Here is a 144,179-nt window from a genome sequence, read left to right on the forward strand (position 1 = left end):
GTCGGCCTTAAGCTTTGACTTGCTACCAGATGCCCAGACTGGCGATTTTTGTTTCTAGGTGCTAGAAAAAATAATTGTTTAAAAATTCATATATCTGGTTCCCCTTATCCAATTATATTAGTTTTGGTGTCATTTTAAAGATAAAAATATAATCTATTTTTATGAATTGGCTTTGGATTTTTAAACTATTTTCTGTGTTTTATGACTTTATGTTTTATTGACTTTTTTGTGATATATGAATGCTTTACACTCTGTCTCCTGAGTTAAGCCTTGTCGCTCGTTGCCAAGCTACCAAGGGTTGAGCTGGGTTTAATTTACAAAGACCTAACTGGACCTAAGTGGAGGTTAGTGGCCTATCGCTTTAGGTACCTACCTGCCCTTACCAATAACCCATTTTCCAACAACGATCCTCTGCCATAGCTCCATCTTCCTTGCAATGGATGTCTGCTGCACCTGTGATCCGAATAGCTGTGGCTTTACCCGGATGATTTCGTCCACCATGACCCTTAGCTCCTCCTCTGAGAACCTGGGGTGTCTTTGTGGTGCCATGGGTGTAGTGTGTGTGGTGTGTGTGAGGGTGTGTGGGGTGATGTGTTGGGGTGTGTGCTGTAAGGTGCGTGGATGGTGTATGGGTGATTGTGTTTTGTGGCTCTGGTTCTGTGGGTGCTCTTGGTCTGTCTCTCTCAGTTGGCAATATTTTTTCATCTTAAGGGGTTGTGGGTATTGTGGGTGGGTGTTTTATAGTGTTGTGGATGTGGTGTGTGTACGTGTGTCAGGTGTGTGTAGTTTGAATTGTCGAATGTGGTGTTGTTTTGTTGTGTGTATTTTGAGCCCGGCGGTATGTACCGCCAATGGTTTACCGCGGTTGAATGTCCGCCGCTTTGATTCGTGGGTCATAATGCTGTGGGCGTAGTTCTGTTGGGGTAACGTTGTGGGTTTTGCTACCACCAGTTTATCACTGACCTTTGGGCTGGAGGACTTGTGTGTATGTCTGTATAGTGACGGATTGGTATGTGTGTGTCATAATATGGGTAGCGGTAATCCGCTGCGGCACCGGTATGTTGATGGTGGTTGGCATGGCGGTAAGCGGGACTTACCGCCAATGTCATAGTGAGGGCCAATGTGTTTATGTTCAATTGAAGAAGAACCCATATTCTAACTGTGTTAAGTACTCTCATGAGATCCAATCGTGAACTGATTGTGGACTGTTTATTGCCAGATAATCCATTTCTCCATGATATCTTGTTAGCTATTAGATAATTGAATAAAGTTATCAAGGTTCTGATCAATGAGTCACAGACCTGTAAGGAGCCTTTACCCAGGTTGGTTTAGCTGCTTATGCAGAGCTGCCAATAGAAGGTTGCATCTGGCACTTAGTTGCAACCCGGGGAACAAGGCAATAGTGGCAAGTGCTAGACTTGAATAGAAGCAACCTATTAGAAATAGGAAATCGAGCACCAAGACGGTAACTTGGGTAGAATTTAGTGAGAGCATGTGACACGAACAATACTAAGACATTTTGAGATGTTGTGAACAAAGGGAAGATAAGCAATGTAACCACATAGGTGTTAGGATTCAATATTACCATTGAACGTTGGCTAGAACATTTCAGGTGGATTTACTTTTGTAAGGATATTATGGGCAATGATGAGAGGGCTGACGCTCCACACTTTACCCTGCAAATTAGATTTCAACTTGAAGAAGTGGTAATGGCCATCAAGGACAGTCCATCTAATAAGACACCTGGTCCATATGGGGTACCAATGGACCTCTACAATGAAAATATTCCCCTGTGGGCACCCTTTGTTACTAATATTTTCAATGCTGCTGTCTCCTAGAAAATACCTGCCTCATGGCAAACAGCTTTTATTGTACCTATTTTTTTAAGAATGGAAACAGGATGGATCGCCAATGTTATAGACCGATTTCACATTTGGACTTGATGGTCAAGATTGTGTGGTGCATTATTTGACATAGAATTGTGGGTTTGGCCCAAGAAAACTATGGGCCAGGTGTAGCAAAGAGATTGCGCCTCGCAAATAGCGAAAATCGCCGTTTGTGAGGCGCAAATGCCTCTTTGCTATGGAGAAATGCATTTTGCGAGTCGGATCCGACTCACAAAATGCATTTTCGACTCGCAAATAGGAAGGGGTGTTCCCTTCCTATTTGCGACTCGCAATGCAATTCAATTCCATTTGCGACCGCAAAAGCAGTCGCAAATCGAATTGCAGTTACCATCCACTTGAAGTGGATGGTAACCCAGTCGCAAACGGGAAGGGGTCCCAATGGGACCCCTTCCCCTTTGTGACTGGATAAAAAAATATTTTTTCAGAGCAGGCAGTGGTCCAAGGGACCACTACCTGCCCTGAAAAAATCCGAAACTAAAGGTTTCATTTTTTTTTTCTAAGTGCAGCTCGTTTTCCTTTAAGGAAAACGGGCTGCACTTTGAAAAAAAAAAATGCTTTATTAAAAAGCAGTCACGGACATGGTGGTCTGCTGTCTCCAGCAGGCCACCATCCCCGTGAGTGCCCATACTCCCAATGGGGTCGCAAACTGCGACCCACCTCATTAATATTAATGAGGTGGGTCTTTGCGACCCCATTGCGAGTTGCAGAGGTGTCTGAGACACCTTTCTGCATACCAAATTGCGACTTGCAATTTGCGAGTCGCAGGGACTTGCAAATTGCAAGTCGCAATTTGGATTTTTCCTACATCTGGCCCTATATTCCTAATTCTGTGCAGTATAAGTTCCCAGAGGGGCTGAGTACACAAGAGAAGTGTTTAAATGTACATCTCTTAATAGGGAAATATACAATTGCTAAAAATGGCTCACTATACCTTGCCTTTATGTACCACTGCATCCTATGGCCTGGGAATGGGGCCTGGGTTTTGTAGAAGATCGTATCAAGTTTGTACTACTTCTTCTCTGGATTGTGGTATGAGGTAACACACACACTGAATTTAATAGGGAGATTATCTCTGATTGTTTGGCATGTGACTTGGGGCATACAATCCCATGTTTAAGGTACATTAGGAGCATTGCTGAAAGTTTGGGAAAATCTGAGTTGTTTTCATCTCCTCATTAGCTGAGTAACAGGGAGGCAGGCCTAGTCAAGAAGGAGTACTTGAGATTTGCATCTCCTGCCAGAGAGGCGAGGAGCATTGAGAAACCTTCAATGAGAGTGTGCATTATGTTTAAGACATGCCTTGGCATTGAACCCTATTTCTCACAGGTCAGTAATGTCTGGGAAAGATCAGTTTTGTCCAGGTTCCGGCTAGGGTCTATCAGATGCAATCTCTGTTTTTCTTTGGGTCAGTTTGATACAAAAAGTATCCTTCTATGCCCTTGTCATGGCTCCTCCCTTCAGACACTTATGTACTTTACCCATTTCTATGAGTATGTTGATCCTTTTAGATGTAGATTTTTATTACCAATTTTAAAAGTTCAGGGCTTTTAACATTGTAGGCCAGAATTTTATTATCTCTGTATGTTACCTGACCTCAAAGTGTAATTTTCTGTTGTGGCCTTTTTTTAAAAACTGCACTACAGTGACATAATTCTATGCATTTTTAAAATACTATCATGTGTATTTTTTATATTGTTATCTTGATTTTTTTGTATGCCTTATTGTGCGTTTTATATGATGATTGCTCTTTTATGCTTATTTATTGATACTTGAATAAAGATGAACTGACTGACATAATATGCAAAAGGAAATTACGTAAATTTCGCACACAACTGCAACTAATCTGGGATCCGGGAAAAGGCGGGACCAGTAATTATGGGTGTTGTAGTGCAAAGCAAGGAGAGCTGGTACTAGTGGAGCTACTGACTACATAGGCCAAGGCAATCTGATGAGTTTGTGGACAATCGCTTGCCATGAGTTGGGTGAACAAGTGCACAATTATTCAATGACTGAAGGCGATATTTATATATTTTAGCTCAGTGCAATGAATCTCCAGAGGATTTCCTAGTGTAAAGCAGGGATTCCAAAAATTTATTTTGTTTCACTGAAGGGGAAAAGGTGGGTCTCATTTTGAAAGGATCCCTGAGGTCCTTCAGTGGTGAGAAGTCTCCCCTTTTTGAGCTGCACAGTTCTTGGCTCATTTGCAGCAGGTTCTGGTTAGAAAGGTTGCAGACAGCTTCATGGAGTGCTTTTCTCTATTTTGTTACTGTGTCCTTTTTGGGTTACTTGGTGGGTGCATTTATGTGTGTGATTTGTTTTGAGGCAGAGTATTTTAAAAATGTGACCATGAGAGTCATTTAGTGAATTCCTAATGTTTCTTTCTAGCCTAATTTTGTCTTTGTGTCTAGCTGCTGCATTCTGGGCCTCTTAGCTCAGCCACTGGTAATGGCCGTGGCCACCTGCCAGGGTAGTTGACCGACAATTAAGACCAATACAATAGTGTTTACATAGACAAATGTAAAGAAACCATACGCATGCACACAGGCCATCCTGCTTCTTGTATCGTGGTTAGTTATGAAAGTTACTAGCATGAATCTTAGAAAGCTGCACTGAGGCCAGACTACTAAACTGCATGGCTCGTACCCCTTATAGGTATATTCTTAATTTCAGTCTCAGGAATGGTGACAAAAATGAGTATAAAAAATTAATCATCAAGAAAAGTTAGCTTTAGAAGATCAAATCTACAAATAGATATGAGTTTTCTTTTTGGGATTTTGTATTTATGATATATTTAATATTATAAACCTGAGATATATTTAGTGAAGTATGACATTCACTGCTGTCAATTAAGGACTTCACATCTCTGGAGGACCCTGCTTAACTCATCTGTTAAGCAAAATACTTTAAAGGAAACAGCAGCAAGAGGGAAGAGATTGTATCTGTCTTATTCATGTCACTGCCGGGATAGCTGCCATTGAATATTCCTGCTATCCTCAAGCTTCTTTCAGAGGGGCCTCATGTCTTTAATACATTTTGGGCATTCTTGATAATGTCACAATGCCTTTAAAGTGCAGTGTGCTGAACTGGTGGGAGTTGAGGGGAGTTGGACTATAGGAGCGTGCTATTTAGCCCCCAGTCTGTGTTCAGCCATGGTGGATTTTTACATTAAAAGTGTGATGAACAGATTCCTATGTCTGTAGGCACATTCCCAGCTCAGGAGATTAATCGAAATGTAGCAATTGTGGGAGTTCAGAATAAGGGATATTTATGGGATTAGAATAGAATCTTCAATCATATGTATTTTTGTCTTTTCAAAACCCATAATTGGTTCGCTGACATCTCAAAACCCTCCTATAAGTAAAAGAAGGGAAGGTGGTCATTCCAACTGAGCTAAGAATAATCTGTACCTGACATGTTTGAGTATTGTGGAAGAATATTGTTCCTAAATCCACATGCATCTGTATAATCAAGTACCTTATTGAGCTAAAAGGGAAAGCCAGTTTCATGCACAGGCCCACAGTGATATTTCAGCCATGGTTTAAGAAAAGCAGTGCTGGACCTAGTGCAACGCCACTTTTCTTGCGCCCCTTGGCACCCCCCTAACGCCACCATGTATGCTCCGTATCTAGGATACGGCGCACCATGGCGGTAGTTAGGGAAACTAGCGTCAACATTTTTTACGTTAGTTCAGATCTTTGCAAAACGCTAATCCTGCAAAGCCCATTGAGGCCCATTGTAAGCAATCGCATACCTCCTTTTAACGCCTGCCATTTTTTCGCCCCGCCAACGGGGAACCCCCTGTGCATACATTATGGGGGTCATTCTGACCCCGGCGGTCAGAGACCGCCGGGGCCAGGGTCGGCGGGAGCACCGCCGACAGGCCGGCGGTGCCCCGCAGGGCATTCTGACCGCATCGGTTCGGCCGCGGTCAGATGCGGAAAACCGGCGGTCTCCTGCCGGTTTTCCGCTGCCCTTGTGAATCCTCCATGGCGGCGGAGCGCGCTCCGCCGCCATGGGGATTCTGACACCCCCTACCGCCATCCTGTTCCTGGCGGGTCTCCCGCCAGGAACAGGATGGCGGTAGGGGGTGCCGTGGGGCCCCTGGGGGCCCCTGCAGTGCCCATGCCAATGGCATGGGCACTGCAGGGGCCCCCGTAAGAGGGCGCCACTCTGTATTTCAGTGTCTGCTATGCAGACACTGAAATACGCGACGGGTGCCACTGCACCCGTCGCACCTTCCCACTCCGCCGGCTCAATTCTGAGCCGGAGTCCTCGTGGGAAGGATGATTTGCCCTGGGCTGGCGGGCGGCCTTTTGGCGGTCGCCCGCCAGCCCAGGGCAAATCCCAAAATACCCTCAGCGGTCTTTCGACCGCGGAGCGGTATTTTGGTGGGGGAAGTCTGGCGGGCGGCATCCGCCGCCCGCCAGACTCAGAATCACCCCCTATGTGCCTGGCGCAGGCATAATGTAACACAATGGGTTACAAAGTGGTGCCACTTTGTACATTTTGTGCAACGATTTTGGCCTCATTGGGACTCAGCGTAAAAAAAATCACGCTAATGTGGCACAAGGAAGCACTAGGGACTCTTAACTCAGCCCCGTAGACTATTGCAGACAGTTGCCTGCCGGCTTGGGGTACATGCCTCTGGAGGGTCTGTCAAGAGGGATATTGGATATCCAATACCATAGGATGCAGCCAACAGCTCACTGGAACTTGGTTATGCATTGTGGTCCTGGCTGGTGTGTGAGAACCTTCACTAATTGTGGATAGCCCATGCAGCTGTGTTGAGAAGGTCTTGTATCTTTGGACGCTGAGAATTTAGCAGCATCAGCCCTGAGAGGCAGCCAGCAGCACTAAGGTAACTGGCTTCTAAATCGCCAACTGGCCTCTGGGAATTCCCTTTAGGTAAAGTTTCTTAGTGAATGTTCTTGGGGTTGCAATGTCTAATTCTGCATATTTAGAATAAGCTTTAGATCTCACTAAAAAACTTTAGTTCATTTTTGTTTTATTGTTCTCATTTAATTCTTCTTCTTTTACCCATGCTCGGTGGGGGCCTTTTGTTATTTATTTCTTAAACGGTATTAGCTTGTTACAGCTCATACATTTTCGCTGGAGAGTTTGCTGCTCAGCTCCTGAGGTAGCCATATGGCCAGAGTTCACAGACTTCTTCATACAATGCGCCTTACCTTTCTTACGTACAGTCTCCATATCTAATGCTTCATTAGAAACATCTCAGGGTGGAGCCTTCGGACTGCGGAAGGGTTTTAAACTCCTGCACTTGGCTGGAGATGCATCTCATTACCTGTCACAAGCAGTATGATTGGCTTGCCTGTGAGATGCCCACAGTGTCTCAGCTGAAAGCAAATAATGATATTTCCTTCATGATGCGCAACAATGGCCTGATTTAAGAAAAGTGGCGCTGCACCCAGTGCAGTGCCACTTGTCTTGCACCCTTTTGCACCCCCTTACACCTCCACCATGTGTGCAGTGTGAAGTGTTAAGATAATTCAGAACTTTGCAGGATTATCGTAAAAAATGTTGACGCTAATCCTGCTAAGCCCATTGAGGCCCATTGTAAACAATGCATGCCTCCTTTTAATGCTTGGTCTGAGCAGGCGTTAAAGGTGCTGAAAAAAATGAAGCGAAGAAATCTCTTCGATTTCTTTGCACCATTTTTTCGCCCCCCCTAATGGGGGAACGTCCCCTTTGCATACATGTAGCACAAAGGGTTACTGTTAGACCTGACAGCCTTAGGGTGGGCATCCCCAAAATTTTTCCCTGCCTCCTTCCACTTTTCTGACACCGTTTTTGCTGGTTTTAGGACTCTGTGCACTTTACCACTGCTATCCAGTGCTAAAATGCATATGGTCTCTCTCTTCAACATTGGTTCATTCCAAATTGGCATGTTTGATTTACTTGTAGGTCCCTAGTACAGTGCACTACATGTGCCCAGGACCTGTAAATCAAATGCTACTAGTGGGCCCGCAGCACTGATTGTGCCACCCACTTCAGTAGCCCCTTAACCTTGTCTCAGGCCTGCCATTGCAAGGCCTGTGTGTGCAGTTTCACTGCCACTTCGACTTGCCATTTAAAAGTACTTGTCAAGCCTTAAAATCCATTTTTTTTTACATATAAGTCACACCTAAGGTAGGCCCTAGGTAACATAGGGCAGGGTGCTATGTAGGTAAAAGGCAGGGCATGTACATATGTGTTTGATACGTCCTGGTAGTGAAAAACTCTTAAATTTGTTTTCCATTAATGTGAGGCCTGCTCTTTCCATAGACTAGCATTAGGACTGCCGTCATATACGTTTTGAGTGGTAGATTCTGATCTGAAAGGGGAAACCAGGTCATAATTAGTATGGCCAGAATGGTAATAGAAAATCCTGCTTATTGGTAAGGTTGGATTTTATATTACTATTTAGAAATGCCACTTTTAGAAAGTGTGCATTTCTCTGCACCTGAAACCGGAAAAATGACGCAAACCACTTGCAGCGTGGAAAGAATCAACGCATCGTCTGTGCAACAACGGACGCAACACCTTACTTTTTCCACGCATCTCCTCCTCTACAGTCTCTGCGCGTCGTTATTTTTCACACATACAAGGTACTGTGTGTAACAAAGAGACTACTGTTTATATCTAAGGATTAAGACTCTTTTAAACTTTTTAAAAGTGATATTTCTACTTGTGCTTATTGGATCTTTGTCTTTTTGACCTTATTTTATTCAGATGAATATTATCTATTTTTCTAAACATGTGTGGTGAATTTTTGTGATGTTTTCACTGTGTTACTGTATGATTTATAGCACAAATACTATACACATTGCTTTCTAGGTTAAGCCTGACTGCTCAGTGCCAAGCTACCAGAGGGTGGGCACATGATAATTTGGATTGTGTGTGACTTACCCTGACTAGGATTATGGTCCCTACTTGCACAAGGGTGTATACCTCTGCCAACTAGAGACCTCATTCCTAACAGTTACAAAGTGGCACAATGCATGCATTCCGCTGTGCCCCTACTCACTTCGACCTCTGGTTCAAGAAGAGATTTATCAGTTATTACAGAATGGGCAGAGACAAGGCCTTTCCTGGTGACCCCACCCATGGGTTGTGTGAAGACTCGTACCACCTGTCGCAACACATGCATGCTGGGCCAGCATCATATGTACACAGAAAGAAAGGTGGAGTCAGAACAACTTCCTCCAAACCACAGCAACAAGAAATTCCTAGGAGACACTAGGCAGGGAACAGTAATGGAGAAGTATGAGCTATTTGGGGTAGTTCGCGCTTAGGCCCTTATAACTTTTTTGTCCACATAAGCGTACTTTTTTCCAACATTCTGGGGGTTCTGAAGGTACCCAGAGTTTTGGGGTTTCCCTGAAGCAGACCACAAAATTAGCCAAAATACAGCTAAAATGTGTTTTTTTGGGGGGGGGGGAGGGAAAAAATCGATGCAGATGAAAGCATCTGTTTTCTCCCTGCAAATGGCATCAACAAAGGGTTTGCGGTGCTAAAATCACCATCTTCCCACTTTCAGGAACAGGCAGACTTGAATCAGAAAACCAATTTTTTTAACACAGTTTTGGCATTTTACTGGGACATACCCCATTTTTGCTATTTTTATGCTTTAAGGCCTCCTTCCAGTTAGTGACAGAAATAGGTGTAAACCCAATGGTGGACCCCAGACAGCTAAACATTTCTAAAAGGTAGACACAATTCTGAATTCAGCAAGGGGTGTAGATCCTTCAAGGTTTTCTTATAGAAAGTAACAGTTGAAATACAATAATATTGAAAATGAGTTGAAAAAACAGCCATTTCTGTCTGCATTTTCTTCTGTAACTTTTTCCAGCTAGGCAGATTTTTTTAAGCAATATACTGTTACGTCTGCTAGACTCTTCTGGTTGTGGGAATATATAGGGCTTGTAGATTCATCAAGAACCCAGGGTACCCACAGCCAATAAGAGCTGCACCTTGCAATGGGTTTTCATTGAATACTGGGTATACAGCAATTCATTTGGTAAAATATAAAGAGTGAAAAATAGGTATCAAGAAAACCTATATATTTCAGAAATGGGCACAAGATAAGGAGTTTAGAAGAAGTGGTTATTTGCACATCTCTGAAATCGGGGGTCCCCATACTAGCATGTGAATTACAAGGCATGTCTCAAAATGACTTCTTTCTTACACACTTTCTTAAATTTGGAAGGCAAACATGTAGACAACGATGATTGGCAATAACACTTGTTCTTCTATTCTGTGTTCCCCCAAGTATCCAGATACAAAACTGTACCTCACTTGTGTGAGTAGGCCTAGTGCCCGCGACAGGAAGTGCCCCAAAACACAACGAGGACACATCACATTTTCCCAATGAAAACGGACGTGTATTTGCAAAGTGGATCCTAGCTGTGGATTTTGGCCTTTAGCTCAGCCAGCACCTAGGGAAACCTACCAAACCTGTACATTTTTTTAAAGTAGACACCTAGGGAAATCCAGGAGGGAGTGACTTGTGGGGCTCTCGCTGGGTTCTGTCACCCAGAATCCTTTGCAAACTTCAAAATTTGGCTAAAAAACACTTTTTCGTCATATTTTGGTGCTGCGAAGTTCTGGAATCTGAGGGGAGAATCTGAGGGCACTCCCCTGCAAACCTCATATTTAGCTTTAAAAAAAGCTAATTTTCCTCACATTTCTGGGGAGAATCACCACGTCGGCACAAATTTCCTACCACGCAGCGTTCCCTTGGGTTTCCGGATAAAAATGATACCCTTTTTTAGCTAAATTTGAGGTTTGCAGGGGTGTCTAGTTCAGAAAATGGTGGAGGATCCACATAAGCTAACAGCTCCCTGGACTCCCCCTGGACTTTCAGAAATGTCTGGGTGTGGTAGGTGTCCCTAAATGGCCGCTGAGCTCGGGACTAAAAACACAGGTGGCAGGTAGTTTTGTAATAGATAATTTTGATGTGTCCACATTGTGTTTTGGCCCTTTTCCTGTCATGGGGACTTGGCCCACCCACACAAGTGAGGTAGCATTTTTATCAGGAGACCAGGGGGAAAGGTGGGTGGTAGGACGTTTCTGGTTTATTTTTGCTTCTGGAAGAATATGGCACGGAAATGCAAGACAAATCTGTGATTTTAGTCACATTTTGAAGTTTACAGGGCATTGTGGCTAAGAAACTTGTTGGGATCCACAAGAATCACACTACTCCACCGGGTGTATAGTTTCAAACTGATCTAAAGTTTGCACATTTTCCCTAGAGAAGAAGTGAACACGCTACCAAGACTTTTATATTTGGGATGTTTCAAACACTCAAATTGTACAAAGAAACACCCTGAGGTTTTGTTACAAAGACCCCTCACCCACCAAACTAGTTGGTGGCATGCTTCATCTTTGGGGTCCCACTGAGACACCTAGCATGCCACGGTTGTGCTTTGACGCCTGATAACAGCTGAGCAAGTTTTTTATTTTTTTATTTTATTTTACCACACACATACTGGTTGGATTTAGCATGAGGGTGAGTGACGGTTCATTAGATTAAATTTTGTAAACAAGAGATTTCACAAAAATGAAATGCACTGTTAATAACTGAAATGCCAAAAAATTAAACTAATGACCCACAGCTCATGAGCTGTAAGGCCACGTCAAGGCACCAACCGACTTACATTTTGCATTGCGCCACTCTGTAAATATGGCGCAGCGATTTCAGCCTCAAGGGGCCACAATAACATCAAAGATAATGACGTAAATGTGGGGCAAGGTGACGCTAGAGCTATATAAATATGCATTATAAATCACCGCTCTCTGTAAAAATGAGATTGTGTCTAGTGAGCTGAGGTGTGCAAAAGAGGCTAGAAATACATTTAGAGGTATATGTAAGAGGTTATTAATAAGTATAGCAAACCCAAACTTACAAGTAAGTACATCCAGGATTGAATGCTAACAAAAAGCTCTTTTAGAGAAAATGACATGAGGTACGCAAGTAGGAAAATACCCACCCAGTGTCTGAGAGACTCCATGCAAAATGACGTACGGTTCCCATGTATTGATGCCTTACCAAATCCTGCCCTTAGACTAGCATGCTAAAGCTGAGAATTGGATTAAATCTGTATTATGTAAGCCATTCTGCAAAGAACGAAACTTGTGGGTGTCCAGGGAAAGTGTACATGTGGATGAAATGTAAAGTGTGACTGTTTACATGTTTTATTAGACTGTCCGAGGTTATTGCTCACATGTAAATAACTTTTAAGGCCTTTTAAAAAAAATATATATGGTATAGTAGAAAGCAGGCATTTGGCCACATTCATTTTTAATTGGTATGAGGTGTTTGGATGTGACTTGTGCAATAGGAAGATTTCTGTTAGCAGTGAAGGAATTTTTCAAAGAATGTTAATTAGTTTTAATGGTATTTGAGAGGTGATCTGTATAACAAATGTATTTTTTGGGCTGAGAAGGATTTTATAACCTGTAAATACTTTAAATCATTATGTGGCACCTTTAGGTTTGTTTAAAAGACTAACGGCCTGATTTAGATCTTGGCCGTAACAGTCCTGTTATCCAGTGGCCGCCATGATGGTCCACCCGCCAGATTTAGATGTTAGCGATACCATAGACTTTAACCCTCCTGTGTCCCGCCGACTCCGCCAAGCATTCCCATATGCGTTGACGGCACCATAGGAAAGTGTGGCTGACGGCGGACTCCAGCCACACTTACCGCCAAGCAGATTTGACTGTGTCTTACTGCCAAGCAAAAAGTGGCTGTCCAACCTCCACTACTGAGTTGGCGGATTGGGGGGAAAAGATGTGAAAACTCACCTTTTCTCTCAAGTCCACTTTAGTTTCCTACTGGACACGACTCGACAGGACCCTCTGTCGCTGCTGCCATCGGACCACAGAGAAAAAAAGACGCCCTCTCCGTCGCTGGACATGAAGGCATGCAACGCACACTGACTAAGTATGTGGTGGCACTGTACATGAACATGGGACTACTGCAGACATATACATGTCACTGTAAGTTTTGGATGGGGACACACTAGCACACCACACATATTGCACACATACACAACTGTAATTATGGTGCCAGTATTCATTGCCAAATATTACATTAATCGTACATTCACACTTGTCAACTGTGCCAATGTGTGCACATTGAAAGGGGAACTGTACCTACCATATAGTACTGTGTGTGTGTGAGATGCGATTGGCTGTATGAGGTGGACGGAGGTATAGTGGGTGATGTGGTTGTTTCAGTATGTTTGCCACTTGCTTTTGGTGTGTATGTTGTTGTGTATGTTGTGTTGTGTTCTGTGTTGTGCAGCTGCGTGCAGAATTCAGATGCATGTTGTTGTGGGGCAGTCGCTGTTGTGATGTGTGTAGTTGTGCTAGTGTGCATGTGTGTGTAGATGAATATATAGTTGTGTTGGTTGTGTTGTGTGAAGATGCAGTGTCACTAGTATGTGTATGTTGTATCATGGATCTATGTGTATGTGTGTGAGCGGCATGTTGTGTTGTGTTGGAATGGCAATGGATATTGGTGTGTGTGTGGTGTGTTGTGTGGTGCAGGTGGTCGCATATGGCAGGGGTAGAGTGTGTGTGTGACTAACTTCTATTCCGCGGCCACTGGCATTGTCCGTTGTCCATTGGGTCCAGCAATGTCCTCCCTCCATCAGCAGACCATCTTCAGGACACCACCTATACAACTGTAACATCTCAATACACCTGCCTGATGGCTAAGTAGGGACTCCGTTGGGGAGACCTTTGCCTTAGCCACAATACATCTAAATAGGGCGGGCGGAACACCGTCAACTTGATGGGCTTCTCGGGTCCGCCGCCAACGCAGGTTGGCGGTAACATCATTAAGATCTAAATCAGGCCCTTAGGTCTAAGTAAACCTCCTTTTTAACTGACAGATTCTGCTGACCCTCCAGAAAGATCCAGGGGCCAAGAAATACAGGGGGTCATTCTGAGTTTGGTGGGCGGCGGTCGCCGCCCGCCAAACTTACTCCGCCGAATGACCGTTCCGCGGTCATAAGACCGCGGGGGCCATTCAGACTTTCCCGCTGGGCCGGCGGGCGCCCGCCAAGGGAGCACCCGCCGGCCCAGTGGGAAAGGCCCTGCAACACAGAAGCCGGCTCCGAACGGAGCCGGCGGTGTTGCAGGGGTGCGACGGGTGCAGTTGCACCCGTCGCGATTTACACTGTCTGCTATGCAGACAGTGAAAATCATGCTGGGGCCCTGTGAGGGGGCCCCTGCACTGCCCATGCCAGTGGCATGGGCAGTACAGGGGCCCCCAGGGGCCCCACGACACCCGTTCCCGCCATCCTGTTCCTGGTGGTAAAAACCGCCAGAAACAGGGTGGCGGGAAGGGGGTCGGAATCTCCATGGCGGCGCTGCTTGCAGCGCCGCCATGGAGATTCAGCCCAGACAGGGGAAATCCGGCGGGAAACCGCCAGATCCCCTTTTCTGACCGCGGCTTTACCGCCGCGGTCAGAATGGGCAGGAAAGCACCGCCAGCCTGTTGGCGGTGCTTTCCGTCGTTCACGGCCCTGGCGGGTTTTACCTCCAGGGTCGGAATGACCCCCAAAGTGTTGCCAGTAATTTGACATGTGCATATTTAGTATCAGACTACATGTGATTGGTTTCTGTTTTAATGAGTTTCACCTGTTGATTGGTTTGTCAGAGTCCTGATTGTTCACTCTCGCCTCCATTTTAGTAGCGGGTGTGTTTCATGTATTTGAAGCTGTGTTGCAATATATGTTTTATATTAATTGTAGCTAAAAATAATTTTGCTTTCATTTTTAAATTTTTATTTAAAAAGAAAAAAACTAAAATGTAATAAAAATGAATTCAAAATCTTTTTTATTTTATTTCCGCTCTTTTTCTTTGTGGTGTTAGTGTTATTCCTTGCCACTAATGATTTCTTTGAGAGAGCGCTGCAGGTCAGATATTGGCAAAATGTTGGACTTGACTTACTCCAAGGCTTGGCCGGAGAACATTTCACCCCACTGACAGTAATACTACTGTTAGAGATTTGGGTGTAGGTTTTGCAAATAGACATTCCCTTGCTGTTTTGTGAGTGTGTTATGGTTTTTGCATGTGTCTTCTAACCCCCAGTCCCTTGATTTCCATAACCCCACCCATTTTCCAACTCCCTCTTATCTCTTCAACATTTACAAATAAAAGCTGTATTTACGTATATGGAAATCTCCTCACTTGCTGTGGAGAACTCTGTATGTAAGAGATAGGTTGGCATAGTTGGAGGATTTCAGGCAGAAGATGTGTGAATAGCATTTGCAGGCACACGGAGTAGTACTACTGGAGTATTACTTTCTGTACCTACAAATAATTTTGTGAAAGGCCCCTATAATAGTATAATAGTAATGGAATCCCTAGCCCCTTATAGTGCTCTGACATAACTAGGCCTGGGTCAAGTTTGAGCAGTTGCGCTACACAGAGCTCCGCAAAGTGCCCAGAAAACTCCATTGCGCTACGCGGAGTTCCGCAAGCAGCAGAGTGCATTGGGTCACGCTGTTCGCGCCGTTTTTTAGCACCAGGTGTTTGTTCCTTGCTAAAACATCAGTGCAAATGGCTCCCTGCGCAGCGCAAGAGGGTGCTGCTTCTTTTCTGCTGCTCAAGTTGATTTTCTACTCAAGTGGAAGCTACCTCAACGCGAATGGAAGGTTTCTCAATGTGAGCCGTCACAACCATCTGCGACCACTCGCGCTGAGAAATCTCGCCGGGAGGTGGTCTTGAGTAAGGTTTTCCTTACTCGCGCTCGCCAACTCACCATTGACGAGCGCGAACGAGGAAAAAACTCTGCTCCACTATGCAGAGTTTTTCGGAACTCCATGCTCTAAGCAGAGCGCGGAGTGGGAAAAACTCTGCAAACTCTGCGAGCGGAGTGGAGTTAACCGCCCACCCCAAAACATAACTAGGCCCTGATGACAAAGGTTGTGTGCTCACAGGTGCAAGTTGTGTTCCTGCTAATTACCTTTAGCGCCAGTTGAGGTAAGAAGCCAGGGTCGTATTATGCACATGGTGCACTTTTCCTGTTTGCACTGAGAGAGAGCCTGATGGAGGATAAAAGAAACATTAGTTGGCAACGTTGGTATTCAGCACCTCTGACATTTGATATCACTAGACAGTGGCTTAACAAAGGCCCCAGCATCCCCTGCGGTGATGGAGAGGGAGAGGGCAGAGCTCCAGGAGCCCCCCACAAGGACAGCACCTGGCGTGAGTGATTCTGGAGGGGGTCCCACTGGTGCCAGCCGCAGGCTTCTGAGCACAGCATTGGGCACTAACACTTATTATTTTACAAATTAAGCACTGGTTAGTCGCAAGGTTAATAAAGAAATAGACCGATGTTATTGTTTAGCTAGGCTAACTTGTAATCTGTTTGTATGTTTCTGAGATGCCAGCGTGTTTTGCTGCAAAACAAAGTGTCCTTTTAACACCTCGTCTCTTTTACACAGATTTAGTCATGATTCACTTTTCATTTTTGTCCATGCCAATGAAGTCACTGACAATGTGGGATGGCAACACACTCTGCATGGGAAAATGCATAGTGTACACTTGCTAAAAGCATGCAGTCTGTACAATATTAATTGTCATATGTAGCACCTGACACCTCACTTCTGTCAATTTTATGCAGTGCTAATAATAGGTGTCACTATTACCCAATAATAATGACATTAAAGTCCATATTTATACTTTTTTTGCGCCACATTTGCATCATTTTTTGATGTAAAAGCGGCGCAAACTTACAAAATATAATTATATTGTGTAAGTGTGCGCCACTTTTGCGTCAAAAAATGGCGCAAATGCAGCACAAATAAAGTATGAATATGGGCCTATATGTACCAGCCTTGGAAGGATGGAAGACTAGGTAAGCCTCTCTGCATTCAAAATTGTGACCTGCAGACCACAGCAGACACTGGTAGTGAGTGTGTTCTCTGAGCCATCTTGGAACTTTATGTATCTAGTTGCCACATCTGTGCCCATGGCTTACCAGATGCTCTGGGGCCACAGGAAGACTGAGCGTACAGTGAGCACTCAGGCAGTTACCCCACGTGCGCTGCTGGATATGTCTACAGCCTGGACCGTAGTGATGATTCTGGGATCATTGTCACCTGAACGGATGGTCCACAATCAGTTGGAGGCACCTCCAGGGACATCTTAAGGGCTTTGGGGGCCCTGGGCCAAACTCATTTTGGGGGCCCCTGTTCGGAACAGCTTTGAATTTATGATCCAGTTTCAGCTCTTTCATGCCCTCTTTGCCAGGTCACTGACAGTGCAGAGGAACACTGTTCTAAATTCTGAATGTGTTTACATCAAATAATCAGGGTAGCAGCTACTCAGTAATATCACTGAAAATAATCTCTGACACACCCTCCCATTTCTCATATGTGAGGTCCTGTTTTCATCTAAAAGAACCTTTTTATGGATGTTGCAAGCAACATAACCACAACATTTCTCTGAAAAATGTCTGTCATAGACTCTCACATTTTGTCTGCATTAAAAATAAACTAAAGGAAAAAGCTATTTAAAACACACTGTTTAAGAAACATTCAAGGCCATCTGAGCAAGACTCTCTGCAGAACAGAGCTGCCTCTATCAGGGCCCCCTGAAACACTGGGGTTCTGGGCCACAGCCCATAATGCTCATGCCTTAAAATCAGTGTTTAATTTGAGCCGGTGGTTTCTGGTGCGGGGCACCAGCACTTATTTTTGAGGGCCAGCACTTCATTTCCTGCATCAGGCATTTACTGTGAGCAAAAGACACATAAGGGAAAGGTGGAGAAAGAGAAAAAGGCAAAAGCTTAACAAAAGGAGAAAGTAGAAAGCTGCAAGAGTGAGCTGAAGGGGCAGGGTGCTTGTAAATTGATTAAAGAGGCCTGAGATGCCTCACACATTTAAATGCAGCAGCCTCGTGTTCCAAGAGAGAGCTTTGGGCACGGCACATTTTTATTTACAAATTAAGCACTGCTTAAAATGTCTCTGGTCAGCACAGGCAGCAGTTGAGGATGGAATGCAGCAGCAGACTAAGAATGACAAACTAGTTCTCCTTCTATTTTTTTAGCCAGTGCTGTAATTCTGAAGGAAAAGGCATGGACAAGCTTATGAACTACCCTTCCCAAGATGGTGGACTCTCCAGAGAACTTGAATGGAGGTTCCCATTAGGGTGACCAGGCATCCCGGATCTGCCAGGACAGTCCCGCTTTTTCACTCACTGCCCCCGGCAGATTTCAGGAAGTTTAGCTCATGTCCAGTTTTTTAAAGAGGGTCAACTGAAAACGGTGGGAGGTGTCTTTTTATGTTTTCCAAACCAGGGATAGTTAGCAGCTGTTATAAGAAAGCAATTTCATTAACCAGAATGATACTGGCTTTAATAAGTGCTATTTATTTATGTTCTTAGTGCCTCTGCTACAATACTATTCTGATGAGAGCTGTCATTCTGCACGCTCGGTTGAAGTAAAATTTTGTCCTTTTTCTACTTATGTGAAATGTCCCAGTTTTTTGCTTTAAAATTCTGGTCACCCTACCCATCGGGATTCTGCTTTGTTCAAGTATAATTGGCCTGGTTTTCCCGCACCAAGATTTTCCAGAAATTCCAGAAGCAAGCACACCATACCTGGTGTAATCAGTCAGGACGTCAGACAGGTAAATTCGCTTTAGGCTCGACCCCTGGCACTCGACCGCCGGCCCCTGCCCTCCCACCCACAGGGTAGGGAGCCCCTCACTCCAGCAGCTTAAGCGGGGCTACCGGTGGGCCCATTGGTGTGCTCAGCTGTGTCCCTGACAGAATAAGTGGGGATGAGAGAACATAATGGGTAGGCAGGTGAAAGAAAGAGTGGGAGTAAGGAGGGTGAAAGGAAGTACAGAGTGAAAGCAAATTTTGAAAAAAAGAGAAGGTAGGAGAAAGGGTGAATGAATGGATAGATGAAAGCGGGGCTGGATGGAAGAGTGAAAGGCATGATGGCTGAACCCGTGAATGGATGTACGAGTGAACAGTTGAAGAAGTGCGAAAGGATGGAGGGGTTAAAGGACAGATTAAAGGATACATGTATATGTTAATGGATGGATGGATGGATGGGAATGGGACTACAGAAGAATGGATGAAAAGATGGAAAGTTGCATGTTTGAATGATTGGGTGGATGGAAGGATGAATAATGGGTGAGGGTGGAAGGCATTCTTCTAACGAAGGTCAGGTTTGCTCGCTTTGCATGCAGGGTGTGATGAGGTATGTTTCACGTGGGGGTACTTTAATTTTCTGGCTACTCCCTTGCTCCCACCTATTCGACACCAACAAGCCCACTCGTTCCTCTGTTCCAGGCGTCTCTCCCAAACCTGCCCCATACACTGGCCCAATGCTCACATTTACCATCTGTTCAATCCCCACTGAATTGGAAATTCCATGTGTGAGTCTGCCCAGAAAAATGTACACACAGTTACTTCCCATTCATGGGGATTCATTGGTAAAAAGGTGCTAGGTGCAGAGATACTGGCTGTAATCATTATTTCGAGCCACCCAGCAACGTCTAACTTTTAACTAGGGCTTGAAAGTGCAGCCTATTTTATTTATTTATATAACTTCATTAGTATTTCATTCCTCATGGCCGCTGGAGGTTAAGAAGTAAATAAGCAAACATAGGTACTGATTACGACTTTGGCGGTCGGACTGAGCTGGCCACCAAAGCCACAGGGAGGAGACTGTCGTCATACCAGCGGCCTCCCCCCAGTCGTATTACGATGTTTCCACTGGGCTGAACGGCAGAAACAGTGCCACGGCATTGGCTTCGGCTTCCTTAAGGGAGCGGAGGTCCATGCCATGGCACACCAGCACCCTTGGAATGCGCACTGTCTGCTGTGCTCGCAGGGGGTGGCTGCACTGCCCACGCCATGCGTGCCATATCATGGATGGGCTGTGCAGGAGCCCCCCGTGGCCCCCAGTACTGGCTTTCTGACAGCCTTTTCATGGCACGGAACTGCCCATTAAAGGGCTTGCAGAAAGAGGACTTGCTAAACTCAGTGCCGCCGTGGCTGCCCACGACTACGACCATCGCCATCCGGTCAGGAGCCGTATTTCTGGCGGTGGCGGTGGTCCCCTGGTGGTCTGACCGCCAGGGATGTACACTGGCGGTCGGACTGCCAGAAGTGTGGCCGACCAACCACCACCTTGAGTCCGCCAGATTCGCAATGAGGCCCCTATTACGTCTTGAAAACCTGGCATCCAATGGACACCCCCCTGCTTTACCTTTCCTTCATGGTGTGATGTCCTCGCTAAAGATAAAGGTCCTGAGTCAAAATCTAACTGACATTTCAAATGACTTACCCTGATAGTGAGAACGTGTGAACATCCCAATCTCTGTGCAGTTTTTGTTTTGAGCAGGTTTATGAATCTCAAGTTGTTCTCTAAATACCACACAGGGTATTTACTCAGGTAGGGATTATCTATCATATTCGTTCGACAGCACACCCCCGCAATTTTCCTCTGACCTATTTTACTAGAAAAAGCCAGCCTGACACCAGGAAAGAGCTAAAAAGTGTGGAAACAAGAACAATAAACGTCGATTTCACATGTTCTTCCTCATCCTGTCTAGGCAAACTTCGAACAATACTTATGTGTAATGGTGTTTACCAAGTGTGGTGGATGCACTCCCTCCTCCACCACACAAATAATCATAATATTGAAGTTTGTTTATTTAAAAAAAAATTAGTTTAATGCCACACTGGCACCCATTGTAAACGCACGGGGCTGCCTGGGATCACTGCTGCCTCATATAAAGTGAAGCATTCTGACATTTAAGGTGATGTCTTTGCAAAGGGGCATTGAAAGAGTTGCAGTAAATGGGCTCTTTCCCTGCCTAGAAGACTCCGTGCGCTTATTATGCTTTTCTCACCACGAAATCCACTTGGAACTAATGGGATCTCTCAACTCCTTCTCCCAACAAGCATCAACAGTCAATCAGAAACCATCAACACAGCAATTTTATCATCTGCTACACTGTCAGCAGCGCGGTAACCACGGCAACCGAGGCGGCAGCGGCGGAAGATGGCGCCGGGCAGGGATGAGGGAGTGAAAACATAGGCGGCCGGGTAGTGCATTAGAGGTAACACAGCGGGGGGTCGGCGGTAATCACGGGAAGCGCCGGTTTGGGTAATATTGAGAAATCTTATCGCTGTGGGAGCCGCGCTGCTGCGTCAGGGGAGGGGTGCCCAACGTGGGTTCAAGAGGGCTGGGCCAATTCCAAATTATTAGTGCGGCCCTATCCAGAAAATATGTATCACATCGTCGTTAATTATTCTGAAGTTCTGGCACGGATCGGACCCTGTTGGAAGCACTTTGGGCACCTCCCCCTAGTTTCAATGGAGATTGTCTAAGTTCCTAAGCCCTGCTGAATGTCGGATACGGTTAACCACTGAAGCCCATTTCACCTTCTGACAATCAATCTGCATTTATCAGATAGTGCTCTGAAGTTACTGAGGACCATCGCGCAGCGCTATAAAAAAATCTTAAATAAATAATGAATAAGTACATTGTATGTTCAAAACTAGTCAGGCTTGATATAAGGAATTTCTACTCTTTTTATCAAATTATTTTACTTTTCTTGTCATTTCCTATACCTCGATTTCTTCAGATGACTTTTTGAGAGGGCTGGGAGTCACAGCCTAGAAGCTGGATGAGCGCTGTAAGGTACAAAAAACATTAGGTGGGGCCTCCTCCATATGATCAGCTGAAAAGATGGGTTTTGCGGCATTAGTAGTACTTTCAGGACACCTCCTCAAGGCTGAGGGAGATCGCAAACAAAATCTTGTGAATGAAATAACTTTATAGAGTGGGTATTGTGAATGAAGGAACTCTATCATGTGGGTCTTGTGAATGTAAGAACTTTATAGAGAGAGTTTTGTGAATAGAAGAAGTCTATAGGGTGAGTATTGTGAATGAAGGAACTCCATCATGTGGGTCTTGGTAACTATATAACTTTATAAAGTGTGTATTGTGAATAAAGGAACTTTATCTTGTGAGTCTTGTGAATAAAAGAGTTCTATAGGGTGGGTCTTGTGAATGAAGGAGCTCTATCACATGAGTCTTGTGAATGAAATAATTCTACTTGTGAATGAAGAAACTCAATCATGTGAGTCTAATGAATGAAAGAATTCTACTTGTGAATAAAGGTCTCTATCATGTGAGTCTTGAGTACGAAATTATTCTATAGGGTAAGTATTGTGAATGAAGGAACTCTATCATGTCGGTCTTATGAATGAAAGAACTTTATAGAGTAGGTATTGTGAATGAAGGAACTCTATCATGTCGGTCTTGTGAATGAAAGACCTTTATAGTGTGAGGCTTGTGAATGAAGGAACTCTATCATGTGGGTCGTGTGAATGAAATAATTCTATTGGGTAGGTCTTGAGAAAGAAGGAACTCTATCATGTGAGTGTTGTGAATGAAATAATTAAATAAGGGTGAGTGTTGTGAATGAAGGAACTCTATCATGTAAGTGTTGTGAATGAAAGTACTTCTATAGGGTGAGTATTGTGGTTGAAAGAACTCTACAATGGGGGGCTTGTGAATGGAAGAGTTCTATAGGGTGAGCGTTGAGAATGAAAGAACCATATCACCTGAGTCTTGTGAACTAAAGAACTTTATAGAGTGGGTATTGTGAATGAAGGAACTCTATCATGTGGGTCGTGTGAATGAAAGAATTCTATTGGGTGGGTTTTGTGAATGAAGGAACTCTATCATGTGAGTCTTGTGAGTGAAATAATTTTATAAGGATGATTATTATGAATGCAGGAACTCTATCATATGAGTCTTGTGAATGAAAGAACTCTATAGGGTGAGTATTGTAAATCAAGGAACTCTATCATGTGAGTCTTGGGAATTGAAGAATTCTATATAGATGAGTATTGTGAATGAAGGAACTCTATCATGTAAGTGTTGTGAATGAAAGAAATCTATAGGGTGAGTATTGTAAACCCAGGAACTCTAGCATGTGGGTCTTGTGAATGGAAGAGTTCTATAAGGTAAGTGTTGTGAATGAAGGAACTCTATAATGTGAGTCTTGTGAGTGAAATAACTTTATAGAGTGGGTATTGTAAATGAAGGAACTCTATCATGTGAGTCTTGTAAACAAAATAATCCTATAGGGTGGGTATTGTGAATGAAGGAGCTCTATCATGTGAGTCTTGTGAATTAAATAACTTTATAGAGTGCATATTTGTGAATGAAGGAACTCAATCATGTGAGTCTTCTGAATGAAATAATTCCATAAGACAGGACTTGTAAATGAAGGAACTCAATCATGTAATTCTTGTGAATGAAATAATTATATAGGGTGAGTATTGTGAATGAAGGAACTCTATCATGTGAGTCTTGTGAATTCAATAATTCTATAAGGGTGAGTATTGTGAATGAAGAAACTCTATCATGTAAGTGTTGTGAATGAAAGAGCTCTCTAGGGAGAGTGTTATGAATGAAGGAACTCCATCATGTGGGTCTGGGGAACTAAATAACTTTATAAAGTGTGTATTGTGAATGAAGGAACTTTATCTTGTGAATCTTGTGAATAAAAGAGTTCTATAGGGTGGGTCTTGTGAATGAAGGAACTCTATCATGTTGTTGTAGTTTGGTCTCTTGCTCTAGGCAAGACTGCTGGTTAAAGGATGACAGTACTTTTGTTCGTAGGCGACTATTCCTATCCTACAACAAGACGCAACTGTTGTCCCAACCTTACCGGGTCACTAGCAGCATCTCACCAGAAACACAATAGTAAAAGGTGATTTGTGGCAGCCTTTACGCATGGACTCGAGAATAAGACATCTCAGGGAGTGTCGTGGTTAAACGGAGATTACCCCTTTCTCACAGATATATCATGTCTCATACAAACACAGGCAATGACAAAGACGCAGTAACGTTTCAATAGTTTTTATTTGCCGTAACTGCAATTTGCGATAAGTTGCATGGGCTGCAATGTTTCGGATAATGAACAATGCAAGGAACAGAATTGTGAAGACGAAAGTCATTATTACAAAGACCCCCACCAACTTGCAATGCATGTAAAAGACATACAAGATATAATATGCCCTAATACCCTAATGTGAGAGGCCTAAACTCCGACCTAAAGGAGAGCTGGGTTTGCTAAACATAATCTGCCAATGCCATGTCCATGAGAGGAGCCCCCAACCCTCGTTACCTTGGAATGAGGTCTCTATCTCAGACTCCGCAGGGACACGAAGGCTGGGTCAGCGTCAAGACGACTGCAGCATCGATATCGGCGATGGTGGCGATGCCCTCTGGTTGGTATCCCTCTGATTATCTGTCTAAAGTGTGATATATTTATACAGATCTACCAGGACCCCTGACGTAGGTGTGTTCCCAAACAATAGATAACAGGCATGCTTGGGACGGCAATTAATATAAACAATCCCTCGAAAGTATAGAGAGGGAAAATCCCGAAGTGTGAACACCTACTGTTTGTTTGTCTTTGTTGCTTGATCTTGACGCCTTAGCGCGGTGACACTGATAATGCAAAACATAACAAGTGGCCTAACTATAAACAAGGCAGCCATCTTAGAAGAATTAAATAATTAAATGGGCTAAGACAGAGCAAGCTAAGTAGGTTAAAAGTCACTAGGTGACGGGGGCACGAGTCTGCAAGCCAGAGGCTCAGCTAACTCCTGTTATCCCATTAAAATGAACTAGGACTCACTACAATGTGATTCTTGTGAATGAAAGAACTTTATAGAATGGGTATTGTGACTGAAGGAACTCCATCATGTGGGTCTTGCAAGTGAAAGAACTTTACAGAGTGGGTATTGTGAATGAAGCAACTCTATCAGGTGAGTCTTGTGGATGAAAGAATTCTCTAGGGTGGGCCTTGTGAATGAAGGAACTCCATCATGTAAGTCTTGTGAATGAAAGAATTCTATAGGATGGGTCTTGTAAATAAAGGAACTATATCGCATGAGTTTTGTGAATGACAGAATTCTACTTGTGAATGAAGAAACTCAATCATGTGAGTCTTATGAATGAAATAATTCTACTTGTGAATGAAGGTCTCTATCGTGTGAGTCTTGTGAATGAAATAATTCTATAGGGTGAGTATTGTGAATGAAGGAACTCTATCATGTCGGTCTTGTGAATGAAATAACTTTATAGAGTGGGTATTGTGAATGAAGGAACTCTATCATGTGGGTCTTGTGAATGAAAGAACTTTATAGAGTGGGTATTGTGAATGAAGGAACTCTCTCACATGAGTCTTGTAAACAAAAGAATTCTATAGGGTGGGTATTGTGAATAAAGGAAATCTATCAATGTGAGTCTTGCGAATTAAAGAACTTTATAGAGTTGGTATTGTGAATAAAGGAACTCTATCATGTGAGTCTTGTGAATGAAATAATTACATAGGGCAGGACTTGTAAATGAAGGAACTCAATCATGTACGTCTTGTGAATGAAATAATTCTATAGGGTGAGTATTGTGAATGAAGGAACTCTATCATGTGAGTCTTGTGAATGAAAGAGTTCTATGGGTGAGTATTGTGAATGAACGAAATCTATCATGTGAGCCTTGTGAACGAAAGAACCCTGTAGGGTGAGTATTGTGAATGAAGGAACTCCATCATGTGGGTCTCGTGAATAAAATAATTCTATTGGGAGGTCTTGTGAATGAAGGAACAGAACTCTATCATGTGAGTCTTGTGAATCAAACAATTCTATAAGTTGAGTCTTATGAAAAAAGGAACTCTATTATGTGAGTTTTGAGAATGAAAGAATTCTATAAGGTGAGTCTTGTGACTGAGAGCACTCTAACTGGTGAGGCTGGTAAATGAAGAAAATCTAAAGAGCAGATATCACAATGAAGAAATACTATCATGTGAGGGTATCACAAAGAAGAAATGCTATCATGTGAGTCGTTTGAATGAAAGAATTCTATTGGGTGAGTCTTGTGCATGAAGAACCTCTATCATGTGAGTCTTGTGAATAAAATAATTCTATTGGGTGGGTCTTGTGAATGAAGGAACTCTGTCATGTGAGTCTTGTGAATGAAAGAAGTCTATAGGGTGAATATTGTGAATGAAGGAACTATCATGTGAGTCTTGTAAATGAAAACATCGAATGGGTGGTTCTTCTGAATGAAGGAACTCTATCATTTGAGTCTTGTGAATGAAAGGATTCTACAGTGTGAGTATTGTGAATGAGGGAACTCTATCATGTGAGTCTTATGAATGAAAGATTTGCAGTGAGTGAGTCTTCTGAAACCCACCATTCTTTATCATTAGTTTGGCAGATTAAGTAGTTCTAAAGGGTGAGTCTTGTGAATGAAGGAACTCTATAGGGTGTGTACTCGATTGGGCAAATCTTGGCAATTTAAATTTTTTATAGGATTGATCTTGTAAAAAAAGGAAGTCTAGCGAGGCCTACAAATTAAAGAACTCAATAGGATGAGTCTTGTGAATGAAGAAACTCCATTGAGTGAGTCTTGAAAATTAAAGAATTGTATGAAATGAGTCTTGTGAATGAAGAAACTCTATTGGGCAAGTCTTGGTAATTAAATAATTCTACAGGATGACTCTTGTGAATGAAGGAACTCTATCTGGTGAGTCTTGTGAATGCAGTCTGGCAAATTAAATAGTTATATAGGATGAGTTTGTGAATGAAGGAACTGTAGATGTGTCTTATGAATGACGTAGTTTTTATCATGAGTCTGGCAAGTGAAATAGTTCTATAGAGTTAAATTGAGTCAGCAGTGATGCCTCCATTAGGGTGAAGGAACATCACTCATCCTGCTGCCAGCGCAGCAAACATGGAAAATAAAATAGCAATAAAATGATCTTATTACTGTTTAATTTTCAGTGCAGCCAGTCTGAGCCAAGTGCAGGGGCAGGCCATCACTGCTGACTGGCAGCAGAGAAGGAGGGGTGGTGCACACTTAAGGTTTAAAGTGTGCATATAACTTTGGCCGGCTGTCTTGCAACAGCCAGGCAGACATGCTCACTTTAAACCTCCCCACCCAAGCTGTCTTAGACAGCTGGGTGGAGAGCAGGCACGGGCCTCCACTGCCTGTAGGAGTGCTGAGCCAGCCCGGCCCAATCCTGGCGCTGCTCTCATGCTGGTTAACAGCATAGGAGCAGTGTCTGGATTGGTTAGGGGAGTTGGCTCAGTGACCCCGTGTTGCCTTTTTTGAGGACTCTGGCCAGGACCAGATAAAAGTAAGTATGTTTTTGTTTTGTTTAATATACTGTTTATTTTCAAATACCAAGTGTCCGTATGTGCATTGGTGTAACAAAGGCCCCCGCAAGGCAGGGGGGCCTGAACTCCAGGGGACCCCTTCAGCACAGTACCCGGGTCTAGAGCTCCTGAGTAAGTCCGGAGGGGGACCCCTCCAGGTACTTTGCAGGGGGACCCCCTCAAGTTTTGTTATGCCACTGTATACCTGCTGTGTGTCCCACCAGTTAGCAACATTTCTCCCAGGGCTTTTCCCACTTTTCTCTTTATGGAATAAACGTAAACATGCCAAACCTGCATTGTCAGAGATTAGTAGATGCTGCTGGCATCCCAAATAACCTTATCTCCCATGCGGCCCTGATAGGAGTTCTCAGATGTTGTTCAGTTGTGTGACTCAAATCACTGGGCACACAGGAGGGAAACTGAACTGCAGTACATTCCAGCTGAAGTTGGGAAACCAGCTTTAAACCTTGGCCTGGCCTATCGCCTCCACAACATGAAGAGGCTAATTTAAGAAAAGTGGCGCTGCTCTTGTGCGCCTTAGCACCCCCCTACCGTCACCATGTGTGCGCCGTATTTAAAATATGGCACACCATGGCCCAGGGTAGGGGGCAATGGCATCAGAATTCCTGAAACTATTGATGTACTAAGCAGGAGTAGCGCTGAAATTTGGGCGCTACTCCTGCAGAGTACATAGGGGCCCATTGTATTTAATGGCATGCCGCCTTTTAACGTCTACTCTGTAAATATGCCGCATGTAAAAGGCCACTATAGCGCCGCCTCAGCGCAAAAAAATGACACTATGGTGGTGCTAAGGTGGTGCAACAGCCTTTTAAATCAGACCCGAAGTGTTTGTAAACAGTGGGCTGTGTGCCGACCTAGGAAGAGCCCAAGCTTCCAATTAAGAGGAAGAGCAGTTTGATATAATAATACTAATTCATTGCGCCACTCAGCTCAAGTGATTGCAAACAGCTATTCTTGTACCTTTGATGCTGTAAAAAATGTAAACATGTTTTTCTCTATTCTGCTGTTGCTAAAATGATTAAAACAAGAACACAGTGTGTTCCCTAAAAAAAAAAAAAACACAAAAAGCCTCTCTTTTTTTCCACCAGTAAATGCTAGAATCTTACCTTGTTCCTAAGTACATGTGGCAACCTGACCCCCATCCCCTCCCCCAGCCAATCTGCTCTCTCCAAAGCATTGACAGCCCACAGACTGGTCAGGCCAAACAATCACTGAAGAGGTGGAAAAATCCCGGACCGAACCAGTTTCAATTTACAGAACAAACAACTTTTTTTATGGTAATTGCTTTGCCAGAGGCTGTTGGCCATTATTTAAGTCATCCAGCTGATTTTTCCAAGACTCTTTGCATTATCTATGTGAACTTTAGCAATTTGTTCATGAAAACAATTAAAACGTCTAGTAAATAAATATACATTAGCCCAAGGAAAATCTGTTTGTGTCTACATCAACCCCAGGGCTCTTAATCATGGCCTATTATAAATACTGTTTATAAGACCACTATTGAGAGTTTTGGATTGTGCCTAATGGCATTACTGGAGTTCCCACCTGATCGCCCCACCACTAACAAAAGAAATCAGCCGCCACAGAATTGGATTACTGGTTGGGGGGTAGAGGGGGTAAAACCCTACTCCAGCTACAACCACAATCCTGGTCACTGTAGAGTATTTATGTAGCACTTCAAACAATAATCAAGTAAAAATACAAAAAGAAAATCCCAGATCAATTTTGAAAAATAGAGCAAAATGTAACACATCATTTGACACCAAAACAACACACATAACAACCAGTAGAACCAGAGATATGCAATTTTAAAGATTTCAGGTAATTAAAGTGCCTAAAAGCTCAAACCACCACTCGCAAGTCATCTGCTTGTATAAGACCAAGTGAAAGTCACAAGTTCAGACCAACTCCGATGGAGGACAGGCCAGATACAGGGCCCAGGTTAGTCCAGCTGAAAGAGCTACCTTCAAAGTTCAACGTGAAGAGGGAGGGAGAGTGTTGTGAATGGTCATCGAAGTAACGTGAAGAGCTGGCCGGGTGTTGCAGATGATTGTTCTTGTAGCGAGAAGATCCTGTCGGGCAGCAAGATGTTGGGGTGAACAGATCCGTTCGCGAAGAGTTCAAATCTTCAGGAGAGCTCTACTGAAGCCACACCTGGGGTCCAGGACTTGAGGGGTACCACTTGGTGGTCAGGAACCCACTCCAGCAAAAGGCAACAGGGATCAGGCAGACCCAGTTGCAGTCCTAGCTGTAGGTCCAGGCAGCAGGTCAGTTGGGCAGTTTCAGGGAGCCTCTGGAGCCTGTTATGTCCCTGTTGCTCAGAACAGGAGGTTAGCAGGGAGAACATCGGAAAGCAGAGTAGCAGGGCAGCAGAGTGGCAGTCCTTTAGGCAGCACAGCAGTCCTTCTTCTGTTGCACCCACAGGTCCAGAAGTGTGCTACAGAATTGGGCCTGAGGGCGCACTATTTATACCTGGTGCCCACTTTGAAGTAGGGGAAGTATGCAAAGAATTCTCTTTAAAGTCCTTTAAGTTTCCTGCCTCCCCTGCCCTTCCTCCAAGCTGGGTGTGTAAAAAATGCAGTGGTGACAAGTCCTTTGTGTGAAGGCAGGGCACAGCCTATTCAGTTGCAAGTGGGGCTGTTCCCAGTTCTCCCCATCCTGCCAGTTGATGGCCCATGCAGGCACACAAAATCCCTCTATTGAGTGGTTGTCTGGCAGGAATAAACAAAGTTCAGCTGCCAACTACATCCAGTCATGCGACCCAGGAACTGAGTACAGGCCCCAAATGGTTGGGACAGGAAAATGCCAACTTTCTATAAATACTGTAATGGAAAAGGGGTATGGCCTCTAAAACAGCGAGGCTATGCCAATCAAAATACATGAACCAACACAGCCAACACTGTAAAATACTTTAAAAGAATTATTATTCACAATGAGAAGGCAAAATCAATTACCTCTCACTGGCATTAATTCATAACATTTATCAAGAAAAACAATTTTAATTGAAAAACATTTGTCGCACACAAAAAAAAAACAGAAATGAACAAATACCTCATATAAAGAATTGATACTACACAAACATTACTTACAAAACACATGACAATAATACAAATTCAAAAACAAACAATAACACTTCTCATTAAAATAAAATTCTGGTTCTGTACAATGTTGGCTCTTGTTTCTTTTGTGTAACTTTCTAAAAGTGTCATTTTCAAAATTGGGACTTACAATCTGACTTTACCATGAAAAAGAGTTTTAAATTACAATTCTTTAGACACCAAACTTGACATTCCCACCTGCTCCCAATTGAAAGTTATCACATATTAAATCAAATAAAGTTAACTCAATGTTATCCTATCAAAAAGGAAGAAATTGCAATAGTGAAAAAAAAATTTAGGAGTTTTTTACTAACTAGGGCATGTGAAAATTAGAAGTACAAGTCCAACTTTTTAAATACACTGCACACTGCCCACTGGGCTGTTTAGCGCCTGCCCCAGGGGTGACATATGTAATAAAAGGAAGGTTAAGGCATGTGGTTTACCTTGGCAGCCATGTTTAAAGGATAGAGCACAAGCACTTTAGCACTGATTAGCAAGGCCAACAAAATGGGTGCAGAAAACAGGAGGGTCAAACCAGAACATTTGAGGATAACCCTCCTTAAAGGACAAAGTCCAACAATTATTATTATTGAATGCTGTATGATTTAAGTTCCTTCCTACAGCCGGCTTTGCAGATAACCTGGGTACAACTCACATCCCCTAAACATGTATCATAGAAGGTAACAAACTTTGTAAATCTAGTCCACTGACATTAACTACAGAAAACCTAGTGAGAAAATGTGCACCTGCAGGCTCTAACATGCAAAACCACACTATTCATAATTCTAGACCTACTGCAATAACATGAACTCTTCATGATATCACAATTAAGGCTTCAGACCATGTCATTGTAAACACAATCAGTAAGACTGCCTTTGGCATGCGTTTTAAATCAGTCTTACAGACTTTGACACCTCCAAGCATACTTAACGGATTTAAATATTACAAGTCACTTCACTGAAAGATTAAAAAAAAATATTTGACGAGACCTCACCCAAGAACCAGGCAAAACTCACCTGAATTAAGTTTCTCACAGTGGGAGCCAAGAGACCTCTGCAGCTGCCACCTGATGTACCTTAGTTGCCTAGAAACCCTCAGGAACCTGTGACCTCTGCAAGAGTCAGCCACATCTGGGCCTTTATAATAGGTTGAGCATGGTAGGCAGCCCTGAACAGGTGCCCTTCTGATTCTGTGCACCTGTGTTCTCTTCCTGGAGGCGGGCTCCAGCCACCAGTACTTCTTTCCTGGCCCTTGGACATGGTTGATCTCAGCTCTATGTTATTCCTGCACAGCTGGTGTGTCCTTTTCTAGATGGCTTCCTCCTGCAGGGCACACTTGAAGCACCCTTTGCCAAAGCGAGTTAGCCTCCACCCTCAAGAGACACGCTGTTCCTGCAGCAGGCTGAGCAGACAAGATTTTAGTTGGTTTAGTGTGTTCATCGAGAAAAGCTGTACAATAGCTTTCCCATTCACGAAGAAGTGTGCTGCGATTGGTTAATCAGTTTAGGAGCCATGCTGGGATTAGTGAGATGTCACCACCTAGATGTGCTGCCATTTGTTGGTTGCTGTCAAAGCCACACTGTCATTGGTTGACATTTGACACAGCTGCACTAGAACTGATTGTTGTTCGCAAACGTGTTTCCGGTTGTTTTTGGATTATTTTGAGTTAGATTAGTGAGTGCTGTGTTGAAAAAGCCTGAAGCCCCTTTCATTGCTTCTAAGCCACCAGGCAGCAGGGCCAGTGACCCCAGAAAGCAGAATATTCTGGCGCTAATGCTAATGTAATTCCCACCATCCCCGCTACGTAGGTCCTGTCACTGGCCCATAAGAATGCTAGCACACCAGCTAGGGTTCGATGCTGCACTTATCCTAGTCTTGCAGACAACAGTGTGGATTCCAGTAATTCAGTTCTGGATCAGGTTTCTGGCAGTTCCTGACATTATTGTATATCCCCAGACTGGTCATGCTAAAGTCTGTTCTTACTCAATGTTGAACAGGGAGAAGTGGTGGAGCTGACAGTTCTTGTTAGAAAAACCAAAACAAAGGCACAAAAGAGGGAACAGCACTAGTAAAGAATAGACCAGAAGGGGTTGGGCTTACCCATTTTCTTTAAAGGGGCATCTCTCTCCCTCTTTACTCTCGCAGGAGCCTGGTCTCCTTAAAGGGCCCCAGGAGTGTTTGACAGTTTATATTTCTGTCTGGCAGGCTCTCTCCATCCTCCATCCTGTGCACAATCTACACACAGGGGGTCCAAAATAGATTCTTGTAACGCACTGCAGATGCACTGAATGTCCACCATTATCCATACACAACATGGGCAGTGCCCATGCACTCTTCATACCTGTTCCCTGCACTCTACTCAGAATATGCTACCCTAGCTGTTCATAGGCATCTAGTAATTTAAAAAGACAGTCATTAAAGGTTTTAGCTTGTAATCAGATGTAAACACAGTTTACAGTATTTGAGACTCCATTATTGAGGCTCACCACATAGAAGAGGTCCACATACCAGAGGTCAGGAATTGAGAAACTGAGAGATTTCACAGGTTAGGGCCCATTGTCCTAGTGGTGGCTCATTGATTAGATCTCAGACACCATGGCAAGTCCACTGAAATTCATCACATGCAACTTACAAATTGACTGTCCTCTCTACATTTTGAATTCTCTTCCTTGGCCGTCCAACCTGGCTTTGGTAAAGGCTTTTTTTTCTGTCGGGCACCAAGAAGAATCAAACTACGCAGCTGGCGTTATGCAAGATAACAACGAAGCGTTTGTTGTGGTTACTTCCCAAACCTTGCTAGGTTTTTGCTGTTTAATTGACCCAGTCCTAGGGTCCTTCCTTCTACCACTGATATTGCCCTCTTCCCTCTTATTGTCACAGCTCTGTCTTCACTGTTACCTATGCAGAGCACACAATAATTTGAATATTATGTGTCATATGCTATCAGAAACCGGAGCTAAACCAGCCTTGCTGTTTCCACTACAAATGAAGGGCCTCATTTACAAACATTTGGCATAGGGCAGCGCTACAAGCTTTTTAGCTGTACTGCCCGACACCAAATCAAAAGGCAGGAATGCACCGTATTTACGTGACATGTTGCATTCCTGTACAGCGCCGGCACAGAAATTGCAGCTGAGCGCCAACGTGGGCACACTTGCACCATAGTATGGGAGTGTCTGTGTTGTTGGCATGATTGTTTTTGTGCAAGAAGGGACACGTTCCTGCACACAATCAATCAATGGAGGCTTTTTCCTCTTTCTATCAGCAGCGGCTCCTCCGCTATGGCGGAGGAGCATCGCTTCCCCCGCGAGCAGCAGAAGCTGCAAACCTTTTACACGAAAACTATTTATACCCCACTTGCTCCCAATTTCCGTCATTTTTTTTTTTTACACAAATTCAGCGCAAAACTAACTCCATATTTATATTTTGACGTTAGACCTGTCTAACGTCAAAATATTGGAGTCTCCACCATTTTTTAGATGCATGAACCTATCTTGAGATGCAAGGTAGGCGTTCCCATCTATAAAATGGTGCTAACCCCATGGCCCCATATTTATCCCCCGTGCTAAAATGACGTCAGACCAGGCGTTAGGGGACCTGTGGACCCATTTCCATGGCTGAACCCCATGGAATGGGTCCACAGGTGCCCTCCACAAGCCCCAGGAACACCCCCACCACGTCAGAGGGACACTGAAGGATGGGGGACCCCATCCCAGGTAAGTATAGGTAAGTATATATTTTTTGTAATTGAAGTGCCACCGGGGGCCCTAACTTGGGGTCCGCTGCATCGCACAGGGTGCAATGCCCAGGGGACACTTGTCCCATGTGCTGGCCATTGGGGTGGTGGGCATGACTCCTGTCTTTCCTAAGACAGGAGTCATGTGGTATGGATGATTTTATGTCAGAAAATGACGTTAGCCTGGTTAGAGGCATTTTTTGCCTGTAACTAGCCTAATGTCATTCCATGGTGCAAAACCCCTTCTCCCTAACCGCCACCGCCACCCCCACCCGGCTAACGTCATTTTGTTTTATGCTAGCCCACCATAAATTTGGCGCCCACCGGGCATCCTGGAATGGCGCAAGCCGGCGCTATACTTTTTGACACAAAACTGCACAAATGCAGTTCTGCGTCGAAAAGTATAAATATAGGCCTATGTTTATTATCCTTTTGTTGTAAAAGGGGCGGGTCCATGTGGGATGACGGGCCGGCCACACACACATGCGCACTATTCTCTCTCCAGGATGTGTTGCCGGGCTGGGAAAGCAGGCACAGGCTCCCAGTCTACCTGGGAGCGCCCTGGAAGGGTGATCCAGCAGATTCTAACGCTGCTCTGAGCAGCGTCAGGATTGGTCGCAGTGCAGGCTGGGAGCCTGTGCCTGCTGAGGAGACGGAGGAGCAGCTGCGAGGCGTGCATGTAAGTTTCTACCTTTTTATTTCATTTCCGAATTTAATGTTTTCGCCCCCCCACGCGCCTCTCCTTCCCTTCAAAGCGCAGCAAGCCGCGACTGCTTTCTATGTGTGCTGCTTACAGAGAGGAAAAAACAAGGAGAAATAAAGTTATTTCTCCTCGTTACGCCTCCCCTGGGGACACAGTTTTGACTCATTCCCAGGTTAATAGATTCTTGTAAATCTGGGGATGCGTCAAAATCCATGGGTGTTGCATGGGAACACCAACCTCAATGCCCATGGGAGGCCTCCTTGACGCAGAGTACGCGAACACAGCCCTTTGCGGTGTCTTGCCTTACTCATATCTACGAGGCCATGGAAATGCAGATATGGATCTGTGATTGGCGCCGCTGCATTGTCATAGGTGAGGAACCGGCTGCGCAGGGCCCTTGCAAAGGAGGCTGTGAGTATCAGGAAAGGAGGATGGCTTCATGACTGGCAATAGTCTCTAAAGCTACTCTCTGCAGCTCCACTCAAAGACTGAAACCAGCGAGACCATTAAGAGTTAATATGTCCTCCACAAATATCTAACACTTGCATTATAGTACCTTCTCAGGCAGACAAGTATTTCTTGTTTATCTAAATAGTTTAGCGTTGTTATTTAACTTGTTATTTAACTATAAAGATTAATATCAATAGAAGTCGCTAGTTTATTTTGTAACTAAGGCGCTATGTTTGATAATTAGTCATCTTCATGGTTCATATGTCACACATTTGGCTTTGGATATGTAGCTCTGCATTTCATTTTGGTAAGCGAGGTGGGTGTCAGGGACCCTTTGGCTTCTTGGCGGTCCGCTCTAGAGACTGGACCAGCAGGTTTTACTAGTCACTCGTACTTCAGCAGAACAGCGCCCCGAAGGTTTTTTCTTCCAAAGATTCCATTAGCCAAAAACCTGGTGAAATGTGCAAATGGGAAATGACCTTGTTTTAAGGAATTACTAGGGGCGTAGTTCAGTCAGTAAAATTCAGGGCCCGTGGGCCTGAGATGTCCCAATCGGTACTGAAATGTACCCAACAAATAAGAGAAGGCACGATTAGTGATGTGAGGGCACCGTGAGTGATATGAGGGCATGATGAGGTATGTGAGGGCCCAATGAGTGATGTGAAGGGAAAATGAGTGATGTGAGGGCACGGTGAGTGATATAAGGGCACGGTGAGTGATATAAGGGCACGGTGAGTGATGTGAGGCGACAATGATTGATGTGAGGGCACGGTGAATGATGTGAGGGCACGGTGAATGATATGAGGGCATGATGAGGTATGTGAGGGCACAATGAGTGATGTGAAGGGACAATGATTGATGTGAGGGCACGATGAGTGATGTGAGGGCACAATGATTGATGTGAGGGAAGGATGAGTGATGTGGGGCACGATGTATGATATGTGGGAAGGATGAGGGGTGTGAGGGCACAGTGAATGTTGTGAAGACACAATGATTGATGTGTGAGCATGATGAGTGAGGTGAGGGCACGATGAGTGATGGGCAGGATGAGTGATGTGGGGGCACGATGAGTGATGTGAGGGCAGGATGAGTGATGTGGGGGCACGATGTGGGATGAGAGTGAACATTGAGGGGTGTGAGGGCACAATGAATGATATGAAGACACAATGATTGATGTGAGGGCACGATAAGTGATGTGAGGGCAGGATGAGTGATGTGAGGGCAGGATGAGTGATGTGAGGGCACAATGAGTGATGTGAGTGCACGTTGAGGGATGAGAGTGCACGATAAGTGATGTGCGGGCAGGATGAGTGATGAGGGGGCACAATGAGGGAAGTTAATCTCAGCCACTTGTAATTTCTTTTGCCACATTTCACTCCACTGTTTTTGCCAACTGTGTCACTACACACAAGAACCACCCTCATGCAAATCAGAGCTAAAGCTGATTTGACTATGGCTGGTCTTAGTCGTATGTGGCACATTGGAAATTAAAATATGGATTGAAATGATACCTCAAGTGATCACCAGTCACTGAGATTAATTCATGTCTTACTTTATTACTTTTTTGTTTGTTGCACTTGACCCTTAGTGCAACAGGTGTGTCCAGATATGGATCCCTTGCCCACTGTGCCAGAGGACTTGCACTCCACCTCACTGATGGGACCAAATAGGCGGAAAGATGTCCGGGGTTGTTTGCGTTCCTGTCTGGAGGGGACCCGCTGTGGCAGTTTGGGCTGAGTTGTTCTTATAGGGCCAATAACAAGACTGATTTGCAAATGGCTGGTCTTTCTCTTGAGGTACAGTGAGAGAAAAGACAATGGAATGGAATGCAGCACGTGTGTTGGCTAGTGGCTGAGATTATACCGAGCATTCCTTCCAACTCTTGGGCCCATATTTATACTTTTTTCGCACCGCCTTTGCGTCATTTTGTGACGCAAAAGCGGCGCAAACTTGCAAAATACAATTGTATTTTGTAAGTTTGCGCCGTTTTTGCATCAAAAAGCGGCGCAAATGCGGCGCTAAAAAATAATAAATATGGGGGTTTTATTGTTTTAAGTCATGCAGGACACAGAAAGCTAACAGCAGCCTAAGACTGATGATGCAAAGTCAGTCTTATGGGGCCCACCTCAAGAGATGCCATCTTGTAACAAACTGCCTAAAAAGTGGCTTATTTGCAGTGCTGGGGAAGAACTTTCTGATGCTTCTGCAATCAGACAGGCTTGAATCTCAAAACATATGGAAGCACCCCATAGGTCGCCGTTTAGACCCCGATGGATGACGCCTGGCAGAGGTACTGAGTTCATGGCCAGGGGACCAGTCACCTCATTTAGACATGGCCGCCACCTCTCCCTTTACGGTGCTGAAGATGTGCAGAGCCGGTGCCATAATGAAAACGCTGGCTCAGAAAACATCTTTGTTCACAGAAAACAAATTGCCAAAGTGTGGAAAAAATAAATGGCTTGAAGTGCAGGGAGAGAACTCCCTATGATTTGAGGTTTGTTTGCTTTTTCCCTGCCTGTGTCCCCCATGCCTCCCACGACAAACAGGGAAAATGAGTGACAGCACGTATGTCCTCTATAGGGGGCAGTGACCATCACTGTGGCCTGGTGGCCCCTTGGCAAACAGGGTGCCAGGTCAAAGGTTCACACAGGTGGATCCAACAGTGGCTGCATCCAGAGCCATTTGGAAGAGTACCACAGATTTACAGCATCACTTCCGCCCACCAAACCCAAAATGAGCCCCTTACCCCCAATGTAGTGGAAATTCTAAGAGAGCATTCTTTCTACTGTGAGTTGCACACTCTTACCCCCCTGGCTGGGCTGCCAAAGTCCCTGGAGTACAATGATTCCATTGCACCAAGTGACCGCTACAAAAAGAACCTTCGCTTGCCTGGTCAGGGCAGCAGGGCACATCTCACTGAGTGGTCCATGCACGTCTGATCTCCATCAACAGGCTGGTGTAAACAAACTGCTGAGCAAGACTTCGCCATCACCAGTGCAAAACAGCCTGTCACTGGTGCAACCTGGTGCAGACTGGGTGATCCCTGGTTTCATGGCACCAGCAGACGATATGCTTCAAGGGATGACCGGACTCTCCCTGGTAGTGCCTTCAGACAGAAATAATCGATCAACTTGATCAGGTGAGGCGATTGTTCTTCCTGGGATGGAGCCTAATAATAGCAGGACAAGCACTGGCTCTGCTCCAGCTGCAAGTGATGTATCTGCTAAATGAAGAATTGTCAGTTTGCAAATTATGTGTCATGTTTTATTGCACAGCTCTTGGCAGTAATGATGATGCAACTTGTTGCCGGGATCTTTGTTATTTATGAACTGGAATTTCAAAGTGTTGTGCAGTTTATTTGGTTAATGTGAAAACCTGCACTATGATGGCTGCGCAATATGCTATTTAGAGTTAGCTTGAGAGGTTTGCTGCTGAATTCATCACAGGTTGTCAGAATCAGAAACGCTGGCGTAAAGCGGTGCTGTGTACAACGATGCGGCAACCCTGCTTAGATGACACATGAGTAGGCCCTTCCCACACCTGCTCTTGGCTGCTCAGGGTTATCTTCATTACTCCAAGTCCTGGACTTCCTGGTCACAGACCTTGTGCTTTCTCTCAACTGTGCCCACCACCTTCCCTGCACTGTAGGGCCCCCCTTCCACCTCATTGGACTGTATCTTACATTGGACAAGAGATCTACCTCAGAACAAGGATGGAGGGAGGGAACGAGAACTGTGAAAGACAACCCAAGACCTGGGCTGATGAAGACTGCGGTTAAGTAATCTGACCACCATCTCCTCGTCTGAATTTAAATTCAAATTCTTGAATCAGTGGAGGATCGTCCGAGGTGACCACTCTGTTCTGATTGTCAATTCTTTAGCAATTAAGATAGAGGTAGATGGACTGCAGCCCCTAAAGAGTTATTTATGGCAGCTCATTCAGCCATGAAATGAGGCCAGAATGCTGCATCCCATGTAGGAGGGATACACCCTGAGCACCTGCCCTAGAAGCAGCTATTCCCCTGGTGCACCAATCCTGAACAACTCCTGGAACCTGAAACCCCCATTCTTTATAGGACCAGCAAGTACCAAAGGAGAGCTGAAAGATGGCTTTGACAAATTAGAACCTATATTTGCAGGCTGAAGGTCACAAGGGAATCTACCGTTCCGAACAGTATGCAGCAGATATGTGGTAAGTGTCTCATGCGCCTTCGGTGAGAAACTCCCTCAGGGTAAGAAGGAGGCTTGGAAAGGCAGGAAGACCATTACTGTGGTTCATATGAAGGGCTGATGGAATCATTAAGACTTTCTATGTCTAGGACAAGAATAACCCTACTTAGGAAGTACTTAAAGTACCATACCAGGGCTCCCAGGTACCAACCAAGGGCCATATTTATGAAAAGTGGCACATCATGTCATGATGAGCCACTTTCCTTGCGTCCCATTCCACCCCGCCAACGCCACCATGTGTGCGCCATATTTATGATATGGCGCACCATGGTGCATATTAGGAAATTTACACTAGCTTGGCGCTTTGCAGGATTAGCGCCAAAAATGTTGATACTAATCCAACAAAGTAAAAGGAGGCCCATTGAAAACAATAGGAGCCTCATTTTAACACCTGCCTTAGGCAGGCATTAAAAATGAGGCTAAAAATGGCTTAGTGGAATCTCATAGATTCCACTGCACCATTTTTCTTGGCCTCCTACCGCTGGAACGCCCTCCTTGCTTACATTATCCCTGGCGCAGGCATAATGTGGCACAAGGGTTTACAAAGTGGTGCGATGCATGCATTGCGCCACTTTGTAAATTTGGCGCAGCGAATTTTCCAACCTAACACCACATTAACGTTAAAAAAAGACTTATGTGGTGCAAGGTGGCGCTAGGGGCTCATAAATATGCCCCCAAGTGAGGCTTGACCCTAATGAAGGAAATACTCCACTCAGCCAGCCCACACAGTCTTGCTTCATGCCTGAAATGCGAGTGGCCTTCAGAGAAAGGATCAATTTGTTTTGCTGATGACCTGTTGGATAAGCTTCGTTCTCCCGAGTGATCGTCCCCGTCCATTCCTGCCAATTGATGTAGGTCCTCTCCACCTATTAGTTTTGATCAGGACCACTTATCCCACGATCATGGACAACTCTCTAGCGGGGCTTGTTGGATGGATTCCACTTGCCTCCAAGTAGGGGAGAAATCGGTTTTATGTGGACCCACAATCATTCTACTCAGTGAGTCTCTAGAGTAGACCCTTGAATTCCTACTGATTAAAATTGTTCATTACTGAGAAGGTGGGCAGGGACGCGTCCACACCTTGTAAGACATCCACTCACGACGACCGAGCTCTTGTTACCTCTTCAGAGTCTGCACCAAGCTGAATAAGAGGGTTTTGCTCTGTTTAGGCCATTTTCCAATCACATACTGTTAGATATCCAGGCCTGATCCACAAAGAAACATTTTTTTTTTAAATCAGAAAACTGTGCATCATTCATTTTATTTAAAGAAAGCGAATATGTAAGTAGGTATGTATGCATGCATCTAGATTTACTTAGCTCTATCCTGGGCCTAACGGAGAGTCCAATGCAGGAGGGCAGATTATAAGGCATAGAACAAGGTTTGGGTCACAATGCACGGAGGAGCCCATGTTGACTAGCACCAAAGTGTAGGTGCATCTGCTCTGTGGGACAGTACATTGCAATGAGGTGTCCTTGAAGTGTAGGGTACTCAGGGCCCGATGCACGAAGCATTTTTCTGGTCTCAAATTGCCCATCAGGCTCTTTGCGACTGGAAAAAATACTTTTTCCTATGTATGTCTCAGTTGCGGTTCATCAAGGTTCCACCCACATCTCCCTCAGGACTACTGCAGCCAAAGGGGGGGCAGAGCTACACCAGCCGCGCATTGCAATATCTCAGTCTGACATCGCCCCTCACAGGATGGACGCAGGGAATAAATCTAGCAGATACCCGTAAACCTCACTTCATAAACATATTTCAAAAAATACATAAATAAACTAAATGAATGGTACAAACAGAAACATTGCAGACCCCAGTGCAAATCACGTTGTAAAAATATCAACATAACATGTGCACATAAATAGAGCATTGCTCATATCTAAATATTTATTATTATTTTTTTTAAAGACTCATCTTACATTCACATGTCCACATTTACTTAAAGACAATTCATAGTGCGTTTACACACCCAACACACACAGAATGACAACACACCCGTAGCTGGTGTCTAGTGCCTGGAATGTCTCACAGCGCGGGGGGCGAGGGCAGACCCTGTAGTAAGGTTTGTGTGAGGCTCACTCTCCTCAGGTGATGCCTGTGCTCCTATACTTTTCATTTAGAGTGTACATTTTGACAATTTATGACTAAAAAGAGCCTTCAACGTCACTAGTAGTGGTATTCCGACATGAAATTATTCAGGTCAAGGCTACGAAATGGAAACCGCAAGATGAGGCACATTACAAGTTTATGCTGCATTGAATGTATCGCGCACATCCTGTTTTCTGTGCACAGCATATGTCAAGGAAAGGAAGAAACGGATTGTCCTCTTATGCAAAAAAGTTGAGGTCGAGGAAGTACCATGTGCCCTCGAGTAATGAAATGTGAAGGGCCTAGCGCCAACTATCGCCACATTAGCGTAATTTTTTTTACACTAATGTGGCGTTAGACTGGCAAAAAAACGCTGTGCCATATTTACAAAGTGGTCTAATGCACGCATTGTGCCACTTTGTAACCCCTTGCGCCACATTATGCTTGTGCCAGGCATAATGTATGCAAGGGGGCGTTCCTCCATTAGGGGGACTGAAAAAATGGCGCAGTGAATCTCTGAGATTCCACTGTGCCCCTTTTAGCTGCATTTTTAAGGTCTCCACAGAGCAGGCATTAAAAGGAGACACACCATTGTTTTTAATGGGCCTCTGTGTACGTTGCAGGATTAGCCCCAACATTTTTGGCGCTAATCCTAAGTACAACAATAGCGTCAAACATTATGATGCTATTTTCCCTAACATGTGCCATGGTTCGCCGTATATTAAATAGGGTGCACACATGGTGGCATTAGGGAGACGCAATGGGCCGCAAGAAAAGTGGTCCTTCATGAAATAAAACGCCACTTTTCTTAAATCTGGGCCATAGTTTTAAGTTTGTGTAAGTACTTGTTACCTGTAAGATTCACACGTGGTAGGATGGGCCTGAATCTGTAATATTGAATGAATATTTTAAATTCAAAACTATGTATTAGGTTTTTGTACCAATTATAATTATTTTAATGTAATTCTGCACATAACTTGTTTTTTATTGAACTAATGTATATGTTGCAAATTGTTATTTGTGTACTTGTAATGGTTTTTAACCGAAATAAAAGTTATACTAACGACAACTAGTAATTTTTCAGTTCTAGTTTGAGTTGAATGTGTCCTGCTGTCTCAAATAAGGAGAAGGAGACAAGGTTTAAGTCTGCTGGGTGTAAATCTCCACCAGGAGCTGCTGAATTCCGCGTAGGCCGAGGTATAGCGCCAACATTTCCTCCCTTAGCTCTACGTGTGGGAATAGGCCTCGGTGTTGCTTGTCCAGGGCTCACATTTAACAAATGAGTACACACTGGGATTTGTAGTCTTTTTTGACTCAATTGAGCCAGCTGTACTTGGGCCTCGTAGTCATGATTATTTAAAGGGAAAGCCCCAGGAGAACAGACAAGGGCCTGATACAGAAGGTGCAAAGGAAAATTTAAGCCATTTCTCTGGGACAGAATTTGCCACGTGCCCGGGGGTTCCAGAGAGGGCCGGAAAATAGGCCGGACAAACTAAGCACGCCTTCAGCCATTTGTATCAAGGACAGGCAGGACATCTACCGAAGCAGTTTACTCACAAATCTGCCATCATTTCAGTTTACTAAATTGGCAAGTTTTTCACCAAACTTCAGCGCTATAAAAAAGGACAAAAATATAACAAGAATATATTTCTAAAAAAGAACTCAAAACAAGCACCAAATGTGTAACTAAACCAACGTTAAGTTACTGTTGGCAGCAGGTGCTGGCACGTTTAGAATTAAAAGTGTTGCCATTGTGTATATACAAATAATTCAACTGTGTTCCACGCCCTAAGTCGCAGCAGAGCACTGGAGGGAGAACATTTTTATTGTAGCAGTGTTCTATAGGTATAAGAGTGTAGTGTGTGTATCTGATCCAGAGCAAACCTGACCACAGGTACCAGGATGTTTGTGATAATTCCAACCAATGCATGCATTTGGGGCACAGCTTGATACCGTACCCTTCCGTTTTTTAGGTTTTAAGAGGGCCCACATTTTCAGAATGCGCCTTAAGGCGCTGTATTTAAGTGGAACCTATTGGTCTGCATGCGAAGCAGCGCTGCTTCGATAAGAGCCCAGCAGGTCCCAGCATAAATGCGCACATAGACACATGGAGCATCCTTTCCGGTTCTGCGCATGTGCGAAGATGCAGGCGGGAGTTTGATGCTGGTTCAAACACATTAGGCTAACCTAATGCCAAATGTGACAGGGCAGCCAGCGTACCCCTTCATAAGAGGTTCTTTTCACCATGTTTCCATGTTGGGGGTAGTTTTGGTGGTGTAGTTCGACCACGGGCAAAATTACTACAGGGGCACTTCATGCCATTACACTGTGAAGGCACGAAACTCTAAACTAAGTGGCAGGGGTGCAGTTTCCACATGCGCCATAAATGAATATGTAAAACCCGCGCTTTAATGTACTTTTCACCGTTTTAGGTACTCCGATTGCTTACAGAACTATACCTGTTAACGGTCTAGTGTCACCAGAGCAGTGCTTAATTTGTAAATAAAAAGGTGCCGGTGCCCAAAGCCCTCCTCTGAAACTTGCGCCTGCAGTAATTAAATGTGAGAGCACTGAATACTGAGGAAGCTTAATTCTGAAACCATCTCGGGCCTCTGTATTCTAATTACAGGCAATCCCTGCCCTTCAGCTCACTCTTGCAGCTGTCTGCTTTCTCCCTTTGTGACGCTTTTTCGTTTTTCTGTTCCTCTGTCGTTCCCATATGTGTCTTTTGCTCGCAGTTAATGCTTGAGGTAAACAAATAAGTGCCGGTTCTCAAAAATAAGTGCAGGCGCTCCGCACCGGAAACCACCGGCTCAAATTACGCACTGCACCAGAGTCAATTTCGGTCTATCACGGGACAATTAGATCCGTATTTATTACTGTTCCGAGACCCAGCACGCTCAGTTCTGTCGGTGAAACATTGGGGCTGGCAGGTTAGGATATGAGGTCATTTCACACGTAGGCTGTGTACATTTGTGTATCTGTAAACCAGGATATTCCATACGTTTAGAATGAGAACCCGGCGTTTCCGGACGCCCTTACAAAGACGTGGGGAATTAATTACATAGGCTTAATTGGGAGGGGGGAGATGAAGCAGAGAATCAGCTTTTCGATATTCTAATAAAGTTTTTCCAAGCATAAAACAGGGTTTAGGAATGACAAGAATTGCTAGTATTGAGCGAAATATTTGCATATAGAAGGATAATACGGCGCTTCGGATTGCAGATATGACCTCATGGGACCATAAAGGCCTCAAATAATTATAAGGCACCAGCATCACTTTTACTACCCATGGGTCAATAGTTTCCAATTCCCCTATTTCCCTCATCTCCAGTCCATATATCCCGCGTCTATACATCACCGAGACAGCATATTTAGCAGAGGGGAGTGCTGAGAATAGAGGTTAACAACTTTTCAAACCTTCATCTCTCCCCAATCCCTCAAGTCTATTTCTGTAAAGCCAAATATATGAGAGTGATGGAAAGGGCAGAATCTGCTGAGCAGCACTCATTCGCTCCCGCGACTCTCGCTTGTCACTCGCCCATTGGGTTTGTATTTATGAGTCGCGGCCATCGGCACAATGATCCATGGGAGGGCTGGCAGCTCATTTAATGGATCCCGCCGTTTCGCGGAATGGCGGCGGTGGCGGAGAAGGCAGGGTGGAAACACAGGCCTGTAATTAGTATCAGTAAGCCAAGAAATTAAGGGGATGTAAAAAAAAGGTATGGTTAAAAAGAAGCACGCGTAACACTGGGAGGGACGCGGTTGAGGCGCTCAAGTGTGAATGTGAGCGCGCCAGGCGCGCGCCCGAGCAGGCAGCGTACCCCTGTCCGCAGTGAACCTGTCAGGGCGAACCTGTGCAGTTCGTTGTCCTCAGAGGACCTCAGTCGCTCTCCAGTCCTATTTCAGGCACGTGCTGCTCCCCCAGTCAGTCCTGACATCACAGCGCCTGCGTTGGCGCTAGGCAGCCACAAGTGACCCAGGAAGGGTGGGAGCTAAAGATCTCCGTATCTTGGTAGATCTGGTGCTTTTCATCCCTCTCACGCTCACCCAAGGCAGCGCAGCAACGTCACCGGCTGCCCTGCGCTGCATGAACTTTTTATAAATATGGCCCCTAAATTCTGAATTTCTTTCAATAAAAAAAAAAAAAATCTGAATTGGAAATTAGATTTTTTTCCATCTGCATTTATGATTGTGATCAGGTAAAATAGAAAACTAGGTGCCATAGACTTCCGTTATGACTGCTGTTGTAAACTGCGGCACACTTCTGTGTGCACCACCGTTGTGGGTCAGAGTACCTTGGAGTTTGTGCAGGTTAGTGTGGGAAGGTCAAACCTGCTGGCATTTACCAGGTGAAAAGGCCCAGTAAACGCTAGGAAGTGGATGTGTTTTGAGGAAAGCACCAAATCCCATTGCATTCCCAGATGCAATGGGGAAAACACGTAATAAGTGCTGTTTCTTGCAAAATTCTGAACCCCATAGTGTAGAAATGTAACTGGTGTGATAAATGACACTTGTTAATCTCACACAATCATAATCGATGCATTCAGTATGATGAATGAGGCAAACGAATTACAAAATGCTTTCCACTTTTTAGGTACTTTGAGGGCTGGGTTTATTGAGGGGCACACAACTACACAAAGCATTGCATAGATTTACTAAACATTTGAGGGGTCTGCGGGTGCAGCCAGAATTCTGCTCACTCATCATTTATTAAATATAGATGTAAGAAATTGGGTTGTTAGTTGAGAGGGGTGAAAGCCCCACAAAGGCAACAACCACAATCCTTGTGAGGCTGAACCACAAAAGTCACTACATTATCCTGTGCTTAAACCCCTGGTTGCTTGGCACAAAGCAGTCAGGCATAGAGGCAATGTGTGAAGTTTTTGTGCAGCACACAGACAATAATAAAGTGAAAACGCAACAAAGTAAATCCCCAAACAATTCAGAAGAATAGAGTAGATTTTTATAAATATCATGCCACCAAAACGAACAAAATCCAATCAGTAGGACAAGAGATATTGATTTTTAGTTTTAGGCAAAAATATCGCCAAAAGATAGAAATTGCCAACTGTGGGTATCTGGCTGTGCTGGACTGGGACGAAATCAGAAGTTAAAGCTGACCGCAAGAAAGGGCAGGCAGGGTACAGGATCAAGTTTGGCTCTCTGGGAATTGTATCTTGTCCTTGATGCCAGGTCTGTGTGGCGTTACTTTGTGAGGCTTCACGCCGGTTGGTTGGTGTTGGTTCTGATGAAGCTTACAGGTGTGTGGCAAGGCTTTGCAGGGCTTCACATCGCTTGGCAACGGCTCAGATGGAGCTTCGAGCTGGACAGCGAGACTTCTTGTGGCTTGGTGTCGGTTCTGGAGAAGCTTTTAGCTATGCGCAATGGCTTGTGGGGCTTCACGTCGCTGTGGAAAGGGTCTGATAGAACCTTTAGTTGAGAAGGGAGGAGTGTGCTAAAATGCCGGCCAAGGTGTCAGGACTTGGGGCACCTCTTGGGGATAAAGACACACTCCAGCAGGAGCCAGCAGCAGGGCTCAGGCAGGTACAGACAGGTCCAATTGTTGTTGGTCAGCTGGGCATTTGCAGGATGGGTCTTTGCGAGCATTTTGTTTCCCTGTAGCTCAAACAGGAGGTTTGCATACTGACTCTTGGAGCCACCTGGCGTAGCCTGCAATCAAGGCAAGCAGGTCCAATTTTCCTTCTTTAGACACAAAGCAGTCCTTCAAGCAGCAGGACAGTCCTTCTGACACCAGAGTAATGTTTCTTCTGAATCTTCCACAGGTCCAGGAGCATACTGATGAGAGGTTCTGAAGATGCTACATTTATACATGGGGTAAGCCTTTTTTCATATATCTTTATTTGCATTTATAGGGAAAAAAGGAACAAACATCCAATAATATGACAGTATAAAATGAACAATAAGATGAATAAAGGACATGTGCATACATCTCCGACCTCAACAATGGAGTTGCTGGCAGGTAAAGTAAATAGCAAGACAATATGATGGTTGAAGTTGCTAGGAAGGAAATAATAGATTGTGAATATATAAGCAATTCTGCACTGTATCTGCTGTAACGACTTAGGGGGGCTGCACTAGATATACGTGACGGGGCCAGCCTTTGCATGGGGAATTCCCTGGCCTACCCCAAAAACTGATTCTGGTCAGTTCTTCTCCTGGGTTTGGCTTCAAACTGTGTAGGGTGACAAAAGGCAGGGCAGGTCTAGTGCCCGGTTCCTTTCTGTATGATGAGGGCAAGGTCCTTTGAAATACAATCAGGGCACAGCTCCTCTCAAGTCATCCTGCCAGGAAAACCCTGTACCAGCTATACCCAGGTCCCACTGTTCACTGTCTGGGCCCCATACACATTCCTGATGGGGGAATCATTAACAGGTCCTGGTAGCAGGGGCGGCTCCTCCATTAGGGTGGAGGAGTGTTGCCCCTCCGCCAGCAGAGGCAAATGCAAAACCTTTAAGAGTAAACGATAATAAACTTTGTTTATTATCGTTTTCTTTTAAAGGGGCAGCACAGCACACCCCTCAGAGCGCATGTGTGTTTGGCCGTCTCTCAGGCCGGCAAAACGCATATGCGCAGTAGGATTTCTCCAGCCCGACAACTCAGTTGTTGGGCTGGAGAGAGCCTGCACAGGCTCCCAGTCTGTCTGGGAGCGCTCTGGCTGGGCACTCCCAGCAAATCCTGACGCTGCTCTGAGCAACGTCAGGATTGGCTGCAGGGCAGGCTGGGAGCCTGTGCCTGCCTGCAGCAGAGGAGTGGCGCGGCAGCGGAGAAGGTAAGTGTTTTAAAAAAAAAAAAAATGTAATGTTTATTTCCCTCCCCCGTCCCCAAAACGCAATGTCATGCCCCTTTCGCGCCCTGCAAGTTGCTCATGCCAGGCAGTTGGAATCTTCTAAAAAGGCCTCATAAACTTTGGGCAGGAAAATACCAACGTTCCAAAAGTGTCATTTGCAAAAGTGTAACCTGACTTCGATATAAAAGAGGATTTTAAATTACAATTCATTTGAGTGTAAACATAATTTCCCTATCTACTCCTAGTCTGAGGTTAGCACTAAGTAATTGGTATAAGGTAACCCAGTGTTAGTCTGTGGGATTGATAGGCCTCACAACAGTGAAAAATGACTTTAGGAAGAGTTGAAATGGCAATTTAAAACTGCACTACAGCCTGCAGTTGCAGGCCTGAGACATGTTTTAAAAAACTACTTTAGTGTGTGGCACAATGACTGCTGAAGCTCACTAGTAGCATTTATTTTACAAGTCCTAGGTGCATATCGTACCATATGTTAGGGACCTACAAGTAAATTAAATGTGCCAATCAGGTGAAGACCAATTGTGCCATGTTTTGGGAGAGCTCAAGTCAACAAATGTGGGCTCAGCAAAGGAAGACAGAGGAAGGCAAAAATCTGGGGTGACCCTGCAGAAAGGACAGGCCCAACAATAGACAGTTGTAATGTATATGTACAAATGATGCCCACATTGGGGCTAATTTGCAAACACATCCTAAGTTATCCAGAGTCTACTTTTTGTTAGTTTAAGCATAGAGTTTGAGAAGATTTATGACTGTTTGGGGATACATAAAAATCCACAGTTATAGGAATGACTTTCTTCTTTTTTTCCAATAGGAATAGCCTGTCTCCAGTTCTCTGATTCAATATGTATGTGTTTAGTGAACCCTTGGTGTCCATTTGCAACTTTACTCATTTTTTAGGAAAGTTATATCTGCAAAATAGGGAATATGTCTTTAGGAAAGAATGTGAATGCTTACAATGTTGAGTATTTTCCTTACATTTTCAGCTTGTGCCCTCTACTGCGTGATCCCTAGAGGAACTGCTAGGCAGAGTATTGCACATAGTCCCAACTAATATCACATGTTCCATTTTTGGATTGGACATCCAAAGACATTTCAATTACCTCCACTGGAAGCACATTTTCCATGTCTAAACAGAACTGATCTGTATGAAAATGTTATGGCTTGGGCCAATTGCCATTCTATACACCAAAACATATCTGTTTGTGTGAGAAATATTGTTGCACTCTTTCAAGGAAGACAGATATTTCTTCACGTGTATATGAACTCCACCACCATTTACCAAAGTTTGCAGGAAGATGAGTGTTGAGTTCACTTCAGAACTCATGATCACTGTTTTGAGACAAACGTTGATACTTGAAGAGGAAGACATACAACCCAGCTATGGTTCGACTTTTTGTAGGCCCGCCCCTTAATTCTCTCCAGTATGCTCCGTAGCCTGTGCGTCCACTGCAGGTGTTCCATGTATGGTTGAGGTTCTGCAAAGAAGAAGCAGGCTCTGCTTAGTATGGGATGAACATGAAGTGTATCCCAACCCTTAGTCCAGGGTGACTAATGCCCCCTCAAACCAGGCTCCTGGGTGATTAACAGCTGGCGGCAGCTGATTCTTTGATCAGATGCTCAGGCCTTTTTAACTATACGCTTGGCAAGGAAGAGATCTAATGGTCATTTGTGATTAAAAAAATTGACGGGAAAATTTTGTATCGCTTTGAGCCTGGTGTGCATCACAAAAGTGACACAAGCCCTGCGCAAAGTGTTTTAATTTCCAAAGCAAACCATGATTTGCTTTAAAAATTTGCTTAAAGGAATCAAATGTGCGCTCTGTGCTACTTTGAGCTAATTTGTATCGGGGGGGGCGATCTATGGTTGGTACATGGGTATTCCCATGCAATGACAATGACATGAAAAAGAAAAAAAAAGAAATATATATATACATATATATATAAAACTCACACCACAATGCCATCCAACTTGTGAAACTGGTCATTGCTTTAACTAAAGTTTTGACCTAAGAGAAAGGCTTTGAGTTTCTGAACAAGCAATGATTAGCATTTCTTTTTCAAAATCTTATTGATTGAGTTTCCTACATAAGATCCCAAGACTTCAGCAGTTTTCACACCGTCATGCATTTTACTCAGGGAAAAAGGTGATGACTGTTCCAGGGTTATATGGAGTGACCCTACAGGCAGGAGTAGTGGGGCTATTATTCTGTAGACCTTTACATAAAAAGCATGAAGTCTTGAACTTACCAGGTCCAATACTGATTAAAAGATGTCAAAGGCATTTTTTTATTTATACTTATAGTTGGAATGCAGCAGTTTTTAGCCAGTTTGGTTTATAGTGGGAGAATGGCAATTGGGCAAGAGTGTGTTCTTCCAGTGCATCAGCAGTGTGTTTTTCAGGAGTAGACAGATGATTATCTTAATTACATTTTGCTTTTAGGAGCTCTTATTTATTAGTATAACTATTATTAGGTCATATCACTGTATTTGGTGTGTGAGTTATGCTTTGCATGACTGTTGTGTGAGTTATGGTTAGTGGCTTTATCCATACTCTGTCAATCCGTTCAGTAGTTTTAGAGATATTAAGGTACAGAAACGTATTTCACACTGCAGAAGATCGGTGGTGCCGACAGACTTGAGATAAGATCTGATTTGCTGCTACCACATCAACAAAGATGTGGTGGCAGCCATTTTAGAACTCAGGACTGATTCACCAGTCGTGACATAAAGGTTAAAAACTGACACAGGGGATACGCTCCCACCCCCCATGCCTAAGGCCAAACACATTTTTTTTTTCACAGCAAATTTACTGTATATTTAAAAACAAAAACACCCCAGTGGGCCATGGCCCCGAGGGGGAGCCCAAATGTATTTTATACACTGGGTTGGAACATCTCATTTATTCACCGCTCAGCATGGAGAGCCCCATGATGCCCGCAAGAGCTTTTTACTTGTATTTGTTTGAGGCCTTGTGGTACCCCTAAAAGGGGCAGGGCCATGACCAATCATTTTTGTCAATGTTGATGGAGGCTGCAGGGTCCAGCAGCCCCCCCAGCAACATTAAAAAAAACCACAGTAAATCACCTAGATAATTAAATCCATGACCCCAAGAGACCTTCCCATATTTTTTAAAGCTCTTGGAGCTGGAGCTCTGTGCTCTTCAGGTGGAGTGTGGAGACACCTTGTAGTTGTACCTATGGCTGTACTTTGTGGCCTGAAAAAAGTTAAAAGAAAGACTCATACACATGTTGAGTTTTTTTATAAAGTTTTATCAAACAGACAGATGAAGTTGATTGTAAAATATTTACAATTATATAATGCATGCTCCTACAATATCAAATATACAATGAGTAGATCCATAAGAAGCAGCCTAAAAAAGGCAAAGCTAAAGGGTGTGACATAAGTCTAGTAGTCCAATCCTAAAATGCCTATATAATAAAAGGATAAAAGAGCACAAGCATTGTTGCTAAGACCAAACCCTCCTCTTATCATTTTGAAAATGTGCAGTTTGTTACTGGGACCCCACTGTCCTGTTGTCATATAAGAAGTTTTTGCAATGTTGAAATAATGAAGGAGGTGAAGGTCTACGGTGTGTCAAGGCCCAGAATCTTCTGCTATTTAAACCACCAGCAGATGCTCTCTGGTCTTCAAAAAAGACAGCCCTCTCTATTAATTTCACCAAGCGAGCTGCCACTTGAAGATCCTCTCCACTCAATGCATATTTTACTGTGTCCATTATCTGACAACACCTCTTTTTTTTGCAAAGAATGGTCTTAGCCATCTCTGTCACTCGGGTAGGAGCGCAGAACAAATACAAACGATATGGGACAGCAAATCTGTTTTGTAGTTGCACAAATAACATTGCTTTGAGCAACCTTTATGAGATGGCCATGGTTGCCTAAAATCCATTAAAGGAAAGCATAGGAAGTAAATGTGAATAAATCATAGTCTCACTGATTTGGCTAGGGGCAGGAGAGGTAGTTGGCCAGTTTCTCACAATTGAATCTCTCCGCTGTATAACCTTCAAATTTCCTGCTTGACAATGTTTCTATATCCTTAATGAATGAAAAGCCCTTAACATGTTCCTTACTAAAAACTATCGGCCAATCTCCTTGCTCCCATTCCCTGCAGAGGTTCTGGAAATGATCATCTTCAAGCCACTCATAACATATCTGGAGCAGAACCAACTACTCAATGACTCCCAATTCAGCTTCCGCAGCAATCACAGCACCGAAACTGCCCTGATCGCAGCCACTGACGACATCCAAACCCTCCTCAATCGAGGACAAACAGCAGCTTTGATCCTTCTCGACCTCTTGGCAGCCTTCAACACCATATCCTACCACATGCTGATCGAAAGACTCCACCACATCGGCATCCAAGGGGACGCGCTCAGATGGATCCCCTCCTTCCTCACCAGTAGAACCCAGAAGATCTACCTCTCACCTTTCATCTCTGTACCCATGGAGATCATCTGCAGTGTCCCCAGGGCTCATCCCTTAGCCCCATGCTCTTCACTGGCCAACATCATCAGATTCCACGGTCTCAACATAATTTCCTATGCAGACGACACCCAACTCATCCTCTCACTCACCCACGGCCTCTCCACCACTAGAACCAGCTTCCACAGATGCATGACAAGCGCTGTTGATTGGATAAGGAAAAACTGCCTGCAGTTGAACATAGACAAGACAGAAGTACTGATCTTTGGCAACAGCAGCAACACAAGGAACGACTCCTGGTGGCCATCAGATGTAGGACCCACACCCACTCCCACCGCAACACCAGAAACCTCAAAATCATCATTGACAACAAGCTCACCATAAAATCACAGCTCAATGCCATCTCCTACGCCTGCTTCCTCACTTTGCACATGCTAAGTAAGATCTTCAAGTGGCTACCTCTACACACAAGATGCACTGTGACAAAGGCCCTCATCACCAGCCAACTGGACTACGGCAACGCCCTCTACAGAGGAATCACCGAACACCTCCTACAGAGACTTCAGACCATACAGAATGCCACAGCCAGACTCATCCTCGGCCGTCTCCAATGAACCCACATCACACCCCACCTCAGGCAGCTCCACTGGCTCCCGTACAGAAGATATGCCAATTCAAGCTCCTGACCCACGCACACAGGGCTCTACACAATCAAGGACCCGAGTACATTAACGACTGCCTGAACTTCCACCAACCATCAAAAAGACTACTTCTGTCTCCCTTTCACTTGCCAATACTCTCTGCATCTATCGAAGCAGAAGTGGAGGACACTCCTTCTCTCATGTTGCAGGAAAAACCTAGAATAGCCCCCTAACACACCTCCAGACCATCACCTCACTTCCAGAATTCCGAATGGCCCTCAATACCTGGCTGTTCGAATAGGCCTCTGGGACCTGCAAGCGCCTGGATATCCTATCGGGTGATTAGCTGTGGTTTATAAACCCTGATTGATTGATGATTGATATTCATTTAAACAGTGAACCAGAGGTATCACTGGCCCATAGTGCCTCACATTGCAGTGTAGGATGTGTACGTTTTAGATAACGTTGCAAAGGGTGTAGCAGAGATTGATGGCTTTAAGAGCATGCCAGGTGTGATTTCTAAGAGTGATATCTTTGGCAGTGCGTATAGCAAGGCGAAACATCAGAAACTGAGACATAAGATTCAATGCTGGTTGTTGAAGCTTAAACTTCAGCCTTATTTCTGCTTGAGAAGTGGAGCTAGGGAGTTGAAATAGGCGACTAAGCAGCGCACATTGTTTACAATTCAGCCATTGGCCTAATTTCCCTGGGAATGCCACCAGCCCATAAGACAAAGATGGTAAGAATTTTGCATTGGGCACTGCAAGGAAGGGTGTAACTATTGGTGCCTAAATGTTGTTATGAAGGTGCAGAAGAGCGAAAGAGTGTGAAGAAAACTCTGCTTTCTGTTGTGCCCAATGCCCAGAGGTAGAGCCATTTTCAACAAGCCCTGTCCTGAGATAATAGTATTTCAGATCCTTCCCAATTGTGATATTACCTATTTATCAGCTTTTCATTTTACAACATTTATTGCCGAATACTAAAACAGCTGATTTGCTATCATGAATTGTTTATTTGTTATCTTTTTTAAACTTGTCAAGGGCTGGTTTGGAGCACTGGAGACTTGTGGCAGTATGATAAAATTTGACCTTATCATCTGCATATTGTAGTCATTGCATGAAAAACATATTTAGCTTTTGAGAAAGGGTCCCCTTAACCCTGATTCTGTCAGGAAGATCATCATTGTACAGACCAAAAATCAAGGGAGCCAGTACACAGCCCTGTCTAAGCCTGTGTCAATATTTTCTTTGTTACATGATTATTAAGAGCCAGTTTGACCATTACCCATGTATTCCAGCACAAAACTTGAATAGCCCTAAGTAAGGGAGGGAGTTGAAATGCCCCATCTAGCAAGTTTAGATCAAAGTTTACTGTTGTCCACACAGTCAAAGACCATACAATAGTCAATGAAAGCGACAAATAGATGAGATTGCTTATAGATTATTGACTCATTGTTAGAAATGGGGTTTTTGGTTGGCAGTCAGGTTACCCTCTGTCCAAGCAAGAACCCTCACTCTAGTCAGGGTAAGTCACACACAATCCAAATTATCCTGTGCCCACCCTCTGGTAGCTTGGCACGAGCAGTCAGGCTTAACTTAGAAGGCAATGTGTAAAGCGTTTGTGCAATAAATCATGCAATAACACAATATAGCACCACAAAAATACACCACACAGTGTTTAGAAAAATATATAATATTTATCTGGGTATTTGCAGGTCAAAACGATCAAAGATGCAATATGAATTTGTAAAGATATCACTAAGAAGTGACATGAAGTGTCTTAAGTCTTTAAAAAGTAAACAAAGTCTCTTTCAAGCACAAAGTACCTGGTTTGGAGTGGAAAATCTCCGCAGAGGGCCGCAGAAGAGGAGATGCGTGGAAAAATGGTGTGTGCGTCGGTTACGCCCCTTCACACACGGACTTGCGTCGTTATTTTTCACGCGGGGAGACGTGTGTCGTTCTACGGGAGGAAAAATGGTGTGTGCGTCGGTTTCGCCCCTTCACACACGGACTTGCGTCGTTATTTTTCACTCGGGGAAGACGTGCGTCGTTTTTCAGCACGCGGACTGTCTCCTTCTATGGATCGGGGGATTACCAGATGTCCCAGGGTCTGTGCGTGGATTCCTCGGCTTGTTATCCGGCTGCGCGTCGTTCCGGGAGGCTGTGCGTGGAATTTTCTTTCTCACGGCAGGCGTCGCGTCGATTTCCTCTCTGGAAGTCGGGTGGCATTGTCCATGCGAGGCCGTGCGTCGAAGTTCCGGTCACACCGCAGGTGTCGCGTCGAGCGGCGTTTTTCTGGATCGGCGTTTTCTGGAGCAAGCTGTGCGTCGAAATTTTCAGTGCACAAGGAGTTCAGTTGAAAAAGAGAAGTCTTCTTGGTCCTGAGACTTCGGGGAACAGGAGGCAAACTCTATCCAAGCCCTTGGAGAGCACTTTTACAGCCAGACAAGAGTTCAGCAAAGCAGCAGGCCAACACAAGGCAGCAGTCCTTTGTAGAAAGCAGTCAGGTGAGTCCTTTGAGCAGCCAGGCAGTTCTTCTTGGCAGGAGGCAGGTTCAGGATTCTTCTCCATCAAGTGTCTGAGGTGGTAGGGCAGAGGCCCTGTTTTATACTAAATTGTGCCTTTGAAGTGGGGGTGACTTCAAAGAGTGGCTAAGAAGTGCATCAGGTCCCATTTCAGTTCAATCCTGTCTGCCAGGGTCCTAGTAGGGAGTGTGGCAGTCCTTTGTGTGAGGGCAGGCCCTCCACCCTCCCAGGCCAGGAAGACCCATTCAAAATGCAGATGTATGCAAGTGAGGCTGAGTACCCTGTGTTTGGGGTGTGTCTGAGTGAATGCACAAGGAGCTGTCAACTAAACCTACCCAGACGTGGGTTGTAAGGCACAGAAAGATTTAAGTGCAAAGAAATGCTCACTTTCTAAAAGTGGCATTTCTATAATAGTAATATTAAATCCGACTTCACAAGTCAGCAGGATTTTGTATCACCATTCTGCCCATACTAAATATGACCTTCCTGCTCCTTTCAGATCAGCAGCTGCCACTTCAACAATGTATGAGGGCAGCCCCAATGTTAGCCTATGAGGGGAGCAGGCCTCACAGTAGTGTAAAAACGAATTCAGGAGTTTTACACTACCAGGACATATAAACTACACAGGTACATGTCCTGCCTTTTACCCACACAGCACCCTGCTCTAGGGGTTACCTAGGGCACACATTAGGGGTGACTTATATGTAGAAAAAGGGGAGTTTTAGGCTTGGCAAGTACTTTTAAATGCCAAGTCGAAGTGGCAGTGAAACTGCACACACAGGCCTTGCAATGGCAGGCCTGAGACAAGGTGAAGGGGCTACTTAAGTGGGTGGCACAACCAGTGCTGCAGGCCCACTAGTAGCATTTAATCTACAGGCCCTAGGCACACATAGTGCACTCTACTAGGGTCTTACAAGTAGATCAAATAGCCAATCATGGATAAACCAATCAACAGTACAATTTACACAGAGAGCATATGCACTTTAGCACTGGTTAGCAGTGGTAAAGTGCCCAGAGTTCAAAAGCCAACAACAACAGGTCGGAAAAAGTAGGAGGAAGGAGGCAAAAAGTTTGGGGATGACCCTGTCAAAAAGCCAGGTCCAACACTCATGTATAAGCATTGAGAGGGCCGGATGTGATCTGTGGTGTTACAGCTCCATCTGAACCCTGTTTGAGCTATTGAAATTAGATTTGTTGCTGCAGCCCAATACTCCAGATCTATTAATAGTAATTTTGCATAGAACTCAGCGGCCAACAATGCAATCACTCTCTATTTTGTAGGCAACTCCAGATATTAGTTTTTTGTAAATTGGATGCAAAATAGATCCTTGCCATGATGGGGGACTTTTTGAGTTTCAGAGCACTGCTATAGAGGTTGGTAAGGGTCAGGTTCCAAAAATTCAATATTATTTTGAAAGAGAGCAGTAGGAAGGCCATTTCTTAAATGTATTTTATGATAATCACTTTTATTAAACAATGTAATTTGTGAATTTATGAAACATACCTTTGATTCGAATTATTGGTGACTTTTTGACAAAAACAATAGGTCTGCTTTATGCATGTTGATGTGCATACTCCTTGACAAAGCCAATAGGCCCTTTTTTGCTTATGGTGTTCTGACAGTTTTACAGTCAGTAGGTCTGCCTTATTGTAAATGACACAGCATATATTGTGACATCGCATCATCAGTCGTGCACGCCCAAAAAGGTTGGACGGCCTGCTCCCAACGACCAGACCCTGTGCCCAGCTCCAGATTGTGTATGGCTGTAGGAATTGAGTGCCATGCCCTGCACCCAACTCCCAGACTCCCAGGCCCCCATAGGTCCACAACCCCTTTTTTGGGAGGGTCAGTGGCTCAGCAGATCCACTGTGAAGCCCAAAGTGATACCTTTGGGGATTCACTGGATCTGCGGTGTCATGTTGGGCTTCATCGTGGATCTGCAGACCCACAGACCAATTGAATCCCCTTAAAAAACTCTTTTAATTTGACCTGGGGGGAGGGGTCATTCCGGGATGCTGCCACAAGGCCCAGGGGGCAGGGTGCCCACTAACCTGCCCCCCTATATGTGTTTTTGTTTTATTTGTTAGCACTCTGGGACAGAGTCCCTGAGTTTTAAGATGGCGGCAGTAACTTATCCTTCAAGTTGCAGTCCGTCAGTCACACTCTGTGGTTGAGCACTTAGATCTGCAGCTGCCCTGCCCATCCTCAGCGGCGTGAAATATACAAAAGATTTTTTGCCTTAATATCTCACAAACTACTGATGAATATATATGAAACCACAAAAAGCACATTTTCTTTTCCAAGATCTAGCTTTCTGCCAACTTTGGTGTCATTCTGTTTAGTCGTCTGGGCTGTAGCTGTGTCTAATTTTCCTATGGAAAATCAATGAGGAAAACTTGTTTTGGGATCTACCTTGTTTGTTGTCTCGTGCTTGATGCATCAATCTGAAACTTTCTAGAAAGGAGAGGAGGTGGAAAAACACGCTTTTGGGAAAGTTTGTGAAGATTCCTCAAATGGTGCTAAAGTTATTATTAAACCACGCTAAGCAGCCAGACGGGCTGTGTGATAAGGGGAGGCTCTGCAAGACTGCTGCCTGTGACCAAGACTAGGGGCAGGGGCTACTAGTCTCCCTGCTGAGTGAGGGGACATCACCCAGGGAAATCAAGATACTCTGCACTGGAGCACCAGATCCTGCCTGCTTTCCAAGACCAGCGTGCCCTCTGAGAAGAGGAGAGCATTGGAAGAAGCAAGATCCGTTGGGGAGCCCACCAAGATGATTTCCTGAGGAAGGTTTGAGGAAAAAGCTGTTTACCAATCAGATTGTTCCCAATGTGCAGGAGCAATATGGTGACCCTGTATGTCAGGAGAGGGTCACCATGACCTGAGCCATGTAGTGAGTGCCAAGCAGGAAGTGCCAGGCCCGCACCACCTCGTTGCAGTGACCCCGTATGCTAGAGTGGGCCACCATTGAATATGTTGTTAACAAATCATCAGGACTTGTGTCTGCTTTAATTGGCAACCTCATATGCCAGGAGGGATAGTCATGTTTTAGGCAATTACACTAGAGTGTGTGCCCAGGCCAGAAAGTACCATGACAACCCCATACACCAGAAGGGGCAACCAGTATGATTGTTGCTTGTAAAGAAGATTTTGGCTGTGACTGGCGGGTCGAGGCTACACTGCCCTTCACCAATCCCCCCGTGAACGCTGCAGGAGAAATCACACCATCAACCCTTGCTGTGCTTTGTTCGTGAGCTGGAGGAATCTCCCCTCCTCATGTGGGGAAGACTGACAACTCTGATTGAAACCCGACATCAATGCTCAAAGGAGAATGCCTGTGCCTGCTGGGGTGCTGCCTCAAGTACTGTGGACAGCCCTACTTCTCTGAACAGGATAAGAACTTGTGGGTGCTTGCAGAAAGGGCACTTGCTGCACAGCTGAATGCTTCCATATTGCAGGAGCAGGTAAGACTTTAACTTGTCTTGTGGGCCCTTGGGGGACTTGCAACCGATGGTGCTGGGCACTGTAGACACTTTTGACTGATTCCTGAAGAGTTAAAAGGGAACTCTTCAGTACAGCCCACTAGCGAACATTTCCTGGATGTGGCCACTAGTGAATAGGCAATAACGCCAACCATGTTACAAGGAAGAGGGTGTGACAGGGATTTTGCCTAACAAACTGTAGAGCCCTGACCTTAAGGTGATTGTATTATTGCTTATAAATGTTGTTATACCCTTGAATGTGCAGAGTTAGAAACAAAATACTTCTGCTTCTTATACAAGTAAATATTTGACTGGACATTGATTTATTGATAGTACTGTGTGGACTTTGAGTTATGAGTCATGTTCACTCACCTGTATCTGCACTTCCCCTGAGGGAGCCTTTGACTGCTCGTCCACAGCTATCACTGAGAGTCAGGTTCAGAAGGGGTACTTGGCCAAATAGCTCAGGATCCATATGAGGTCGGGTCCTGGGACATCAGGAGTCAAAGGTCTCAAGCACCAAGATTGAGCCCAGTAACTCCTACATGCCCCGTGGCCCTATATATATATTTATTTATTTTTCACTGAAAAAAACCAAAAGTGACAGGGACGTTATAGTTAGGTTCAGATTTTACATGCACAAAACGATAGAAACTCAACTGTTAAGGTTATACTTATCTTAATAAACTATAACTTGTGCCCTGAGGTAACTATAACTCGCGCCCTTGCCAGGCACATCTAATTACCCCACATATTACATCAATGATAACATCATCTATGAGATGAATAATAACATCACTGCAACTTTTGCAGTAAAATTATTGATGAGAAGACTGTGCATGGTGGGGCATGAATTATAGTTGTTACCTCCCCCTTTACAATATGGCCAGGCCCAGGCAGATAGGTTCTCTGGGGCCAAAATTGGCCAGGGGAGGGGGGCTACATACCTCCCTCCCCATTAAATATAGTGCTGGGCCCCAGGGATGGCATCCCCAGGCCAAAATTGGCCATGGGAGGGGGGCCCATGCACCCATAAAATGCACTGGGCCCTGAGGCAAAGGATCTCGGGGGCCAAAATTAGCCCAGGGAGGGGGGCCCATGGGTTGAGTGGCTTTGGGGGCTTGGCTGCATGCGAAGGGTTGGATGAAGAGCCTGGCTGCAGTCCTGGCCCTGCAGCCAACCAGCGATGTTCACAGGGCTGAATGCAGAGGTTGGCTGCATGTGGGTTTGGCCGCAGGGCCAAAGGCTGTGCGCGGCGCAGGGTTGGTTAAATGTCAGGGGTTGTCCGAAGGCCATGCGCAGCAGTGGCTGGATTAACATATGGTAATTAAGTATTATTTTACAATAAAAAACCCAAGGAATTCACTGAAAAAAAAAAACAAAGGTCACAGGGAAGATAACTTTAGAGCACGAGTTATAGTTTCTTGGCATAAGTATACATATAACTGCTGAATTTCTATGGAGTTGTGAATGAACCTCTAGTTTTTTAGTGATATATATATATATATATATATATATATATATATATAGAAAGATAGATCTGTTCAGTAAAAAAAAAACAAAGGTTACATTTCTATGTTTTTTTGTAATTCTATTTTCTAACTGTAACATATCTGTACCCTTTGGTATTGCAGTGAAAAAAAAAATATATATATAATGCATGCCTCCCCCCCACCCCAAAGCCCCAGGGACCAGCCACCTCCTCAAGGCAGAAAGAAAATCATTAAGGTGGTCCGTTATGGACCCCCGACCCCTGGGACCACTACCTTCGCGGAGCAATAAGATGCAAGTAAGGGAGGGCTCAGCACCCAGGGGTCGTAGGGACCGCCACTACCCCATGGTTGAATTGAACTAATGAAGGGGGTCCGTTGCAGACCCCTGGGGATGACCACCTCCCCAGGACAAATTCAAATGTTGGAGGGGGACCGCGCTGCCCCCCTTGTGGAGCCATTAATAGCCCTGGGGACCACCACACCCCAGGGTCGGCTCCTGCTATGTCCCGGGGTGCTCACCCCAGGATTTAGCTGTTTGCAAACATGCAGGCAGGGAAACAGAGGAAAGAATTGCTCCCTCAGACAGGGAGCTGCATGTTTAGCAGCTCTTTTTATGTAACAGCAATGCTGGCTCCGGCAGGAGGCAGGGAGACAGCTTGGACGGGGACCCTGGCCTCAACGATTGCGACTGGGTGCCCTGGGGGGAACCTAGGTGTCATGGCCAGGCCCCGGAGGATGGGGTCCCCAATGCCAAGATCGGCCGGTGGGGGGACACAAGGCCCCCCTCCTCCATTTAATGAAGTCCAGGCCCCGGGTGATGGGGTCCGGGGGCTGGAATTGGCCAGGGGAGGGGAGCTGTCTGGCCCCCATCCCCCACACTGGCCATTCAACCAATAAGGTAGCACTTACTAACTAACCAGTAGAAAGTGCTCCAGTTGGATAGATATTCTGTGCAAAACTGTGGACTCTATTTGGATATATGAGCAGGTGAGCTTCTGTTCTGGCCATAATGCTCATTTCACAGACATTGAACCTCAACAGGAAGCACTTACAAATATAAATGTACCATGTGCCCCACTTAAAGCTACACTTCTGGAAAGGACAAATGATCCTAAGACCTGGGCCTGGAGAAGGCAAAGCAAGTGTATTTTTTTCCATGATTCTATATTGAAAAACGATCTGAAATCCTTCATGGATGTGAATGCATCTTTCATCTATTGGAGCACAATTATACATTCTCACACCCACTCTCACACCGACATAGACCCTCTCAACTCACTCTCACCCCCAGACAGACACTCTTGTAGCCAATCTCACACCCAGAGACACCCTCCACTCACACCTATTCTCACACCCAGAGAGATAGGCCCTGGGGCCAACTGCAGCTGCACATGTCCAAAGTCTGTGTGCAGCGTGGGGTTGGGTGGTTAGGGGGGATGGACGCAGGGCTAGCCACAGGCCAGGCCCTGCGGCCAACCCCTGCTGCACACGGACAAAGGGCTGTGTGCAGTGGAGGGCTGGGTGGTTATAGGGGATTGGTTGAAGGGCCTGGACGCAGGCCAGTGGTAGTTGGATTAACGTATAGTAATGAAAATTACTTTACATAAAAAAAAAACATAGGAATTCACTGAAAAAAGGTTACGGGGACGTTATACTTAGGAAATAGAATTAAAAACCTTAAAAATTCAATCAAAAAACCAAAGGTTACAGGGAATTTATAGTCAGATTCTGAATTCACTTGCACGAAACCAAAGAAATTCAGCAGTTATAGTTAGAGTTATTTCAAGTAACTATACCTCACAGCCTATGGTAAATACAACTCGCGCCCTTGCCATACACTTCTAATTACCCCAGATATTACAGCACTCATGACAACGTTTCTAACATAAAAAAATATCAATGAAGCATTAGACGTCAAATCATTGAATTAAAAACTGTGCATGGTGAGGGTTATACTTACCTTTGGCCGTGAGTTATAGTTACTTGAAATAACTCTAACTACACAGGCTGAATTTCTCTGTTTTTTGTGCGCGTAAATTCAGATCCTAACTATAACGTCCCTGTGACCTTTTTAAGATAATGTGTGTTTGTATATATATATATATATATATATATGTATATATATATATATATATATAGATATAGATATATATATATATATATATTACCTATTGGCAGTAACTAGTAGGTAGTTTTCAATAGAAAAAGCATTTTTTTGACTTACCTATATCTTTGATACCGTTTGACGAATCTTCACTAAATTTTCCCCAAAAAAGTGTGCCAGTGATTCTTGTTGTGCACAGAAAGTTTTAGGGTGATCCATCAAACCCGGGCCGAGAAAAAGGGGGAGGGTCAAAAAAGTTGCATTTCCCATGTTAATTCTGATAGGACATTTAGACACGACTACAGCCCGAACCTCTGAATGGAATTACACTACATTTGGCAGAAAGCTAGCTTTCAGTGCGCAGATTGTGTTTGTGCTTATTTCGTATAAATCCATTCAATGGTTTTGCGGATATTAAAGGAAATCCAAATTTGTATATCTCTGGCCACGATGACTTCACAAATACAGTAATGACAAGCTTGTGCAGGGAAATGCACAGCTCTGATAGGCTGCAAACACTTCAACCATTTTGGGGACTTAGCTTCAGGCAAGTCTCACAAAAAAGGTTAAGAAAAATACAAAGGGGCCAGGGTAGGGACACCCTGACTCCTTAGCCTCGGTGGTAGGGTGCTAGAGGGACTCCTCGCCTCCCCCCAGGCCTGAAAAGCATTTTTTTTAATTTTTGCCACGAATCATGGCAGAGCCGCAGATCTGGTGAAGTTCTTTAAAAAAAAATGTGTGGGCTTGGGCCATGTCCCGGGGGCATTATTTATTCTAGTGTGGGGGGTCACCTGCCCCCCCCACAGCCCCGGGACTGCCACCTCCCTGGGTAGTAATTTTAACTAATGCGGGGGTGCCTGCCCCCCCTGAAGCCCTCGGGACCACCGCCTCCCTAGGGCTTTTAACTAATATAGTTTGGGGTGCGTAGCCCCCCTCAGCCACGGGGACCACCACCTCCCCAGGCCTTTTGACTAATATGGTATGGGGAGCCACACAGCCCTCCTGCTGCCCCAGGGACCACCACCCTACTGGGGCATTGAATAAATTGGGTGTGGGGGCCCGCGTGGCCCCCTCTGCACCATACTAGTTCAAAAAGACATTCGGCAGGGACCGCGGGGAGGCATTGAGTCTACCTCTGCAGTCCAGGACAGCCCGTAAAGAGAACAAAATGCAAAAAATAAAGAAAATATCTATGGCCTAATGGACAAGGTTTCAGATTCTCGCACTGTAAGTTGAGGGTTCTACTCCAGGAGTGTCCGTGATCATTTCCCTCCTTTAATTTATTTTTAACTTCAAATGTTTAAGGCTCATACTGAAAGGTGATCTCACTCTTTTTAATTGACAAATATATTTTTATTTTCAATTTGTCTGTGAAATATCTCATTCTAAGTATTTCATCCATCAGTGCCTAAAAAAACTCTTTATCTCTCTCCCTCTTATTCTCTTTCTCTCTCCTTTAATCTCCTTTTACCACTCACAGCCACACGTGCACCCACTCACAGCCCCACTCAGACTCTCACGCACCCACTCACAGACCCACTCAGCCACTCACACACCCACTCACAGACCCACTCAGACTCCCACACACCCACTCACAGAGCGACTGACACCTTCATGCACCCACTCACAGACCTGCGCAGACACTGACGCACCCACTAAGACACTGATGTACGCACTCGCACACTTAGACAGAGACTTCTACAGTCACTCTTACCCACAGATACACTCTTTTACACCTATTCTCACACCCAGAGAGATAGTCTGCAGCCAACTCCTGCTGTGGAGGGCCAAAGGGCCGTGTGCAGAGTAGAGTTGGGTGGTTAGAGGTTTGGCCGCAGGGACTGCCTCAGGCCAGGCCCTGAGGGCAACCCCTGGTGTGCACGGGGGAAGGCGTGCACAGTGCAAGGTTGGGTGTTTATAGGGGGTTGGCATCAGGGTCTGGCCAGCCACTGCCGCACATGCTAAAGGCCATGCCCAGCAGTGGTTAGATTAACGCATAGTAATGAAAATTACTTTACAAAAACCATATAAATTCACTGAAAAAAACAAAGGATACAGGGGCAATATAGTTAGGAAGTAGAATTTAAAAATACATAGAAATTCACTGGAAAAAACAAAGGTTACAGGGTCGTTATAGTTAGGCTCACATTTTAAACATAGAAAACCACCTGTTTTAGTTAGAGTTATCTCAAGTAACCATAACTTGTGCCCTCACCATGCAGTGCTAATTATGCCACAAATTATGGCACTCATGACATCTTTGATGCCATCATTGATAATATCAATCTAATATTTGCATTAAATATTTTACACATATGAATAGGCCAAAATATTTTTAAAATATTTTTATATATATATATATCTATATATATATAGATATATATATATTTATATCTATATATATATCTATATATATATAGATATATATATATATATAAAACCTACTGGTGGTAGGTAGTTATAGTTAGGACCTAGCTCCCATAGGAAAAGCATTTTTTGTTTTGCCAATAATTTTACCGCCGTTTGACGAATCCTCCAAATTTTTTCAAAACTAGTTTGCCACTCACTTCAGCTGCTATCTTGAAAGTTTTAGGGTACTTCGTCAAGCGGGGGCTGAGGAAAAGGAAATGTTTTATCCCCATGCAATTTTCATAGAGATTTTTAGACACAACTTCAGCCTGAACCGCCAGACGGAATTACCTCAAATTTGGCAGAAAGACAGATCTTGGTCCCGAAAGTCTGCTTTTTGTAATTTGCTGTAAATCTGTTCCATAGTTTTGGATATATTAAAGAAAAAATATATATATTTGTCTAGGAAAGTGGATACTCCGCAGATCCAACAGATCTCATGTTGAGATCTGATTGGTTGCCCACACTTCAGCCAGGAAGTGTTGGCAGCCATTTTGGGACTCAGACTCAACAAAAAAATGAAAAATAAAGAAAGAAGGGCAAGGTAGGAATAGACTGGCCCTCTAGGCCTGGTGCTGGGGTCCCTAGGGAACCCGTCTGGGCCAAGAAGCATTTTTTAAAAATATTATCGCTGCGAAAAATCACGGAAAATCTGTGAATCCTAGCAATTAAAAAAATATATATATATGCATGGTCTGCTGCACTTGCTGGGGGTACATTTAAAGTTATATTATGGGGAAGGGGCGCATGCGGACCTCCTTCCCGTAGCCGCCATGGGGTCCGGAGACCTACAACTCCCTGGGGCCAGCCAATATGCAAATAGGACTGTGCATATTGTGCGCCCCCCTCTCCAGGCTTTTTAAGGCCCTGGGGACTGCCACCTCCCCAGGGCTTTGCCTTAAAAAAAAGAGGGGGCCTGTGCAGACCCCCCTGCTCACTAATAAATTGCCCCAGGGACCACCTATGTCCTCAGGTGCCCACCCTTGTGACATAGTAGTTTGCTGTCGCTTGGAGGAAGCTATGACAGCTACTGCCAAGCGGGCGCAAACTGTAAGTCTGCTCCCATTGGGTGAAGGAAAACTACTCCTGCTTGCTGGGAGCGGACGTTTCATCTGTTTTCCTGCCCACTGGGGCAGGGAAATAGATGAAACAATTGCTCCCACACACAGAGAGCAGCATTTCTTGCTGCTTCCTGCATGCAGTAGCAAAGGGTTTTTCGGGGAATTGACGCTCCCCCCGCAGACTATGCCAAATGGTGAAGAATTAGCAAGAGTTACATTGCCAAAATTACAACAGACATGATCACTGGAGCCATTACCTTGTGGTGCTTTAGAGGGAGTGTAGAAAGTGCACTATACATTTACCCAACGAGGTAGCACTTACTAATTTGCCAGTAGAAAGTACTTCAGTTGGGTAGACATTTTTTACAAAACTGTGGACTCATCTTCATTAAATAAGCAAGTGAAGATTCATTTTGACACAGATACTTACTTCACAGAAATTAATCCTCAATGGGAAGCACTTACAAATATAAACGTAGCAGGTGCCCCAGTTGAAGCTCCCTTTCTGTAAAGAAAAAATTCTCCCGAATTATTGAACTTATCCAAGGCAAAGCAATGGTCGTTGGGGAGGAACCGCTGCCCTAGATATACAAACTTCGATTTCCTTAAACTTCTCAACAACTTATGAATGGATTTACGCCAAATAACAAGAAGCACAATCTGCAGAGCAAAATCTAGCTTTCCACCAAATTTGGTGTAATTCCATTCAGGTGTTCGTGCTGTAGTTGTGTTCAAAACATCTATGAGAATTAACATGGGAAAGCTCTTTTTTGACCGCCAGCCTTTAAAAAAAACGGGATAGACACTTTAGACACGGCTGCAGCCTGAGCTGCTGGACCGAATTACACCAAATTTAACAAAAAGGTAGCTATTGGTCCGCAGATCACCCTTTTTAATTTGATGTAAATCTGTTCAGTAGTTTTCGAGATATTAAAGGGAAAAGAAATTTGTATATCTAGGGCTGCTGATCCAGGAAGATCTCCTGCTGAGATCTGACTGGCTACCAACACATCAAGCAAGAAGTGTTGGCATCCAATTTGGGACACTCCTTCAGCTGAGTCTTAAAAAAAAAAAAGTAAAAAAAAGAAAAGGCGGCAGGGTATGTATACCCTATCCCCTAGCCTTGGTCCACGGGTCCACGTGTGCTAAAAAGCACAATTCACAGTGAAATCTGCGGCTGGATCCACGGATTTCTCAGCGAATTAAAAACAACGGTCTTCCATGTTTTTGCCCCGGGTGGGCCAGGTCCCTGGTGCATTGCTAGTGTATTAAGGGGGGAAATTGCATGGCCCCCCAGGACTTGTTAAGGACCGGGGACCACCTTCCTGGGGCATAAAGAACAAAATATGTGGGGGACCATGCGGACCGCCCCAGGGCTATATTTAAAAAATAAGTAGGTGGCCGCGTGGACCCCTGGACCCCAGGGACCAACACCTCCCAAGGGCTAAATGTAAAAAACAAAAGATGGTGGGGCCACACAGACCCCCCCTGGGTCCCAGGGACTGGCATCTTCCCAGAGCTACAATAAAAATGTACTGAAGGGGTGTTGCCAAACCCTGCCGTGCACGGCCAAAGGTGTGGGTGGTTTTAGGGGGTTAGCTGCAGGGCCTGGCTGCAAGTCAGGTCATGCGGCCAACCCCCACCACACATGGCTGAAGGCCATGCATGGCATGGCATGGGGTTGGGTGGCTATAGGGGGTTGTTTGCAGGGCCTGGCCACAGGCCAGGCCGTGAGGCCAACCACCACTGAGCATGGCCAAAGGCCATGCATGGCACGGGGTTGGGTGGTTATGGGGTTTGACCAGGCAGTGCTTGGCGCAGGCTGCGGTTGTTATAGTTGTTTGGCTACAGGGCCTGGTCAGCGTTTGAGGTGATAGTTGGGTTAACGTATGGTAAATAAAATTACTTTATGTTAAATAACCATAGAAATTCACGGAACAAAAAACAAAGGTTACAGGGACATTATAGTTAGGTTATAAATTTGCTCAAACAAAACCATAGAAATTCAGTAGTTAAAGTTAACTCAAGTAACTATAACTGGAGCCTTCTTAATGCAATGCTAATTACCACACATTGCATAAGTCATGACATTTTTTGTGACATCCTTGATAATCCTTAATAATATCACTGCAACATTTGTAATGAAATTATTGATGAAAAAACGGAATGGCGGAGGCGCTCGTTATAGTTACATTAGGACGCGAGCTACAGTTGCTTGAGTTTTGTGTGAGTAAATTTAGAACTATAATGTCCCTATAACCTTTGTTTTTATATGTATGTACATATATATATATATCAGATAAATATATCACCCCTACTCGCCAGTAGGTAATTATAGTTTGGACCTATTTTCCAGAGGAAAAATGTTTTTTGTTTTGGTAATAACTTTGGCGCCGTCTGACAAATCGTCACAAAATTTTAAAAACTGGTTAACTAGTTTGCCAGTCACTTCTTGTTGCTGTCTGAAAAGTTTTGGGATGATGTATCAACATGGGCCAATGAAAAATGTAAACTTCTTTTTCTCATGCAATTTCCCATTGGGATTTTAGACAACTACAGCCCAAACCACTCAACCGAATTACACCAAATTTGGGAGAAAGCTAGATCTTGGTCCAGAACGAGTAGTCTTTGTAATTAAATCTGTTCAGTAGTTTTGGAGTTATTAAAGTAAAAAGACTTATGTACATCTAGAAACGCAGATCCATCGAAGATCCTCCACATATCCGTGGATTCACGCACCAACAGCAATGCCGTAATTGGCTGGCCTCAACCTGAGAGGAAAGTTGAGGCTGCCAATTTGTGCATTGGGACACAGTTCCAAGGGTGAAAAATAAAATGTGAAAGTGATAGAAGATGTCAGGGTACAGGTACCTTGACTCGAAGGGATCGATGGCGGGGTCTGTGAGAGAAACCCTTATGAGCAAAAATTTGTCAAAACATTTTTTTTTTGAGTCCATGACGATCTGTGGATCAGCCCCAGATCCGCAGATTCAGACCCCAATTTACATAGAACACATACACCCACTCACAGACCCACAGACTCACTTGCACACTCACTCACACACTCTCTTACACACTCACACTCCCATACCGCCCCTCACACACACACACTCACTCACATACCCACAAAACCGCTCACATACCTACTCACAGACCCACTCACAGACCCACAGAGCCACTCACACACTCATGCAACCACTTACACACCCACTCACAGATCCACAGACCCACTGACACACCCATTTGCAGACCCACACAGCCACTGCCACACTCACTTACACACCCACACAGCCACTTAAGCACCCATGTAGTCACTCACACACCCACACAGTCACTCACACAACATCTCACATACCCACACACAGGCAGTGATACAGTTATAGAAATTGCAATTGCATATGTTTGTATGAAATGTGTTGTTTTAGTATTAAAGGTGTGCAATACAACCGGCAGACCCCTTATTTATCTGAGGCTTTGTGGTGGAGCTATAATATGAATTTTGAAAAAACAAACACTAAGGCCCTCTTTACAACCCTGGCGGTCGGTGTTAAAGCGGCGGTAAAAAAAATGGAATCACGACTGTGGCGGAAACCGCCAACATAGACAGCCACTTTAACACTCCGACCGCCATGGCGGTACAAACAAACAGCATGGCGGTCACCGCCAACAGACAGGCCGAACAATGTACCGCCCACAGTATCATGAAAGGCCAATCCTGAAGCCTGAAAAGCTCGCTGTTGGGCTGCCTGACCAGAATGAATGCCCTCCAGGTATGCATTTGTCTGTTGCAACTGCCTCTCTACACCCTGGATAGCATTCAGAATGGTAGACTGCCCAACAGTGAGGGATCTGAGGAGGTCAGTGGCCTCCTCACTGAGGGCAGCAGGGCTGACAGGGGCAGGGGCTGAGGTGCCTGGGGCGAAGGAGATGCCCACCCTCCTGGGTGAGCAGCCACGGGGCACACGCTGAGGGGCTGCTGGGAGGGCGGTGCTGGTAGGTGGGGTGGTGGCTGTACCAGTAGATGCGGGGGGCACAGAGGGGCCCACCACCGCAAGGGAGCTCCCAGCAGAGGAGGAGTCCGTGTCGCTGGTCTCAGCTCCTGTCCCCGCCGTGGAGCTCCCCTCACCCTCCGTTCCACTGGTGAATTCGGAGTCCGTAGTCTAGTCCTCCAGGGCCATGTGGGATGCAGCTCCCTCCTGCTCCGGTGGCACTTCTCCTCCGCCTGATGATGCTAATGCACACAAGAACAGGGAGACCACATAAAGGGGTGGGGGGAGACAGAAGAAGGACATGTTCAGTGCATGCAATACCGCTACCGTTGGCGGACACTACAGACACAGCAGCCCTCTGCACTACGCCATGCACTAAGAGTTCCCTAATTCATCACATGGCCATAGGGTACAAGGCCTATGCCCGATTGCTGCACACATGGAAGTCACAGGAGCCTGACTAGGATTAGTTGGCTCTTAACACTGGTGGGGTGGGGTGCCACATTGCCTGCCTTACGGAGGGACCTTGCCTACAAAACTCGCCCAGGCCTAGGGGTACCCACATCCCACCTCCCCCACCCAGACACCTCCAATGCACGCTGATTCAGCTGAATAAGAGTGTACTTACCCCCTTGTGGCTGCTGTGATGCTCTCAAGCGCCCATCCAACTCCAAGTACGCCACCACCGGGATCCGGAACATCAGGGGGGTCATGGTGCGACGGGCACCCCTCCCACGTTGGGAGGCCATCCCCAGCTGGGCCTCCGCCGTCTTCTTGCTCCAGCAGCAAATGTCCTCCCATCTTTTACGGCAGTGGGTGCTCCGTCTGTGGTGGACCCCCAGGGTCTGGACTTCCTTGGCGATGGCACGCCAAATATCCTTCTTCTGGTGGGCGCTGACCTACAGGAATAGTACAGGGGAAAAGGAGAAGATATAACCGTCCGGACCGTCACAGTCATTGGCCCCCGTTCCTACTCTTGCCATGATGCACATACACTCACCGTCGTTTCATGCACACCTCATTCTCCCCCCCGTATCTTCCATCCACACCACTCCACACAGACATTGCCCATACAGCATGCTCACAGTGTACTTACCTGTTTGTCTGGAGGACCGTAGAGTAGCGTGTACTGGGGGAGGACCCCATCCACTAGTTTCTCCAACTCCTCAATGGTGAAGGCAGGGGCCCTTTGCCCAGACACATGAGCCATTGTCGCTTCCAGACTGAGGTCACAGCAGCACTTGCAGTGTAGGTCCTCTCCTGTCGAAGATCAGGTATCAAGTTAGTGAACAGATAGAAAATCACCGCCGGCGTACATCGTCATTTGCTCCTGGGACCCATAGGGCCCAATGTTAACCAATGCAAGATTGCGCCGCGGTCTTCGACCACCTACCGCGACGGTGTACAACGCCAGCGCAGTTACCTCATATCCCATTGTCCCACCTTACAGGTCAGGCAGCCACCATTTCAGGGGGCCTCATGGCATTATTTTTACATGCGCCACACATATCTAGGCCTTGCATACACACTAAGACAGGCACATAGCGGATTGAAAAATGTGTGCAATAAAGTTGTGTTTTCGTACCTCAGTGTTGGCTGACCCTCGCTGTTCTCCTCCATAGAGCACGTCCACTGGGGCAGGTGAGGAGATGGCGGCATCCTCCGGTGCACAGACCGCTAGTGGACCTGTCGACAATGGAAGAGCGGCATGTAATTGTCACCTACAGACTGGACCGTGCCACAATCCATGAACTGTGTGCCCAGTTGGAGCCGACCTGATGTCAGCTATCCGCCATCCCACAGGGATACCCCCTCTAGTGCATGTGCTGTCAGTACTCCATTACCTGGCAAGTGGGTCTTTTCAGACGACAGTGGCCATAGCATCAGGGATGTCCCAACCTATGTTCTCCAACCTGTTGTCCAGAATGTTGTCTACCCTGCTGAAACACATGCGCAGCTACATCGTGTTCCCTCAGGTGGAGGATTTGCCTACAGTGAAAGGTGACTTCTATGCTTTGGGACATATCCCCAACATCATAGGTGCCATTGATGGGACACATGTGGCCTTGGTCCCCCCGCAGCAGTGAACAGGTGTACAGAAACCGGAAGAGTTACCATTCTATGAAAGTGCAGATGGTGTGTTTGGCCGAACAGTACATCTCCCATGTGAATGCCAAGTTTCCTGGCTCAGTGCATGACGCTTACATTCTGAGGAATAGCAGCATCCCTTATGTGATGGGGCAACTCCAGAGGCACCGTGTGTGGCCATTAGGTGAGGACATGGTCCCTATACAGTGTGAAGAGTTGTCTGGGGTTGTCCCTAAAGGTTAGTGTGTGTCTAATAGTTATCCCTCGACATTTGCAGGTGACTCTGGGTACCCCAACCCGTCATGGCTACTGACCCCAGTGAGGAATCCCAGGACAAGGGCAGAGGAACGCTACATTGAGGCACATGGGCGAACTAGGAGGGTTATAGAGAGGACCTTCGACCTCCTGAAGGCCAGGTTCAGGTGCCTCCATATGACGGGTGGTTCCCTATTCTACTCACCAAAGAAGGTGTGCCAGATCATCGTGGCCTGCTGTATGCTGCACAACTTGGCTTTGCGACGACAGGTGCCTTTTCTGCAGGAGGATGGTCCTGAAGAAGGTGTTGTGGCAGCTGTGGAGCCTGTGGACAGTGAAGAAGAGGAAGCAGAAGAAGAGGATATCGACAACAGAAACACCGTGATTCATCAATACTTCCAGAGAGACACAGGTAAGAAGACATCACTGCCTGCTACATCTGATACACTTGTTTCACCTCTCATCTGTCTGTCACTTTTACCCAGTGTATGGACCCTGATTTGTCACTTTCCCTTTCGATTTCACAGATGTGGGTCCCACTGTGTGACCTCTGCTATGTTTCCTCATGGACTAGAGCTGTGTGACATAGGTATGTTGACAATACAATGGATATTGCTATTTTCCTCAGTTATTGCAAATACACATTTGTGAAAGCACAGACTGACTCCAGATAGTTTTGTGATTTAAGGGTGTTTATTTAAGTGCTAAATAGTGGAGGGGGTTGTAAAATGGTCAGGGGTGATGGTGAAGGAATGTCCATGGCAGAGTCCAGTCTATTTGTTTCACACGTGCATTGTCCAAAGGGGCATAGGAAGTGGAGCTGGGGCAGTTGATGGATGGACAGGGTGACAAAGTGGGACAGAAGGATGACAATCAGGGTGGTCTAATTTCTTGGCGGGGGTGTTGGCATTGTTCTCTGTCTTTGTCCTGTATCTCAGGGACCGCTTGTGGGGTGGTTCTCCATCTGCAGGGGGTGGGGTGCTGGTAGCGTGGTCCTGTGGCGGTGCCTCCTGTCCACTAGCGCCGGCGGAGGTGGTGGGCAGTTCATCGTCCAGGCTAGTGTCAGGGGCCCCTTGTTGTGCCACAGTGTCCCTCCTGTTGTTCGCAAGTTCCTTCAGCACCCCTACAATGGTGCCCAGGGTGGTATTGATGGATTTGAGTTCCTCCCTGAACCCCAAATACTGTTCCTCCTGCAGCCGCTGGGTCTCCTGAAACTTGGCCAGTACTGTTGCCATTGTCTTCTGGGAATGGTGGTAGGCTCCCATGATGTTGGAGAGGGCCTTGTGGAGAGTGGGTTCCCTGAGCCTGTCCTCCCCCTGTCGCACAGCAGCCCTCCTAGTTCCCCTGTGTTCCTGTGCCTCTGTTCCCTGAACCGTGTGCCCACTGCCACTGCCACTGCCCCCAGGTCCCTGCTGTTCTTGGGGTGGTGGGTTAGCCTGGGTTCCCTGTAGTGGTGGACACACTGCTGCTTGACGTGTCCTGGTGACAGAGGTATGGGCCCGCTGGGTGGGTGCTGTGCTGGTGTTTCCAGAGGGGGGAGGCTCTGTTGTGGCTTGTGCCAGTGTGAGGGGAACCGACTGTCCCGAGGTCCCAGATGGGCCAGGCTGGTCATCTAGATCCAGTTGGACAGAGCTGCTGTCATCACTGTGGGCCTCTTCTGTGGGGAGAGTGGACATGTCTGGAACCTCCTGTCCGGTGACGTTGGGTAGGGGTCCTGCATGGGGTGTAAAGGCATAGTTTTAGTATCTGTGTGTGCAATGGGTGGGTGACCCTGTACCCCAGTGCTTGCATTCCTGTGTAGGACCTTGTGTGCTAATTGTTTAGGGGTCTGTGTGGGTATGTGCAGTGGCCATGCATTGGTGATGGGTGTCGATGCTTTGTTGTTGCATGCAGGGCTTGGTGTTGGGATGTGTGGTTTGTGATAGTAGGAAATATATCTGAGGAGTTGGAGTGATGGGGATGAGGGTGAGGGTGGGGCTATGTGTTAGCATGCAGGTATGGTGGGGGATGTAATAGTTAAGATTTGACTAACCAGAGTCCATTCTTCCAGCTACTCCTGCTAGGCCCTCAGGATGCAGTATAGCCAAGACCTGCTCCTCCCATGTTGTTAGTTGTGAGGGAGGAGGTGGGGGTCCGCCGCCAGTCCTCTGAACCGCGATGTGGTGTCTTGAGACCACGGAACGCACCTTCCCCCGTAGGTCGTTCCACCTCTTCCTGATATCATCCTGTGTTCTTGGATGCTGTCCCACTGTGTTGACCCTGTCCACAATTCTGCGCCATAGCTCCATCGTCCTTGCAATGGTCGTGTGCTGCACCTGTGATCCGAATAGCTGTGGTTCTACCCGGATGATTTCCTCCACCATCCCCCTGAGCTCCTCCTCAGAAAACCTGGGGTGTCTTTGTAGTGCCATGGGGTGGTGTGGGTGATGTGTGAGGTGGTGTGTGTCGTGATGTTTTGGGTGATGTTTAGGGGTGTGTGGTGTTTTGTGCGTGGGTGTGTATGTGTGATGGTGTTGTGTGCCTCTGTATGGTGGTGTTTTGTTTTTGCTGTGCTGTCTCTCTGGCCTTCGTCAATATTTTAGGTAGTAAAGGTTGGTGGGTGATGTGGGTGGGTGTTTTATAGTGGTGTGGGTGTGTGTATGTGTATCAGATGTGTGTATTTGGAATTGTCCAATGTGGTTGTGTTTTGTAAGAGTGTGTGTATTTTGAGCGCGGCGGTGTGTACCGCCAATGGTTTACCGCGGTTGAAAGACCGCTGTGGGGATTCATGGGTCGTGATAGTGTGGGCATATTCCTGTTGGCGTGACGGTGGAGGTTTAGTTCTCGCCAGTTTATCACTGACCTTTGGTGTGGCGGACTTGTGTGGGTGTCTAAATTTTGGCAGATTCTGAGCTGTGGGTCGTAATAGCTGTGGCAGAATGCCGCGGCAGTGTGTTGGCGGTCTTCTGCACGGCGGTAAGCGGGATTTACTGCCAATGCTGTAATGAGGGCCTTGGTGCCTTGCATTTAGAAAGACTACTTAAGTTACCTTACCTTAATTTTTTTAATTTTTAGTTTTAAAATATAAAATAAGAATGAATGTGTGAATAAAATGTATTTATAAACTTGTGAAAATGTATATTAGTAAATTGAAGTTATGGGTCAAATTGTGGTATAATTTATATTAAAAAAGGGAGGTTATAGTTAGTAAACAGCATTAAAAACTCATAGAAATTCACTGAAAAACAAAAGGTTACAGGGTTGTTATAGTTAGGAAATAGAATTTAACACACCTTAGAAATTCACTAAATAAACAAAGGTTACAGGGACCTTGGGGAGTTTCAGATTTTACACACACAAAAACATTGAAATTCAGCAGTTATAGTTATCTGAAGTAACTATAACTCGTGCTCTAAGGTAACTCGCACCCTCGCAATTCACTGCTAATTACCCCACATAATACATCGCTCATGACATTTTCTATGACATCATTGATAATATCACTGCAACATTTGCAGTGAAATTATTGTTGAGCAAACTGTGCATAGTGAGGGCACGAGTTACAGTTACCTTAGAGCACGAACCCAAATATATCCTCCAGAGAACGTTATACCAAAAAAGAAGAAGACAGAGGCTTAAATCAGAACCGCAGCCAAGAGAAAGCAGAATAAGATAAATAGCTAGAAATAGGAGAAAGGTATGTGACAGAAGCATAAAAATAACACCTCACTTACTGTGCTTCTCCTGGTCCTCTCAAGGGAGTTCGGACAGGAACATCTCCACCCTGCAGAATAAATAAACAGAGGGATAAGAGAAAAGGAAAGTAAGTGCAAGTACAATGACATTCTAAACTTATAGGAAACCAAGAGTTTATAACTCTAAAGGATCCGCCAAAATATCGCTTAGTTATGAAATTCCATGGGAACATCCCTGACAAAAGCCCATTAAATCATTTACGATACTCAATGCAGCCAAATGTTTATATTGCAAATCCGACCTACACGTGGTGTCCAAAATGGGATCAGTCCAGTCTGATAAAAGATGGGAGGATGCTATACATAGACTAGTCAAAGCACAGCAAAAATTGGAATGGGGACTGGAGTGTTAGATAAAGACATCAGAAACTGAGTGAAATGTGTTCCAGGATATGTTGAAGAACCAGGCGGAACAACTAGACGAGGTGTCTGAGACTCACCCCGGGTTGGAGGGCACGGGGCAGGAAATCAATAGTGGGTGAGAATGGAATAAGAAGTTGAAAGGCTACTCTAGAAAACAACAAAGAAAAAGAAAAGTCTGTGAATGCAAAAGATTACGTGATAAAAAAGTGACAGGTGTTAAAAGAGCATGATAGGAAAAAGGAAGGTGGGATGAAGTAACAGAAGACTTTTTCTTTCACTGTTTTTTATGAGTTTGTCAGTTTACTGCTACTGAAACTGTTATTATTGGCTTCAGAAATCTATAGGAAAAATTTAAATACAGGGCACTCTCATAACCAATCCTAAATACATCCTACAGAGAACGTTATAACAAAAAAGAAGGGAGGAATAAAACAACTTCAAAAGCAAAGGCCTGGTGGGCCCTAATAGACCCACAATTTCGCTGCAGCAATTTGCTCCAGGTGAAGATCCCTAAGCGTTTCTCCTAAATTTTTAGATTGCCACCAGAGCAAGTACATGGTAAGTAGAGGGATGTCCACACTTTCTAGCCCCCTTATTGGTTCTGGAGGCTCGGCCAGCATATCAGCCTGCCAATCCCACAGGCCCTCCTTAATATTTTGAAATGAAGAAGGTCATACTAGAGAGACTTGGTATTGATGGAGAAATGTACAGATTGTGGTTCAGAAGAGAGAGAGGCTTGTTGACTGATAACCCTAGAGCCTTAATTTTTCAATTAAAGAATGCTGCAGATCGCAGGTGGAAGCCACAAGAAGCCACAAAAGAAGAAATGATGGCTAAAATGTATCTGGAGCAATTTCTGGAAGCATAACCTCCAGCCACCTAAAAGTGCCTGAGGCAACACCCTGGCCTAACTCGAGAGTATGTTATAAAAATGGCTAGTACCTATGCTGGAGCACAGTCTCCTGGGTAGAACAGGGAATATGTGGGGTCACATTCACCAGATTCTGTAGACATACAAAGAACAATGAGGAAACCATAGAAGTGAACTATCTACCACATCCTATCTACTACACTCGGGATATGGGGCCCACTTATTAAGCGAGTCTACAAGTTAATCACAAATGGGTTACAGCCCTATTAGACTCTTGGTGCAAACAATCAGTCATTAAAGATAGCTTGGTCTTACGTCAACATATTATTCCCAGTAAGCAAGTTTGCATAAAGTGTGTCCACGGGGATCAGAAAACTTATCTTTTAGCAAAAGTACCTGTGAAGAGTCTAGAAGGCTCAAAACTGTGGGTGGAGGTTGGGGTACTACATAGTCTGCCTGAAGATGGCATTTTGGGTACAGATGATCCCTAATTTCTTACACTCCCTAAAGACACTGTTCTGAGACACCAAATGGGCTGAGAGAGGCAACGTTCTTCAAGGAGGAAATAGATTCTCCAACCTCGGCAAAAACTTCAAGATCCAAAAGAAAAAGAATGAAACAAAAGTGGAAGGGGCCCTAACAAAAAGCCACAGTTGGCTAAGAGCCATTGGAATTGGACAAAAATTTCAAGGTCGACCAAATCAGTGATCCCACTCTATAGTATGCTTGGCAGAAAGCTAGAGAGGATGAGGGAAAGAACATACAGGTATATCCTTTCTTACAAATTAAAAACGGGTTGCTATATCGCATTGCCTAATACATTTCGTAACCAAATTATGGCACTCATTACGACCCTGGCGGTCGGTGATAAAGTGGCGGTAATACCGCCAACAGACTGGCGGTAATTACCGCCAAATTATTACCATGGTGGTGATATCTCTGATAGACAACAACAGTCACCACGGTGGTAGCCACCTACAGCCAGGCGGAATACAAAGTACTGCCCACCATATTTTGACTCACAAAACCGCCGCCTTTTCCAGGACTGTACCAACGCCATCAAAAGCCTGGCGGAAACACATCACAGAAGAGAAAGGACTCACCATTGGAGACACAGGGAAGAACCACGCCGCCATGGAACCAGAACTGCAAGTCTTTCTGATGATCATCTACATGAGGCTCCACCTGGAACACCAACGCCGGTGAAGACGACGACGGAGAGTACAGACGCCTAGCACATAAGGGAGGGTGGGAAGAAAACGAGTGACACACTCATGCACCACACACACCCGACATACACACACCATATACACAACCATAAGCATTACAAAGACAATTTGACCACGAAAATCTGCAGAATAAAGCAAAGGCAACAGGAATTTACGAAAATGATTGTAATCAGTCCAACAATAAAATAAAAAATACGATTTACACATTAAACATATCTGTACACATATATAAAAAAGGGACACTGCCCAGTTCATAGTTGACAGGGCCTACATGGCCACAGAGCACAGTCCAAGGCCCCACTCGAATCCTGCACCAATCCGTAGAGAACACTGCAGGGGCATCAGTTGCCAAATAGACAGGCACCTCAGGGGGAGTACCTCAGCTGGATGCGGGAACAAGCCCACTGGTTCTGGAGGGGGCACATGCCCTGTGCTCTTTGTCCTGGGGTGTGCAAGGCCACAGTCTCTCGAGTGGATGTCTTCCCCACTGGTTCTGGAGGGGGCAACATGCCCTGTGCTCTTTGTCTTGGGGAGTGCAAGGCCACAGTCTCTTGAGTGAGTGTCTTCCTCACTGGTTCTGGAGGGGGCAACATGCCCATTACTCTTTGTCCTGGAGAGTGCAAGACCACAGTCTCTCGATTGGGTGTCTTGCCCACTGGTTCTGGAGGGGGCAGGCCGCACAGCAGCGCTTGGAGGCTGGACTATATGGCGTCTGCCGGCGGTGACAACTGCACTGTGGTGGTGGTTGTGGGAGGCTCCTGCTCAGCCCCTACAACCTCCGATGGCTGCACTGTGGTGGTAGTTGTGGGAGGCTCGTGCTCAGCCTCTGACACCCTCCGATGGCTGCACTGTGGTGGTGGTTGTGCGAAGCTCCTCCTCAGCCCCTGCACTCTCTGATGGCTGCACAACCACGGCTGGCTGTGGGGGCCCTGTAACAGCTGGTGGTGGCGTTGTTTAGCTGGCAGCTTCCGCTGGCGTAGATTGCCTCCTCTCCTCCTGCTCATGGTTGGGGATCCCTTACCCTTCCTGGCACTGGTGGATGGGCTCTCCCTCCCTCTGCCTGGTGGTGCAGGCTCCTTCCCCTTCTTTCCAGCTGGTGCAGGCTCCTTCCCCTTCTTTGCAGCTCGTACAGGCTCCTTCCCCTTCTTTGCAGCTGCTGCAGGCTCCTTCCCCTTCTTAGCAGCTGGCGAAGGCCCCTTCCCCTTCTTTGCAGCTGCTGCAGGCTCCTTCCCCTTCAGTATTGTTGGCCTGGAATCCTTTCCACCGCAAGTAGGTGGTGCTACCACTGGGCCTGTGGAATGTTTGGCTGAGGTGCTTGACTGGGTCCTTGGTACTCTGCCCATACGTGCAGGACGGGGGTGGAGGGGTAGGGAAGAGGTCAATCTGGGAAAGGAGAAGCTTTTTAGGGACGTTGGGACGGGAAGAGGGAGGAGTAATGGGAGTGGATGATGAGGGAGTGGTTGTTGGAAGTGTTTGTCTGCTGGATCTGGGTGCAGGTGCATGGGCTGTATGCTGTTGTGAGGTGGATGGCTGTTGGGTGTCTGAGTGCTTGCGTTTGTGTACTTTAGGAGGGGGGACAGAAAGAGTGGGAGAGGACGCAGGGGACGTGTGCATGGATGTTGTGGAGGTGTCTGCCCGTGAGGTGTGTGTTCTGCTTGGTGTGGTGATGATTTTGGTAGTGGATATTGATGTAGTGCATGCAGGTGTGAGTGTGGACGTAATTGGGTGGGAGGTGGAAGAGGAGGAGGGGGAGACAGTGGAGATAGTGGATGTTGTTTCTGCAACTGAATGATGTTGTGTGTGAGTGCCTTTGTGATGAAGTGTGGTGCTTTTGTTTGCCTGTGCCACTCTTGGGTGTTGTCTTGTGTGCATGGTCATCTGGCTGTGTGCTTGGGATGGGTTGGGGTTGAGGAGAATGGGACTGGGAAGTGGAAGTTGGAGGGGGGATGGTTGAAACAGGGACAATGGCTGCCATCAGAGAGGAGGCCAGAGCCTGAATCGATCTCTGTTGGGCTGCCAATCCACCATGAATGCCCGCCAGGTGGGCATTTGTTCTCTGCATCTGGGCTACCAGCCCCTGGATGGCATTCACAATGGTTGTTTGCCCTACAGAGATGGATCTCAGGAGGTCAATAGCCTCCTCACTCAGAGCAGCAGGGCTCACTGGGGCAGGGCCTGAGGTGCCTGGGGCGAAGGAGATGCCCACCCTCCTGGGTGAGCGGGCACGGGCAACTCGCTGAGGGGCTACTGGGAGGGCGGTGCTGGTTCGGGGGTGGCAGCTGTACCTGCAGCTGGGGTGGTCACAGAGGTGTCCGCCACCACCAGGGAGCTCCCATCGGAGGAGGTATCAGAGTCTGTATTGTCCCCTCCAGTCTCCGCCGTGGTGCTCCCCTCGCCCTCCGTCCCACTGGTGCCCTCAGCGTCGGTGGACTCTGCCTCCAGGGTCCTGTGGGATGCAGCTCCCTCTGTCACTGGTGCCTCTACTCCTCCACCAGATGATGCCAATGCACATAAGGTCAGGATGACAAAACAAGAAAGGGGGGAGAGAGACAAAGGATACACTGGGTTAATGACTGCACCAACATCACCATTGGCGTACCCAGCACCCTCACACACAGGGAACAGGCCTGCGCACTATGCATGGCACTACCAGTGAAATGGCTAGTCACCAAGGAATGAGGAGGGGCTAACACCTGCAACTGCAGCACACCTGGGACAAATGCAGCCCTGACCAGTAGTGAATACTAACAATCTAGGTAAGCAGTATTTCACATTCAATCCCTTAGCCACCAGAGGACCTATGTTGCTATGTCTGGCACCGCCTAGGGGAACCCACTGACACACAACCACCACCTGGATACCACCCCTCCAGCTGTAAGTTGTAATGATAGCCACTGTACTCACCCCCTTGTAGCTGCTGTGATGCCCTCAAGCGCCCATCCAGCTCAGGGTAGGCCACCAGCAGCATGCAGGCCATCAGGGGGGGTCAGGGACCGACGGGCACCCATTCCTCATTGGGAGGCCATCCCTTGCTGGGCCTCCGCGGTCTTTTGTGCCCAACATCTCAGGTACTCACACCGTTTACAACAGAGGGTGCTCCGCCTGCCATAGACCCCCAGGGTGCGCACGTCCTTGGCGATAACACGCCATATTCCCTTCTTTTGATGGGCGCTGACCTCCAGAGGCAATACAGACAGGAGAACACCATTAGACAAACAGTCCATCCAGTCACACAACTGGCCCACCATACCCGTTTCCATCACCATTGGCACACACATAGCCCAGCCCACAACATGTACACCGCCAAGAGGACATCCACCCACCTCCCTTCACACAAGGCCTTCACACACAACTCCAAGCAGTCATGCCATATGCATCGTGCACAAGGTGTACTCACCTGTTGGGCTGGAGGCCCATACATCAGTCCGTACTGGGGGTAGGACCCCATCCACCAGTCACTCCAACTCCTCAGTCGTGAAGGCTGGGGCCCTTTCCCCAGTCACATGGGCCATGGTAGGTTCCAGACACAGGACACAGCAGCACATGCAGTGTAGGTCCTCTCCTATGGAAGGTCAGGAAACAAGTGAGGAATCTGATAGAAAATGGCGGTCACGTCCACGGCGGTGCATACCGTCACCGCCGGCATAGATCACCATTGGCCACTGTACCCCATAGGCCCAATAATAACCAATGAGGATTTGCACGGCGGTTCACGACCACCTACCGCCACAGCGCACAACGTCAGCAGCATTACCTCACTTCCACCTGTTCCTCCACACAGAACAGGCGGACGCCATTTCAGGGGGTGTGAACAGGCCTATCGATTAATGCTGCGTCACAAGATAAATAGGCACATACTTCACAAATTACACTGTCCCATTACATGTTTGTATATTGCGGACTGCTGTTGTGGCTACATTGTTCTGTTTGTGACAGCCTACTCACTCTTGTGTCCCTTAGATACCTACTGCTGTGGATGAATAGGATATGGAGACATACCCCAGTGTACAGACCCCTGGTGGACTTGGCTACACTGGAGGACAGGCATATAATACTCACCTATAGACTTGACAGGGTCACAATCCAAGAGCTGTGTGCCCAATTGGAGCCTGACCTAATATCTGCTATCCGTCACCCCACTGGGATCCCCCCTCTTGTGCAAGTGCTATCAGTTCTCCATCTCCTGGCAACTGGTTCTTTCCAAGTGATAGTGGGCTTGGCAGCAGGAATGCCACAGCCAATGTTCTCAAGTGTGCTAACAAGAGTGCTGTGTCTGCCCTGATAAAACACATGTGCAGCTACATTGTATTCCCCCAGGTTGAGGATTTGGCCACTGTAAAGGCTGGATTCTATGCAATGGGACATATCCCCAATATAATTGGTGCAACTGACGGACCACATATTGCATTTGTGCCCCGCCAGAATAAACAGGTGTTCAGGAATCATAAGATTTTCCACTCCATGAATGTGCAGATGGTGTGCCTGGCGGACCAGTACATCTCCCACGTCAATCCAGGGTCAGTGCATGATGCCTTTGTCCTGAAGAATAGCAGCATCCCAAATGTGATGGCCCAACTACAGAGGCACAGGGTGTGGCTAATAGGTGAGCCCTGGTTTCCACCCAGTATATGTTGGTGTATGCCTATGGTGCGGGCCATATAGGATAGTGTGTGGCTAAATGTGTGGCTAAATGTTGTCCCTCAATGTTTGCAGGTGACTCTGGTTACCCAAACCTATCATGGCTGCTGACCCCTGTGAGGAATGCCAGGACAAGGGCAGAAGAACGTTATAATGAGGCACATAGGCGAACCAGAAGGATTGTCGTAGTTTGGACTCTTGCTCTGAGCAAGACTGCTGGTCTCAGGATGACAGTACTTTCGTTTGTAGGTGACTAAGGGGGTCATTCCGACCCTGGCGGTCGGTGTTAAAGCGTCGGCCAACCCGCCAACAGGCAGGCGGTCAAAAAAATGGAATTCTGACCCTGGCGGAAACCACCAACACAGACCGCCACTTTAACACTCCGACCGCCACGGCGGGACAAACAAAAAGCGCGGCGTTGACCGCCAACAGACAGACGGGAGACAATGTACCGCCCACCCTATCACAACTCACCAATCTGCCACCTTTTCCGGGGCGGGAGCCCCGCCGATAAAAACACGGCGGAAACAGACTACGAACGGGAAAACGCTCACCTCTACACACTCCACGAGGAATCTGGACAGCATGGAACCAGAACTACACATCCTACCAGCTATTGTCTACCTGCTCCTCTACCAGGAGCACGAACGCCGGCGCAGAAGACAACAGTGAGTACTGCACCTACGACACAGGGGAGGGGGGAGGAGAAAAGATTACGGGCACACACATACGCGACACACCCACCCTCATCCACAACTACCTACACATCAATGCAGAGCAACAACTCAGAGTGACACCCCCCAAACCCCCCGGAAGAATGCAAAGACAAAATAAAATGATCATGAAATTCAAATATATTGTAAGGCTACGTAAAAATCTTTTTCAAACATCTATAACTATATACACATATGTAAATTGTCCTGTCCAAATTGGGTTTCAGTCATTGTACGTGGGCCGATGGGCCTCAACACATGGGCAAAGCCCACACAGGAGACCCAAAGCCATTGGAGAGAACACTGCAGGGGCATCAGATAGAAAAACTACAGGCACCTCAGGGGGAAGGGAAGGGGAGGCACCTCAGCCACATGAGTCCACGACGCCAGATCCACGAGGGGCCTCCATGCCCACTGTCCCATTCTGGGGAGTGCAAAGCCACAGTCTCACAAGTCTCTACAGTGGGTGGCTTGCCCACTGAGCCATCCTGGGGGGTGCAAAGCCACCGTCTCACAAGTCTCTACAGTGGGTGGCTTGCCCACTGTGCCATCCTGGGGAGTGCAAAGCCACAGTCTCACAAGTCTCTACAGTGGGTGGCTTGCCCACTGTGCAATCCTGGGGAGTGCAAAGCCACAGTCTCTCAAGTGGATTACAGATTCCACTGGTACTGGAGGAGGCATGGTGCCCAGAGTGCATCGTGCAGCCCTGCCCGACACAGATCCGGGCCTGCCCCTTCTGCCAATGGGCCAGCGGTGTTTGAGATGAAGGGCCCAGCGGAGCGGTGCTTGAGACGGCGGTGCCCAGCGGAGCGGTGCTTGAGACGGCGGTGCCCAGCGGAGCAGTGCTTGAGACGGCGGTGCCCAGCGGAGCGGTGCTTGAGATGAATGGCCCAGCGGAGCGGTGCTTTAGATGAAGGGTCCAGCGGAGCGGTGCAGAGATGAAGGGCCCAGCGGAGCAGTGCTTGTCTTGAAGGGCCCAGCGGAGCGGTGCTTGAGATGAAGGGCCCAGCGGAGCGGTGCTTGAGATGAAGGGCCCAGCGCAGCGGTGCAGAGATGAAGGGCGCAGCGGAGCGGTGCTTGAGATGAAGGGCCCAGCGGAGCGGTGCTTGAGATGAAGGGCCCAGCGGAGCGGTGCTTGAGATGAAGGGCCCAGCGGAGCGGTGCAGAGATGAAGGGCCCAGCGGAGCGGTGCTTGTCTTGAAGGGCCCAGCGGAGCGGTGCTTGTCTTGAAGGGCCCTGTTCAGCGGTGCTTGTTTTGAAGGGCCCTGTTCAGCGGTGCTTGTCTTGAAGGGCCCTGTTCAGCGGTTCTTGAGACGCCGGTGCCCTGTTCAGCGGTGCTTGACATGTGTCTCCAGGGCACCATATCCGGCCAATATATGGAGTTCACTCGCCATCCGACTTCTCGCTTCTGGGGCCCTCCTGTGCTGGAGTCCCGGGCCCGTGGGTGTCCTCCTTCACACCCGGAATGGGGCTGGTGGGGCCCTCCTGGGCAGCTCGCCTGCTGCCGGACTTGTCAGCCGTGCTGCCCTTGCCATCCTTCCGTGATTCCCTGTGGCCCTTGCCTCCCTTTGTAGATGTGCCAGGTGGCACCCCACTTCCTGACGGTGCCAGGGTAGTGCCTTTGGAGGCTGCCGTCTCTGGCCTCTCGCCCCGGCCCTTGCCTTTCTTGGTTTTCTTCCCAGGGGGTGTGCTGGCTGTCCCTTTACTGCTGACCGATGTTGCTGCCCTTGAAGGTGGTGGACTCCAATATCCCTGTACTATGGACCTTGTAGGTCCAGGGGTTGTGGTGGCTGAGGTGCTGATTGGACTCTTACGAGATGGAGGGGGTGGGTCAGGTGATGGAAAGAGGTTAATTTTGGACAGGAAAAACTTTTTAGGAGCAGTGGGAAGGGTAGGTGCAGTGGGTATGGGAGTGGAGGAAGAGGATGTGGTTGTAGGAGAGTCAAGTGTGGTGTCTTTGGGTGCAGGTGCTTGTGACGGAGGCTGTCGTGAGGTGGATGGCTGTTGGGTGGGTGGCTGCCTGCGTTTGTGTGGTTTGGAAGAGGGGGTGACAGACACACTGGGAGAGGACACAGGGGACGTGTAAATGGCAGTGGGGGTGGTGACTGCACGTGTGCGGAGTGTTCTGGTGGGTGTGCTGGTGATGGACATAGTGGCTGATGATGTTGTGCATGCAAGTGTGAGTGGAGACGTCACAGGGAGGGAGGAGGGAGACGAGGAAGAGGGGGACACAGAGGAGGCAGTGGCTGTTGGTATGTCTGCATGTGGCTGTTGCTTGTGTGAATGCTTGTGTGATGTGTGGTGCTTATGTCTGGATGAGCTGCCCTTGGGTGTTGAGGTGTGTGCAGGCTGGTCTGTAGGTGTGTCTGGGATAGGCAGAGGAACAGGGGAGTGGGACTGGGTGGAGGAAGTTGGAGGAGGGAGGCAGGAGACAGGGACAATGGCTGCCGTCAGTGCTGAGGCCAGAGCGTTGAACGATCGCTGATGGGCAGCCTGACCCGAATGAATGCCCTCCAGGTATGCATTGCTCCAGTGCACCTCCCTTTCTACCCCCTGGATGGCATTCAAAAGGGTAGACTGCCCAACAATGAGCGTCCTGAGGAGGTCAATGACCTCCTCACTGAGGGCAGCAGGGGTAACTGGGGCAGGGCCTGAGGTTCCTGGGGCGAAGGAGATGCCCGCCTTCGTGTGCAAGCGGGCACGGGGCGATCGCAGAGGGGCTGCTGGGAGGGCGGAGCTGGTGCGCTGGGTGGCGGCTGTACCTGTTGTTGCGGTGGGCACGGATGTTGCCGCCACCACAAGGGAGCTCCCTTCCGAGGACGTGTCTGTGTCACTGATGTCTCCACGTGTCCCCGTTGTGGAGCTCCCCTCGCCCTCCGTCTCACTGGTGTACTCCGAGTCGGTTGCATGGCCCTCCAGGGCCATGTGAGATGCAGCTCCCTCGTGCTCCGATGCCACTTTTCCTCCGCCTGATGATGCTAATGCACACATGAACAGGAAGAGCAGCAAAAAAGGGGGGGGGAAATGAAGACATGTTGAGTGCATCCATTGGCAACACAGTTGGCGGAGAGGACAGACACAGAAGCCCCCTGCACTACGCCGCGCACTTGGGGTACACTACTCAATCATTGGGACTTGGCCTACAAGCCTATGGACGACAACTGCACACATAGGTGACACAGGGCCATGGATAGCTGTACTTGGCACCCTACAGAGGTGGGGGGCGGGGGCACAGGGCCATGCCTTACGGAGGGGCCTAGCCTACAGAAATCGCCCTGGCCTGGGGATACCCACAGCCCTCCTCCCCCACCCAGACACCTCCACTGCGCGCTAAGATAGCAGAATGTGCTGGTACTCACCCCCTTGTGTCTGCTGTGATGTCCTCACGCGCCCATCCAAATCTGGGTAGGCCACCGCCAGGATCCGAGACATCAGGGGGGTCAATTGACGAGTGGCACCCCTCCTACGTTGGGAGGCCATCCCCAGCAGAGCCTCCACGGTCTTCCTGCTCCCGCGGCGGATGTCCTCCCACCTCTTGCGGCAGTGGGTGCCCGTCTGTTGTGGACCCCCAGGGTCCGGACGTCCTTGGCGATGGCATGCCAAATGTCGATTTTCTGATGGGCGCTGACCTGTGTGACATGTACAGGGGGAGAAATAACATTATTATAATTTTCTGCATGCTCGATGTGAGTGGCCCTCCATCCCCACCCTTGCCATGTGGCACATGCTCTCATCCGTCGTTTGATGCATGCCTCAATCGCTCCCCTCCCCACCATCTTTCATCCACCCGACTCAACACAGGCATTGCCCCCAAAGCATGCTCCCAGTGTACTTACCTGTTGGTCTGGAGGACCGTAGAGTAGCGCATACATGGGGGAGAGGACCCCATCCACGAGTTTCTCCAATTCTTCAGAAGTGAAGGCAGGGGCCCTTTCCCCAGTCGCAGCAGCCATTGTCCCTTCCAGACCGAGGTCACAGCAGCACTTGCAGTATAGGTCCTCTCCTGTGGATGATCAGGTCTCGAGTGATTAAGCAGATAGAAAATGGCGGTCACGTCCGCGGCGGTGCGTACCGCGGCGGTGCGTCCCGCGACCGCCGGCGCACTTCGTCATTGGCTCCTGAAACGCATAGGGTTCAATGTTAACCAATGCGGCTTTGCGCCGCGGTCTTCGACCGCCTACCGCCACGGTGTGCCACGCCAGCGCATTGACCTCACATCCCATTGTCGCACTTCACAGGTCAGGCAGCCGCCATTTCAAGGGCCCACATGGCTTAATTTCTACTGCGTCACACATGCCTAGGCCTTGCATCGACACTCATACAAGCCATTCAATGCATAGAGAATCGTGTACTGTGCAAGCTGTGGGAACTTACCTGTGGGTTGATTGACTCTGTGCTCGCTGTTGTCCTTCCTAGGCACCGTCCGCTGGGACTTGCGAGGAGATGGAGGAATGTTCCCGTGTACAGACCGCTGGTGGACCTGTCGACAATGGAGGAACGACATGTCATTCTGACATACAGGCTTGACCGAGCCACTATACATGAACTGTGTGCCCAGCTGGAGGCAGACCTGATGTCACCCATCCGCCAACCCACAGGGATCCCCCCTCTAGTGCAGGTGCTGTCAGTAGCAAGTGGGTCATTTCAAACAACAGTGGCCATTTCATCAGGGATGTCTCAGCCTATGTTTTCCAAGGTGTTGTCCAGAGTGTTGTCTGCCCTGCTCAAACACATGCGGAGATACATCGTTTTCCCTGAGGTGGGGGATTTGCCTACAGTGAAGGGTGATTTCTATGCCCTTGGACATATTCCCAACATCATTGGTGCCATTGATGGGACACATGTGGCTTTGGTACCCCCCAGTGAAAGTGAACAGGTGTACAGGAACAGAAAAAGTTATCATTCCATGAATGTCCAGGTGGTCTGTTTGGCTGACCAGTACATCTCCCATGTAAATGCCAAGTTCCCTGGGTCAGTGCATGACGCGTACATCATGCGAAATAGCAGCATCCCTTATGTGATGGAACAACTACAGAGACACCGTGTGTGGCTAATTGGTGACTCAGGTTACCCCAACCTGTCGTGGTTACTGACCCCAGTGAGGAATCCCAGGACAAGGGCAGAGGAACGCTACAATGAGGCCCATGGGCGAACTAGGAGGATTATAGAAAGAACCTTCGGCCTCCTGAAGGCCAGGTTTAGGTGCCTGCATATGACAGGTGGATCCATAATGTACTCACCAAAGAAGGTGTGCCAGATCATCGTGGCCTGCTGTATGCTTCACAACCTGGCATTGCGATGCCAGGTGCCTTTTCTGCAGGAGGATGGTCCAGATGGTGGTGTTGTAGCAGCTGTGGAGCCTGCAGAGAGTGAAGAGGAGGAAGACGAAGAGGATGACACAGACAACAGGGACACAGTGATACAGCAGTATTTCAATAACACACAGGTAAGAATCAACACCGGCATTTTACATTTACTTACAGTCTCCTGCCTCTCTACTGTCGGTCCTTTTCACCCAGTGTATGCTAACAGAGTTGTGACTTTCCCTTCCAATTTCAGAAATGTGGGCCCCACTGCGTGACCTCTGCTTTGTTTGCCCATGGACTACAGCTGTAACTGGTCATTTTGGCAAGTTTATGTCTAATACATATTTTCAAAAATACAGGCAGACTCCAGATTATTTGTGTGCAATAAGTGTGTTTATTAAAGTGCTCAATTTTGGGACATGGTTGAAAATCGGTGATGGGTGATGGTGGAGGAATGTCCATGGCAGAGTCCAGATTCTCAGTCTCACAGGTGCATTGTCCATATGCCTGTGGAAGGTGGAGCAGGGGCAGTTTAAGGTTGGACAGGGTGACAATGTGGGACAGTGGGATGACATCAGGGGGTATCCTTTCCTGGCGGGGGTCTTGGCATCCTACTCTGTCTTCTTCCTAGATCTCAGGCACAGCTTGCGGGGTGGTTCTTCTGCAGGAGGTGGGGTTCTGGTGGCCGGTTGTTCCTGTGTCGGGGCCTCCTGTCCACTAGCACCGGCGGAGGTGGTAGGCTGTTCCTGGTCCATGCTAGTGACAGGGGCCCTTTGTGGTGCCACATGGTCCCGCAATGTGGTGACAATCTGGTTGAGAGCCACAACGATGGTGCCCATAGCGGAACTAATTTTTCTCAGTTCTTCCCTGAACCCCATAAACTGTTCCTCCTGCAGTACCTGGATCTCCTGGAACCTGGCCAGGACCGTCGCCATCGTCTCCTGGGAGTGGTGGTATGCTCCCATGATGGAGGTGAGGGCCTCGTGGAGAGTGGGTTCCCTGGGCCTGTCCCCCCCCTGTCGCACAGCAGCCCTCCCAGTTCCCCTGTTTCCCTGGGCCTCTGTCCCCTGGACCGTGTGCCCACTACCACTGCCCCCAGGTCCCTGTTGTTGGGGTGGTGGGTTAACCTGGGTGCCCTGTAGTGGTGGACACACCGCTGATTGACATGTCCTGGAGACAGAGGCATGGGCCCGCTGGGTGGGTGCTGTGCTGGTGTTCCCAGAGGGGGGTAGGTCTGCTGTAGCCTGTGGCTGTCTGAGGGGAACCGACTGTCCCGAGGTCCCCGATGGGCCGGGCTGGTCATCTGGGTCCAGGGAGACAGAGCTGCTGTCATCACTGGGGGCCTCTTCTGGGGGTGGGATGGACATTTCTGGACCCTCCTGGGCGGTGTGGTGGCATTCAGGTCCTGCAGGGGTATAAGAGTATGGTTATTGCTTCTGTGTGTGCCATAGCGTGCAATGGGTGGGTGCCCGTGTACCCCAGTGCTGGCATTCCTTTGTGGGGGCTGTTGTGACGGCGGTTTGTGGGGGAGATGGGTATGTGCAGTGGGCATGCTTAGGTGATGGCTGTCGATGGTTTGTGGTGGCATGCAGGGTTTGGTGTTGGGATGGGTGGGTTGTGATGGTGAGACATTAGCAATGAGGATGTGTGATGGTGGTGGGGGGGAGGGTGGGGGTATGAGTTGGCATGCTGGTGGGGTGGGGGGGATGAAGTAGTGAAGATGAGACTTACCAGAGTCCATTCCTCCGCCTACTCCTGCGAGGCCCTCAGGATGCAGGATGTTCAAGACCTGTTCCTCCCATGTTGTAAATTCTGGGGGTTGAGGTGGGAGTCCGCCGCCAGTCCGCTGCACCGCGATGTTGTGCCTGGATACCATGGAACGCACCTTCCCCCGTAGGTCGTTCCACCGCTTCCTGATGTCGTCCCGATTTCGTGGATGCTGTCCCACAGCGTTGACCCTGTCCACTATTCTTTGCCATAGCTCCATCTTCCTGGCAATGGTGGTGTGCTGCACCTGTGTCCCGAAGAGCTGGGGCTCTACCCGAACTATTTCCTCCACCATGACCCTGAGTTCTGCGTCTGAGAACCTGGGGTGTCTTTGGGGTGCCATGGGGTGGTGTGGATGAGGTGTGGGGTGGTGTTTGCGGTGATGAGTGTGGTGAGTGTAGTGGTGTGTGGTGTTTTGTGCGTGGTTGTTGTGTGGGTGATGGTGTAGTGTGCCTCTGTGTGATGGTGTTCTCTATTCTGTGCTGTCTCTCTCTGGGCTTCTTCTCTGATTTGTGGTCGTAGGGGTTTGTGGGTGATGTGGGTGTGTGTTTTATAGTTAATTGGGTGTGTGGGAGTGTTGTGTGTATGTGTCTCAGGTGTGTGTATTTCAAATTGTCCAATGTGGCTGTGTTTTGGAGCTGTATGTGTATTTTGAGCGCGGCGGTGTGTACCGCCAATGGAATACTGCGGTTGAAAGACCGCCGCGTGGATTCGTGGGTCGTAATGGCATGGGCGTTTTTCTGTTGGCGTGACGGTGGAGGATTGGTCTTCGCCAGTTTAACGCTGGCCGTTGGTGTGGCGGACTTTTGTTGATGTCGGGTTTTTGGCGGTTTGCCTCTTGAGGGTCAGAATGACCGTGGCGGTTTACCGCGACCACGGCGGTGTTGTGGCGGCCTTCTGACCGGCGGTAAGCGCCTTTTACCGCCGAGGTCAGAATGACCCCCTAAGTCTCTTCCTACAACTAGTTGTAACTGTTGTCCAAACCTTACCGGCTCACTAGCAGTACCTCACCAGAAACACAATAGTAAAAGGTGATTTGTAGCAGTCGCTTACGCATGGACTCAAAGTAAGATATCTCAGGGTTGTCGTGGTTAAACGGAAATTACCCTTTTCTCACAGATTTATTATGTCTCATACAAACAAAGGCAATAACACAGATGCAGTGAAGTTATAATAGTTTTTTTTAAACATAACTGCCATTTGCGATAAGTTGCATGAACTGCAATGATTAGGATAATGAATATACCAAGCAACAGTATTGTGAAGAAGAGAGTCATGGTTATAAAGACCCCCACCATTTTGCAATATATGAAAGAAATATATATATATATACGTACAAGATGGAATATGCTCTAATACCCCAATGAGAATAGGCCTAACCTCCTACCTAAAGGAGAGCTGGGTTTGCTAAACCTAATCTGCCAAAACCATGTCCATGAGAGGAGCCCCCAACCCTTGTTACCTTGGAATGAGGTCTCTATCTCAGACTCCGCAGGGACACGAAGACAGTGTCAAGACGACTGCAGCATCGGTATCAGCGATGGTGGCGATGCCCCCTGGTCGGAATCCCTCTGAATATCTGTCTGAAGTGTGATGTATTTATACAGATCTACAAGGTCCCCTGACGTAGGTGTATTCCAAAACAATAGATAACAGGCATTCTTGGGACGGCAATTAATATCAACAATCCCTCGAAAGTATTGAGAGGGAAAATCCCTAAGTGTGAACACATACTGTTTGTTTGTCTTTTGTGCTTGATCTTGACGCCTTGGCGCAGTGACACTGATAATAAAACTCATAACAAGTAGTCTAACTATAAACAAGCAGCTGTAGGAAAGTACCATCTTGCCTGGCATGTTACCCCCATATTTCACTGTATATATGTTGTTTTAGTTGTATGTGTCACTGGGACCCTTCCAGCCTGGGCCCCAGTGCTCATAAGTGTGCCCTGTATGTGTTACCTGTGTTATGACTAACTGTCTCACTGAGGCTCTGCTAATCAGAACCTCAGTGGTTATGCTCTCTCATTTCTTTCCAAATTGTCACTAACAGGCTAGTGACCAATTTTACCAATTTACATTGGCATACTGGAACACCCTTATAATTCCCTAGTATATGGTACTGAGGTACCCAGGGTATTGGGGTTCCAGGAGATCCCTACGGGCTGCAGCATTTCTTTTGCCACCCATAGGGAGCTCTGACAATTCTTACACAGGCCTGCCACTGCAGCCTGAGTGAAATAACGTCCACGTTATTTCACAGCCATTTACCACTGCACTTAAGTAACTTATAAGTCACCTATATGTCTAACCTTTACCTGGTAAAGGTTGGGTGCTAAGTTACTTAGTGTGTGGGCACCTGGCACTAGCCAAGGTGCCCCCACATTGTTCAGGGCAAATTCCCCGGACTTTGTGAGTGCGGGGACACCATTACACGCGTGCACTACACATAGGTAACTACCTATGTGTAGCTTCACAATGGTAACTCCGAACATGGCCATGTAACATGTCTAAGATCATAGAATTGCCCCCCCAATGCCATCCTGGTATTGGGGAGACAATCCCATGATTCCCCGGGTCTCTAGCACAGACCCGGGTACTGCCAAACTGCCTTTTCAGGGGTTTCACTGCAGATGCTGCTGCTGCCAACCCCTCAGACAGGTTTCTGCCCTCCTGGGGTCCAGCCAGGCTTGGCCCAGGAAGGCAGAACAAAGGACTTCTTCAGAGGGAGGGTGTTACACCCTCTCCCTTTGGAAAAAGGTGTTAAGGCAGGGGAGGAGTACCCTCCCCCAGCCTCTGGAAATGCTTTCATGGGCACAAATGGTGCCCATTTCTGCATAAGCCAGTCTACACCGGTTCAGGGATCCCCCAGCCCTGCTCTGGCGCGAAACTGGACAAAGGGAAGGGGAGTGACCACTCCCCTGACCTGCACCTCTCCTGGGAGGTGCCCAGAGCTCCTCCAGTGTGCTCCAGACCTCTGCCATCTTGGAAACAGAGGTGCTGCTGGCAAACTGGACTGCTCTGAGTGGCCAGGGCCAGCAGGTGACGTCAGAGACTCCTTCTGATAGGCTCTTACCTGTGTTGCTAGCCTATCTTCTCACCTAGGTAGCCAAAACTCCTTTTCTGGCTATTTAGGGTCTCTGCTTTGGGGAATTCTTGAGATAACGAATGCAAGAGCTCATCAGAGTTCCTCTGCATCTCTCTCTTCACCTTTTGCCAAGGAATCGACTGCTGACCGCGCTGGAAGCCTGCAAGACTGCAACAAAGTAGCAAAGACGACTACTGCGACCTTGTAATGCTGATCCTGCCGCCTTCTCGACTGTTTTCCTGGTGGTGCATGCTGTGGGGGTAGTCTGCCTCCTCTCTGCACTAGAAGCTCTGAAGAAATCTCCCGTGGGTTGACGGAATCTTCCCCCTGCAACCGCAGGCACCAAAGAACTGCTTCACCGGTCCTCTGGGTCTCCTCTCAGCACGACGAGCGAGGTCCCTTGAACTCAGCAACTCTGTCCAAGTGACTCCCACAGTCCAGTGACTCTTCAATCCAAGTTTGGTGGAGGTAAGTCCTTGCCTCCCCACGCTAGACTGCATTGCTTAGAACCGCGTGTTTTGCAGGTACTCCGGCTCCTGTGCACTCTTCCAGGATTTCCTTTGTGCACAGCCAAGCCTGGGTCCCCGGCACTCTAACCTGCAGTGCATGACCTCCTGAGTTGTCCTCCGGCGTCGTGGGACCTTCCTTTGTGACTTCGGGTGAGCTCCGGTTCACTCCACTTCGTAGTGCCTGTTCCGGCACTTCTGCGGGTGCTGCTTGCGTCTGAGAGGGCTCCTTGTCTTGCTGAGTGCCCCCTCTGTCCCCTCACGCAATTGGCGACATCCTGGTCCCTCCTGGGCCACAGCAGCATCCAAAAACCCTAACCGCGACCCTTGCAGCTACCAAGGCTTGTTGGCGGTCTTTCTGCACGGAAATACTTCTGCACGACTCTTCACCACATGGGACATCCATGCTCCAAAGGGGAAGTTTCTAGCCCTTGTTGTTCTTGCAGAATCCACAGCTTCTACCATCCGGTGGCAGCTTCTTTGCACCCACAGCTGGCATTTCCTGGGCATCTGCCCACTCCCGACTTGATCGTGACTCTTGGACTTGGTCCCCTTGTTCCACAGGTACTTTCGTCAGGAAATCCATTGTTGTTGCATTGCTGGTGTTGTTGTTTCTGGCAGAATTCCCCTATCACGACTTCTGTGCTCTTTGGGGAACTTAGGTGCACTTTGCACCTACTTTTCAGGGTCTTGGGGTGGGCTATTTTTCTAACCCTCACTGTTTTCTTACAGTCCCAGCGACCCTCTACGAGCTCACATAGGTTTGGGGTCCATTCGTGGTTCGCATTCCACTTCTAAAGTATATGGTTTGTGTTGCCCCTATCCCTATGTGCTCCCATTGCATTCTATTGTGACTATACATTGTTTGCACTGTTTTCTATTGCTATTACTGCATATTTTGGTATTGTGTACATATATCTTGTGTATATTTGCTATCCTCATACTGAGGGTACTCACTGAGATACTTTGGCATATTGTCATAAAAATAAAGTACCTTTATTTTTAGTATATCTGTGTATTGTGTTTTCTTATGATATTGTGCATATGACACTAGTGGTACTGTAGGAGCTTCACTCGTCTCCTAGTTCAGCCTAAGCTGCTCTGCTAAGCTACCTTTTCTATCAGCCTAAGCTGCTAGACACCCCTCTACACTAATAAGGGATACCTGGACCTGATGCAAGGTGTAAATACCCCTTGGTACTCACTACAAGCCAGGCCAGCCTCCTACATTGGTTGTGCAGCGGTGGGATAAGTACTTGCAACTACTTACCACTTTGTCATTTTGTACTTTTCATAAGAGAAAAATATACAAAACAAGTTCAGTGTATGTACACCTAACCAAAAAGTTTTGCGTTTCTTCTCTTACTCTTTTTACTAAGTGCTGAAAAGTACCTCTAAACTTTCAAAAAGTTTCCAAAAAGTTTTAAAAGTTTTTTCTGTTCTTTAAAAAGTTCTGAAACTTTTTTTTCTTTTTCTGTCCCTTAAACTCTTGTCTATCATGTCTGGTACAGGCCAAACTCTTGATCTGGCCAGCATAGCTTATGACAACCTTAGCTGGAAAGAAGCAAGGAGTCTCTGCATAGATAGAGGTTTAGGGGTAGGGAAGAATCCCTCAAGACAACTGTTAGTTAATATGCTCATTGAACAAGATAAGACCTTAGTTGGCACATCTGGTGAGAGATTAGCTGATGGTTCCCACTCTGATTCTGGGGACCTTCCCAACCTGCCCCTTAGCAGGCCACCTAGCATAGCTGGTACTAATGTGACTTCTCATCACAGTAAGAGTGTTACTTCTCATCACAGTAGGAGTGTGACTTCTGTAGGCCAGGTTGTTAGAGTGCCATCTGTTAGGGACAGGTCTCCCTCTGTCCATTCACACCATTCTTCTGTGTCAAGGCATGCCCAACCCACCCTCCCTGAAGACAGAGTGTTAGAAAGGGAACTCAGTAGATTGAGAGTGGAAGAGTCCAGGCTGAAGCTCAAAAAGCAACAGCTGGATTTAGATAGACAAGCATTTGACTTAGAAAAAGAAAGGCAGAGGTTGGGGTTTGGACCCCATGGTGGCAGCAGCAGTTTTCCAAATAGTCATCCTGCAAAAGAGCATGATTCTAGGAATCTGCACAAGATAGTTCCCCCTTATAAGGAGGGGGGTGACATTAACAAGTGGTTTGCTGCACTTGAGAGGGCCTGTGTTGTACAGGGGGTCCCTCAAAGGCAGTGGGCTGCTATCCTATGGCTATCTTTCAGTGTAAAGGGTAGGGATAGCCTCCTTACTGTTGAGGAAAGTGATGCCAATAATTTTACAGTTCTTAAGAATGCAATTCTAGATGGATATGGCTTAACCACTGAACAGTACAGGATCAAGTTCAGAGAAACCAAAAAGGAGTCTTCACAAGACTGGGTAGACTTTGTTGACCATTCAGTGAAGGCCTTGGAGGGGTGGTTACATGGCAGTAAAGTTTCTGACTATGAAAGCCTGTATAACTTAATCCTAAGAGAGCATATACTTAATAATTGTGTGTCTGATTTGTTGCACCAGTACCTGGTAGACTCTGTTCTGACCTCTCCCCAAGAATTGGGAAAGAAGGCAGACAAATGGGTCAGAACAAGGGTGAACAGAAAAGTTCATACAGGGGGTGACAAGGATGGCAAGAAGAAGGATGGTAAGTCTTCTGACAAGGGTGGGGACAAATCTAAAAATGAGTCTTCATCAGGCCCACAAAAACACTCTGGTGGGGGTGGTGGGCCCAAATCCTCTTCAAATCAAAACAAAGAAAATAAACCATGGTGCTATTTATGTAAAATAAAAGGCCATTGGACAGCTGACCCCAGTTGCCCAAAGAAAAGCACCAAGCCTCCTACCACTACAACCCCTGCTGCTACACCTAGTACCCCTAGTTATAGCAGTGGTGGTGGGAGCAAACCTACTAATAGCCAATCCAAGGGAGTAGCTGGGCTCACTTTTGGTAATTTAGTTGGGGTTGGTCTTGTTAAGGAGACCACAGAGGCTGTGTTAGTCTCTGAGGGGGCCATTGATTTGGCCACCTTGGTTGCTTGTCCCCTTAATATGGATAAGTACAAGCAACTTCCCCTAATAAATGGTGTCGAGGTTCAGGCCTACAGGGACACAGGTGCCAGTGTTACCATGGTAATAGAGAAACTGGTCCACCCTGAACAACACCTACTTGGTCACCAGTACCAAGTGACTGATGCTCATAACAACACACTTAGCCACCCCATGGCTGTTGTAAATCTCAACTGGGGGGGGGGGGGGTTTACTGGTCCAAAGAAAGTTGTGGTTGCCTCAGATTTACCTGTAGACTGTCTACTAGGGAACGATTTAGAGACATCAGCTTGGTCAGATGTGGAGTTGGAGGCTCATGCAGCAATGCTGGGCATTCCAGGGCATATTTTTGCTTTAACCAGGGCTCAGGCCAAAAAGCAAAAAGGACAGGGTGACTTGGATCCTGGAAGAATGGACCAAGTGCTCCCTAAAGCTAGGGTTAGTAAAGATAAAACACTACCTACTATCCCTCCCTCTACAGTGGATTCAACTTCTGAGGAAGAAGAATTTCCCCCCTGTGCAGAACCTACACCAGAGGAGCTGGAAGCAGACACTGGTGAGCTTTTGGGTGAAGGGGGGCCTGCCTGGGAGGAGCTGAGTGTGGCACAGCATACCTGTCCCACACTAGAGGGTCTAAGGCAGCAAGCTGTCAAACAAGCAAATGGGGATGTCAGTGACTCTCACAGAGTTTACTGGGAGGATAACCTTTTGTATACTGAAGCAAGGGATCCAAAACCTGGAGCTGCCAGGAGATTGGTGATTCCTCAGGAATACAGAAAGTTCCTCCTAACTCTAGCCCACGACATTCCCTTAGCTGGACAATTGGGGCAAATGAAAACTTGGGACAGGCTTGTCCCCTTGTTTCATTGGCCTAGAATGTCAGAGGACACAAAGGAATTTTGTAAGTCCTGTGAAACCTGTCAAGCCAGTGGCAAAACAGGTGGAACTCCAAAGGCACCCCTTATTCCACTACCTGTAGTTGGGGTTCCCTTTGAAAGGGTAGGGGTTGACATAGTTGGCCCCCTTGATCCTCCTACTGCTTCAGGCAATAGGTTTATTTTGGTGGTAGTGGACCATGCCACCAGATATCCTGAAGCAATTCCTCTAAGGACCACTACAGCTCCTGCAGTGGCAAAGGCCCTCCTGGGAATCTTTTCCAGGGTGGGCTTCCCAAAAGAGGTGGTATCAGACAGGGGAAGCAATTTCATGTCTGCTTACTTAAAGGCCATGTGGAAGGAATGTTGTGTTACATACAAGTTCACCACACCCTATCATCTACAAACAAATGGACTGGTTGAGAGGTTTAATAAAACTCTCAAAGGAATGATAATGGGACTCCCTGAAAAACTCCGCAGGAGATGGGAAATCCTGTTACCTTGCCTCCTTTTTGCTTACAGGGAGGAACCCCAAAAAGGAGTGGGCTTCAGCCCCTTTGAACTCCTATTTGGACACCCTGTGAGAGGTCCTCTAACACTTGTGAAGGAGGGTTGGGAACAACCTTTAAAAGCTCCTAAGCAAGACATAGTGGACTATGTACTTGGCCTAAGATCTAGAATGGCTGAGTACATGAAAAAGGCCAGTAAAAACCTTCAGGCCAGCCAAGAGCTCCAAAAGCAATGGCATGACCAAAAGGCTGTTTTGGTTCAGTACCAACCAGGGCAGAAAGTGTGGGTCTTGGAGCCTGTGGCCCCAAGAGCACTCCAAGACAAATGGAGTGGACCCCACATTGTTGTTGAGAAAAAGAGTGAAGTCACCTACTTAGTTGACTTAGGCACTGCCAGGAGTCCCCTTAGGGTGCTCCATGTCAATCGCCTGAAACCCTACTATGACAGGGCTGATCTCACCCTGCTCATGACAACAGATGAGGGACAGGAAGAAGAGAGTGACCCTCTCCCTGATCTCTTCTCTTCCACAGAACAAGATGCTCTAGTGGAAGGTGTAGTACTGGCAGATTGTCTTACTGCTGAGCAGAAAGACCACTGCATAAATCTCCTAGGTCAGTTTTCTGAACTCTTTTCTACTGTGCCAGGCACCACTTCTTGGTGTGAGCACACTATAGATACTGGAGACAGCTTGCCTGTCAAAAGTAAGATCTATAGGCAGCCTGACCATGTCAGAGACTGCATAAAACAAGAAGTGCAGAAAATGCTTGAACTGGGAGTGGTTGAGCACTCTGATAGTCCATGGGCCTCTCCTGTGGTACTTGTACCAAAACCTCATTCCAAAGATGGAAAGAAGGAAATGCGGTTTTGTGTAGACTATAGAGGTCTCAACCAAGTAACCAAAACTGATGCTCACCCTATACCCAGGGCAGATGAGCTCATAGATACACTGGCATCTGCCAAGTATCTAAGCACCTTTGATTTGACTGCAGGGTATTGGCAGATCAAGTTATCAGAGGATGCAAAAGCAAAAACTGCATTTTCAACCATTGGAGGGCACTATCAATTCACAGTAATGCCTTTTGGGTTGAAAAATGCACCTGACACTTTTCAAAGGTTGGTGAATACAGTCCTGCAAGGGTTGGAGGCTTTTAGTGCAACATATCTAGATGATATAGCTGTCTTTAGCTCCACCTGGGATGATCACCTGGTCCACCTATGGAAAGTTTTTGAGGCCCTGCAAAAGGCAGGCCTCACTATCAAGGCTTCAAAGTGCCAGATAGGGCAGGGCAAAGTGGTTTATCTGGGACACCTGGTAGGTGGTGAACAGATTGCACCACTTCAGGGGAAAATCCAAACTATTATAGATTGGGTTCCCCCTACAACTCAGACCCAGGTGAGAGCCTTCTTAGGCCTCACTGGGTATTACAGGAGGTTCATAAAGAACTATGGCTCCATTGCAGCCCCTCTTAATGACCTCACATCTAAGAAAATGCCTAAAAAGGTATTGTGGACAGCTAGCTGTCAGAAAGCTTTTGAGGAGCTGAAGCAGGCCATGTGCTCTGCACCTGTCCTAAAAAGCCCCTGTTACTCCAAAAAATTCATTGTCCAAACTGATGCATCTGAATTAGGGGTAGTGGCAGTCTTATCACAACTTGATTCTGAGGGCCAGGATCAACCTGTTGCTTTTATCAGCAGGAGGTTGACCCCTAGAGAAAAGTGTTGGTCTGCCATAGAGAGGGAGGCCTTTGCTGTGGTCTGGGCACTGAAGAAGTTGAGGCCATACCTGTTTGGCACTCACTTCATTGTTCAGACAGACCACAAACCTCTACTTTGGCTAAAACAAATGAAAGGTGAAAACCCTAAATTGTTGAGGTGGTCCATATCTCTACAGGGAATGGACTATACAGTGGAACATAGACCTGGGAGTACCCACTCCAATGCAGATGGACTCTCCAGATATTTCCACTTAGACAATGAAGACTCATCAGGTCATAGCTAGTCTTATTGTCCTTCGTTTGGGGGGGGTTGTGTAGGAAAGTACCATCTTGCCTGGCATGGTACCCCCATATTTCACTGTATATATGTTGTGTTAGTTGTATGTGTCACTGGGACCCCGCCAGCCAGGGCCCCAGTGCTCATAAGTGTGCCCTGTATGTGTTACCTGTGTTATGACTAACTGTCTCACTGAGGCTCTGCTAATCAGAACCTCAGTGGTTATGCTCTCTCATTTCTTTCCAAATTGTCACTAACAGGCTAGTGACCAATTTTACCAATTTACATTGGCATACTGGAACACCCTTATAATTCCCTAGTATAGGGTTCTGAGGTACCCAGGGTATTGGGGTTCCAGGAGATCCCTATGGGCTGCAGCGTTTCTTTTGCCACCCATAGGGAGCTCTGACAATTCTTACACAGGCCTGCCACTGCAGCCTGAGTGAAATTACGTCCACGTTATTTCACAGCCATTTACCACTGCACTTAAGTAACTTATAAGTCACCTATATGTCTAACCTTTACCTGGTAAAGGTTGGGTGCTAAGTTACTTAGTGTGTGGGCACCCTGGCACTAGCCAAGGTGCCCCCACATTGTTCAGGGCAAATTCCCCGGACTTTGTGAGTGCGGGGACACCATTACACGCGTGCACTACACATAGGTAACTACCTATGTGTAGCTTCACAATGGTAACTCCGAACATGGCCATGTAACATGTCTAAGATCATGGAATTGCCCCCCCAATGCCATCCTGGTATTGGGGAGACAATCCCATGATTCCCCGGGTCTCTAGCACAGACCCGGGTACTGCCAAACTGCCTTTTCAGGGGTTTCACTGCAGCTGCTGCTGCTGCCAACCCCTCAGACAGGTTTCTGCCCTCCTGGGGTCCAGCCAGGTTTGGCCCAGGAAGGCAGAACAAAGGACTTCCTCAGAGGGAGGGTGTTACACCCTGTCCCTTTGGAAAAAGGTGTTAAGGCACTCTGGAAATGCTTTCATGGGCACAGATGGTGCCCATTTCTGCATAAGCCAGTCTACACCGGTTCAGGGATCCCCCAGCCCTGCTCTGGCGTGAAACTGGACAAAGGGAAGGGGAGTGACCACTCCCCTGACCTGCACCTCCCCTGGGAGGTGCCCAGAGCTCCTCCAGTGTGCTCCAGACCTCTGCCATCTTGGAAACAGAGGTGCTGCTGGCACACTGGACTGCTCTGAGTGGCCAGGGCCAGCAGGTGACGTCAGAGATTCCTTCTGATAGGCTCCTACCTGGGTTGCTAGCCTATCCTCTCACCTAGGTAGCCAAACCTCCTTTTCTGGCTATTTAGGGTCTCTGCTTTGGGGAATTCTTGAGATAACGAATGCAAGAGCTCATCAGAGTTCCTCTGCATCTCTCTCTTCACCTTCTGCCAAGGAATCAACTGCTGACCGCGCTGGAAGCCTGCAAAACTGCAACAAAGTAGCAAAGACGACTACTGCGACCTTGTAACGCTGATCCTGCCGCCTTCTCGACTGTTTTCCTGGTGGTGCATGCTGTGGTGGTAGTCTGCCTCCTCTCTGCACTAAAAGCTCTGAAGAAATCTCCCATCAGTCGACGGAATCTTCCCCCTGCAACCGCAGGCACCAAAGAACTGCTTCACCGGTCCTCTGGGTCTCCTCTCAGCACGACGAGCGAGGTCCCTTGAACTCAGCAACTCTGTCCAAGTGACTCCCACAGTCCAGTGACTCTTCAGTCCAAGTTTGGTGGAGGTAAGTCCTTGCCTTCCCACGCTAGACTGCATTGCTGGGAACCACGTGTTTTGCAGCTACTCCGGCTCCTGTGCACTCTTCCAGGATTTCCTTTGTGCACAGCAAAGCCTGGGTCCCGGCACTCTAACCTGCAGTGCACGACCTCCTGAGTTGTCCTCCGGTGTCATGGGACCTTCCTTTGTGACTTCGGGTGAGCTCCGGTTCACTCCACTTCATAGTGCCTGTTCCGGCACTTCTGCGGGTGCTGCTTGCTTCTGAGAGGGCTCCTTGTCTTGCTGGGCGCCCCCTCTGTCCCCTCACGCAATTGGCGACATCCTGGTCCATCCTGAGCCACAGCAGCATCCAAAAACCCTAACCGTGACCCTTGCAGCTAGCAAGGCTTGTTGGCAGTCTTTCTGCACGGAAACACTTCTGCACGACTCTTCACGACGTGGGACATCCATCCTCCAAAGGGACGTTTCTAGCCCTTGTCGTTCTTGCAGAATCCACAGCTTCTACCATCTGGTGGCAGCTTCTTTGCACGCACAGCTGGCATTTCCTGGGCATCTGCCCACTCCCGACTTGATCGTGACTCTTGGACTTGGTCCCCTTGTTCCACAGGTACTCTCGTCAGGAAATCCATCGTTGTTGCATTGCTGGTGTTGTTGTTTCTGGCAGAATTCCCCTATCACGACTTCTGTGCTCTTTGGGGAACTTAGGTGCACTTTGCACCCACTTTTCAGGGTCTTGGGGTGGGCTATTTTTCTAACCCTCACTGTTTTCTTACAGTCCAAGCGACCCTCTACGAGCTCACATAGGTTTGGGGTCCATTCGTGGTTCGCATTCCACTTCTAGAGTATATGGTTTGTGTTGCCCCTATCCCTATGTGCTCCCATTGCATTCTATTGTGACTATACATTGTTTGCACTGTTTTCTGTTGCTATTACTGCATATTTTAGTATTGTGTACATATATCTTGTGTATATTTGCTATCCTCATACTGAGGGTACTCACTGAGATACTTTGGCATATTGTCATAAAAATAAAGTACCTTTATTTTTAGTATATCTGTGTATTGTGTTTTCTTATGATATTGTGCATATGACACTAGTGGTACTGTAGGAGCTTCACTCGTCTCCTAGTTCAGCCTAAGCTGCTCTGCTAAGCTACCTTTTCTATCAGCCTAAGCTGCTAGACACCCCTCTACACTAATAAGGGATACCTGGACCTGGTGCAAGGTGTAAGTACCCCTTGGTACTCACTACAAGCCAGGCCAGCCTCCTACAGCAGCCATCATAGAGGAAATAAATAATTAAATGAGCTAAGACAGAGCAAGCTAAGTAGGTTAAAAGTCACTAGGTGACGGGGGCACGAGTTTACAAGCCTACGGCTAAGCTAACTCCTGTTATCCCATTAAAACAAACTAGGATTCACTACACCCTCCCCATTGCCATAACAGGTATGATGAAGGTTCAGGAACCCAAACGCTAAAAAAGCTGCTTCTGAACTAAAAAAGCCAAAGGCAAAAATTCAGCTAATAAAAAGCTAACAAAAAAATAATCGTGGGTTAAAACACATTACAATAAATCTTTCTAAAAACACATACAGAGATGTTAATATCAACCATGACAAGTACAAAAAACGTCTACTATAATTGCATAATTTGGAATCGGGAATGGTAAGCAAATTCATCAAATTATGTGTTATACGCAGGATCTTGAAGAATGTAATCAAAGTCACCAGTTAAGGACCTCAAAAACGAGTCAACATCGTCCGAAGTAAAGTCTAGTTCTGGGCGGACAAACGGATCCACAGAGCAGACGTGAGCCATATTCATCGGTGCATCGATACTTGCTGCAGTGTCCTCATCCATGTTAGATCTTATAACGGAAGGCTCGTAGGTGGCCTCGCGGAGCAACCTCAGTCTCAAGGGGCATGACCGTGAATTAACCCTCATCGGAGACATCAGCAGTTCGTGGTCCACAGGAGATGTCGGTGCAACAGCAAGACAGACCATAGGCAGATGCTCAAAGAGACACCATATGCAACGGAAGACCGGTTGAACACACCAGAGAAGAGGCCGGAATGACAACGACCAGTCAAGCTCCAGTTCCACCAGCAAAGGTGTACCGAAGATCCGAATCATGCGCTCACGGCACAGCGGAGTTGGCGGGAGCGGCTCCATTGCTCTGTGTTGCTGGAAAGAAACAACCACCGCGAATCAGAAAAAATAGCAGTAGTAGTCCGCCAATTAAAGCCAAAATAATTGGAAAGCCACCGAACACATTTGAAAAGAGAGAATGGATGGCTGATGGGATGACTCCGAAGACAGTCTGGAAGATGGACACGAAACCAGACCCGACAGCCTTAAAGAAATGCACAATCCCAGTGGTGCTTGAAGCATTGAATATTCTCGATACCAGCTCTCCAAAGTGTTTGAGGAAATCGGTATTTAAAAGGGATTGTATCTCGGCTGATGATCTCGCAATCTGGAGAGCATACGTCTCTTTTGCGGATGTCAAGGCGACCTGTTTCTGAAACAATAGCGCCTTTAGTCTACTCAACTTGTCATAGTTCATATTAATAGTATCTATGTGGGGCCACATTTCAGACACTTGTATCTCTTGTGTGGGGGGAAACAAAACATGTCCACAACACGTAACGACCTTCGTGACTGAAATTGCGTAGGCAATTCCAGGTCGCAAGCCGCAACAGCTTTCATCGTTCAGTAGAACATAACTTCCATTGGAAAGTACATGAAACACTGGACGAATCAAGGGGACGGGAGTACCCTTCAGAAAACAGGCCAAATTCGCGACCCCCGCATTGCAAAGACCGTGAAGGGACACCTGTTTGCATATCATAGAATGACGAACAGCAGTCTCACATTCACTTCCGCTAAGAAAGACCTCCTGTTCACCGTTCAGACATTTGTAGTCAAAGGGCAACTCCGACTCTTCCTTAATAAAGCTATCTCCTAGCTGCTCATATCGTCCCACCGCAAGATGTTTCAGGCAGCTCGAGAAACGAAATGTTGAAATCGGTAAATTAATAATGCCGTGCAAGAGCCAGATAGTTGAAGGACTCTCTGCTACCGTGAAGGGCAACTTATCTAATTTCTCTACTTGAAGCAGGGTGAAACGAGCCTCCCTTTTAGCCATTGTCTCTTGTTCCCTGGAAAAATTAAAAGCAGTGAATAGTTCGCTCCCATTAATGTACTTCCATGGAATGTGGCCACTTTTCAGTGTCTGTAATGTCCAACCCAGCTGCATGATGGAACGTAGCTGCGTTTGCCCATGATATAACCGGGACAAGTCAGTCTGAGCGATATCAATAGCAGACAACACTATATTTGATAGTGAATAAATCCTGTTGGACAGCGTGTTCATGCCATTGTCGACAACAGCTAATGTTTTTTCCAAATTCTCCTTATCTAGTTGCCTTAAACGTGCAGCAGCCTCAATCTGGGAAAGTTTCCAAATTTCATTGTACATAGCATATAAAAACCGTTTTGAGCGCTGTTTTCTAGGACCTAACAGGAAATCCTGCAAGTCTATACTGTCAGAAAGAGTGTTCAGGTGTTGCTTAACCGCTGTCAACGTGTTTGTCTGCACCCATTGCTGGCACAGCTTACCCACACTGTATGTTGTAATTATACCTGTATGTTGACCTGATATAAAGCGAGGGTCAGGCCTGTGAATGGAAAACCCCCCTGAAGAGTTAAAAAAACGCTTACTACACTCATCAGTGTCAGAGGGCCAAACCAACCACCCGCCGGGACGGGAAAGTGAAGAATTATAGGTACCAGCCTTAACCATTGCATCTAGCCTGTCTTCTGAGACATTGAGAAATTGTTGCCAATCTTTAAACTTTGTCGGAGTAGGGATACTGGGCGTGTTCAGGTCTTTGATTTTCGCTAGACCCAGACATGACGTCTGCTCAATAGTGTCATTCAAGAAAATCATTTGCACAGGAATCAGGCAAGCTCGAAACAAAGCCTCGCTACCCTGTATCTGCCAATGTTGTGTCCCCCATACACTTTTCAAATCAATAGTATCTTTCCAATATTCGTAACCCTCAATCGAGAGCCGGGAAACAAAGCGATCTGAATAAATCAATTTCGTATCTGTTAGCAAAAGTTTTCTCATTTGTGCCGGAGGTATTTTAAAATAATACGACTCTGCTTTCTTTGTATCATGCCCAGTAAAGTATGTAAACTTATCGCTGTAATACTTTGGACTCCCAACCTGTGGTGTTGAACAGTGTTCCCATTGTGTGTAGTTCAAGAGAGGCCTATATCTAGTTGCACGGTGTAGGTAGTGATGTCCCCAATTGTTATAGCAGAACATTTCCCCATAATTCATTGTATAATCATATACATCATCACTTCCAAAAGCGGAATAGTCCTTCATTTCAGTCAGCATAGAATCAACTGTTTGGACATCCCAATCATCAGAGACAACATTAGGTGTAATAACATCAGACATTGAAATTTTTAACACATACGGTATTTGAATAATCTCTGTAGGCCCATATATATCGAATGGAACTTTGTCCCACCCAATCCCATCGGCAATTGGTATAGCTGTGATATTTACAGGGGACAAGTCTCGTCGGACCTTATGGGAAGAATGATGTGGTGTTAAAATTTCATCAACAGGCTCCACAGAGGAGCGATCAGCAATATAGTGACCATTAATCAATAAAAAGAAAACAGTCACAAAACCAATCCATAAAAACAATGCAATAAATGTCAGACAGAACCATAGATAGTTCCATGGGTAAATCAAATAGTTCTTCTTAAGCCATCGATACAGCTTACTACTTATCGAAAGTTTCTCAGTCACCCCCGAGGATGAATCCGAAGAAAAGTCATCAATGTCAATGAAATAGCCAGAGGAAGTCTCTGCAAACACAGGACCCGCTGAATTCTGATCCACCGTTCGTGGAGGTACTTGATAGACGTCATTAGTCGTGGAAGTGTTTGTGTAAAATACAGCCAAATCCTGAAGCGGGGTGGTCCCCGAAGTTGTTACTGGAACCAACAAAAGCTCATTCTCTGCCCTACCCATGGTCGAGGAAGTGTCAGGAACAGCAGTTGACATAGTTGCATAGTCAGTAGTAGTGATGTTCATCCTACTATGTAGATGGATGTCCTGTTGGGTAGTGAGAGGGGATCGGGAACTACCCAAGGGACCTCCTGGTCTACTGTGAAGAATCGGCCACATGGTGTAACTTGATGTCATCAATGGAGATGAATCTGTTCGATTTAGAACCAGACAATAATGGAAGGATGACAGTCCTCGTTCCTTTTAAACCCAAGACCAGTACAGGTGCTCTGTATGATGGACCGAACTCTTTTTTCACAGCGATCTTCTCACGAACCAGATCCCCAACGTTAGGAATCCAGCCAGTCGAAGTTTTCGCCAATTCCCTTATTCCTAAGGTGGCAGCACTTGCAGATGATTTATCATCACAAAATTGTTGAAGCTCCTGTAAAACAGTGAGACGTTCTTTTATGTCAAATGGTGTTTCTGCTGCCACCATACCAGGGGCATCAAGATCAGGGACATACATAGGTATCCCAAAGAGAACCTCATATGGAGACTTTCCCCCCAAGGACCGTCTTGGCAGATTATTTAGTGCTCTCTGGACCCCATATAGGTGATGTAACCAACTACGGCCTGAACCTAATACTCGAGCTGTTAAGGACTGCTTTAGATCACGATTCCGCCTCTCCACGACCGAATTTCCCTCGGGATGGTATGGTGAGGAGTAATGGAGTTCAACGCCCATCGTTCTCATGGTGTCCCTGAAAGCTTTAAAGGCAAATGCAGGGCCCTGGTCTGAATCGAATGCTGCAACCGCATATGTACCGATAAAGATCAGCAAATCTTTTATAACAGTCCGGGCGTCAGCCGACCGCTGTGGCCATATCCACAGGAATCTAGAACAGGAATCCATAGCCACTAAAATGTATTTGTATGCACCATCTGGCTGTAAGGGACCACAATGGTCCAGGTACACACATTGGAGTGGCTTGTCTGACACTAAGAGGGATGTCTGCGGAGGGCGTTTGATATTTGAGCCCTTAATCTGCTGACAAATGTCACAGCAAAGGACATAGTTTTTAGTCCGTCTGCATAGACCAGGCCACCAGTATCGTTGTTGTAGAATCGTAATAGTGGCCTGTATACCAGCATGTGCAGAAGCGACACCCTTGTGTGCTGCTGTAATCAGCTCTAATCGCTGGTCTTCATTGGGGATTACGCGATCACCCACCCCAGGAATCGATGTATAAGCAACATTCTGTGCACTGATATGTTAAGTATAGTTCGTAGGGTATCCTTTCGGAAGGGGCTTGCGTGCAGCCGAAGCCTTAACGGCAACCAGTATTTCATTATCCAACCTCGTCCGAGAACGAGTCACTGCAGCCACAGAAGCCGTAGCTACTGATGCTTTGGCTGCTTCATCAGCCAATGTATTGCCGGCAACGTGTATACCTACACGTTGGTGTCCTAATGTATGAACTACATGGACACATGGTAGCTTATCCTTAAGATCAGCCACCCTTCCCCACAACAGTTTGTGTTTAATGGTGTTCCCTTTAGAATCTCTAAACCCGTTCAGTTTCCAATGATTGAGATATTCATTGTATGACTGGACGCAGTAATATGAATCACAGAAGATCAAAGTCTGTGTTCCTGGCTCAGTATGTTCGAGCGCTAGAAGAAGAGCCTTAAGCTCGGCCAACTGGGCTGTGCAGTCCCCTAAGGTCTGCGTGTAGGTATTGTGTGGATGGAAAACTCCGTCTTCCATTATCCCGCACACGGCCGCGCAAGCCGCCGAGTATTGATGTTTAGTACCTACAGCCGGTTGTGCCGACCCGTCAGTAGAAAATGATGGTATTATAACTGTCTATTGGCAAGATATGTAGAGGGGCCGGGTACTCCTGTTCATACTGGAGAAACTCCTGTTTCTGAAGTCTTGGGTCAAATACATAACCAACATCAGTGGCGGTCAGAGATGTTGCCCATTGAATCCAACGTGGATGTAATGCCTTAGCGTTCGGAACGCTCGCTTTAGTGACTGCCTCTAAGGCCGGCACCGGGGAGACAACAATAATGCGTTTCCCCTGGGCAAGTGGCCTCTCCTTTATGACGGCCATCTGAACAGCTGTCAGAATCTTTTCTGTAGGTGCAAAACGTTTTTCAGCATTGGAGTATAAGTGTGATTTGTATGCTATTGGCACGTGTCACCCTCATTAAAGGTGACATAGGTAAACCCAAGGGCACCAGCAATTATTCTGATGACCAAATTTGTTTTATTGTCACGTGTATATAAGTGTCTAGCTTCTAGCAAGTCCCGTTGTATGTCCCTAAGGATGTGTGTGTGTTCAATCGTCCATTTTCTGCTAGAAAAGTTGGGCTGAATTAAGTCATATAGTGGTTTGATGCGTTCTGCATAATCCGGAATGTATGTTCTGCCAAAATTAAAGAAACCCAGTAATGACTGTAATTTCTTAAGCGTGTTCGGAGGCTGTAGCTGAGCACACTTTTCTAGGAAGTGTGGGGCCAGGCTCTTCCCCTCGTTAGATAGTTCATATCCCAGGAACAATACACTAAGAAAGGCTATCTTGCTTTTCTTAAAATTAAATTTATAACCGAGGTCTGCAAATCCCAAAATGATCCGATCGACCCTCGCAAGATGAATGTCGAGGGCGTCATCAGTGAGATAGATATCATCCACATAGGACAATGCATCGGAATCAAACTCGTGCAAAATTGATGTTACACGGGCGGAAAATAGTCCTGGGCTATTTTATAGCCTTGGGGTAAACGACAAAAGCGTTCTGAGAGCCAAATGAAAATGCACTTAGGTCCCTACTTTCATGTGCTAAATTCTGGCAGAAAAACCCATTAGATATATCCAATGTAGTTTTATATTTTTTACGCACTATATTGTTTATCAGTGCTGTGCTGTGTGAATTTTGTATTGCGTATGTGCGTGTATGACTATTTAAGTGTCTATAATAAACCACTATTCTATATGAATGATCTGGTTTTGCAACGGGAAATAATGGATTATTCATCGCCGATGTACTGGGCTCAATCACTCCCTGGTACTCAAGTTGTGACAGAATCTCTGTCACCGGAGCTTTTGCTTCATGCTTAACAGGGTATTGTGGCTGCGGGTGGGGTGTAGACCTAACTGGTATAACATGACAAGGAGAGTCCTTGTCCCACCCTACATGATTACGGTATAGTGCAGGTGCCTGCGCTAAAGCCCATTCAGCAGCATATGCTTTTCTGTCTGCCTCCGGAACAAGATCGGAGAAAGAAGGCAAAATGACATCTTCCCCATGTGGGAGCTTGCGGACATGTTCAGGTGGCCAGTCTCTCTCGGCCAATAAGATATCACTAGTCAGTTCATCCCAAAATATCACACTAATAATGCGTTCCACGTCTCCCTCTATCTGAATTGTTAAATCATAAACCCGATCGGTGGAAGAACGCGGCCATCCGCTGTCTCAACCGCGATGTAATCGCTAGTTGCTGTCGCATCCAGATGATCTTTCAGACTCTGGCGACATCGTGACCTCTGCCGCGCTGTCCAACAGAGTCACGGCCCACTTCTTGTTCCTCAACAGTGTTCTCAATACTACTGGCATTTTTAACTGTCAGTGCTGCCACTTTCTTCTTTTTAAATTGTGGCTTTTGCTGAGGAGTCTTTTCTTCTTTTTTAATGGTAGACTGTGTAGAGTCTTTTTTTTCTTTCACGTATTCCGGACGTCGATCTTGACGGCCCCCTCTCTCGCTACATTTATCTGGTGCGTCCTGAAAGGAACGAGAAGGACGTGAATCAGTATATCTGTCTGGAGTTCTAATGTTATCCCTATTTCTGAGATTATACCTCCTTTCGGAGTACTCCGGATGTGGAGAATCAGCTCTTTTATTTCTCCTGTCTTTGAAATCTTTTTGTGTGTCCCAGTGCTTTTTAGAGCCCTCTTGTGCCTGCTTTGTACCTTCCTTATGGGTGGTACTTGGTAATGCCAATTTTTTAGGTTTGGCTCCCAAACTATCCCGTCCTATACTAGTATAGGTATCGGAAATTATTTTCGGCAGCTGTCTCTCTTGTTCCATATTTGGAGTTTCTCGGAGACGCTGGCGTATTGCCAGTGCCACCGCTTCCCCTTTAATATTACTTAGTATTATCGAGGAAACGGCGTCAAAGTTACGCATCAATTTCATCCCAAGATCCAGGGCCGGGGCAGCCCCATGCTCATTTTGTATTTGTTTTAACACTTCGGGTAAATTGGCAAGTGTAGGGGTACCATGTGTGGTAGTATAAACGGCAGCGAAGACTGTACCCCATGTGGCACATTCATCCACGAGGGAACCATCCCAAACGGCAAGCACATAGTGAGCAGTCTATGTTTTTCCTGTGGCCCGTATGGGGGAACACAGCTTCCAGCTGATTTGTTTTCTGGGCAATCCAGAACGGTATTTTTTCCCGTTCCGTGGGCACTTTACCCATAATAGTATGCACTGTTTGTGGATTAATCCCAGTAGCCAATTGATAACCACCAGCTACTGGCGGTGCTGGACGCGCTGGCGTTGTGTTCAATGTTCGCATTACAAACTGAACCAATCATCTATATAATGCCACTAATTCATTATATAGGACTTGTAAATCTGCGATCGGCATATTCTGTATGCCTGGGTGAGGTGTATATGTGGCAAACATAGGCCATCTAGGTCCCTCATTACTTAAAGGACCTAGCCTCACTCTTCGTAGTACATGTGGTAGGGCGCCTTCAAACCAGTTCTGATGCTCTTGATATGTGAGCGATATTTCATGATACTGGTATGCTTCGTACCGTACAGGCACGTTCGCAATGTCATATGTGTGAAATGTGTGCGTTCTTTGGTCAGCCTCAGGAAAGGTGACCCAACAGTAGAATGTTTCCATTTGGTATGCTTCAGTTGCTTCTATTATCATAGTAACATCCCCGCCCTCTTCTGTAAGGCCATGCGCTAATAAATGTTGTGTAAGTGCATGTCTAGCATTTGCAGGAATATCTATGGTATTAGCCATATTTGTTTAGAGAAACGGAACACCAATTAGGGGAAGTTTTTCCTTTTTATGAGTTTGAGCTCGAACAACCTACAGCTTAATTAGGTGTTACATGTTCAGCTGAGGAGGATTCTCCCAAAGACCACGGACGTCTCCGTATAATGGTACTAAAGGTACCTGTTGTCTGTGAGACAGTGATAGTCAGGGTATCCGTAAATTAGTGCCTAAACACCATCGTTGGTGGCGCCATGTCGTAGTTTGGACTCTTGCTGTGAGCAAGACTGCTGGTCTCAGGATGACAGTATTTTCGTTTGTAGGTGACTAAGGGGGTTATTCTAACTTTGGAGGAGTGTTAATCCGTCCCAAAAGTGACGGTAAAGTGACGGATATACCACCAGCCGTATTACGAGTTCCATAGGATATAATGGACTCGTAATACGGCTGGTGGTAAATCCGTCACTTTTCCGTCACTTTTGGGACGGATTAACACCTCCTCCAAAGTTAGAATAACCCCCTAAGTCTCTTCCTACAACTAGTTGTAACTGTTGTCCAAACCTTACCGGCTCACTAGCAGTACCTCACCAGAAACACAATAGTAAAAGGTGATTTGTAGCAGTCGCTTACGCATGGACTCAAAGTAAGATATCTCAGGGTTGTCGTGGTTAAACGGAAATTACCCTTTTCTCACAGATTTATTATGTCTCATACAAACAAAGGCAATAACACAGATGCAGTGAAGTTATAATAGTTTTTATTTAACATAACTGCCATTTGCGATAAGTTGCATGAACTGCAATGATTAGGATAATGAATATACCAAGCAACAGTATTGTGAAGAAGAGAGTCATGGTTATAAAGACCCCCACCATTTTGCAATATATGAAAGAAATATATATATATATACGTACAAGATGGAATGTGCTCTAATACCCTAATGAGAATAGGCCTAACCTCCTACCTAAAGGAGAGCTGGGTTTGCTAAACCTAAACTGCCAAAACCATGTCCATGAGAGGAGCCCCCAACCCTCGTTACCTTGGAATGAGGTCTCTATCTCAGACTCCGTAGGGACACGAAGACTGGGTCAGTGTCAAGACGACTGCAGCATCGGTATCAGCGATGGTGGCGATGCCCTCTGGTCGGAATCCCTCTGATTATCTGTCTGAAGTGTGATGTATTTATACAGATCTACAAGGTCCCCTGACGTAGGTGTATTCCAAAACAATAGATAACAGGCATGCTTGGGACGGCAATTAATATCAACAATCCCTCGAAAGTATAGAGAGGGAAAATCCCTAAGTGTGAACACATACTGTTTGTTTGCCTTTTGTGCTTGATCTTGACGCCTTGGCGCAGTGACACTGATAATAAAACTCCTAACAAGTAGCCTAACTATAAACAAGGCAGCCATCTTAGAGGAAATAAATAATTAAATGAGCTAAGACAGAGCAAGCTAAGTAGGTCAAAAGTCACGGGGGCACGAGTTTACAAGCCTACGGCTAAGCTAACTCCTGTTATCCCATTAAAACAAACTAGGATTCACTACAGGATCATTGAAAGGACATTTGGCCTTTGGCAAGGTTCCGGTGCCTCCATCTAACTGTGCTACTCACCCAAGAAGGTCTGCCAGATAGTAGTGGCATGCTGCATGTTGCACAACCTGGCCCTCAGGCCCCATGTACCTTTTCTGCTGCAGCAGGAGACTGGAGATGCCCCTGTGGCAGCAGTGGACCCTGAGGACAGTGAGGATGAGGAGGCAAAGGATGAGGATGTGGACAACAGAACATCTGTGATACGTCAGGACTTCCAATGACACACAGGTGAGACAGTGCAACTTTACATTTCTATGACTTTGATTGTATTCTGTGTGGCACTGGCATGCTGGCATTTCCAAATTCTTTGCACACTTACTGTTACCTCCGGATATTCATTTTGCAGATGTTGGTGATAGGACACATTCTCCTGGTGTGATCACAACATTCTATGTACAGATCATTTGCAATGGTTGTAGCTGTTTCAATCAATACAAATTTGCAATACATAAAATACTAGTAGTCGCTTTTTATCCAAGGGTGTTTATTCTAGTGCTAAAATATAGAGGGGAAAGTGCAATGGAATGGGGTGATGATGGAGGAAAGTCCAGGGTATTGTTCCAGTCTGTTCGTAGCACAGGTGCATTGTCCATAGGGACAGAAGAAGGGGAGCAATGGCAATTAAGGTGGGCAAGGTGACAGAATGGGACATAAGGGGGACCATCAGGACAGTCTAATTTCCTGGCAGTGGTCTTGGGAATTGTCTCTGGCTTCTGTCTGGTTCACAGGGAATGTTTGCGGGGTTGTTCACCATTGCAGGGGGAGGGGTGCTGGTGGCATGTTGGTCCTGTTGGGGGGCCTCCTGTCCACTAGCAGAAGTGGAGGACTTTTCAGATGACTGGCTAGTGGTAGGGGTCCACTGGTTTGACACTGCCTCCCTCATAATGTTGGCCATGTCTGCCAGCACCCCTGCTATGAAGATCAGGGTGTTGTTGATGGCCTGCAAGTCCTCCCTGATCCCCTGATACTTTCCCTCCTGCAGCCCCCTGTTCTCCTGCACATTGTCTTGGATCTGGCCCATCATGTCCTGGGAATGTTGGTAGGCTCCCAAGATCTTGGAGAGTGCCTCCTGGAGAGTCAGTTCCCTGGTCCTGTCCTCCCCCTGGCACGCAGCAGTCCTCCCAGTGTCCCTGTTGGCCTGTACCTCTGTCCCCTGAACGGTGTGCCCACTGCCACTGACCCCAAGTCCCTGATTGTCTTGGGGGCGAGGTGTGGCCTGGGGTCCCTGTACAGGTGGCACACTGCTGACTGACGTGTTCTGGGGACAGGAGTGTGGGTACGCTGGATGGGTGCTGTGGTGTTGGATCCTGATGGGGGAAGCTCTGTCTCTGGGCTTGGGTGACTGGCTGTCCAGTGGTCCCTGACGGGCCAGGTAGATCGTCCATATCCTGAAGTCCAGAGTTACTGTCATCACTGTGGGCCTATTCTGTTGGGGGAATGGATAGTGATGGCACCTCCTCTCCAGTGACATTGGCTGGGGTACCTGTGGGGATTTTAATGATGTAATGTGCTTCAGGTGTCTGACATTTGTACTTCCCAAGCTTCCCCTTTATGGTTGTTGTTGCCCTGCCTGTCACGGTTTCGGGCGGGTCTGATCAGGACTCTGGTTGGGACACCCCTTGAGGTCACCGAATATCCTAAAGAGGTAGTATACTGGGGAAGAAGAGCAGCTAAAGGCATACACAGAAAGGACAGCTATGAACAGGCACAGGAAAGTAAAAGCAGAGCAACCCTTGTGTGAACAAACAGGAAACGGATCACCAGTGGACAAACACGCTGGGGTTGTACACAGAGTAAGGCGCAGAACCTCCCACAGTGACAGGGAATCTCAATGCCTCTGTGCAGTTTGCTCTTACAGATAGTCACCCTGCCAGCCCCATAGAAAGGAGGCAGCAGAAGTGATTCTGTCTCTGGACCCTAGAGCACAAACAAGGATAGTACTTACATACACAGGACACGCTCTTGTGGGTCCAGCTGGAAACACAGTGGCGATTCCTGAGAAAACAGCAATAGCACACTGTCACTGTTAGGCACGAAATACAACGTATAACACTGGACAAGGAGGGGGGCTGGAATTGCCTCCTGGAAACCAGGAGCCAACCCCAGTACACAGGAGGACACGTATACACTGGTGAAGACTGATAGAACACTTACCAGACACAAAGAACCAAGAAGAAACAGAAACAGAAGGGAACCAACAAAGAGGCAGAGGCAAGAACTAGGAACAGGCTCAGGCTGAAGCAAAGGCAGGTCTAGGACTTGAAAACAGGGCGCAAACTTCTGTCTGGGACAGACAGAGACAGGACTGGGAAACTGAGAACAGGCTCTGGCTGGAACAGGCAAGGACAGGACTGGAATACAGGGAGTAGGAAATGAGCAGTAAACAGGACTGGGAAACAGAGAGAAGGTTCAGGCTGAAACAAGGCAGGAGCAGGGCAGAGAAACAGGGAGCAGGCTTTGGAAGAAACAAACAGATACAAGGCTAAGAAGTAGGGAGCAGACTCTGGCTGGAACAATCAGGAGCAGGGCAGAGAAACAGGAAACAGGATCAAGCTGGAACAGAACAGGAACAAAACTGGAACACCATCCGACAAAGGGTCTGTAACACAAAGGAATCGAAGTCCGATGCACGACGGGGAGCTTGAGGAAATGGCTGCTTATAAGCAGTTCCAAGCTGGGCTGCACAGGAGAGGTTTCAGGTGTGTGTGGTTTCTGACACTTGCAAGTCCTGGAGGAGAGGATCCAGTGAAAAGGAGCAACTGGACTTCTCCCATTGAAAACAATGGGAAACAGAATCCGGGTTTTCCTGACTACCAAGCTGTGCATTATGGGATTTGCAGTCCCAAGAAGCAAATGTAGTCCTACACAAGTGTACCATGGAGAAAAGAGAAACAAACAGGAGTCAGCAAGGGACTCTAGATAGGTGTTCAAGGTGATTCCCAGGCTTCTGACAGTCCCCTTACAGCGCCCCCTGGAAATGGGACGACCGAGTCGTAACACTGCCAGCTTTTGCTTGTGTATGTTGGTGTATTGTGGGATTGTTAGTTTCCGTATGCTGTGCATGCTTTAGTGATGAGTGTCCATGCAGGGCTGGGAGGGGTGTCCATGCATTGGTACAGCATGCAGGGCTTGGAATTGGGATTATTGTGATGTGATGGTGGAGTGTATGAGATGGAGTAAGTGATGGGAGTGAGGGTGAGGGTGTGTGATGGCATGCAGGTATGGGGGATGATAATTGTTCAAAGTTGACCTACCACTGTCCAGTCCTCCTCCAACTCCCTCCAGGCCCTCAGGATGCAGTATTGCCAGTACCTGCTTCTCCGGATAGCGAGCTGGTGTATTGCTGCTATGGAACGTACCTTCCCCTATAGGTCGTTCCACCTCTTCCTGATGTCGTCCTTTGTTCTGGAGTGCTGTCCCACAGCGTTGACCCTGTCCACGATTCTCCGCCATAGCTCCATCTTCCTTGCTATTGATATATGCTGAACCTGTGCTCCAAATAGCTGTGGCTCTACCCTGACGATTTCCTCCACCATGACCCATAACTCTGCCTCAGTAAAACGGGGATGCCTTTGTGGTGCCATGGGTGTTATGTGATGTGTGTTGGTGAGGTTGTGTGATGTGAAGTGTGTGAGGGCTGTATGGGTGTGAGTGGTGTGTGTGTGTAGTTGTTACAGTGGTCTTAGTGTCTGTCTGGTGGCAATGATTTGAATTCGTAAAGGGTTAAGGGTACTGTGGGTGTGTGTTTTGTAGTGGTTTGGGTGTGGTGTGTGTATGGGTGTCAGGTGTGTGTTGATTGAATTGTCCAATGTGGTGTTGTTTTGTCTGTGGGTGTCCACTGTGAGGGCGGCGGTATGTACCGCCAGAGGAATAAGGCATAGCAAGGACGCTGGGGAAGTGCCCCAAAAGTGAAGATGGAATTGAACTGTTTTTCCATTGTGATTAAATAAAGAACTGTAAAGATCAAGGAGAAAGAGCTGAAAGATCCCTCTGGGGCTCGACTCTCAACAGGCCCATATGCTGCGAAGGAGGAGGTCCCCCGTGGGGATCCCATGAATCAAAAGATTCATGGAGGACTCTACATTTAGGGTGAACACACAGTCCACTCAGGTGGCTGGGGAAGTCCTTACTTCTAGACAGCACTTTGAGATGTCTTTGACTTTGTATTCCCAAATAATGTTACAATGGTTTATTTGTTGGGGAGTTGGAGGGAGGGAGATACGCCACTGCTCTACGGATTCAAGGGGACATTCATTATAGTGTAACCATTGCATGAGACATCACCCACTTTCAGTCTGTTCAGGGAAAAGTTGGACAGAAGTGAGCTTAGTTATATTAGACCCTTGAATGGTTAACCTACTATGATTAAATGTAAAGGGGCTAAACACACTATATAGGAGATGGGGTGATATAACACTGTACCAATTCAGGAGATCCACCTACAGCAGATCAAGGAGCTGAGGTTCAAATATAAACTGTACCCAAAAGCCTTCTACTCATTATGTATCACTAGGCAAAATGGGGTGTCCCATTTTCTGCATAGGCACTTATCCTTAATTAAGATTGCCATTAATAAGGAAAAAGAAGGAGGATACCTCTTGGCCAAAGCATTACCTGATTGGAAAAGATAACCATAACCATTATTTATGAACCTAATTCACATTAAGATACCTTCCTATGTAAAGTGGTAGACATTGGCGGGGTTTGCAGAGGACAACAGTATAGTCTTGTACAACTTTAACACAGACCCCAGAGTGGACAGAATGGACTTGGGAACCCCAGACTTGGATTCTTGAAGAGGTTTGAAGGCAAATGAAGGGATTTAGGCTTCAAGACATTTTGAGAGAAAGACAAAATACACAACAGAATTAGACATTCTTCTCTGAAATCCTTAGGAAGTATGCATGAATCAACCATATACTTGTCAATAACCACCTGGTGCAGGTAATATCAAGTTCTGAGACAGGCACAATATCTATATCCGACCATGCCCTAGTTTCTTTGGATATAGCATGAGCGGAGAAATCCAAGAGAAGCTGAGGTTGGATTTTACCATCATCTCTATTGAAAGACCGAGTGCTAATAAAGGCGCTACACACTCATTAAATACTATTTTGACAACAATAGCATGCAAGGTGTGTGGTTAGCTGGCAATTGGGACTCTTTTAAGGCAGTCTAAAGGGGCATCAGCATCAATAAAGTGGCCCATCTTGAAAAACGGAGACACCAACAAAGAGAAACCTTAGAAGAAGACTTGAAAATTGGCAGAAATAGAGTGTCTCCTACACACTACGGTCTCAGAACAGTTACATCACTCAAGGGTCAACTAAGCATACTAGATACAAACAAAGCAGAATTATCTCTGCTGTGGCTAAAACATCTATAATATGCTACGAGAAATAAAGCTCGACTACTCAGAATTAAGAATGGGGATTTGTGAATGAAATAACCTTAAATATAGACAAATAATCATCATAGAAGTTAGGATGCTTACTGCATTTCATCATTATTACTCCCAACTTTACACAGCTGATCACACTCCAGTGATACTTCAAGACAAATTCCCAAACTTCTGCTACTTCACAAGGGTGAGATCTGGATAGGCAGCTGATCCACAATCTTTTATATCAGAGGATGAAACCAAAGCTGACATTAAAATCTTGAAAACGTATAAAGCACCTAGCACTGATGGCTTTACAGGCCCTTCATTTCCTTTTATAAGGTCTTCATAAGATTATTATCTCCCATTTTGTCATGGGTATACAACTTATTCACTATAGCTGCAGGGGTGACACCCCTGATTGCTGAAGCTTCCATATCCCTAATAAACAAGCAGGGGAAAGACCCAAGAAAGTGTTCATCATACAAAGAGGGCCTGATTTAGAACTTGGTGGAGGGGAATACTCCATCACAAATGCGATGGATATCCCTTCCACCGTATTATAATCCCATTATATTCTATGAAGATCGTAATAGAGCAGAAGGACTATCCGTCACATTTGTGATGGAGTATTCCATCCGCCAAGTTCTAAATCAGGTCCAGTGTCTGGTAAATGTAATCCCAGATCTTAATACATCCCAACCAATTAGGAATTATAAATCACTTCTTAAACCACAACACTATTAGATGGGTAGTCCACCTGGTTGAGAAAGCTAAAGGGAAAGCAACACCATCAATTACAGTTAATTTTGATACAGAAAAAAACATTCTACAGAGTTGACTGGCACTGAGGCGGGTGACTCAGATGGGATGGATTAGGCCTGAAATTCATGAGACTGGATGTTGGAAAGTGGGTTATTGGTAGTGGTAAGTATGAACTTACCACTGGCAATTAGGACACTAACCAAACATAAGTTCAGTAAAGGTCTCAGTAAATTAGCTCCTTGCTCAATCTTTGGTAGCTGTAACTGAGCAGGCAGGCCTAACTTACGAGACAAGAATGTAACGCAATAAAAACACCAATACAAATCCCATATCAATTTATAAGTAAAGGTTTTATTTGTATGAGTAAATAGACATCGAAACGACACAAATCCAATGTAGGGAACCATAGATATGAATTTTTAAAGAATAAACATTTTCTAGTGCTTGGAAACGCAAAGCACCAACTTTACCAAAATTCTCCAAACGTCTCCAAACTTCAGGAGGTGTTTCCTGAAGTCCTGTTTGCAAGAACAAAGGGTCCAAAACACAACTCCAAGGGTCTGGAATCTCCTGGATGGTCCTTGAAAAGTTGGACCACAGTTCCCACAATGCACCTGGACAAATCCTTACAAATCCACTGGATGCACTCTAGGCTGGAGACTCTTGTTGGAGATGATGCAGGTGAAGCTCTGTTAGCCTGTATCTGCAGGAAGTCCACTCCTGAGTCCTTAAAGCAAGGCACCGTCCCTAGGGCTGTAGTACCAGATTGTGCAGCAGGCGCAGTTCACTCAGAAGTGCAGGTCAAGGGTGCAGATCCAGATTCCAGCAGGACAGTTCTTCTTCCTCTTGTAGTTTCAGGCAGGAGATCTGAGAGGCTATGCAGCACTCACATATGTATTCCCAGCACCTGGGCATCAGGAAGGGGGGCACCTGACAAATAGAATGCAAAGTGATGCCCAGATGCATGACCACTTCCTCCAAAGTGTGACATATTCCTGTCCCAGAAAGCACCATTGTTTCAAAATTGATGATGGCTGAAATTTCAGCAGAGCAGTAAGAGCTGACTAAACCAACCCCCAGTGTGGTTAATTTCTATAGCTCTCCTCCTCCTAACATCTGCAAATTCCTCCTTAAGCCTGGTACCTGGCTGAGGGATCCATAAGGTGGGAGTTAGGTGATCTGGCATTCCCTCCCGTCCTGCTCTTCTTTGAGGATGGATGTTTTACTACCTCTCCCCCTCGGCTGGAATTCCTGTGTAGCCCCAGAGCTGCCCTTCTCCAGACAACCTCTACCCTGGACACCACTTATCACCTAATCAAAGCAGCTCTGCCAATCCTGTTAGCACCGACTAATCAGAGGGGACCTTCATAAGGTTGGATTTTGGCTTATGGAAAGAAAAACCTTGTAACTTATTTTCTGTACAAGTTGTGATAAATTTACCAATGTCAAATTGCTGGATTGATCAAAACATATCTTTTAAGTCCTTGAATGACTTTTCGATGCTTTTCCTTACTATATTTAGAATAAAATACAATATTGCAATGATACCCTATGAAGCGCAGTTTCTACAATGAGGGAAAATGAAATTATTGCTTTTTCCCTCACCAGGGTTTATAAAACATATTTTATAAGGCCCCTGCTTATAGTTACATGACCACACCCTGGGACACCTAGGGGAGAACCTGGGGGTACCTCATATGTGAAAAGAAGATAGATCATCACATTTAAAGTGCTCATAGCACCAAAGTCGATTTGGGACACCATTTCCATTCAAATACAGTCTACAGAGTCAGTCTGCATTTCAAAATGACAGAAAACTTCCAGCAGTGCCCACATGCAAAGGGCAGCGATTCTGCTGGACCTCTAATTCCATGCCCTGCTATGTACTAGGGTTTTATAGATAGTTGGCACCCCCTTGCCATATTATTTACTAGGGGCTTGTAGAGGCTGTCATACAAATGGTATGAATTTAACTTTTAAAAACAGGCTGCACTGCAGGCCTGCATTTAAAAGGACAGAAAGCTCACAGCAGTGTGCACAAGCAAGTGTAGAAATGCTGCTGGGCATCTAATCTCCATGGCTTATTATATACTAGAGGCTTATAGGCAGATTGTACCCCCTTGCCCTATGTTATACTAGGGACTTACAGGGCATGTCAGGTCAATTGGAAGGGTACCCTAATGCCTAATGTAATCTACTACATGTGTGTGTTCTAACATAGCACTGGCCTGGGTCTGTCTAACAGAGCCTAGAGCACAATCAGAGTCAGTCACCATCAGCCAGCAACAAAAACTGGGGGTGAACAGGGCATAGAGATCACTTGCAATACTGGATAAGGTAAGATATCAGGAACCTACATCCAAGATCTTGCTCAAGGGAGAGACCTCCAAACCATTTAGGCTGGAGTGTGGCACATGTCAGGGCTATCCATTATCCCCACCCTTTTCCTTGATATTGAACCATTCACAAGTGAATTAGGGAGGGTAGAGAGGTTATAGGCCTGTAATTTGGTTGAGATGAGTGCAAAGGTATTCTTTTTGCAGGTAACATACTAATGACCCTGGCGGTATCAGCGAGGTCCCTCCCAAACCTAGAGCTCTATCTAGATGCTTTTGATAATATACCGGGGTTTGAAATAAACACAGTTAAATCAGAAGTACTAAATTTGACCCTTCTGTTATATAGAAGTAGATGCAATTAAGGAGCACACTAACTTTAGAAGGCCCTCAAAAACCATTAATTATGAGAGGGAAAAGATAATGCCAAATACACTGGAACTGTACATTTCCAACTTGGTACCCTTGTTAACAGAGATCAGGGGAGAGCTTCAGGAATGGGTAGAACTCCCAGTATTATGGATGGGCAGAATTAGTACTATCAAAATGAATGTGTTGCCTGTTGGTTTCTTCACCACTTAAAGACAGCTGCTGCTGCTCCTCCATTAGGGAGTAGGAGCGTCGCCCCACTACTGAAAACTCTGCTAAGTTGAAAAATTAAATGGTAAGAAAATTACTGCTCCCAGGCTGAGCCGAGCATCAGGATGTAGTGGATCTATTGCTGCTGACTGGCAGCAGGGGAGGAGTTGTGCCCACTCCGGTTTAAAGTGCACATCACTTTGGCTGGCTGTCTTGCCACAGCCTGACTGATATACACACTTTAAAGCTCTCCAATGTGAGCTGTCTTAGACAGCTGGGTGGAGAGCCGGCACAGGCCCCCAGTGCCCAATACATTGTCAAGCCAGACGGCTTCAACCAATCTTGGTGCGTCTCTTGTTGCTTAACATTATCAACAGCATTGAGTGGTTAGGAGAGTTGGCTGTGAAACCATGTGCTTCCGACGAACTGAAGAACACTGAGGAGCACCAGAGTAGGCAAGCCAACGGGTACGTACATATTTTATTTTTTATTTCATGACCCACTTACAGGCACTCCAAGAAACTCGCACTAACTTCAGCCTCAATTCCAGAGGTCTCAGTTTTGGTCCATTGCAAACACTGTTGATAATGAGCCATGACTGAGAGCTTTATTGTTGACCCTAAAGGCATTCTAGCTGTCTCACCCCATCTATCAGTGGGTCAAAATGGTCAATTCGCTTGCCCCACCACTTATGCATGACACCAGCCACCACTGTTGATCTTGAAATACATTTGGAGAGGGGAAGTCCAAGGATAATACACAAAGTGCAGTGCAGACACAAAGAGAAGGGAGTGCTGGCCCTGCCAAAGATGCACACCTGTTACAGAGCTGCACACTTACGGATCATAGCAGAGTGGAGTGCACGTGAATCAGAAAACATATGGCTATACATGGACAGTCATAGTTAGTTCATTCTTATGGGACCTTATATGTCAATCCATACAGAAGAGAGTACCTAATGTCTGCTTTAGCACTCCAATGAATACCATGCTGGTAATCTGGGATGAAGTGAATAAGCGAGTAAGATTGATGCCTTCCACTTTAATCCCGCTTTTACTCCAGCGCTTACCCTGGGACCCTTTGACGCCTGGCGAGAGGGCGACTCGTTTGGTGAGCGATATGTACTACAAAGGGATAATCAAATCATTTAACAACTGCAAAGGGGGATACCATGTGAACAACAAGGAGAAATTGCACTGTACACAATTAAGACATTTGGTTAACAAGTCCTAATTAAGGAAAAGATAACAAGAGAATTTACCCCAACAAAGGAATTTATTCAGCATACCACTGGTAAGAACGGGGTATCTCTACACTACATCAGCTACCTATAGTCATGAGGCTAGATGGCACCCACCCATGCAAAGATTGGATATCTTTGTAGGAAGAAAGCTCACAAAAACACAATGCAGACATATGTGGAGAGATCTGATCAAATCTACGAAGAGCATGCAATGTAGAAAGGCACCCCGCAAACTACCATTTGATTGATACCTACATCCTGCCAAGTTTAACAGATTTTACCCCACAGTTAACCCAATGTGTTGGTGGGATTCTGGGGCAGCTGGTTACATCTTCTACATATGCTGGGATTGCCCTGAATTAAAACCATTTTGGAGAGGAATTCTGCCTGAACCACAAATTGTTCTGGGTTATCTCCTCCCAGAGAAACATTTGTGAATGCTTTTTAGGATGGGTACACAGGACTTGCAGTACCAGTCCAAGTGAGATAAATTATTGACATGGAACTGCCTGGGAGCACACTTTTTGGAACAGAAAAGAATCCTTAGATATATTGCCCACTGGCACTCACACCTCGGGAATTTCATGTCGACGGGAAAGCTAACCTGGGGCATGTCCGAAATCACCAAAGACTTTGAAGCAATATGGGACCCATCTCTTCATTATCATGCCCACCAAGACTAAAAGCGCTGAAAAGTATCCTAAACCCTGGAGGTCAAAGGGAGTCCTTAGACATTGTATACAAAATGTTCAAAATGTTATGGTGGCAGAGACTACAGACTGCGGGGCATGGGATGACTGAGGAAGCAACAGAGTTGCCATGATGATCTAAGGAAAGTAAGCCCAAGATGATATAAGCGTCTGCAGTGAAGGGGGAAGGAGGGAGACAAATTGGGGGAGTTGTTTATACAAAAGTAAAGGCTTCTTGGTTTGTGATAAAATTCTGATTACAATCTTTTGGGAAAACATAAAAACATATGAAGTTTAGCTATCACTGCTGTTTTTGTATTTGAATATGTGATTCTTTCTTAAATTAAATGAAACCTTATGAGTAAAAAAAAGAAGAGTTTAAAAAAAACTCATTTGTTTTAGGGAAATTGGGCTGCTCTAAACAAGGTTTTCTTCTTTACCAGCAATCAGAGGGATGGACGTCTGCTGACTCTTGCAGGCCACCATCTTTGTGTGTGTTCCCCATCGGAGTAAGTTGCCACTTGAGACCAAACAAATTAGTATTAATTAGATAGGTTGGACTGTGACCCTTATAACCATAACATTAGTACACCTGGTCCTAACAGTAGAAAATAAGGTATACCTAAAGTGAACCCTGTTAGACCTAACATCTTCACTGTGGATTACCCCAAACCTTTTGCCTTCACCCCCTTATTTTGCTGAACTCGTTTCTGTTGGCAATAGAACTCTGTACACTGTACTCGTTGTTTTTAACCTTTACATGTCCAGTCAGTGAAAAAACCCTAAAGTCGTTTTTTACTGTTGTAAGGCCTATCTCTGTCATACACTAACACTGACTCCCTTATTACTTGCAGTAACGGCTAACTTCAGATTGGGAGAAAATAGAGAAGTAATGTTTATACTAAAAATCTTTTATAATTTAATACCTTCTTTAATGGTGAAGACAGATTTTAAGTTATAAAGGTGGCATTTTCTGCCCAAACCATATGTATCTTTCTGCCAGAGTCCTGGGTCACAAGACTGTGAATGGCTCTACTATTGTGGGTTGTGTATTGCTTTCAATAAGAGAGGCAAAGAGAGCCTAGGCATCAGGGGAGAGAGTCTTCCTGACAGTTTGGCTCAGGAAGTGGTTGTACCCTGCCTTGATTACATTTCAAAGGGTCCTGCCTGCAGGGCACACAAAGGCCCTGGCAAGAGGCATGCCCTGCCTTTTATCACCCTAGACAGTCTGAAGCCAAGACCAGGGGAAGAACTGACCAAAACCAGTTTTGGAGCCCACACAAAAGTTTGCACTAGGTATAAATATAGGACCTTTAGAACCACTCAGCAGATCACTCCTGGTCCTGGTTAGATTCAGAAAAAGGACTTCCCTCCTGCTAGAAGGATTGCCTCGCTGCCTGAAAAGGAAAGATTGTACCTGCTCACCTTGCTCCCAGGCTACCCGCAGTAACTCCAAGGGTCAGTTCACTGACTTTCTATGTAAGCTAAGGGAGACAACAAGCCTCCTTGCAACTGCCCAGTTGACCAATACCAACTGGACCTGCTGGTGCCCTGCCGCTAGCCTCTGCTAGAATGCGTTCTGATCCCTAAGTGATGCCCCCCATGTCCTGGACCCTTTGCTGGCATCAATGAGAGTTCCTCCTCAAGAAAAGGTGAGAATTCAGAAGTGTGGACTCCTGGGGAAGGCAAAATGACCTCTTTGCGGTGAGAATCAACTGCCTGTGACAACCGCCAACACAAAGCTCCTGAGGGACCTGCTCTTCACACAAACAAGGACCGTCTGCGACACCCGGCAATGCTGGACCTACACTTCACGTCAACAGCAACCGACCGCAATAAAAAAAAAAAACAACATGAAGTTCCAGTGACAACATGCTTCTAGTCCCGAAAGCCTACTCCTTGTGGCCTCCTCCAATGAGAACTTGAGAAGGTAATCTTTCAGCGAGACTAACCCGGTCCCTGCATTTGACCTGCATTCCAGTGGTTTGGGCCTAAACTTGAGACTTTCCCCCAGTCTAGCTCGAACCAATACCTGCAAGTGTTTCTATCTGCTTCTTAGTGCTATTTTCACCTACATTTTTTAAAATTAATATCTCCAGCTCTACGCACTGATTTTTCTTCATTTGGTATCATTTTATTTATTAAAATTTACTATTTTTCTCTACATTGGTTTGGGATTTGTCTTGGATTTTGTTTTCACTTTTTTACTGTGTGTGCTGTATAAATACTTTACAAATTGCTTCTAAGTTAAGTCTGATTGTTTTGTGCCCACATAGCAGAGGGTTAAGCATAACTTAATTTAGTGACTTCTCTGGTTCACCCTGACAAGGATTGTGGTTGTCACTTGAGTAGAGCTTCCACCCCTCTCAACCAATAACCCCAATTTCATACTGACACTATTGCCAATTTTGTTGCTCAAAAAACATTTAATTAGCCAGAAAGACAAACTTGTGAAAGGTGGAAATGTTTGTTTCGTAAATATATTTATACATTGCTTATTGGACTTTCTCCATTTGCATTTGCAGTTATTTTGTTAAACTAGAGTTTTTTAATGTTGAGGCAAATTGGGGGGGGGGGGGGGGGGGGGGGGGGGGACAGGCTTTTGTTGTATTTTATCCACTAATCCGGGCCTAGGTGTCCAAGGCTTTAATGAGATTCGAGTTACAGTGATTGAGAAGCTTTTCATATGACAAGTATGGAGCATTGCCACTGCATAGAGATTTATAACAGCTCTTGGTCATATATGTTCAAGCCAGACGTTTAAGATATTAGGTGAGTGTGTAGAAAGGATGTTGAAGTGGATCAGTAAAATGGTCTGTCCAGATGAGCAGGGTAGAAGGATATTGCTGTGGCACCAAAGGTCTGATTCAGAGCTCAACGGATGCCTTACTGCATCACAAATATGACAGATATTCTGCCCTTTGTATAACAAGTGCAACATATTCAATGCCACCTCTAATATGGCACACAGGGTAGCCGCCAAGTTTGCAAACCTACAAACTCACACAGTGCCACTGTGTGACACACAATATTGGCTCCCATCACTCGATAACCTGGTGAGGTGCCAATATGTGGTTTTCAACTCATTTTTGGATGCTTTTAATGGCTGATGTCCATGGACATGGGCAACAGCCTCAGCAAGAGTTTTATTTGTTTATAGAGGAAGGGATTTGTGACCAGGGTGGAAACAAAAGTGCCACTTATGCCTCTTATGGGCTTCTCTGTATGAGGACACACCCCCTCCAAGGCCCTGCCCTCTCCTCACACTGTGAGATTTTTGTTGAATTTGGCAGGTCTGCGTTTGTGATGGAGTAACCCATCCGCTGAACTGTAAACTGTAAATCAGGCCCGAAGTTACAAGCTGAGTGCTGGATTGTCTATGTGAAGTTGCTTTGCCCATATTAGAAGTAAGGATACTGGTTTAAAAGATAATATAGGAAGTAGGAGCAGTACATGTTTAGCAGAAACAGGCACACACGTGCAGCAGTGATCTAGGACCCAAGTGTAACTGGATAGGGTATGTTCAAATGGGTGGTACCCCTGTTGTGGTTTTCAATGCTTGTGCATCATTGCAAGTTTTGTGGTGGGCTTTTGTGCTGGATTGGTTTTAAGGGAGAGAATAATGTTCTTCCGGATGAATTCAGGGTTTTGGATGACATTAAACACCAAGTCAGTGCCATCTCCCCCATTGGGAGCCAGGATATTGACATCTGTAGAGCGCTTCTGTGTCTGCTCAGCTGAGAAACCACCAGAAAAAACTGATTTTGCGGTAGGCAGTGGTACCTGTTTTCAGAGAAAGCTCATCTTAAAGAGCTGCAGCAGTGGTATTGTGAGTGGCAGTGGGGTTGTTGATGGTATCAGATATTGAATATATGCCTCCTGACTGCCCCCATCATCCATGAAGAGCCAGGATGCTGGTAGTGGGCCTCCACGCTGATGATCTCTCAATGGAACGGATCCTGGAAACAATGAGTAGAAAGCCTTCCATGTGTGGGACCTGAAATAGGCAAAAAAAGGCAAATAGATATTATATTATTGTTAATAAGGACTGTCAGTAGGCTCTCCATGAATACATTTTTATTTGTTAAATTGATAGTCAGGAATCTATAAGTGTACATATGAGACCCATCTTTTTGTAACATTAGCTAAAATTGTGCCCCCTTTAGTCATATTTTTCCACATTCTAGTGCCATGTGACTACACGTTGGTGTCTCCAAGTCATGCATGAACTGATGATGCACTTTACACATGCTGTGAAGCAAAGTTCCTAGGCATACCCAGTCTGTAAAAGGATGTTTTACATCCCTTAAGGCAGTGTTATACTTGAGAATATAGGGCAGTGCTTTTTATGGAATTGTGGGCCTCATGTATTAGGTTTTGGCGCAGGGCAGCACCGCAGGCCTAGTTTATAAGATACGATGCATTCCTGTCCTTGTCCCCTGCACTGGTGCACAAATTGCTGCGTAGCGCCAATGTAGAAACCCTTGCACTGTTCTATAGCTACTATAGCCATGCTTTAGACACGTTGTTTTATGTTAACTAGGCCTGCCGCTATGCACTTTAGTCCCGTTACATTTATTCAGCATTCCTTTATTTTCTGAGCAATAGCAATATTTGCTGTGCTGTTTTATTTTCTTTTTTCTCATTGTACTTTGGCCTAGGAAAGCATTATGTTCTTAGTGGGAAAGCATTACGTTCACTTTGTGCTTTCTCCAAGGCTACATTCAGATAGGGTTGCCGACAACTGTGTCTCCAACATTCACAGAAAACACACACTCATACGTGGGGACTATTTCTTAGAATGTCAGTTACTTTATCATAAAAACATCTCTTTGTCCCAGACATGATAGAGGGAGATTCAAGCCAGATGACAACAACTGCATACTGATTGCTGACTGCTTCGCTGCAGCTACCTGGCCCCCAGTTCCACATAGGGACGGTGTCTCTCTAGACCACAGGCTACTTCCTCCAGGTATGAGGGATGATGTACCCAAAGGGGGGGGTGAAAGCCGAAGGGCAGATTAGGCTTATTACGCTGTGCCTAGCCATAGTTTAGGTAGGAGAAATATAAGCATCACTCCTAGTGACAGCATGGTAGGATTATTCTTGTGTTTTACTCTGTTAGTCACCTGTTTTCTTTTAATGTGTTTTATCATCCTAGTTATTGCAATACATGCCTTTTTATCTAAGATGCAACTACTTCAATAAATCCTTATTGAACTATATCCTGCCTCTATTGTCTTTGCCTGTATGAAACTTTTGGTAACTGAGAGAAAGAGATGGGATCTGATCAACCACGAATCCCTGAGGAGTCTTCTTGTCATGTGCCCGGTTGCCACAATCATCTCAGCCAGAGGTGAGGTGCTGTTAATTAGCCGGAAAACCCGGATTAGGCCGACAGGCATCATGTGGTGCGCAATTCTTCCTAGTAGCCACAAACCATGTGATCCTGTCTCCCAAATCAAGTATCCTCATTAGGATAATGAGAACCTACGCTACATGGCGCCACCAACGTTTGGTCAGCCATCCTCCTAAGTATCTTTGTCTCTTCTAAGGCTAAAGACACCAAAATACTATATATGGAGACGTCCGTGGTATTGAGGATTTCCTCCTCAGCTAAAAAGGTAGTACCTATCTTGAGCTGTAGTTTGTTCAAGCTTGAATCATAAAAGGACTAATCCCCACTAGGTGTCCTTACCTCTGAACATCCATCTACCATTAAAATGGCGAACACACAACGGGTAGCAATTGCAGTAAATATGCAACCACCCAGTACTGCACATTTTTTGGCAAACGGCCTAACGGCCCAGGGGGGACCAGTTACATTTGTTGTTGAGGCTCATTCAGCCTATAGAACAGAATGTTTGAACTCTTGGGTCACCATTCCAGCAGTAGATGGGAACATAACTACATTTCACTACTATGCACCTGCAAATATACCTGCACAATACAGAGCTTACACATATTTAGAAATATATTTATCTTATCAAGACCATAATAACTGGCTTGATGGCGCCCTACCACATACATTATTATATGTTAGGTTAGGTCCTCTGAGCAATGATGGCCCGACCTGTCCTTTTTGGCCACATATACACCACACCCTGATGCAGCGACCTTAGTGGCAGCTGAGGTTCACCGCTTATATTTACAGCTCACATCAATATGCAGATTATTAGTACAGTTTGTCATGCAAACATTAAATACTAACCCAGCATGGGCTGCCCCAGTGCAACAACATGCAGCCACGCCAGGGACTATCCTGCAACTGTACATTCGATTATGGGTAAAGTACCCACCAAGCAGGAGGAAATTCTGTTTTGGTTAGTTCAAAAAATAGAAGCACTGGAAGCAGTTTTTCCACATACACGACCTCAGGACAAACATAGAATTCTTACTATGTGCTTGCCGTTCGGGATGGTTCCCACAGTTGCAATGGGGCACGGTATTTGCCACGCTCTACACTACACCGACACTTGCAAATCTTCCGGAGATGTTAAAACAAATTCAAGATGAATATGGGGCAGCCCTGGATTTGGGGATGCAATTAAAGGGCAACTTTGCCACAGTATCCTCAATAATACTAAGTAATCTTAAAGGGGGAGCTGTTGTAGTAACAGTGCGCATGCGGCTCCGTGATGTTCCTACAGGATCAATAACGGGAGCTACCAAAGATTATCGCAGAGACCTATTCTAGTATTGGTCGAGCTGGTCTGGGGGCCAGACTGATTAAAGCAAAATTTCAGGGCAATTCTAATAAAGATATTATCAAGCAAGCACCTGATGGTTCCAAAAAACACTGGGATAAAAAACAACAAACACCAAAAAAAGAAAGGGGAAAATCTCCGCATGCAGAGACCACACAAAATACATACAACCGTAGAAATAAGGATTATAAAAAAATGCCTGACAGATATCAATATACTGATACACGCCAATTTTGTTCCTTTCAGGACTCACTAGAAAAACACAGTGAGAGAGGTGGGCAGTCAGAGCAGCGAACTGAGGCCCGTATTTATACTTTTTTTAGCGCCGCATTTGCGCCGCTTTTTGACGCAAAACGGCGCAAACCTACAAAATACAATGGTATTTTGCAAGTCAGCGCCGTTTTTGCGTCAAAAAACGACGCAAATGCGTCGCAAAAAAAGTATAAATACGGGCCTGAGTACATGAAACCAAGAAAGGACTTGCAACGCTCGTCTGAAGTTTCAATTAAAAAAGAAGAGAAACTTCCCCAACAAAAACCCCAGTTTAAAAAGAAAAAGGTTGCAGCAGTTACAATTCGACATACCACTCAAGAAGAGGGCTTTACTGGAGAACAAAAAGTGGGAACTGCCACTGCTCGACAGTGCAGCAGAGGTCACAATAGTTCTCCAGGATCTTCAAGAGCATCTGGAGGTGAAAGCAACTGATGACTTGAGACAGAGCCTTGAGACCCTCACGGGTGAGTAGTGCGCTTTACAAATTCCTGATTGATTTATTTCAAGTTGAGACTGGACAATAGGGTGTATAGAGTAACTATTCAGTTAGAAGGGGGCATTGAATGCATAATTGACACTATCTTTTGGGACCATGTCATCTCTATTTATGATATTTATCTTCCTGAAAAAGATTGGCCGCCAGGATTCATCCGCAATCTCCCTTATGGAGAGGATGTGATTGAAAAATCTTTCTCTCCCCTTGTTGCCAGAAAGCTTGTTGAAATGCATGCCATTGACTGGCCATTGGCACAGGCACCTGTGCTATATCGCAACCATTTAGGATGGGACAAAGATTCCCCCTACCACATTATACCAATAAAATCCCAACCAAAAGCGCAATACTCTATAGAATATGATGCTAAAGCACCTGTGAAAGAAATCCTCAATCAATTGGAGTACCAGGGTGTAATTGAACCCTCAGACCCATCCATGAACAATCCAATATTTCTAGTTGCTAAACCTGACCATTCATATAAAATAGTCTTAGACTATAGACATTTAAATAGTCACACAAAAACATTTGCTATACATAATGCACATAGCACAGCACTTATGAACAATATAGTGCACAGAAAATACAAGACGACCCTGGATAGATCCAACGGGTTTTTCTGCCAAAATAAAGTGCCTGAAAGTAGGGACCTAACAAGTTTTAGCGCCCTTGGCTCTCAGAAAAAATTCTGCTGACTCCCACAGGGGTACAAGAACAGCCCTGGGGTGTTCTCAGCTTTTGTAACATCTATTTCACATGACATTGACCCTCAGGTGTTGTCATATGTGGATGACATTTATGTCACAGACGACAAACGTATGCAACATTTAAGACAGGTAGCCCGCATTGTTGTAAGATTTGCCGAAATCGGCTACAAATTCAACTTAAAAAAAATGAAAATAGCTTTCCTTAGTGTCCTGTTTCTGAGATACGAATTGTCGGATGAAGGCAGGAGCCTGGCATCCCAAGTTTTAGAGAAATGCGCACAACTACAACCGCCAAACACAATAAAAAAGCTCCAGTCGGTGTTGGGCTTTTTAAACTGGCAGAACACACATTCCAGATTATGCACAACGCATTAAACCATTGTACGACTTAATATGTCCTGATTTTACTGGTAAATTTTGGACAGTCGAAAACACATGCATTCTAAAAGCTTTGCAAGAAGACATGCTTGAAGCAAAACAATTGTATACAAGGGACAATAAAAAACATCTGATCATCAAAGTAATTGCTGGTGCCATTGGTTTCACTTATGTGGCATTTAATCAGGGTGAGACCGTCCCAATTGGATATAAATCACACTTATATGCTACAGCTGAACAACGCTTTGCTCCTACAGAGAAAGTCCTCACTGCTGTCCAGATGGTGGTCCTTAAAGAGAGACCTCTTGCCAAGGGAAAGCTCATTATTGTTGTATCCCCGATTCGAGCCCTTGAGGATGTTACTAAAGCAAGCGTTCCTAATACCAAAGCACTACATCCACGTTGGATTCAATGGGCTACGTCTCTGACAGCCACTGATGTTGATTAGAATTCTTACAATATGAACTTGAGTATCCAGTTCCAGCAAGTACATTGCCTATCGAACAATATCATAAAACTTGGGTAAACTGATGGTTCAGCTCAACCAGCGATAGGAACAAAACATCAATACTCCGCTGCTTGCGCAGTCCTGAGTAGTTACATGAAGGATGGCACATTCCATCCAGAAAATACTTATAGGCAGACTCTGGGAGACTGTACTGCACAACTTGCAGAGCTCAAGGCTCTGGTGATAGCACTGGAACATATGGATCCGAACAGATGACGTTGATTGTCTGTGATTCATACTATTGCGTTCAGTTCTTCAATGAATATCTGCATTACTGACGCCAAAATGGGTTCAGAGATTTAAAACGTAACACCGTTAAACACAGACTTATGTGGGGGAGGGAAGCGGAGCTGAAGGAATAGCTACCCAATGTCCATGTTGTACACACACTAGGACATCAGTGTGCTGGAATACACGTTGAAGGTAATACATTGGCTAATGAAGCAGCCAAATCAGCCGTAGCTATGGCTTCTGTTGCTGCAGTAACTCGTTCTAAGCTAAGAGTGGATGATGAGACACTGGCAGCTGTGGCAACGTTGGCTGACAGCACGGCTTTTCCTAAAGTATGCCTACCGGATGGCAGATGCACAAGTAACAATACCAGGAGTGGGAGTTCGGATACTCCCCAATAAAGAGCTAAGACTTGCATTAATAAAAGCAGCGCATGAGGGTGTTGCTTCTGCCCATGCTGGTGTGGTGGCTACAATTTCAATATTACAATCACAATATTGGTGGCCAGGTCTATGTAAAGAGACCGAGTAGTATGTCCTTTGTTGTGACATCTGCCAGCAAATAAAAGGACCCACAGTGAAACGCCCACCACAGACACTCCTCCTAATTTACAACAAACCATTGCAATGTGTGTACTTGGACCATTATGGTCCCTTGACACCAGATAGTGCATACAAATACATTCTACTCGCTGTTGACTCATGCTCCAGATTTCTGTGGGTCTGGCCACAATGCTCGGCTGTCGCGCAAACTGTTATTAAAGATTTGCGAGTCTTTATCAGCACATATGCAGTTGCGGCTTTCCACTCGAACTGGGGCCCTGCTTTTGCCTCCAGGGCTTACAGGGACGCCATGGCTTTGTTAGAGGTCCAACTGCATTACTCGTCTCCATTTCAACCCGAGGGAAGTAGTGTTGTGGAGCTACGAAACTGAGATTTAAAGCAATCCTTAACAGCTATAGTATTAGGCATGGGTCGTATCTGGCTTACACACCTATATGGAGTCCAGAGAGCACTTAACAATCTCCCTAGAAGGTCCCTGGTGGGGCGTACATCATATGAATGCCTTTTTGGAACTCAAATGTATGTTCCAGATCTTGATGGTCTTGGCGTGGAGGCGGCGGATACACCCTTTGACATAAATTATCATGTCACTGTCTTGCAGGACTTAACAGTTCTTCAATGGCAAATCATCTGTCGGTGCTGCCTCCTTTGGAATCAGGGATGTACCAGCAACATCTACCAGCTGAATTCCTAAACTTGGGGATCTAGTACGTGAAAAGATTGCTGTGAAAAAGGAATTTGGTCCTTTTTATTGTACACCAGTTCCAGTACTGGGAATACACGGTACCAGAACTGTGATTCTGCACCGCTGCCTAGCTCTAAAGAAAATCTCTTTGTCTCCTTCGACAATGTCAAGGTACAACATGTGGCCGATCCTGCACAGCAGACCTAGAGGACTCCTCAATAGTGCCCTGATCCCTCCCACTGCAGACCAGGATGTTCCCCTACAAGTCTTCAACAGCAACTTAATACCTCTCTGACCTTCGGGAGGGTGAAAAATGATCTTTCATTGGTTCTGCTAATACGGGGCAACTTTCTACAAATACTAAACAAACTGATATTGTAACGTACTATACACCACTGAAGGAATCTCCAGCAGCTCCTCCTCCTGAAAATACACCTCCAACATTTGTTTGTGCAGATGATTGTTCTTTTGTCGATGTTGACGGCTTTTCTTCTGTCTCATCTGCCTCTACTGCAACAAAATTGTCAAGAGCACGTAAGCTGATATATTGGCTTAAAGTTAACTATTTTATTCGTTCTTGGATTTATCTGCAGCTTTTTTTTACTGTACTTGCCTTTCTCCTATGGATTGGGTTTGTTATTGTCTTCTTTCTCCTTATGCATGGTCATTTTCTGCCTGAACGCTCTTCAGTTGAACTGGTGGATGAGGTCCTAAAACCACATTTTTCATTACACAAAATTCACAGAGACTTGTCCCTAGTGAACATTACAGCCATACCAATTCCCGATGGGATTGTTTGGGACAAAGTATTATTCGATATATATGGGCCCACTGAGGTCATTCAAATACCATGGGCCGTATTTATACTCCGTTTGCGCCGAATTTGCGTCGTTTTTTTCGACGCAAATTCGACGCTAAACTAACGCCAACTAACGCCATATTTATACTATGGCGTTAGAGGCGTATAGCGCCAAAGTTCCCGGAATGTGCGTCATTTTTTAGCGTGAACCCCTTCCTTGCGTTAATGATATGCAAGGGAGGCGTTCCCGTCTAAAAAATGACTCCCAGGCCTTTACGTGGTATTTATACTCCCGGGCAAAAGAGACGCCCGGGAGTGGGCGTGGCTAAAAACGGCGCATTTGCGCCGCTTTTTAACGCCTGGGTCAGGCATGGCGTTAAGGGACAAGTGGGCTCAAAATGAGCCCAGAGTGCCCTCCCCTGCCCCCAGGGACCCCCCCTGCCACCCTTGCCCACCCCAGGAGGACACCCAAGGCTGGAGGGACCCACCCCAGGGACATTCAGGTAAGTTCAGGTAAGTATTTTGTTATTTTTTTTTAATAATTTTTTTTGGCATAGGGGGGCCTGATTTGTGCCCCCCTACATGCCACTATGCCCAATGACCATGCCCAGGGGACAGAAGTCCCCTGGGCATGGCCATTGGGCAAGGGGGCATGACTCCTATCTTTACAATGATAGGAGTCATGTTGATGGGGGATGGGCGTCGTTAAAAAATGGCGCAAGTCGGGTTAAGACGATTTTTTTGCCTCAACCTGACTTGCCCCATTTTAAGACGCCCTAACGTCATTTTTGCCCAACGCCGGCGCTGCCTGGTCTACGTGGTTTTTTTCCACGCACACCAGGCAGCGCCGGTCTGCTTGCGCCGGCTAACGCCATTCCATAAATACGGCGCCCGCATGGCGCTTCAGCATGGCGTTAGACGGCGCAAAATTTTTTGACGCTAAACTGCGTTAGCGCAGTTTAGCGTCAAAAAGTATAAATATGGGCCCATATGTATTCAAACTTTCCATGACAGATGTGATCACACCTGGAATGGTTTCTGATGATTGGGAAGTGAAAACTGTTGATGTAATGATGTCTGATCTAAAATATTTTACATTATTTGAAAATGAAGATGTGTACCATTTTAAAGGTAGTTATGGAGACATGTTCTGTTATAACTATTATGGACATTATTACATTCACAGAGCAAGTGCCCCAAAGACTATTTTTAAATATACATAATGGGAACACTGCCCAACCCCACCAATAGGCAGTTATAAAACGTATAATGAAAAATGTGCATATTTGTCTGGGCACAATGTTGAGCATGCTGAGTCATATTATTTTAAATTGCCAGAAATGGAAAATCTAAATGTTTTGTTGACAGATACAAAATTAATTTACTCTGATTCCTTTGTTTCCCGATTTGCTATAGAAGGCTATGAGTACTGGTGGAAGTCAATTGACTTAACAAGTGTCTGGGGAACAAAACATTGGCAAATAAGAGGAAGAGAGGCTTTATTTAAAGCATGTATGATTCCTGTTCAGATTATATTTTTAAATGAAACAGTACAACAAACAAGCTGTTTAGGCTTAGGGAACATTAAAGAATTGAATGCACCCAGTATTCCCACCCCTGCTAAATTTGAAAAATGGCAATAATATATAAATGCGTCCAAAGATCAGCTCAATGAATGGGTCCAGAATGGTACATTTAACACATCACTTTCCATGTCCTGGTGGGTGGTTATTGTGGCCTGTAGACACCAATGTGTGCCATATGCATCTTGTAAACTCTTCGGGGGTTTTAGGATGAATAGGCCGGACCCCCGCTACGTGTCCTTGGAACACTTAGGTACAGTGACAACATATAGTGTAGGGAAACTATGCCAGCAATGGATGAAGGTCTCCTCACTGGATGCTGTCAAAGAACGTCTAAGTCTCCTGTGCAATAACACAGATTTACAGGATTTCTTGGTAGGCCCCAGAAGACAATGCAGAAAGCGCTTCTTATATGCTGCATAAAATGAAATAGGGAAGCTTTCCCAACAAGAGGCGGCTGCCCGGTTAAGGCAAATAGATCAGAAAAACTTGCAGAAAGCATTAGCCGTTGTAGATAATGGGATTAATACCTGGTCCGACCGAATACACACTTTAGATAACATTGCATCCTCTGCAATAGATATAGTACAGAGTGATGTATCATTTGTGCAACATGGACAAAATCAGCTAAGATCCATTATGCAGTTAGGTTGGACACTACAAACATTGAAAGCAGGTCGTATTCCCTGGCAACACGTGAGTGCAAGGGAGATTTTTTCTACATTTAATTTAACGCGACAACAACAAATAATGGGTAAGAAAGAAGCAACGTATGTCATGTTGAATATTGAAAAGTTAGAAAAGTTGCCTTTTACTGTGGCTGAAATACCATCTGCTGAATGGCTAATACATGGGGTTATAAAGTGTAAAAACGAATTTAGGAGTTTCACACTACCAGGCATGTAAACTACATAGGTACATGTCCTGCCTTTTGCCTACACAGCACCCTGCTCTAGGGGTTACCCAGGGCACAAATTAGGGGTGACTTATATGTAGAAAAAAAGGAGTTTTAGGCTTGGCAAGTACTTTTAAATGGCAAGTTGAATTGACAGTGAAACTGCACACACAGGCCTTGCAATGGCAGGCCTGAGACAGGGTTAAGGGGCTACTTAAGTGAGTGGCACAATCAGTGCTGCAGGCCCACTTAGTAGCTTTTGATCTACAGGCCCTGGGCACATATAGTGCACTCTACTAGGGATTTATAAGTAAATTAAATAGCCCAATTGGGTAGGTGTCAGAGTCACCAGATCCTCGGGTCTGTGCACGTTCCCAACACGTCCACCACTGAACAGCTCCAAGACTCTGATAGATAAATCACAGAGACTGAGAGAGTTCAAGAGGGGAAGAGGGGATTAGGAAGGGAACAGCTGGGAAGGAGACCTGTAGTAAGAAAAAGGTTAGAACACACAATATGAAAATTATATCTCCTGAAATCAATACTAGACTATGATTCTAAGCCTAGTCACTCTGAAAACATGAACAATCTTAGAGTTAAGTTTAAAATGACTAAGTTTCAAGATGGCCGGATACCTGTAAGGGAATCAAGATGAATTAAATGAAAACTTTCTTATTCAAGTACTTTCCTTTACATGATAATCAGAAAAAACATTCTGACTAAATTTTAAACCAGTCATATAAATCCTGTTTTGAGAATGTATACTAGGACCATACAATATTGCATCTAGAAACTCTGGCCTTATGTGTACTCTTAAAATGTTTCAACACAAATTGCGCATATTGCAGATATATATATATATATATATATATATATATATATATATATATAGTAAACACCATAAAAGGATTGTGCACCATGAATAACACAAAATGGATTCAGGAAACAAATCACATAACTTGTCAACTCGAATATTACATAATAAATATCTTAGAATAGTGGCATACAATAAACAACATGAAATAAACTCGAGGAGAGAATCGTGCGTCTTGCCGATTCGAGTGTCACCATGTAAAATACCAAGAAATGGTAGCACGCAATGAATATCAAAGTCAAATCATCATTAATCGAATCGCGCGTCTTGCCGATTCGTAAAACACGATGAAAATGTCAAGAAATAACAGCTCACAATAAATAACAAGATCAAAGTACAATGAAACGAATCGGTTTCTTTTGCGGATTCTTAAGCCACCATGTAAATGTCAAGAAATGGTAGCGCGCAATGAACAACAAAGTTAAATCCTCATGAAACGAGTTGCGCGTCTTGCCAATTCGTAAAACATCATGTAAATGTCAAGAAATAGTAGCGCGCAATGGACAACAATCTTTAAACACCATAAAACGAATCGCGCGTCTTGCCGATTCTTAAGCCACCATGCCAATGTCAAGAAATGGTAGCACGCAATGAATAACAAAGTCAAACCTTTATGAAACAAATCGCGCGTCTTGTATATTTGTAAACTACCATATAAATGTCAAGAAATGGTAGTGCGCAAGTAATCTGTTACTCATTTAAGAATTAAACCAAGAATATGAAAATTCTCAATAACGGTGTCGGAACAGTCCAACCACCGTCTTACCGCCTGGAACAATGATCACCAATGAAGGATGAAGGGCAGAAGACTGGAAGATCCAAATAGGCCGCCGGGACAGGAGCTCAGGAAGAAGCTGCTGCTCTGCACCGGGACCTCTGAATAGTGAGCACTGGGAGTTGGGCTGGCTCTCTTTTATAGAGTCTTGGCCCAGCCCAGAACCACGCCCAGGCATGTTGCAGGGAAAGTCTCTGGAAGGCCCTGGAAAGGGGTCACACCCTAACACACTCTGAAAACCTGCAGCAATACATTGCAAAGGAACAGTATTTGTAAGCATATTAAAAATAAGTTTTCAGGATTAAAATCTGCAATGCAAAAGGTTAAACCACAACATATCAGCACAATGCATAAATAACGTTGTTTTGAGAGTGCTGGTTTTTTGCCTTTTTGTCACCAATAGAGCACGTACTGCTCTGGTGTTGACAGTACTCCCCTCTCCCAGACGCGCTCTAGGGCCTGGTTTGCTTATATTAAGACGATGAAAGCGTCTCACAAGTACTGGAGCATGAACATCAGATGCGGAAACCCATGAGTTACTTTCAGGACCATAACCTTTCCATGAGATTAAGTACCATAGATTTGCCCTCTCAGTTTATAATCCAACACTTTCTTGACTTCGTATTCTTCTTCCCCTTGTACTAGAACAGGAGCTGGATGAGGGTGGACCTTTTGGACTGCCTTTTTCAAGAGGGAATTGTGGAACACTGGATGAATCCATAAGGATCTGGGCAATTGTAGTTTATAGGTCACCGGATTGATTTGCTGAAGGACAGTATAAGGACCTATGAATTTGGGGTTAAACATGTGCTTCTTCTTGAAGTCTATATGTTTTGTGGAAAGCCACACTTTGTCACCTGGTTGATATTGCGGTCCCTCACAATGTTTCTTGTCATAATGCCTTTTATATTTTTGTTTGGCTTTTTCTAAATGCTGTTGAATCAGTTTCTGGGTTTGATGTAAATGCTGAATGGTTTCTGACACAGCTGGAGTAAGAGAACTTTCTTGAGGAATTGTGATGGGAAAGGTGTCAGGATGATAGCCAAATAAACCAAAAAAGGGTGTAACGCCAAGAGAAGTGTGGAATGAGTTATTGTAACCTAACTCAGCTAACCAGAGCATAGATGTCCAAGAATGAAGTTGCTTTTCAGCGTAGGCAGGTATTGTTTCAAAGTCTGATTTAGTCTCTCCGTTTGACCATCTGTTTGAGGATGGTGACTAGTAGATAGCGTAGATGTCACTTGGAGTGTTTTACACCATGTCTTCCAGAAATTGGAGGAAAATTGTGACCCCCGATCGGAGAGGATAACCTTTGGCAGTCCATGATAACGAACCACTCTGTTCAGTAAAATAGTTGCCAATTCACTAGAAGTGGGCAATTTTTACAGGCGATGAAATGTCCATATTTCGTGAGACTATCTACTACCACCAGAATTACTGTTGAACCACTGGCAGACCGGTAATAAAGTCTAAAGAAATGTGCTCCCATGGACGACTTGGGGTTGGAAGTGGATGTAACAACCCTTTTGGTTTTGAATGACTTGTTTTAATGCGAGCACAAACTTCACAGTTGTTTACCATTGCTTTTACATCTTTTGTTAGGGTAGGCCACTAAAAATAGCGTTGGATCAGTTCAAGAGTTTTAGGAGTACCTGGGTGACCTGCCGTAGGTATAACATGCAACCAATGAAACACTATCTAGCGAAGTTTGGTAGTGAGTACGAACAAACGAGCGTCATGAAAGGGTAAACCTTGCTTGATTGACCTTTTGGGATCTGCATGGGCCCATGTTTGCCATTTTTCAACAGTGAAAGAGTTGCGAATTTCTTCAAAAAAATCTTCAGTTTTTATGATACATAGAACCTTGTCAGGAGCAATGATAGCTCTGGAGGCTTGAAATGCAGGCAGTCTCTTGATGGGACAAGGCGTCAGCCTTGCGATTATCTTTACCAGGCCGGAAAGTTACTACAAAATCAAATTCGGCAAAAAAAAGCATCCAGCGTAATTGCCGAGGGGTCAAAAGTCTGGCGGAACTCATGAATTGAAGACAACGCTGATCAGTATATACTGTGACAGTGTATTTGGCACCCAACAAATGATGTCTCCATTCTTTAAAGGCGTCACGAATTGCCAGAAGCTCTTTTTCAGCAATGACATAGTTCTGTTCGGCTTCGTTCAACTTCCGAGACATATAAGCTACAGGATGAAGTTGACCAGTGTCTTTATTTCGTTGTGATAAGTTGGCTCCTATTGCTACATCTGAAGCATCAGCTTCCACTATGAAAGGTTGATTCGCATCAGGATGAGTCAAGACTGGGGCAGTGGAGAAAGCTTCCTTCAAAGTCGAGAAGGCTTGATCAGCTTCTGGGGACCATACAAACTTTTCTTTCTTTCTTAGTAGCTTAGTGATTGGAGCCACTGTATGGGAGAAATGATTTATGAACCTCTGGTAAAAATGTGCAAACCCCAGGAAACATTGTACATCACAAACAGTCTTTGGGGTGGGCCAATCAGATACGGCTTTTACTTTCTTTTCTGCCATCACCATACCTTGAGGGGGAAGAATAACCCCTAAAAACTCAACTGTGGTAACATGAAACTCACACTTGGTTAGTTTGCAATATAAATGGTGTTTTCGAAGGGCTGCAAGAATTTTCTTGACATGTTGGACATGTTCGTTTTTATTGTCTGAGTAGATCAAAATGTCATCGATGTAGACTATGGCAAATATGTCGAGGTACTCTCTAAGAACGTCATTCAAGACAAATTGAAATGCTGCTGGAGCATTACACAGACCAAAAGGCATGACAGTGTATTCAAAAAGTCCATATCTTGTCTTGAACGCTGTTTTCCATTCGTCACCCTCTCTCATTCTGACCAAATGATAAGCACCTCGAAGGTC

The sequence above is a fragment of the Pleurodeles waltl genome, chromosome 5, assembly GCF_031143425.1.
Source record: "Pleurodeles waltl isolate 20211129_DDA chromosome 5, aPleWal1.hap1.20221129, whole genome shotgun sequence".
NCBI lineage: Eukaryota > Metazoa > Chordata > Amphibia > Caudata > Salamandridae > Pleurodeles > Pleurodeles waltl.